This window comes from Aulostomus chinensis, chromosome 18, assembly GCF_037954235.1.
Source record: "Aulostomus chinensis isolate RoL2024-O1b breed Wild chromosome 18, RoL_Achi_v1.0, whole genome shotgun sequence".
NCBI classification, from domain to species: Eukaryota; Metazoa; Chordata; class Actinopteri; order Syngnathiformes; family Aulostomidae; genus Aulostomus; species Aulostomus chinensis.
Window position 1 is genome coordinate 1,818,442 of NC_141337.1, and position 127,357 is coordinate 1,945,798.

The window sequence follows — 127,357 nt, forward strand, 5'->3', positions numbered from 1 at the left end:
ACCGGCTGGCGCTCATGAGTCTCCTCTGGTCAGTTTAATTGGACCCAGATGTCTCCGTGGCGACGGCCGCTACGTTCCGCTCTCCTTCACTGATGAGACCAGTTTCACCATCTGCTCTAATCTGTGAATCGACCAGAGAGAAACTACGTCTCAGCTCTTCTTCGGTTCCCGACACTCGCGAGACGCTGCACTGTGAGGAGGTTCCTGCCGCACGCCATCAGAATGCAAACAGTGTGAGGACAAGATGCCAGCTGGCAGCTGAGGGGTCATGTGACCTCAGATTTGCTTTAGAAATGATGGCAGGATCCAGGACGCTGCCTCGCCTCCGATAAATAAAAGATGCACGGCGAACCAGACGAGGTCCTGAGAGCTGCGATGCTCCATCTGTCTGTCTGGCTTTGGTTTGATACCCAAGAAGAGACATCACTTCTGTTTACTGTCACACCAGAACCCACGATGTGGCGACCGGACCGGCTCAGGCGCCGTTCAGGCGGTTCAGGATAGAAACACGGGTAGAGAGGCTCGGTCCAAGTGAGGTTTTTGTTACTTTGCGGCGTTTGGAGTGTGAAAACTGATGAGCCCGGATGTTGTGGACTGAAAGCTAAGTCGCACACGAGATGTTTAGACGCCACGTTGACGGTTGTCTACGTCCAACAGAGGAGGCAGAAACTCTTCAGTCGACACGTTTGGGTTCTGTTGCGTCTCCTGATTTGGCAAAAAGAAAAGACACGTTTGTTTGTGTGTTGTTTTCTGACAGGTCAGACTTGGCGATCTTTCTCCAGATTTAAAGTCGGCAAAAGATTTTGTGTTGAGCTTTAACTGTGTGTTCACACCAAATTCGCACATTCGCACGAACAGTTTCCATACAAAGTCTATGCAAACAAGTTGAAAATATTCAACTTTTACCACAGCCAATCAGCTTTGAGGATGTCCCGACGTCACGGCTGACTGTGTCACAAGATGGAGGACAAGTTGATTGTGGCTGTGTGTAGGAACCCGGTGCTATGACACTACGTGTTAAAATTACAAGAACCGGTTGAATAAGTTGGTGTCCATTCGTGAAATCCTGTCACCGATCCTAGCTAGCAGGTCGTCAAACTGGCCAGTCGTCATCCGAAAACACCGCTGGAAGCGGCGATTATCCAGACGCAGCCCCTGGAGGAGCTGGTGGAGAGGTGAAATTCACCTCTAGATGGTGCTGTGAACCCAGATACGATGGCGTTTAGTTTTCCGACGTATTTCGGCCTTCCACATCAGGTACAACGCAACAGTTCTTTGACTAAGCATGGTGAAATGGCGGAAAGAAATGTTGCCAAAAATGGTCGCTACTCGGGCAGGTGAGCGAATGAGCGAATGAGCGTATTCGCGCGAATGACACAAATGGACACTAAAATGATCTGGCGGTCAAATTTGCACGAATAACGCAACGCAAAATTCTCATTCGTGTTTGGTGTGAACACACAGTAACAGCTCACAGTCCAGAGAGACTGGAGGACAGATTTGACACTGGAGGACAGATTTGAGACTGGAGGACAGAGAAAGCTTTTATGTTCAGGATCCTATTTTACACCAAACTGATGATCATGTGAGGCGAGCAGTCCACCTCCATTGTGTGTGTGTGTGTGTGTGTTTGTGTGTGTGTGTGTGTGAGACGTGATGGTATCAACGCTCATGATCCCACTGAGCCATGCGTTGACGTGTCTGTCAGGTTGTGTGATGACGCACTAACGTCTCGTCCTCCTCCTCCTCGTCTCTGCTGCTGTCAGATACCTGAAGCCCGACGTCCAGAAGAAGTCCAAACACAAAACAGCGGTGATGAAGAAAACCCTCAACCCTGAGTTCAACGAGGTAGGAACCACGCCGCCGCCAGCAGCCGGGAGACAGAAGCAGCGCGTCAAACAACAGCGTTTATAATATCAGGGAGGAAAACGTGTCAGAAAAATTTAGCACATCCTGCTCAGATTGAATGAATTTAATGAATCAATGAGAACAGATGACATCATAACCACATGGAGCAAAGCACGCTGGCAGCGGAAAATTCTCCTGGTTCAGCGAGTGAAGATGAGTTTCCTGAGCCTCCTGCAACCGACAGCTTTGCTGTAACGCACCTTTTTTTTTAAAGAATAATAAAATAGAAACGATATGAGACATGGACATTTTTTTCTTTTGAGCGTAATAAACGGGAGCCGTTTGTGCCGACATTTTACTGAAACAGAGACGTGGAGAGTTTGGCAGAAGGTTGAAGCGCAAAGTTTAAAGTAAAACTGCCACCACTAAAGTGGAGAACGGCGGATTTTCTCAACACAGTTTGGTGAAGGAAAGCACGTTCACACCAGAATGAACTGCTGGCGTTGACACGGTGAGGCGATGTCATTAAAAGATGGAGGAATGCGCCTGTGGCGGCGTGTCCTCACGAATGTGCGTCTCCGCCTTCTCTGCAGGAGTTCTTCTACGAGATCTCTCTGACGGAGCTCACCAACAAGACGCTGGAGGTGACGGTGTGGGATTACGACATCGGACGCTCCAATGACTTCATAGGTGAGAGATGGAGGCCTGATTGTGACCTTTGACCCTCAGTGATCGACAGCCAGAGAAAACAGTTGCTGCATGTTTGACGCTTCCACAGGGGCGGCGCTGTTTCCAACAATAATGCCTGACATGACTTGAAATTGCGTTTCATTTGCGGATGCCATAGACACATGCGGAGATGCCTCCTTGGCCGCTATGATGCGTCAACGATGCGGCCATATTGCTCAGGCTAAGCCCCGCCTCCTCCTGCAGGGAGGCAGCAGGAGCTTCATCCACAGTTAAAACCATCATAACTCGCTGACTATGACAGAGTTTCAAGCAGTCTGGTTTATTTTACCTGCCAGACGAGTTTTTATGATACAGGATACTTTGTTCAACTACAAGTACTTCATGTGGAGAAGAGTAATACTTCTACAAAATAACCTTTTAAATCAACTTATCCTACGTTCAGTTTTGAAGAATGTTCTCTTTTCTTGCTCATGTTCATGTCACCACCGGGTCATTTTGTTGTAATCTTTGAGATGAACGTGACTGAATATGACTGAACCTACGCGGCGGCCGGCGTGGCGAGGAGGACGTGTTGCTACGCGGCATCAGAGTGAAGCTGACTGACTGATGTCATCTTACTGATTCAGTACTGCAATAAAAATATGACATGTTGCCTTCACCCGACCTGGAGGTTCTTAATAGGTGAGAAGACCTGAGCAAGATGGCGGCAGCAGAGACGCATCACACGCCTGAAGGCAGCGTCCGTCTGTCTGTCTCTGTATACTTTTCTTCTTCACCTCTGGGTAAACCTGCTCAGACTAACTGCAGGACTTCCTTGGTGTTCAGGTGGCGTCTGTCTGAGCTGTCACTCTCAGGGCGACGCCCTCCGTCACTGGATGGACTGCCTGAAGAACAAAGGCCAGCGGGTGGAGCGATGGCACATCCTGAGCAACGAGCTCCCGAGGACCCTGGGCCGCGAATAAACGCGGCCCTCCCCCCCCAGCCTCTCCTCCATCAGGGATCAGAGGCGTCCCGGCTCCTCCTGCGGACGCACTCGCAACACTTCACAAAAAATCAGCTGGAAAAGAAGAAACGTGTCATGGTAGCAGCACGCATGATGGCTGGAGGGCGGAGCGAAGCCGGCGTTGGCAGCGTGCCTTCGTTACAGAACGCAAACATTCCTAAAAGAGAGGACGGGTGGAAGTTCGGCCGCGGAACTCAGATTCGAAATGTCAAAAAGCACGTTTAGATTATGAGTTTGTTTCTGTGACTCGCATGTTTCAAGAAAAGAGTCCCCAAAAATGGAATTTATTCATATTTTATGTTTTTGTGACGTTCTCACAAAAGCAGATCAGATTAATTACAAGAAGGTTGACAGATGTTTGCAGTCCACATTTAGACCCTGAAATGTTCGCACCATCCTTCAAAGGTGCCGGAGGATTCTTTTGTTCTCCTCCTTCTGTTGTTGCGCATCGACAAACAGACACACACCGGATGAAGGGAGGTCAACGGGGGAGGGGAGAAATCCCCCAGAAACCGTCGGACATCGTCAGCAAAGAAAAGAAGGCGTGAGCCGCGTGACTCCGTCGACGCTGCCTCGAGTTTACGTTTCAACGTTCGTGTCACAGCGCTCAAGAAAAATGTTACCAGCTGGAGTGAAGAGAACCGAGTGTTTCCATGTTGCAGTTTAGAAAACCTTTTTCTCACAGAACTTCTGTTCAAACACCATAAATGGACTGTTTTAGGCTCCTTCGTCCTTCTTATGGACACAAGATGAATGTCTTTGCTGACTTCGCTCAAAACAAACACTCCTTCGCCTTCCACAAACTATGATGTCACCAAGAGGAAACAAAAATAAACACCAGACTCGTCGGGATAGCAAATAATCGTCATTGGCAGCTAAAAGTCCCCCAACAAAGATTACCAGATGTGACCCCCGTGCACAACCTCCATCCAGTGGCGCGGTGAGGCGGTGATTCCACATGAGAGGCTGAAACTAAAAGCGACACATCGGATGTCAATGTTGGGTCCAGACATTTGAATGTGGAGGTACAGTTTTTAAATTCTAGGTGAAATCAGTCTTCTTCTCTGGGTGAAACCCGAGTCTCCGCTTCTCCCGGTCCTGTGGTCGATGAACAGCCGTATTAGCACGTTAGCCCACATGCAGCGAATGATTTCACCTTGGCTGAAGGTCCCCGTCACACGAGTTTAGGCGCCGCTTTACAACATTGATATGAGACAACTCGACTGCGCTCAGCACCGTAGGCCTCCTGTTCGACACGTCCTTGCTTCGTCTCACTTCAGTTTTCTGACAGGAGGATGAAAACGATGCAGAGGGACATTTCTCATTTGTCCCTGATATTTTCTCTAAAGTGGCAGTGTTCCAGGGTTTGGCCTGCCAGGACGCCGACGGCGCTGACGTTCAGCATCACGGATGCAGAGTTGTGGCTGCATTGAGGTTCCGTCTGTTCAGCTCTCAGCCTCCCCACGGTTCCATCACCTTCTATTGCACTTCTAGATGAGACTGTGAAGAAAACTGCATCCTGTTGTTGACTGATGATGATGATGATGAAATATCAATGCCAGTGGTTCTTCCTTGTCGTTGCATGATGCAATATGTTGTTATACTTCTTTCTATCTCTGTACTCCTGCTGCCTGTTTTCTAATTCAAAGTGACACGATGAGACATTCAGGTACGGCTCGTTCCAAATTTTCTCAGTGTTCTTGTTCCTCTTTTATGCACGACTGAATGTACGAATGTGGCTTTCGATACGACGTTGTTGAACTGTTGTTTACACGGATCTTGTGCTTTACAGTTGTTCTTACCTTTCTATGACGTGTTTTATGTACGACGCAACAATAAATTTGGAATGCAACAGAAACTGGAGTTTGTTCTCTTCAGAGGGATTTAAAGGAGCACGCTAACTTTTAGGGGAGGCTCTCATGGTCCATCGCCTCCAGAGAAAAACGACTCATTCAAGTGTTCCATCTTTGTCTCTGCCTGCAGTAACTGGACAGGACAAACATGCGTCACAGTAATAACTCAACAAAGCCACGCAGTATTTCTGAAGTACGCCAGTGTTTGTTTGCAGCACGAGTCTTTTTTGTTCATCTGAAAGGTTCACAACGCCCATCATCAATTTAAGGTCAGTGAATGCCTCCCAAACTGATCAATACAAAGACCAGCGATCAATAACAGACTGCGTCTCAGCTGAAGAGGACGATTGTGGACTCGGTACCACTGCGGTCCTTCAGCTCTCCTGGCCTGATAAAGAACAAATGTCCACAGGACGAGTTCACGTCTGAAGACGCGTGACAGTACAGAAGTTCCAGGTGCACGTGGACGGGCCGTTGAGGAGACAGAACCTTTGACCCCCAGGACCTTGACTGCTCCCGCTGGAGTCCCAGTGGACGTTTGAATCAGCACCGATGCGTTGGACCTCCTGGGACGGTCGCACGGACAGGAGCAGGATTTAGAGCCTGAGTGTAGAGATCTGCCCCCAACTCATCTGACAAACCCGGTGTCCTCGTCCCTCTGTTGCGTTTAAAGGCTGTGACACCAGCTCAGAGGAGCGCTAGCGCCTCCTACTTGTAGCCCACAGTGACACATCCTGGTTGACTTGAGTTTTCTCTCCGAAAACAAAGTTCTGCAAGTTGACAAACTCAACGGCCGATGTGGACCAAAGCCAACGGTCTCAAACACTCACCCGAGCTCAAGGATGAACTGACCTTAGAGGTCAAAGGTCACAGAGACTCTAGAGTTTACATCAGGGGTGGGCAACCCTGTGCCATGGAGGGCCGTGTGGATGCAGGTGTTCCTTCCAACCAAACACTAACAGGTGATTCCACTGATGAACACTCTTCTGTGGGTGAAGGTGTGTTCATCAGTGGAATCACCTGTTAAAGTGTTGGGTTGGAAGGAACACCTGCATCCACACGGCCCTCCATGGCACAGGGTTGCCCACCCCTGGTTTATATGCTAATTATAACAAAAAGGATCATTACTGATCCAGTGGCTCCGTCCCAGCGGGAGCAGCCAGCTTGTGCTGCCTTCACACGTCAGCAGGACAGTCAGGAATCCACACCACAGTTTCAACATTTATTCAACCTTAAAAAAGATGTGGCACATGAATACAAAACACTGAGAATCACAGAAACGAGGCCGAGAAGATCGACGGACATTCACTGTTGATTGGCTCAGAAGCTCCACGGCTGATGAGCTAAGGCCACCCGCCTTCGCCATCAGCCGAGATCAGCCGAGCGTCGAACGCAGACGACCGACTGAATCAATAAAGATTTAGCCGGTCAGAGACTCGAGTGTTGGTTCTACAGCAGGAAGGTTCCCCCTCAGCATCCTCCGTGTACACGACAGCTACGTGGAACCACAGAAACCAAACCAAATAGCAGCTGATCAGTGAGGATCAATAACTTCCAACAGCCACAGCTAAGCTAACGGTGTCCTGCAGCGATGCTCGTGGTCAGCGTGTTTCCAGGTGTTCACTGTTGCTTCAAGCTAAAAGCATCAAAACCTCCAACATTCCCTCAAACGCCCCAACGGAGGTCAAACAGGCGCCAGGAAAGTTGTTGGGAATATTTGGAAATGCGAGCTGCAGCCAGACGTCTCCGGAACAAGGTGGCGCTCTAGAGTGACGTTCTGCGCTTCACTTGTCGCCTCACTTCATCCAAAAATTACACCGGTCTGTGGCTTGGGAGGGAGCCGATGACATCAGTGGTGATGTCACTTGCATTAGCGAGGGTCGAGGTTGAATCATCACAACAATCTGCGGCGTTAGGACATGACTTGACCAGACTTCTCCTCTACTGGAGGCTACGTTAGCGGCTACTAGCACAGCTTGCGTCAGCATGGTTAAGAGTCTCAGGGCATTGTGGGAAATGCAGGCACCAGAAGAATCTTCAGGAAGTGAGACACGAAATGTGCAAAATAAAGCTTCAACTTTTCAATGACTACAAAGCTGGAACGCCTCCGTCTCTGATCAGCTCATCACGCCACTTCCTGTTTGGACGTGACACACATGAACTGTCTGCACTACACATGAAAGACAATATATTAATTTATTCATTGATATGTGATCATTTCTCCACCAGCCAGCAGCAGATCGGTTCTCATCAGAACCCACCGACACATCGCCCCAACCACATCCGCCTTCAGACAGGAACACTTTGACAATCCAAATTTTGTAGGTTAAAAAAAAGATCAATTTGTTGTATTTTCAGTGCCTCACTCAGAAAACTGAACAGCTTCTGTCGCCGACGTGTTCAGGCTCTCATAAATAAATAGGATAAAAATTGTGACATTTTACAGAACATATGTTTTTACTTTGGATGCACATTCGGCAAGTTTCTGACAGAACCTAGGCTCCTCTTTTGTTTCTGAGTATGTGAAGGATAGCGGACGATTTATCAGTACTGGAGTTTTTTGAGCTGCAGCGCGTTGGTCCACAAACGCAGCGTCAGTCCAGCTTGAATTCACGGCAACAGAGAAACCTGTCGGATGGGCGGGAGCCAGGAAAGCGAATGACGGGAGTCAAACTTCATCTCCATCGCCAAACCTGAGACTCTCCTAACAACGGCGGAGAAATGCTACCTGTGACTCTGAGGCCTGAAGCCTTTCAGGTTCCAGACACTCATCAGTCAGTTCAGTTCCAAACTCCTGAAATAAATAGAAAAATAAATATGGAGGCGGGTCTGAGGGACAGGAAGTCGCCGTCCTCACTGGTGGTCATCTTGCTGCATCATCACCGCTGCAAATCTGATGACTTATCAGCTCAAAATCCTGGAACGCTGCTGATGATTCTGTCAGTTCGTCACTACAAGCGACGCCACGTGGACCCAATCACACTGATGATGTCATCATTAACCATTTAGACACAAATAGAGGGAAAACAGCAGAATTCTGCTTCGAGACCAGAGATTTGCACTTTGAAGTTGATGAACAACGTGGCTGCTGCGCCTGAACGCTCACTCCTGCTCACTGAGCTTTTCTCCTGAGCGACCTCACCGCTGCTGCCTTGCTCCGCCCCCCTGACCAATCACGCATTAGCACCAAAGCACATGTCCTTCTTGAGGTGAACCTGCAGGCCGCTGGCACTGGTGAAGCTCTTGGTACACTGAGCGCAGCGGTACGGTTTCTCTCCTGAATGCGTGCGTTTGTGCTTCTTCATGGTGTCGCCATCGCTGAAGGTGCGGCAGCAGTACGGGCAGCTGTATGGGCGCTCACCCGTGTGGATGCGCAAGTGGCGCCGCAGGTTTCCTCGCTGACTGAAGCTCTTGGAGCAGTAGGTGCAGCGGTGAGGCCGCTCGCCGGTGTGCGTGCGCAGGTGGCGCCTGAGGTCAGCCGACTGTGCGAAAGACTTGCAGCACCACTCGCAGGCATACATTTTTCGCTTCTGCTCCAGGTGTAGGCGGAGCCTGGCGGCATGGCTGAAGGCGTCGCCACAGCGTGGACATCGGTGGACGAGCTCAGGGACGTAACCAGCTGTGGCACCGCTGTCAGCTGGAAGTGTCTCCTGAGAACTTGTGTTGTTCCTGTGACCTTCAAGTCGCACAGCCGCTGTCACGTCCGCTTTGACGTGCGACTCTTCCAGCGACGTGTGTCTGCTCGCTGTCACCGTGTCACCGCGCTCCGTGTGACCTTCAGGGGGCGTCACCTTGTATTCTTCGGGTTCAGTTTTGACTACGAGGGGAGTCGACACCCTGAGTGGCGGCGCCTCCACGTGGATCTGAGGGGCAGCGACAGGTGGGCTGACGGTGGAGTGAGACGGGAGTGGCGACGCCTTCCCCAACGCCTCCTGATACAGATCCGCCTTCAGCACACACTCCCTGGGCTCGGCCGATTTCCTGTCGGCAGGCTGCGGCGTCTCACTTTGGACCGACAGTAGCTGGACAGTCAGCACCTGCTCGTGGGTCTGCTTGACTGCCGGCAGCGGTGGCGGCGGTCTGGTCTGGTTCAGAGTGGAGTCGGGCTCTTGAGCATCACTGCGCTGCTGCTGCTGCTGCTGCTGCTGCTGCTGCTCAGGAGCAAAACCAGCACTGGACCTGGTGGACCCTACAACATCCAGGACAGACTCCAGGTCAGGTGAGCTGGCTGTGTGTGTTTCTATAGATTTATGACTTGACTCTGCCCTTCTAGGAAGAAGCACGTGTGTTATGGCTGTGACGCAATGAAACTGGTGATTACCATTACGGATGTTTAGCTTGTGTCCCTCCAAAACATGTCTGTGCAGCTTCCAACTGAATGATGAGTTGTTCCATCGAAATAAAGAAAGAGCTCAGAATAATCGCGAACATGCAAGATTGTCAGCATTGAGAACTAATAAAGGTTCGGTTCGGCTCGGCTCAGTTTAGTGACTCTCAGAACATCGAACTTCCCACCAGTGACGCTACTGATGGAGGGAAATGGGAAGTGATGAGAACATTCCCGTCCAAAGTCAACAGTTTTTCATCAAATCTAAAGGTGTTGGTTTATTTCACCGTCGCCGAATTTAGAGGTTGTTCTTGAACCACACAGGCAAAAATGAACATCTCACATCAACGAGGGGTTCACGTTAAAACGCTTCCAACCTTTTAACCGGGCGGTTTTTCAGCGCGGTTTGGAGCGCCGACGCCTCCGGCTCGCCTCGGAGCTAGCTAGCTCAGCACTTACTCAGCCACTCCGTCTCGGCCTCCAGTAGCAGGATGTCCCGCAGCTGCCGCCGCAGGCTCTCGTTCTCCCGCTTGGCTCTGGCGGTCTCCTCCCGGTACTCGGTGACCGTGTCCTCCACCACGCCCAGGATCTCCTTCACCACCACCGCCAGCCGCTCCGTCAGGTAGGCGTTCAGCAGCTGCAGTTTAGTCATTTTGGAGGCTCAGACAGCCGCGGCGGCATCCACACCGGAAACAGAAGGAAACCACAACAAAACAAACAGGAAACGGTTCCCTGTGCGTGCTTTCACAATAAAAACATCTTGTCGCTCGAGTCAGGGGGAGCGACTTGAAACGATTCAGTAGAATTTCCTGTTGTAGGAAAACAGAGACAGAGATCCACACAAAACTAAACCAAAACACGCATTTGTCAGTTTCTGCCTGAACCACTCAACATTAGCACGTTAACAAAGTTACTGACCAACAGACAACTTCCTACTTTGAAATGCTACAACTTGATGTGAAAGTTGTGGAAGAACCCCGATGGCATCACCTGGTAGTACCAGTGCTGCAAGTACCGCTAATGTACTACAGGTTAAGGGTGCAGTGCCAGTTACACCGGAGGAAAAATAAAACCTGAATGATAAGAGGAGGGGCCCAGACCTGCTGGTCCTGGGACAGGCCCCGGTCTCCTCCGGCCTGGACCCTAAATAAAGATGATGATCATAAATAATAACACAATGAGTTATGATCTGAGGCATCTTAAATGTCTTTTTTAATTCTCATTTATTTTGAAAGGATGTACCGGATGTTGTGATGCCGAGCGTCCTGAGTTGAAAGCAGGTAATTGTAGTTCCTGCTTTGTCCATTCGAGGGCAGCAAAGACCTCAGATCATTCGCCGGTACTCCCCTGATTGGACCAAATCATCAGAGACTTCTGGAGGTTCGTCAGTGGTTCCTGCGTCATTGGGTGGGCGGAGCTAAATGCAACAGGTGCGCTCGTCTGCTGGCGAGGGTGTCAAACGGTTTTAGTTTTTTCTGGTCTTTGCACTGGATTTTTTCCCCGATTTTATCGCTGCAGCAGAACAGAAGGATAAACGATGGATGATGTCACACGTTTGGATCTCGGAGACGAAAAGCAGCAATGAGAGTAGAGCTGCAGTTGCAGCGCGTCACCAGAGGGGCCGCCCAAGAGCAGGAACCTGATGTCTTGGAAATTCGAAAATCTGTCTGATAAATTCAAGCAACTTATTTGTGCCCATGTAGTGCAGCAGTATGTTGTGTTGCCTAGCAACCCAGAGCCCTTGGGTTTGCTACTTTGCCTCCAGCTTAGTTGCGCGTCCCCCTGGTGGGTGCCTGTAATGTGGACGACAACTCTGCATGTGACAAGGACGCATGTAGTCGTCGGTGGTGGTCCACACACACACACACACACACACACACACACACACACACACACACACACACACACACACACACACACACAAACATATATCTGTGTGTGTGTGTGTGTGTGTGTGTGTGTGTGTGTGTGTGTGTGTGTGTAATAAAACAGCATGATAACCGCTAAATCCAACGGGTCACCCCCGGCAGCCTCGCGCAGCCGTGGGTGACCCATCCCTCTGATGTCCCCCTGCGCCCCGGGGCTCACGGCGCCTCACGCTGAGGGCGGTGACTGATCATGGTGATAAGACTTCGTTTCAAGTGAACTGATGAGAAACGGTAGGAGGCCAACTGATGCATGACGCAGCAGGGATACGAGCATGCGGTAAAAAGAGGAAGTGAATCCAACATCATGTCTGTTGGAACATTTCGGGGAAAGAAAAACTGCACTTAATACAAACAGTTTCAAGATATTCCGTTTATATTTAAATGCTCAGGTGGAATATTTGTTGGTGTAAACATGCACACGTGACTGGACAGAACAGAGTGTTTCATGGAAGAAGTGGCCAAGAGGCTCGATCTTATGTGGCTTCATCGACACGCGGGAAGAAGAGGAATGAGCAGCAGAACGCCTGCCTTCTCCCCCTGAAGCCTGAGACTGGTGCATTGTTGTGGTCGTGCTCCGTCAGCACAAACCAGCAGCAAAAAAGGCTCCAAGTTCTCCATATTTACACAAGACCATGCAGGAAGTGTGTGCATTTTTTACAAAATAAAAGCACAACTGTCTCTCACGCACTGAAGAAGCAGCTGATGATTGTCAGCCTCTGAGAAAAAAACACAAACGTACCAACGGCACCGTCTCACACGGAGCACCACCAGCCTGGAGGCACAGACAGATGTGACACAACACGTCACTGGGAAAAGTGATTGGGGAAGTGTATGCACACTCATTTTGATGTCATTATCAATAAATAATGTGTCTCTCCACAGGGACCAGTGGAGACAGAAGGCTGCCGCCCACTGGTGTCCTGTCCTGTCTGAGACGTGTTTGAGTCTCTGAGTCCACGTGTGTCAGGTTTAAATATTGTGAATATCAACGCCTGCGTTAATCCAGAAAACCCCAGCGTGTAAATTGGACCTTAAAGAAAAATGAACCACATGAGCCAACGGATCTGCAACTTCAAGTGCAGACGTCTGCAAAATCAAACCCGGCGTCACGTTGAGGCTCGTCTCATGACAGCTGGAGCCGCTCATCCAGGACGGAGCCACATCCCCCTGGAGCCACATCCCCCTGGAGCCACAGCCCCCTGGAGCCACATCCCCCTGGAGCCACAGCCCCCTGGAGCCACATCCCCCTGGAGCCACATCCCCCTGGAGCCACAGCCCCCTGGAGCCACATCCCCCTGGAGCCACAGCCCCCTGGAGCCACAGCCCCCTGGAGCCACAGCCCCCTGGAGCCACAGCCCCCTGGACTCACAGCCCCCTGGAGTCACAGCCCCCTGGAGCCACATCCCCCTGGAGCCACATCCCCCTGGAGTCACATCCCCCTGGAGCCACATCCCCCTGGAGCCACATCCCCCTGGAGTCACAGCCCCCTGGAGCCACAGCCCCCTGGAGCCACATCCCCCTGGAGTCACAGCCCCCTGGAGCCACATCCCCCTGGAGTCACAGCCCCCTGGACTCACATCCCCCTGGAGTCACATCCCCCTGGAGTCACATCCCCCCACCCCGACAGGATCAAACCCTAATAACAATATTCATGTTGTCAACAATCTATAAAACAAAAGGAAGCTGAGAGAAGGGGCTGGATCTCATGGCGTCTTCTCCTCCCTGTCTGTGGCGTCCGCAGGCCTGGAGAAATGTAAAAATGTAGATGCTAATCCAGTTGAAGATTACTCTGCTGACTTTAATTCACGAGGGAAATCCTGAGGCTTTTATTTTGAAAATGTAAACGAGCTCTGATTTAGATTCCAGTCGCTTGACAGGCAGTTCCTGAGAGAACACACACACACACACACACACACACACTCTCACACACTCCGAGCACCCCTCCCCTCGCCTCCACTCTTGCAGTGAGCTGCTGCAGCGCTGCTCCGCATCATCAGAAACAAACATCTCAGTGACAAATGAGGGCAGGAAGCCGCCGATGATCCAGCAGCTTTCATCACAATTCTGCGTCACATTCCCTCTTCCTGCCGTGTTTCTCTCAGCTGGATTGTAGCTGGCGTTTCCTCTGCAGAGGCAGAATGAGGCTGCAGCTTCCTGTCGACTAGAACCAGGTGAGTCGCTTCACCGCTTTGACACCTCACCAGTCAAACCTGCTGCTGCTGCAGAGACTCAGTGGGTGTGTCGCCTCCCAGTCCAGCACATCTGGATTTTACCTTCCTGCTTGTCTGATGATGGTGGTGCAGCGCACGCGTGTGTGTGTGTTAATTATGTATCAGCGTGATTGTGCTCATGTTCTCATGGCCCAGTTTCCCAGCTGCTGCTCTCATGTCTCTTCATGGACTCAAAGGAAAACTTCTGTCACGTTCATGTATTTAAAGAAAAAGCTTCTTTTTTCAGAAGAATCAAATTCGTTGTCATCAACCACTGGTGGATGATGACTGATGATCAGAGGAGTTCAGTCAATCAAGATTCGAACCTTTTTGAGGCAAAATGGCGAGGAATCTTTGGTCCCCGAGTTCATGTGCGCTAACATGGATGCCACCTGAATGTACGTGATGAAGTCAAAGTGGCAGGTCTGTGAGATGAGACGCGAACTGGAGGAACCACAGCAGAACCACAGATGTTAGTTATCAGACACCCATCAGGGCTGGACCGGGACAGGATATCAACCCACGATGATCACGAACACACACACACACACACACACACACACACACACACACACACACACACACACACACACACACACAAGAATAAATACCTTCTAAATGGTCACTCATTCTGATGGAAGCCAGCCCATCATTAGCATGTTCTACGGGGAGTTCGACACCTCCGGGGGCGTGGCTAAGATCAGTCCAGCCCATTTTTTATTGTCTTATTCACTGGACGACTCGATGACATGACAACAGACAAACTCAAACCAGGAACAGCTGCTCATCAGAGATGATGACATACACTCTTCCAGCTCTCTCCTTCTCCAAGACTAATGCTTTATCAGTTGAAATTTGGGATACTGAGTATTTTAGAATAATTGTATCACAGTATGGAAATATAACCTACAGGTTGTAAATATAAGTATTCACTAACAAACCGTAGTTACCAATTTACACACAAATACATGGCTTTACTGTGATACTCGGGTTGTTTCATGCAACCTAGATGTCTTTTCAAGATATTTGATGTTGCTGACGTGCCTCCCTGCAGTGGTGAGACCTTCATCATCTCTGGACTGTAGCATCGCTATGCTACATTAGCTGCTACTACCAGAAGGTGCCTCAGTAGTGCAGTCCAGTCCTGGACGGTTGGCAGACCGGTGACGGTAGTTAACTACGTTTCATTACTCTGACGAGTCTGATGTCTTCCAGGTATTAGTCAGACCCCACACGTTTACGAGGACACTTCGAGTTCTCATTTCTATACGATGAAAGCCTACATTTTCCACACACAATCCTTGTTCTTTGAATAAATTTAGTCTGGAATTTTAAATTTCTTCTCGTTGATTGTGTTGCTCAAAGGGAGATGATCGTCTCAGCTGAAATACCTCACAGCCTCTATGAGCTGAAGTCGAATCAGGATCCTTACGATCTTAAAAAAACCCTCCACTGGAGATCTCGCCGCATGTCAGCTGACACCCACAAATCTGCAGATAGTCAAAGACCAGAACTAACAAGATGTCACTGTGACGTGGATCCACCATCAGACAAAGGTTAGCAGAGTCATTATGCTGCCGCTACTGCTGCCACTACTACCACTGCTGCCGCTACTGCTGCCACTACTACCACTGCTGCCGCCACTGCTGCTGCTGCCACCTCTAATGCTGCCGCTACTGCCGCCACTGCTGCTGCTGCCACCTCTAATGCTGCCGCTACTGCTGCCGCTACTGCTGCTGCCACTGCTGCTGCCACCTCTAATGCTGCTGCTACTGCTGCCGCTACTGCTGCTGCCACCTCTAATGCTGCCGCTACTGCTGCCACTGCCGTCGCCGCCACTGCTACCTCTGCCGCTACTACTGCTGCCACCACTGCTACCTCTGCTGCTGCCACTGCTGCCGCCACTGCTCCCTTTGCTGCTGTTACTGCTGCTGCTGCTTTTGTTGCTGCAGAAATGAAGAACCGGCCTCTGATGGCTCTAATGGTCGTCTCCTCCATCTTCTCCTCCCTGCTAGCTCCTGACAGTCTGACACTGCTCAGTGCAGCTGCTGCTAATCTCGCCAATTAGCAAGAAAGAGCAACAGCAACGGCAGGTTAATTGCTACGAGAGTCGGCTGTTAAGGCCTCGAGCCCCTTTAACGGTCGCTCAGCGTTTCATTAAAGACTTTTCACCTCCTCTGTCTGTGTCAGTAAGAAAATAATGAGTTGGTAACCTTTCGCAGAGACGACCGGTGGAACCATTCGGAAAGTAAAGACAGTTTATTTGTGTAACAACCAGCGTTGACAATGGCCTTTAGAGTTGTGATCGCACGTTAAAAGGTCAGATCTGCTGAAATGATGTCCACAAAGGTCTGAAGGGAGAATGACAGCGAGACGCTGCGGCGGGTACGTGGAGGTCAAGTGGGAGCGCTCCAGTAATCATACACCTCCTCAAACCTTTGGTAACTGAACGAATGAGTGGACCCAGCAGTTAACACTGACATGTGGGAGGAGCTTTCCTGCCTCGCTGACTCATCCGTGCTGCGTTCAGCTACGTGATCGTTTACATCACCATGGATCTTCCTGATCGGCTTCCCTGTGTGTGTTCTGATCATTTCAACTCAGGTGATTTGATTGGCGTATTTTAATGTGCAATGGAAAACAAAAAGCCACAGTGTTCCGTTTGTGTGATGATCTGGAGAACAGCTCACCATTAATGGAAGAAAATGTAAACCTCAGACGAGCGTACTTTCCTCCTCCGATTTAAATAAATGGACGGAAGGTGATTGTTATCGGTCATGATCATGATCAACTGATAGTCATCAATCTAGTCTGGCGGCTAATTATGTCCACGTTTCCTTCCAAACATTGGGAGAAGTTGCAGGCGGTCGCTCAGATCGATGAGCCTCTGATGTGAAAGCGCCTCACTGCTGTAGCACCAACATTCAAGTCTCCAGAAATAAACATGATTAATAATAATAAATTAATTAATTAATCATTAGAATGAGTCGGAGCAGCAGGTTGCCGTGCACCGGCGTGTAAATATGGAGGCGCTGCGACGGAGCGGTGGGGTGTGTGTGAGAGACCAGCTCTTCGATGGCTTGCCGCTCCAGGAGTCAGACATCAAGCACTTTTGCTGCTAGCTAGCTGTTAGTAGCTAAGCTAACATCTCCGAGGTTTATTTCTACCCGTTTTTTTCCTGCTTTTACGTCACTGTACCTCCTCTGAATATTACATGGAATACTCTTTACTTCATTGCTAGCTGATCTATTTGATATCTTTTCAGGTATGCTAACACTTCCTAGTTATTGACCACAGAGACTGGCTGACTGCTAGTTAGCTTAGCACTACCAATGGTAGTGACTAGGAACCCTAAGGTTTGCCGCGTTCCTTTAAAGAACAGGGGGACATAAGTTTGCTGAGGTTGGCGACCAAAATGAGGCTTTTGGTGCTACAGACGAGCACGAGGGTCTGGATGGCGTCAAAATACTGGGTCCATGATCAGTTTGGTCAAGTTAGGACCCTATTATTTATTATATTAACAGATTTACCACCTTTCATTGGGGGATTTTTGCAAGTTTTGCAAGAACAGCGTTCAAGTTCATGCTCATGCATGAAAGATGAATATTTAAACAACCAAAAATTGCATCTAATCATGACAATGCAAGACAGAGAAAGAATCGGGATTCAGACTGAATCAGCAGCCTGGAACTGTGGCAGCACTGAAGTTCATTCAAACTGTGAGCAGCCATGCCGGACGGCCGGCAGCGAGAAAGTTGCTCACCGCTGTAAATCATCAACCCAGCAGACGACAGTGAGAAACAGTCTCGCCTCCTGCCCTGTTGGACAGACGAGGACAGAAGTCAAGCCACCGCAGGCGGTTACCAGACGCTGGTGCGTCTGAGAGTCAACGGGGAACGTGAGCTGACACGCTGAGCTCCCGCAGGCGGAAACAATCACCTGATTGACTTCATTGGCTCAAGACCATCATGTGATACGTCAGAATCATCGCTTCACCTGATTTAATACTGAAACGTGTTTCAGTAAACAGCAGTTGTGTTTCTGAAAGATTTACTACTTGATTCTCCATTTTTAAATCCTAAAGAAACAGAGATGGAGTTCATTTTGATTCATTCCCTCTATAAACTCTGTTTCGCTGGAACGTCATTAGAGAGAAGATTCCCTGGCAGCAGCCGAGCAGAAGTCTGTAATAACGTCTGCTGCTGCTTCAATATTCTCTCACATCTCCTCGCTCCCCGGAGGCAGAACCTCATAACCTGCAGGGTGATCGACAAACAACGACGGGACCGATGCTGCTGAAGCTGTGGCCGCATGCCGTGATGCCAGCAGAGAGTTGGAAACCACAACTGCTCCAAAAATATGTACCGATTCACAAGTGACTAAAATGGAGTTTCCTTTAAAGACCCGGGCCATAATTGAACCGACGACAGAACTGATCTCATGACTGTTGCTCTCACTGGATGTGACGAAACGCCACAGGCAGCTTTTTAGTTCATGAAGCTCATGACAAATATATACAGACACAGTGTGTGGATATTTTGCACGACATATAACAAAACACGAGATGCAATAAATCGAGGCATGTGCTATAATTTGGTCCAGTACCAGTGTCTCGAACTGATCTGGCGTCCGTAGGTCACATGACATGGCAGGTATTGACTCTGCAGGTAAATCAATACATAGGAAGCAGTTAAATGTCCGCTGGCCTTCAGTGGCTCGAAGTTCTAGACTAAATGTGTCGTCTGTTCTGTAATCGTTTAAACTGCGTCTCCCCCCTCAGAGTGAGTCGGCCCTCAGCCTCCTAGCAACCTACACCTGCACCACCTGATCTCCACCTGTCCCAGCGCCACCCAGCAGCATGGAGGTGCCGCAGCAGCCGGACCAGCCAGTCAACGGGCAGACGGACGGAGACGCTGACCACGCCCTTGTGACGTGTCAACAAGCCACCATGGAGCAACAAGCCCCGCCCCCGACAACAGACGCTCCTGAGGGCAAACAAGTCGACATGGATCACCTGACAGTGATCAGCGACAACATGGAGACCAGTAAATACCCCCCCCCCCCCATGCTCGCTACTGCTCTTTGCATCTGCCTGTTGTTTTACTTTTCCTTCTGTTGTCAGGGATGACGCCTGTTTGTCGTCCAACAGGAAGTGGTCATGTCAGGGATGAGGTTTTTTTGGTCTGTTTGTAGTTTTTTGGCACATTGTGTTGAAATCACATCTCCAACAGGTGTTAGGGTTTGCCCACCTGCTCTGGATCAGGAGCAGCAGCTTTCACATTCATCGAGGAATCACTGTTGACCTCAAAGCTTTCGACTTCAAACTATTTCGCCATCTCTGTTCTTCATCTCCAGGTAACGGCATCGGTCCCGTCGTGGCCGACTCTCCTCCCATTGTGCCCTCCGTGTCGCCCAAACAGCATCACGCTAAACCAGGCGGCCATTCCAATGGCCGGCCTCGTCTGGGTAGCCGATCCAGCTCGATTGCAGCTGGGTCACCCAGGCCCTCCCTCACCCGCCAGCCCAGCACCATCATAGAGGGTCCGGTGGACGGGTCCAAGCCCAGGGACTACCTGATCCTGGCCATCCTGTCCTGCTTCTGCCCGCTGTGGCCCATCAACATCGTCGCCCTCACCTTCTCTGTGATGGTACGGCCGGAAACTGTAGAGAGATCAGCCAGACAGTAAATGGCTCTTTGAAATAAAAGTATCTTTATATTCGAGTGAGGAAACTTAATTGTGACAAAAAAAATCCTCTCACATTTTCTGTTTTAAATTGAACCGAAATAAAAATATGAGCTGACATTTTGGTTCAGTCGATGAGGAGAAGGCGTGTTCGCCTCCGCTTGTTGTTGTGTTGAGCACGGAAGAATGGCGAGCCGTCATTTGTTGGCTGGAGCTGAAAGTTCATCCTGTGTTTTGTGTTTCAGTCCCGGAACAGTCTGCAGCAAGGCAACATTGACGGCGCTCACCGTTTAGGCCGCAACGCCATGGTGCTGTCCATCGTCTCCATTTTGGGTGGGATCGCTATCATCACGGCGGCCATCGTCCTCAACTGGGGATGTAAGTAACTTTTTATTCCACCAGATGATGACGCTGAAGATGATTTTCTTTCTTTTTTTTAATTTCATTCAGTTTGAAAAAAGACGCCAACATCTTCCTGGGGTTGAACAAATTGTAGTTCTGTTCCAGTCAGACGCTGACCGCCGCAGGTTTCCCTCGCGTTGGACTTTTGTCCTCATCAGGTTTTTCTTTGCTCCTCTCTTTCTGAGCATCGAATCGTATTTTTGATTTTCTGTACGGCTTTGATGAAGTTGGCCTCAATATTTGCTGCGGCGCTGTGGGCGTGGCCTGTATTTTAGCTGTTTTTGTATTTAACCAAATTAGGTATTACATATTTAAACAATTATTGGGAGCATGGCTATGTAGTCATGGGATATTCTGCCACTAGGAGGCGCTGCAGAAGTTTAAATCTCTTAATTCGCTATGCAGCTCTGAGGTCAGCGGCTCATTTGTTTTTTCTGAAGTCAGACAGGTTCTAGTTTTGCCCAAACGTACAGGAGCCGACCCCCCAGGTATGGGGGCACTGACAAGGGAAAAAGGTTATTTACAAGGTGAATAATGAACCTGCACACCAGCTGGCCGCTCAGCGGGGGTGTCAGGTCAAGGGTTCAGACCAAAGCAGTCAGGACCCGTCACAGCAGCGACCGTTGACTGACGCCTCCCTCCGTCTGTGCTCTCATTCTGAGACTCGTTTCTAAATTATTCATTCAAGCCTGGAGGTCCTGAGACGCCACTCAAACTCACCACGTCCACAGAATCTCCACCCGTCCTGAATATGAAGCGAGCCTCCTTTTCTCTCCCAACTTAGCATTTTGACTCCAAGGTTTAACGAACCCTGTAAATCTCTTTTCCCTCCAGTGATATAAAAATCTGGATAAAATATTCTGGACCTCCACGACAACACCTACCCCTCCCAGCACTATCGTTCTGTACCGGATGAAAAACAAATACAAATTCCTGTTTGCTGTTGTTTCTTGCTGCACGATGACGAGCATGGTCTGCCTGACGCTCTACCTCCGGAAGACCGACCAACCCGCTCCTGGCACCTGATCCGGTTCTCAACAGGAGGATGGATCCCAGATGCTCAACTCATTGTCCGGCAGCGGCTTATCTCGTCTACAAACTGCTTTTTTTTTTCCCTGTTCACGTCACGATCGGTCAGTGGACCTGTGTTGTCATGGATGTGGACATCTGTCTGGAAAGAAATGGGATTATATGAGCCTCACTGCCACTGGACCAGTGACTGGAGCCAACTGGGCAACGTGGTTTTCACTTTTTGATGCCAAAAAAAAAAAGAGGAGAGACTGAAGAGAACTGAGATGCTGCGACAGTTCAACCGTCTTTGTACCTCAATAGAGGGAAAAGTGACCGGAGAAAATGGTGTTTCGCATCCATCTGTTGGTGTTGACGGTGCACGCGCGCGCGCGCGCGCACACACACACACACACACACACACACACACACACACACACACACACACACACACACACACACACACACACACACACACACACACACACACACACACACACACACCGCGTGCGTGGACTGACCCACGTTCATCGCTGCTGCCTCATCGATCGCCATGAACAATCACGTCACTTCCTGTTCCGCACACACTCAGACACACTCATGGGATGAGCGAGACCAACAGCACAGATAATTTCCACCAACTGGGGTTTAATGTGGCAGGAGTTTGTTGCAGCAGCCGTTCGTAAGTTTAAAAAAAAATCTGCAAAATTGTTTCATATCCTCGCAAAATTAAACGCAGTTGCTCCAATTTTACCGTCTGGGTGGAGCTACGCTCGCTGAACGGATCAGCTGGTGCTCGCTGGACCAGCTCACACGGGTCAAGTTGCTCCCCTGGAGCCGGGTGGGCACATGACCTGACTTCCAAAAGCACTCGATGATTCCATGGCTAAATGTGATTTTTGGTTGGCTTAGCATCATCATACATTCACCTGCATGAACACGACTCAGTCTGAAGTGTTCAGATGAACGCGAAGTAGAGTTTCATCTTAAAAAATACAAACAAGAGCGTTGGTCCTTCGTATCCAGGAGGGAGAGGGGAGCGTTTCCTCTCTTGCCTCACACAAAAGCCCGACATTGTGGTTGAGCTTTTTTCCAAATTCGTTTTTCAGCACTTTGAGATACCGCTATTTTATCACTTTTTTTTTTGTACTTTGAGCACAACATGAAGGACATTAAATCAGGGAGGAGGGACATCTGTGAGCTGATAAAAGCACCAAAACAAGAGGGAAATATCCAGGATTCGGAGCAAAAGAGAATCTACCCACGTCTAAAGTCAGCATGTTATCGTCTCAGCTGCCAGCTTCGGTTTGACTGGGATTTCAGCCAAATAAACAAAAAACTGCTGAAGCTGAAACGACACCACGATGCAAATAAGCGTGACAAAAAACATCAAATGTGGCTGAGAATATCTCAGTGCCTACAAACACATTTGTGGAGGTTGTGCTGCTGCACTAGCTTCCGCTGTACCTGCAGCTGTTGGCTGCCTCTGACCGCGTGGTGCTGCAGGGGTTACCTAGCAACTGAACTGAGTGATTTAATGGTAAATTACTGGTTTGAGCGGACTTGTAAGACACAAACTGATATTTGGGCTTACGATTAGCTGGTGCAACACACTCCAACGATCCCTGGAGAGCACTCACAGAGTTGAAAGTGAGGACAACAGTCCAGGTACCAATGCATTCGAAAACTAAAAACTGAGTTGCAACTTTGAAAAGACATAAATTTCAGGTCACAGAAGAGCACCAGACCACCTGTACCCTCACATCCATTTCCATTGAGTGGAAAAGTAAATGAATAAGAACAAGTGATCTAAAATCAACCAGGAAACTCAGTTACAAACCAATCACTGGATGAGATGTCCAGTCGCACACACAGATGGTGGAAGCTGAAGCATCGGAGGTCAAATCAGCAGTATTTTTGAAGTAATTTGTTGGCTTTAGGATCCTGGCAGGAGTTTATTGTCCTCAGTTGTTTCCAGATGACGCTGTGAACACATTTGGTGTGGTTATCAGTGAAATCAGGCCAAAAAAGGAATTATTTCAGTGTTTCTCTTCAAGAATTGTGATCTTATGTTGAAAGCGTTACAAATGAACAGAGGAGTTTAGCTTCAGCTCTTGTCCTAAATTAGTGTGACTGTGTTCGTCCAGCTTGACTTTCCTCTGATTTACTCCCGTGTACTTTTGGATTCAAATTCTTAATCTTTCAAAAATTCTGGCTTCAGCAAGTTGAGAAGTTTTTCGGCTGCAGCCGGGAGAATGACGCATCTCTGATGATGTAGTGACACCATGAGTGCTGACACTGCAAACATTCGGAAATTCTCAACGTCGACCTCAAATGAGGAAACACTCTTCTTTCCCTGTTTTGAGTAAACTAATCCATAGCCCTTTCGCTACTGTTAGCTGTGGGTTCGCTACTGTTAGCTGTGGGTTAGCGTCTGTTAGCTGTGGGTTAGTGTGTTAACTGTACGTCAACCTCTGTTAGCATCTGTTTACTATGTGTTGACAACTCAGTGTTTTAGCCTCTGTTAGCATTGGTTTTGCCTCTTATCAGTGTATTAGCAGCCTGTTAGCCTTAGCTAATACCACTGGTGGGGCTGCGTTGGTTTGTTTAGTCCTGATTTCAAATATGATAAAGCGACTTCAAAGTATTTCGCCATTCTCCAGGCTGCAGAGCTTCTTGAAAACCTGGCATCTGAAATTATCGTTCTGAAACCTTTTGGGCCTCGTTTAATTTTAGTCGTGGTGCAGGTAAAATGAGACTTTCAATTGAAAAAGCAGGTCTGTATCAGTATTTTATTGAGCAGGGGTGTCTGGACCAAGAGCTAAATTTATTGTTCTCATCTCATCCTTGAGCCTTTGTCCTCTCACCTTCCATGGCTGCAAAGTCACGCTGTGCCAAACACCGAGCGTATGCCAACCCAAACAGAAACACTTTTCGCCCGGCGGAGCTGAAATGTGTGCCCCAACAGACACTTCGAGGTCAACCCTGGGACATTGAGGGTTTAAACTGGTATTAACTACATCAGCCCTTCATCTCCTGTAACCTTTGCATGTTTACAGTATTTATTACAGAATGCTTGAACGACTGTAGCCTCATTTAGCAACACAGCTAACTGAGTAGCACTTTGTACATAAATAGAAAGAAAGATCGTAAAATGTCTGCCCTGGAAAGATCTCGTTTGTGGAGACCGGCGCCAAAGTTGCACATGGACGTTTGCTGCGATGAAGATGAAATTTAATGGCGAGTGGTTTTGACATCTAATATCGATAAAACCTTTTGGCAAGTAACAAATGTCATTCAGGATGATATCAGCATGAGGGATTCAGATAAAGACCTTTGTGACTGTGTCACCGGCATGAATTCAACCAGAACTTAAATTATAGTTTGTCGATGACTCAAAGAGCCATCATACTTTTGAGTGGTCATAACTCCACTTTTCAAGTTCATTTATACTAATTAATTTCAATATTCACAAAGATTGACAGCAGCTCAAACTTTCCCCAATCCTCTCTCAGATTCTTATTTATTTTTTAAAGTTAAATTTAGGAAGCAACCTCTTATTTTATGAACCAGCTAACTTGGCTAGTTAGCCTACTAACACAACAAGCCAGGTCCAAGCAAATACTTGACGGCTCCGTCGAACGAACCGAACCGTGAGGTCAGCAAAGGTAGTGGCGTTCATGCTAGGCTAGCAGACAAACACCTGCTGAACTACTTGACAGTCTTAAAGCATGAAGACATGTTTCTAAGTTGCCAAGTTAGTCAGAAACTGCTAATTAAAGGCTGCTAGTATGAGAACGCCCATAGAATTTAGACTCCAATTAATTGGCTGTATTTGATCTTTATATGTCAAACCCGCTCACCTTAACCTGGTTAGAAGGTTCAACGCAGTGACGTAAGTGAACCAATCGGACGGCGCCTTAGAGGTCAGGTGAGGCTCGGGGGGTGAAGGTCACGCCTCCTGAACTGTATGTAGCATGCCTGTTTACTACTCACATTATGCAACTAACAGCCCCAGCTCGATGTCGGCGCGAATGCTAGCTCACGTACCTTTTTCTATGGTGGTGTACATGGTTTTGTATGACACGTGCTTGCGCTACCTCTCAGTCGCCTCCAGTGGTTTGTCAACTGCCTCACATTTCTTTCACTTTGCTAAATTCAACTGACTGTTAATCTCTTGCACTATCGTTTGCTCTTGTGTTCCTGTTTTCCAAAGCTAACTTTGCTGACATTGTAGCTATGATATTGAAACTTAACTGTTTACACAAATCTTTCTATACGGTCATATAACTAGCACTCTCAGTATGAACGTCTGAACTGAAAACTGCTATGAATGTTTGTTCACGTTAATCTCTTTGAATATAAAATCATCTTGTGTCTGAGAGAATTATCTCAACACACAGGAGGGCGGTAGCGGTCAGCTCTGGGCCAGCGTTAGCTGAAGTTGGCCAGATTGTCACTTGCAGAACTGGTCCGTACGTGGACATAGCGGGTCTGTAATTTAGAGGTACTCCACAAATATTAGTGGGCCAAACTAAGAACCGAGCTGTACTTGAGCCAGTCCTGGAACTGGGCGAATACGGGGCCAGAAAAACACAAGATTCGCCAGGTAAATTTTAGTATCTGAGAAATAGTTCATGTGTTGTTGTTTCATTAAACTAGGCTATCATTCTTTTTGCAAAAGGAAAATCCAGCGAGCTACTGACCAGATAATTGTGACACAAATAGAGCTGAAAAATATCGTGTATGTTTTTTATAATTGACAGCAAAGACAGAAAAATCATGGATGACAGTACGGTTGCTAGGTTACTTTGTGAAATGTGACTTTTCTTTTAGTTGCTACGAACGAATGTCCCATTCAAAGAGGCAATAGACAACTTCCCCCTCTGGTCTTTCCGGCTGGTCCTGTCGCTGTCACGAAGGCTCAGCCAGAGCCCAACAAGTGCGGCACAAAAGTAACACTTGGAGCGTGGAATAGACAAACCGTCACAGCAGCAGGCGCCTGCGCGGCGGGCGGAGGGTTAGCAGCCGCTAACTGTGGACAGAAAGCTCTCCTCTCCCTGTTGTGGTTGCACATTAGCATCACGCTTTGCACCGTAAATCAGAACAATTATTTTTTTTACCGTGAGGTGAAAATGAAACTCACATGGAACCAATCTCGGTGTCGATGATGTCATTGTTTTACACCTATTACATTATTAAAAAAAAAAAAACCTACCGTCACTATGATAATTAGCAAAAAAAAGTTGTCTATTGCCACTTTAATCTTCAGTTGTGCTGCCGTATGAAATCATTCAGACTTCATTTGAATGATTTCATACGGCACGTGTTGATTTAAGTTGTGTTAAAAAAAAGTGGCAAAGAAATGTTTAGCTTAGCTTAGCACAAAGAAAACTACACCCATGAGGGGGAGCTGAAGTGTTCAGATTTTAGTGAAGCAGAAAGTGTCTGGTCACTGGAACGTTGCTCAACAGAGTTTTGGTTTTAAGTTGTAATCGTCTGATAAGCGAAACCCAGCGTTTTAACTTCCAGGTCGTATTGAAAGAAAACGAGATTAAGATGGGAAAAACAGAGATGACAAAAAAACCTGCAAAAAATACGAATGTTTGAGTTTCATGCAGATTGATTTGGACTTTTGACTCGTGAAACATCCTGTTTAGTTGTTGTTTTTGCAAGTTTTGTTCATTTATGTTATTTTCAATTGTACAAGAACAAAGATGAATTCTCGAGCAGGACAGATCCATTGAGGAAATGTCTGCCCATGATGAGCTCCATCTGAGGGGAACCGCGTCCTCCAGCGGGTGACAGAGACGCGCTGGGATGTGGCGGCGGACAGTCGATACGATGAATACGTGTAAATCCCATCCAGCTATTAATCCGAGTAGATTTGATCCCCCACGTAGCTTCGTTCAGAGAGGGAAACGGCTCATGCTGAGTTCTTCACCTTCATACACGTCAGGTTTTCTTCCTTCGCTCGTTTATCATTTCAGTTCTTTTGTAAAAGCTCTTTTGACACCTGATCTTTGTATTTTTATATTTATATTCTCTTTTGTATCCATGTGGTAACCGACTGTTTGTAATGCTCAATATAACCTGCTTCCTGTTTGCTTTTTCTACAATAATCCAGCTAGCATGAATCCTGTCAGCCTTGTTATCGATCGCTCTCCGGACGCCGACTGTCTGTGCCTGTGCATGCCTTCAATCGACTGAGTCCAGGTGGACACGACGCATTTATCAAGGACACTATTGATCTCGATGTTGAGTATTTGATCATGTTGAAAGGGAATAAATCCCACTTAAAAACTCTGCTTCATCTGAGTCTCGTCAATCCATCTGAAGTGTCATGAACAGCAATGCACTGTGGTAATATCAAGCTAGTTGATCCAGGCTTTTCTCGTTCAGGGAGGCTTTTATTTTGAAGTGTTGTTGGCTACGCCTTTATTTTGCAGAGGTTTTTTCATATTTTGTGTTATTTGAGGAAATTATTTGGGAAAAGCAGTGAGAGACACAATGAAGGAGCGAGCTTCGATTTCTTACCCCGTGCATCCAGGACCAGAGCAGGTTGTCATGGCAACCGTTGGCAGGAAGGAGGCAGGGATGCTGGGACGGAGCGGCTCTCTCTGCTTCATTAGAATTTTAGATTCTTATAAATAATGAAGAAGCTCCACAGCCACAGCTACCAGAGGAGGGTGGAGGGAAATGACTGGGTGTTTCAGAGAGAGAGCAATGGGGGTCTAGGGAAACAAGTGTCATAATGCAGTGGGATGAGATGGGGGAGGGGGGAGAGGGGGGAGGAGGGGGAGGTGGGGGAGGTGGGGATAGGAACAAGAGAAGTGGAGGGACTGTAAACACTGAGGTGGAAAGAATATATGTCAAACTGGTTTGTTAGCCTGTGGATCAGAATACAGAAACATCATGAGGAGGAAGAGGAGGACTGGGAGGAGGAAGAGGAGGAGTGGGAGGATGACTAACGAGGAGTTAGACAAGGAAGAGAAGAAGAGGGGGAAGAAGAACCCGAAGAGGAGGAGGAGTTCAACTTATTATTCAGTCCTGAATGAAACGCGATGAATGTACCAACGCGTGTTCCGAAGCGCCTCGTCATGGGTAAATCACGTCAGACTCGTTCTGATCTGAGCGTTTTGACTCGACTCAGTAGCCGGAGATCTGGACCAGCGTCTAAGTTCCTGTAAACGTGAGGCCCTCTCAAAGACCAGAAATGAACAAAAAGAACGTTTGTGCTTGGAAGAAAAACACAAGTGATCAACCTGCCAGATGGGATGCGAGACGTTGATTCTCATTCAGGAAAAGTCCTGACATCATGTAGTCTCAGAGGAAGGAAGCAAACCCTGACGGTCACTTGAAGCTCCTCCTCTTCCTCCACCTCCTCTTTTGTCTTCCTCTTACTGCTGTCAATCAATCTGTGGTGAGTTGACGGTTCCATGAACAACAGAACGAGACGTGACATCTCACAAACCGGTCTTACCAACCAACTACAACCTAAAATGTCCGACGCCATCTTTAGGAAACACTCGTTGACGCAAGCTCAGATTTTGAAGTCCCTCCCACCAGGATGGATCAATGACCTTCGCCGCCAGGGAGCGATGAAGATCTGTTGGCTCCGCTGGTGCTGGGACCTCACCCCACGAGGGATTAAATCGGCACCAGACGTTCCAGGAGAAGCGGACAGACGTGAGGCCTCGCTCATTGCCAGCGTGGAGGAGGAAGTGTGTGTTTGTGTGTGTGTGTGTGTATGTGTGTGTGTGGGGGGGGGGGGGGGGGAGACTGGCAGGGCCAGAGGAGGGAGTGAGGAGGTTATGAGAGGAGACAGCTGGAGAAAATCCCAGCCGACTTCATTAGGCCGCTCAGACTCCTTTATCTCACCGGTCAATTAAATCAAACAAGAGACATCGCTTCTTCTTGTCTGCTGTCCACCTGGACGTCACCATGGTTACGGCCGCGGTAACAGTCCGGCACCAGCGTGAGACGCGGTGACCCGGGGACCAATTCTGATTGGAACAGAACAGCCACATGAGTTTGTGAGTTTCTGGTTTTTCCTCCTATAATAAAACTTCAATTTAAAAAAAGAGAACATTTTCAGAAAAATTAAATTCATCTGTCTGTCAGTCCATCCACCCATCCATCCCTCCCTCCCTCCCTCCATCCATCATCCCTCCCCCCCTCCATGTTCCCCCTCTTCTCCTGTTGAGGGTGGTGGGGGTGGAGCCTATCCCAGCAGCCTTCCCCCTGGACAGGTCACCAGTCCATGGCAGGGCCAACACATAGAGACAGACAACCATTGGCTCTCCCAGCCACGCCTACGGTCAATTTAGAGTCTGGATTAACCTGGTCCCTCTTGATGTCTTTGGACTGTGGAGGAAGCTGGAGTACCAGAGAGAACCCAGCAGGAACAGGGAGAACATGGAGACTCACCCAGAAAGACCCCGTGCTGCAGCCGGGGCTCCACCCACAACCTTCTTGCTGGGGGGCCACAGTGAGGACCACTGCTCCACCGGGCCGCCTCCTTGATACAATTTAATAACATGGTAACATTCATGTGGAACAGTTGACTCAATGAGTCGATGTTTTCTTAACTCCAAGTTTGGGGCTACGAAGGAACGAAGGAATAAGGAATTTATATCAGTCTGCTAGAGAGAGAGAGAGAGAGACAGACAGAGAGAGAGAGAGGGAGAAAGAGAGAGAGGTCCTGATCAACTGGGTACCATCTTTTAATAAATCCCAGAGCTCCATCTAGTGGACAGAGAGAGAACTTCATATGTAGCAATACTGATTGTTGACTGGGTGGCCCATTCATGGACGGGTGACCCACCACTTAGTTGTTTCTACGTATTCCAACTATTTTGACTTCTGCTGAATCATTCTGTCGTTTTTTTTTTTGGTCCAAATTCTGATTCCAGGCTCATAAACGTGAATCTTCTGGTTTCTCTGGCCGCCTGTAAGAACAACAGATCATGGACGTAACATTTGGAAACAGTCACGCCGGCGCCACGGAAGCTGGGAATATCTGGAATTCCTTATTTGATATAACGATGTCATCTCAGCGCCATGAGAACAAAACTTGCTACACTGCAATTGATAGTCACTTCTCACAAGATTCAGCGTTCGATGGAGCCAACAACTGATCCCTAAAATGATCATCAGGTTGATCAGGTCATTACAGCTGCAGTCACACGACGACTCCTGCAGTTGCCCCTTTATATTTTCTCCATTTTCTTATTCATACGTATATTTCTCTTTTTTTATTTTAGACCCTGCAGGTCTCCATAGTCCTGGTTAGTGACCTTTGACCCCTCATAGTGGATCTCCTAGCTGATGAACAGACGTCCTGCAGAAGCACTCAAAGACCGAGTCTCTGTTGGTTTTATTTCATTTCATCGCAAACACAGAATGATGAGCGCGTAAACATCAGTAAGGCTTCGTTTCTGTTGGTCGGCGTGCAGGAAGCACAACTCTCGGGCTTTCACGCTGAACTCGGAGGTACTTTTTTTTTGTAGCACAATGACTTCAGTTTTCTTGAGCGTAAACGTCCAACCCTAAACCTCAGCGTCTCAGTGGCGATGAAGCCGTTTCAGGACCAGCAGCTCCGACGGACACTCTTTCTGCTTTCTGTCAGTAGATTTTATGATTTCAATGTTGGATTTAGAAATTTCCGTCAGTGGAGACGAAACAACACACTTCTGCTGAGGTTTAGTTTTGGACATTTTCCCTGTCAGTTGTCCTCACTGTCCTTGTTCCTGTCCTTGTCCTGGCAGCGCCCCCAGCAGGCCGCTGGCGGTGGTGAACAGGTTGATGGGGGACGATCCATCCGTGATGAGGGTGGACTTCAGGCCCAGAGCATGAAGCATTTTGACCTGCTCGGAGAAAACATTGTTTCAGGAATTTGGTGTTACAGTTAGAATCCCGTCGGGTCTGAGTGGAGCGGAAGAGCCGTACCTGCAGCTCAGGCCCGGCGCGCGCCATGTCCATCAGGGTTTCGCGGCCCAGGCTCTCCATCATCTGTCTGAAGCGCTCGATCTCGATCTTAGCCAGACGCTGCTGCTTCTCCACCTCCAGATTGTCCATCTCCTTTTTGTAGGTCAACTCCTGCTTGCGTGCCTTCGCCAACCGCTCCAGCTCCGCCTCCTGCACGTGACCGTTCAGAAGATTACAGTTTAGAAATATTCTCCCGCATGGATAAAGAGAACATAGTGTAAGAAGTCAGGACGTACCGCTTCAATTTTCTGAGCTTCAGCTTTCAGTTTGGCCTCGTTGATCGCCGCCTCACCCTGAATACGAGCCGCCTCCACCTGAATACGAGCCGCCTCCACCCGCGACTGAGCCTCAGCCTTGGCGGCTCCGGTGCTCTCCACCGCCGCGCTGAAACATACCATCAGGAGGCAGGTAGGTGACTTGGTGACGAGGTCCTGAGCAGCAGTTTTATTGTGTGTAAGCTAAGACATCCGTAGCAGAGTGGCGACTTTTGGTGACCGTTATAATTACGTTGTTCACTACTGTCACATGGATTTGACCCTGAAACCTGTGAGCTGATGGTCAGTTAGCCAGTAAAACCACTACATCCAGTCACCTGAGAGCCTCCAGTTCAAGCAGCTCCTTCCTGGCTCGCTCCGCCTCGGCCTGGTCGGTGATCCGCTGCCTCTCCTGCTTCCCTCGGGCCTCCTGCTCCAGCCGCTCCGCCTCGTGACTGCAATCACCAACAGGAAGGTCGTGGAGAGTTCAGTGTAGGAAGTGTTTTGCTAGTGTTAGTTGAGAATGAACCCCTACACGCTGAAGCTACTGCAGCCCAGAATGACCAGTAAGCACCCTGGCTTGCCAGTTTGCCCGTTTGTTTCCTTATTAGTTACACTTATAATTTTTTACAAGTATTTGTGGAAGTAGCTTGACGTTAGCATGTCCAGTTAGCTCCAAGTTGAGCTGAACTTCCTTCGAGTATATCGGCAGCTCCTATTAGCTTTGAGGCTACATGTTGTCCTTTAGCTCAAGTAAACTTTCCTCTGAACTCTGACTTAAGTGATTTAACTATGGGAATGACTAGAAATTAGGTAGCTGACAAGCTACAAAAGTGTAGCTGACAAGCTACAAAAGTGTAGCTGACAAGCTACAACATGGCCACTGACAGCTTTGATGATGCTGACAAAGATTTTGTGTTTTTCTATCTTCAGCTAAAGCTAAGCTAGCAGCTTCCTCATGCATACAGTCTTTATGCTAAGCTAAGGCTAAATACATGTTATCTCCGTACTGCAACCAGGAGATTTGTGTGTGTGTGTTTGAGTGTGCGCGTTTCAGACCGTGCGGCTGCCTCCTGGGAGTTGGTGGTGATCTCGATGGCGAGCTGCACGCTCTTCTGCAGGGCATCTCGGGTCCTCTGGTCGACGGGCTCCACCGACTGGATGTCGACGCTGCTGATCACCAGATTGTTCTGACTGAAGCGAATGCTGGAACGTACGGCCAACTTCTCATCGAAGCCGAACACAGCTGAGCAGATGATCCGGTTGGAGTTCTGCAAATGAAACAACTCTCATGATGACCACACTCACTGTGCTCTGGATAATAAAAGGTGATTTTTGATGATTAGCATGTTTGCTAGTGGTCGTTTGAACTTTAAAAAAAACTCGTTGCTGCCAGATTTACAATACTGATCCACTTCCACCATCTTGGACAGTTATGCTACATAGACAAACCACTTCAGACTGAGTTGACTGCGCTAGCTAATGGCTAACTGTTAGCATATGATGATTACATAGTTGATGCAGCAATGTTAGTTATTTTGCTAAAACCAGCCAAAACAAAAATGGATGAACAACTAAACTTTATTTTGCTACAATTCAACATCACATGCTAACAGTTAGCAGCTGGCCAGCCCTACGTGACAGTCAGGCACCAAGGTGGTCGACCCGCTCGCACATGACAACAAGCCAGAGTGCACTCTGGGTAGCTGTGGCAGACATTTTTGTCCTTCTAGACACTTTTAGTTTCTCTGAAGAATCTCAGCTCCAAACTAAGCAATTATAATTGATATTACAAGCTGCAATAACAACGAGCTGGATGAGGATGTAAATGATTGCTGATATGTTGAAGATAAATATGACTGTGAAGGTCAAAGGTTAGGAGAGGACATAAACAACAAACCTTATGGAAATCATCAAACTGCACCGAGGCGACGGCTCCTCTGACTCGGGAGGCAATGGCTTTGCAGGCGTCGCCCACAAAGTCCGGGACTGAAAACAGAGCTGCAGCATCAGCGGGGCTCACTGGATGCTTCACGCCAAAGTGCCTGCAGAGGCCAGACAGGAAGTTGTTATGCCACCGACTTCATCGACAATTGGTCCTTTTGGTTTTAATTTTCTTGATAGTTTTCATGAATATCGCACTCATTTTCAAGTAATTTCTTGTTTATTTTGTCAGATTTTCTACAGATATCTGCTGAGTTTGATGAGGGAAGAAAAGGTGATTTACAAATTTACAAAATTTTTTTTTTTACAAAAGCTATGATGACGTTTTACAAAAAAATTAAAAAAAGAAATAAAGCAAATGAAACAACTGAAAAAAGGAAATATTTATTTATATGAAAGAATGAATAATTGTCAAAAACAAAAGACTGGACTCACAAAGATATTTACACCTGAGTTTGTGCTTTACAGGGACATTTATTTGTCCGTACAGCAGCATTTTAGGGACTTGCCTCCGTCTCAGGACAAAGTGAATTTCCACATCATAAAATGATGACTTGGTCCTCGAGGACAGCCAGCATGAGGCCCCAGCAAGTGACTGACAGTGTGTGTGTGTGTGTGTGTGTGTGTTACCAGTTGTAGGAGAGCTGCAGGTTCAGGCGGGCGTGGTCTGCCGTCTCGATGGTGATGATGTCAGTGCAGAAGTCAGGTCCCAGGAGGAGGCAGATGGCCTTGATGACATTGGCCCTCTTGGGTTTGTCCCCAGACAGCGACAGCATGGTGAACTGCTCGTCGGGCCCCAGCATCACCATCTCGGGGCCAAACACCACCCTGTGGACCAAAGCAGAACCACGTAAGCTTGTGGCTTCCCCTGCACCTTGCCACGTCAGGACAGGATGCCAGCAACTACCTGGCCCTCTTCTCTCTGAAGTCATACACCTGGACCGCGGCGTTATGGGGGACCCTGTAGGACACCACCCTGGTCTTGTCCCTTGGAGAACTCTCACTTGATCTGCCTCGGTCCCCGCGGTCCCCCAGAGGGTCGAGGGGTGATGCCAGCAGGGCCTCAACTTTGGCAGGAAGCTCCTTCTGCCACAGCTCCTCATCCTGAGTCAGCATATAGGTGTGGCCAACCACTGCATGCACCTGAGGACAGGAAGTGACATCATTTCATCAGACATTTTGTAACAAATATCATCATTATAAGAGCGTGGAGTCTAGAGTTATGGACAAAACCATCCTTTGTGAGGTCACGGGGACCAGATGGACAACCTGAGTCTTGGTGTTCGCCAGCGTGGAGACATAAGAATGATTGAATGGCGATTTAATGGTCAACATCCTGTAAAAGCGACAGACACTCGCGGGAGCACAGGAAGCTTTTACCTTCCCTGTTTTGATGTCCCGGACGTAGATGCCCTCGTTCTCGTCCAGCGGGATGGCCCGGCGCTTCAGTGCCACCTCCACAGATGCAGGGGGGACGTACTCGATGGGCCCCCGCAGCATCCAGCGGTCTCCGGGGCGACGGAGGGTGCCACTGCGACGCGACCGCTTAGCCCTCTCCTCCACCTCCTCCTCCTCCTCTTCCTCCTCCTCCTCGTGCTGGCAGAGAGGAAAGTGGAGAGAAAGGAGGGCGGGGGAGAGAGGGGTTAAAGAGGCAATGCATTGGAGTGGAGTGGGAGGACAGGGAGGGGTGGGCAGGGGGAGGGGTGAGGAGCACTGAGGTAAATAAACATCAATGATGAGGAGGAGGAGCCGAACAAAAGGAGGGAAGCATGATGGAGGGACAGGGAGTCAGGGGGAGGAATGAGGGTGGAGTTTATATCTTATTAGAATTGCTTTAATTTTACAAATTCGACAAATACTTTCATCCACTCTGTTGTATAAACGTCCGTCTGAGGTAAAACTCCCGATGTTGCTCCTCCTCCTCGAGGTGATCCTAGCGTTTCCTGACCTTTCTCCTCTCAACCTGCCTATGACAGCTGGGACTTTGCACCCGACACACCTTTGACTCTCTGTAGCAGCCTGTACACCTGTATATCAGTGGCGAGTCTTTAGTCGACACGCCGAGTTTAACTGGTTCCACCACAACAGAAGTAAAACGGCTTTGCCCTCAAACACGCTGGCCAGCAGCATTCCAGTCAACCATCCCAACTGTCGACTTTAAACCTACAACCTCTTCCCACAGAACCAAAACCCAATTCTATTTTTTTTTCTTTTGAAGGGGATTGTTACGTCAGTAATGGAGCCGGCCGACCTACGGTGACACGTGTGTGATGTCATCACCTCTACTAGTAGCCTAAAATCTTGATTTACGGAAATTAATTTATTGGATGAGTAAATCTGTGAGTGACAGTGCTGACTTCTTTATCAAAACAGCCTGAGCCTGAGCTGATTCACTTGACGTTACCTCGGCAACCACAGGTGTGGTCAAGTCGACCAGGACTGGCATCAAGCCAACACGAACCAGCCAATGAGATTTGGATGCAAAGTCATTGGAAAGATGCAAATACAGACGTTACCGTGGTGATCGTTCTCCAAACAGAAACACAGCGCTCAGGAGAGGTTCACCCACTGGTGCAGGCTAAGGAAGTTAGCATCTTTTGTTTCCTCCATGAGCAGTGACACTTATGCCATGAAACTGAGGCCCTCTTTCAGCCTGCATCGAACATCAAAGCCGCCATGGCGGAAAACTTTCAGGTTTCTCACCTGGTCGGTGTCGTTGAAAGCCTCCACAGCTCGGAGCACCAGACCTTCCTCTTCCGACAGCACATACACGTCCTGGATGCCTAGTTCAAGGCGCTCGCCAGGCTGTAGGAAGAATGAGCGCTCCCCCTAAAAGACAGGAGGCGACACATCAGGTGCCAAACAAACCTCGAAGGATGTCAGTTGAGAACAAGCCCAGGTGTTGTTAGCTTGGTTCTGTGACGGTGGAGAACCTGGCTCACCTTCACTACTCGCTTCTGGCCCAGCTGAGGTTTACCGTCGGGGCCGACCGGGTCCAGAACCACGCAGTACTGCCTGCTGCTCAGTGTGGTCACGTTCACCACATCCACCACTTCCTCCGCCACAGAGGGGATGTGAGCCTCCCGGTCCGCCATGGTGACCAGCCACTCCTCCCCTGTGCGCCGGTCCCGCCCAGCGGTGTCTTTGAAGGCTCGCAGAGCACGAACATGAAGCGCTTTCTGGAGAGGAAAGACAAACTGGGTCTGATTGATTGCCGGCGCCATGAAATCCCTAATTTTACGTTCACTACTTCCTGTCAACCTCCATCAGGTTCCCTAGGTAACCAATGAAGCGTCTTCAGCTGAGACGCCAGCGTTTGTTGGTGTGGAGAGAAAGACTTTGACTCAGTTGTTGCGTTTGTGTGTCCTGGGCTGAATGAAACTAAATGAAAAAAGCAAAGTGAAGAAGGGGAACTGACAGCAGAAGCACAGGCAGAAAGCTGAGTTTTTACTTTTAGCAACGATGAAGTGCGTATTGGTGGGAGGTGTTAAAGCTCCGAGTCGTAGAGTACACACCTGAACTGAAGTACTCATATTTGATGGAGTCTGATAACCAGCGTCATTAAATTGACCCTTCTGATCTCCTGTCAGCCCTGAACTCCACGCCACCGTTCGCCCTCACTGGGCTTCGTTAGCCAGCGAAAATCACTGAATTCTAATATTATTATTTATGCGGGAGCAACATCCTGGCGCCCTTGGAACGAGCAGAACAGAGGCATTCGTTCTAAACTCCGTCAGGAGCCGGGACCACACGTCACAGGTCACGACTGATTCAACTCAAAAAACATCCACGTCACCTTGTCGGTCAGGATGAAGGCGTTGACGATGTCCATGACTTCCTCATGGGCGCCTGGCAGGTACGCGCCTACTTTGCGGACCAGCCACTCCTCACCTGGAGAGACACGCACACAGACTAAGACTGACAAGAACGCATTTCCAGAGACAAAACAATACTTCCTTCTATGAAAATGTCTTCGTGAGCTCCAGACACCTGGAAATACAACATCCACTTCCTGGGTGAAATATGACGTGACGTAACCATTAAGCTGATGTCATTTATCAAACAGAAGCTGTTGGTCCTTGAAGGCAACCATGTCAGTGGTTCCGCAGGGGTCCACACTGGAGCCACTGATGGACATGTGTTGATCAACTGGTTCAACCCGACTGTCTTCTACGGTGTCAAAGACGTGTTGTTCTCCCTCGAGTCAACACTGGCTTGTTGCCAAGTGGACACACTTTAGATTAATGTGAACAATGACACACGGTCGGTAAACACAGGTCCTCCCAAACTGGTTCCAGGGTCAGTTCACGGTCAGAGTGATGCATGACACTCTTCACAAAGGCAGCAGGTGAGTTGTACCTGTGACTCTGCGGACGCCGCCGCGGTCCACGCCTTCCTTGCGAGCTCTCAGTCTGATGGCCTGGTTCTCCCGGATCACTGTGGCCTTGATGGTCTCCAGCACCGTCACCTCCTTCCTGGGGATGTACGTTCCTGCCGCCAAACAGCCTTCATTAATAATGAAAGGTGCTAACGGAGATGAGACAGAACGCCAGGCAGGATACAGGAAATACGGCAGAAACATCAGCACTTTTTGTGCTGAAGCTGAGACGAGGGAGACGACGGCGTTCTGCTACATGACTTATAAATCAAACATACTTCCAGACGGTGGCCTTGAAGGATGAAGCACAATCTGACCGTTGAAGTCCTCCAGGCCACTGGAGGGAGTGCTGCTGGCTTTCAGCATTCCTAAATAGAACTGTTCTAACTGACATGTTCTAACTTCGACCTGTTCTGGAGTCAAAACTCACCGGGTCCCTCAAACAGCCACTCGTCTCCAGCGATTCTCTTCACTCCTCCCTCGCCCTCGAAGTCCAGCAGCGCCTGCAGACGCAGCGCCGTGTCCGGATACACGATCTGCAGCGGCGTCACGTCCTGAGGTGCGAGGACGGAATGTCAGAAACACAATGACCACTTTCATTGTTTGATCATATCTTTTATCTGCTGACCTGCTGGATCTCCTCGCCGGGGTACAGTGGGAACGGATCCCGGGTCAGACGGATCTCCAGGTCTGCATGGCGGAGCTTGGCCTGGCCCGACTCATCGAAGAGGACCTGGCCGTTATCGTCGCAGGCTACTGGGTTAGCGATCACGCAGTAGTTACGCGGAGGCACCATGATCATACGCAACGGAGGAAAGAGAACTCTGGGGGAGAACGACAGAGGAAGTATGAGGTCACATGATCAGTGAGAGATTCTCATGCCGATGTCGACGCATCCTGATCGATGATCCATCGATCCTGGAGTGAACCCACGAGACTTCGTCCAAGGAGAAAGAGAACAACACACACCTTAGAGGTCCCTAACAACAATAACGATGTGACACGAGGTCAGCGACCCTTTGCCCTCTGACCTCTCATTGTCCTGGCGGATGTAGGTGAGCGGTCCGATCTCCACGCGGGCGATGTTGGTGTTCTGGTCCAGCACGTGGATGTAGTGGTGGGGGGGGATCCGGATGATGGAGGCCTCTCTGAGCCCCTCGACATCTTTCCTCGACATTGTCCAATAAAACAGCTGCAGAGAGACAACAGTGATGACATCATCATGACCATGCATTTGTACACCATGAACTCCTCCCATGACGGACGCAGGTTTCTTTTACCGAGTTTCACATAAACAGAGAACATTGATGGTTCTCCAACTGCGACCTTTGTTAAAAACAGGAATCTTAAATTGTGTATCTCTTAGAACTGTCAATCACCCAGGCTCAGCTGTCAGGGGGAGGAGTTACAAGTTATACCCATGGAAGCCCAGTGACCTACGTCGTTGTGTGAAGAGTGATGTCACGGTGACCTCAACATGAACATGAGATGCTGAACAAACCTTTTACTGGACTGACGTTTGCTGATAAAGTTTTCAACAGGAGAAGCTTAAAGCTACCATTTGTAATTTTGGAGAGCGGCTATCGAGCTAGCAGCTAGCGTCACCGCCACTCTCGTTGGCATGGCTCAGACATCAATTCACGTGTGCTGTTGTGGTTCAGACTGTGTGCTCTTGTTGCTACGGTTACAGCTCCATGAGGTCATTTAAGCGAGCCACTGACCTCGCGTACAGACACCAGCGAGAATCAATGTAGGGATGCCTGCTGGACACCAGGTGGCAGTAAGAGGCTTTTACAGATTTGTTCAAATTCACTTTCTGGGTCACAAAGCGGCCAAACCTGGAAAAATCCAGGTTGATTTTCTTCCGAATGTCTCACAAATGTCTCAGTGTGTGTCAATCAATGTTTGGGTTGTGACCCTGACAAGCCGATCAGGTTCATCTCCTCCTAAGTGGGCGTGGTCGCTGTTGATTGATTCCTCGGACTAAAAGTGATCCAACAATGTTTCAGCTGAGTGACGATGATGAATGTGGAGGACAAGGTTGAGGACAGATGGGAGGGGCCCTTCATGTCTCTGCTCCTGTTAGAGACAAAGTGCCTCGAGTCTGATTGGGCTGGATAAGTGACATCATCAACCTCTGCCATAAACTCAGCTTCATCCGTTGGTCTGTGGGCTGCCAACGCAGAAGCTTCCCGTTTGTAAGTTGAGCAGTTGTGTCCATTGGAGGAAGATTCAATACCAAACTCCCATTAAAAAACACTAAATTTAATGTCAGCCTCCGTCTCGGAGCGCGTTCACGGCCGAGAAAACAATGAATCACAGACATTCAAGGTTTATCAAAGTGCGCTGTGACTTCGGCGTGAATCCGAACGCCCAAAGAAACGCAGCGGTCAAATGGTTAAACCCGTTTCTCCGCTGCGCCGGCTGACGTAAAACTATAACGACGGAGAGGAAGCTGGAATTAACCGCACACGCCGTGGAATTACGTAGAGATGTCGTGAACTACAGGGTTTTAGGTTCTCGCCGATTTGAAGAACGGCTCTGGTTCCTCCGGCAAACACCTGAACTCTGACCCCATCCGACACGAACGTTGAGCAACGGCACGGAAACTTTAAATTCAGGGGTTTTACGGCGCAGTTCCAGGTTTCTTACCTGCGCTCCCGCGGCGTCCGGCAGACCAGCTCCTCTGAAGACACAGCAAACAACTAGAGACTAGCAGACAGAGAGAGTGTGTTTGAGTGAGTGTGTGTTCGAGTGTGTGTGTGGGAGGTGCGGTGATGTGGGGAGATCCCGGAAAACCAGCATCAGTCACATGGTGTATTTAATTGGCAGCAGCCACGCGGGTTGCTGCTGCACCAATATAAATACAAGTTCTTCGTTTTGTTTTATAGACATCTGAAAAAGGTAACTAGTTTTAATTCGTTTTTATTTTTGAACAAAAATACTTTCAAAATACAAATACTTACAAAAATCTAATTTTCTAGTTGGTTTCTCTAATAAAAAAACTATACCAAGAAGAACTACAGGTGAATGCAAGTGTTGCTTAACTTCAGATTCAAGCATCCAGAGGAGAAACCCAGACTACGTCTGACTGACTTTCTTCAGCTCTGAGCGAGGCCTCCTGAGCGCCTCCAGGTCAGTCAGGATCCGGTGGGATGGCCGTCACATTTCTTACAGACAGAATTCAGAGAGCGAACGTCAACATCATCCCCCCCAGAATTGCATCGTTCTGGTTCTGGCCCACGCCTGGGCTGCGTCCCCTCTCCCTGAACCTCCTGCCTCAGGCACGAAGGTGTGAGAACGGGCCAACCTGTGAACGTGTGGGTGACACAGTGATCGTGAGTCTGCGGTCTGAGGGGTGATGAACCCAAACAAAGGACAGGAGTCTACAACTATCAGTGTCCTGGAGGGAGACAGTTCCACAGGGTCACTGGCGCCTGTTCAGCCTGAGAAAACTGCTTGGTAGGAACATGGACGAACCACGGCGAGGCCCGCTGGCTGGTCCTTCACTCTGCCTGCTGGTGTTTGGCCCCCAGGATAAAAACGCAACGCTGCTCAAGCTGCACCGCTGAATAAACTTTGCCCGAGGAGGTGAACCTCCCTTTCATGTGCAGGTGCACGCGGCGTGTATTATTATATTATATTATATTATATTATATTATATATTATAATATTAGGAGATCCAGCGCGGCTGGAGCGCTGCATGTCTCACAGATGGCATAACAAACTAAATATGGACATGAATAAAGAAACCTTTACTTGGAAGTTTCTTCTGCAAACATATTTGCTTTTCGCTGATATCTGGTGGCTGCGGGCCGTCGTCACGTCATCACTCACGCGAATCCTCGATCCTCTAAACTTCCCTGCAAAAACAGGACCAAAAAAACCAAAGCATTACCAGGAAATCAGAGGACATCAACAGAAACGATCAGAACCACGCAGAATGACCACGTTTTTAAAAGAAAAGTGAGGTTTACAGGTGGAGGTCCGATTCCTGAGGAGCTCCACTGAGGACCTGCGGGTGATGAAGATGAGGATGAAGAACTGAGCAGACCAGGAGAGGAGGCTGGTTAGCTGGTATTTTCTGTTTAATTATGACAAAGTAAATAGATACATGTACATACATACATTTATATATTAAAAGGACACACATATAAAGACGTCATTGCATTCAACGTTTCAACTCTGCAAGCAGGAGAACACGGAGGGAGATTCCTTAACGTCACACACTCCCACACACACCCCCAGGTCACGTGATCAGGTCACATGATCGGTGGGCGAACAGCTGATGTTCAGAGCCGCCAAGATAGAAACTGTCAACAACAAAGGAAACGTTTGTGAAATCTGTACAAAGACCTTTGGTTGAGTACGGGCTCCTGGTTAGACTGGAGTGTTTACAGTATTTATACACACACAGACGCGTATAATTACACACGTGTGTATATATATAGATACAGTATATATGTCTACATATATTTATTTAGATCTACTTTAAATACTCATTTGGCTATGAGGGATATCAAAAAATATCAGTTGTACTAGAGTATTACTGAGTATTACTGAGTATTACTTCCCTTTACCTCAACAGGATTTACACGTTTTAGCTTCACAAGTTTGCAGGAACAAACTCAACATGTTTGAAATGTTCCAACACAAGAGGGCGACGGGGAGACCGGACCGCCGTTCAGAAGAAAAAAAACCTCGTTCAGAATCACATTTGTAACAAGATCGATGGCGGCGAACACCGGACGAGGAAACCAGGAGGATCCGCGTTCGAGGCGACGCCGTGCGAAGACGTGAACTGGTTCACTTTAGGGATCGAGCGGCTGCGAGGGTCGAGGCCCCTCACAAAAGTGTTCCTATATGAAAAGTAACAACATCCCAATTGATGAAGACTCAAACATCTTTAAATACATTTGTGAACTTCTGTCACACATTTTTACAGCAACAAACACACACAGACGTGGACAGCAGACACACCTGCGGGCCTCGTTCCTCCGCGCGCTTCGACCGTGTCCAACATCTCAGTGTCAACTTGGAATATCTGGGGGGAAATACAGGAATCCTGGAAAACCTTGTGAGTCCATATAAACAGGTTTCGCTTGCTAACTCTTCATGCTAACCGTTTGTAGTCCATTTTCTGTCTTGAGCTGCAGTTTGAGAGGAAGAACAGAAACAGCTGGCACGTGTGGGAGGTTCCTGTCGGGCTTCCTGCGAATTGATCTGTTTCCTGTGTTCAGCTCCTTTCCTTCTAGAACTTGAAAACTTCACCATTCCAACTCCTTTGAGTGGCGTCCACCATCATCCTCTCGTTTTTGCTTTAATCGTTTCAGCTTTAATCATTTTACAGAGAAAAATGTACTTACTTACAAAATATTTTCTCACGATTTCTGTTTTCATATCATTTTGTCCCAATAACCTCCCTTTTTTTTTAGTTTTCAGTGTTCAGGTTTTGAGAGCGCGATCATTTCGGGGGTTTGTTCCAACTTGATATTCTTGACGTTCTCTGTTGTTGTTGCAGGATGCAGCCTGCACTTTTTATTCCCTACAAGAATTTCATCTTTTGGCCTCAATAACGCAGCTTCTGCGTTTCCTCTCAGGTTCCCCAAGGAATGAAAGGACGCGTCCAAATCAACAAACACTGACCGGAGCATCGGTTGATGACCAGGTAACTTCCCAGTCAGTCCGTCTTCATATCTAGAACATCACCAGACCTGACGTTTATTTTCCATCATAACCACGGAGATCGTTTTTGTGAGTTTGTGAATTGAAAGTTGGGCAGGAGCGTTACTAAGGTCAGTCAGCAGAGACGTGGAAACGGGACGCCGTGCCGAGGAGCATCAGAACCTCGGCTCTCTGGGACGCCCGCATACAGAACTTCATAGACAAATATTAGTGTTTAAGAAGAACCTGCTCTCAGACCGGGCCGCCACAATGATTCAGGATTGAGACGGCGATCCATGTGTCCAGACAGCCGTCGGAGGTGTGGTGACCCGAGTCGTCATGGTGATTAAGTGCTGGTGTTGAGGCAGAGAAACAAGGCGAGCATTCGACTCCATCATGAAGTTCAACAGTCAAACTAATCTTTCACTTCCTGAGTTTGAGGATGTGCGTCATCCTGAAGGGATTTACTCCAACATGGCGTCCAGCTGGTCGGCCAGGTCGTCGAACATGTTGCCGATGTCGTCCAGGATGGTGCCGGCGGACTTCACCGTGTTCGCTCTGCTGGTGGGAGAGGACAAGAGAATAAACATCAACAGAATAAGAGAAGGGGAGCTGTAGCCCATCAGAGCAGTGTCGCCTCACCCGTCTGAGTCCTCCAGCTTCCTCTCCACCGCAATCAGGGCGGCTTCCAGTGACGTGCTGGTCTGATCCAGTCTCTGCTGGACCACCTCTGTCCCCCCTGAGGACTCTGGGATGAGACCCGGGCCCAGCATGCACACCTGAGGCTTTGATGCGGACAGTAAGGGGCTCAAAGGGGCCGGCGCCAGGGGGCTGTGGGAGGGAGAGGACGGAGCGGCGAAGGCCAGACTCTGGACCACACTGATGGTCAGGGCTGGAGCGGCGAGTCCCGCTGCTGGAAGGACAGCTAATGTTCAGGTAACCACAACAACACAAATGAAAGAGTTACACTGAGCGGTTAGCGCAGCGGCTAGCAGGATTCTTACCTTGTGCTGCCAGCAGACTGTGGCGGACCGGTTTGGGGGCGACCACAGGGGGTTTTGGGGAGAGTGGAGGTTTGATGGGGGACCCTGCAGGCAGACTGGGGGTCCTCTCCAGACCTCCAACATCGCCGATCCTCAGACTGACCTCTTCCTGGCTCTGGGACAGAGGTCTGCTGCTGCTCGACTCCGCCCCCACATCCCCTGCACCCTCTCTGCCAGGCGAGCCTCCGTCCTTGTCTTTGGGTTTGTGTCGGCGCTTCACCGTGTCCGACTCCTTCAGGTTGAACTCAGGCACCTCCAGGTTCTTGGCACCAGATTTCTCCAGAGGCTCCAGCACCGCCTCGGCCCGCGGCGGCGCTGGAGCTTTGGGTCTCTGTTTGATGGTCAGGTTGCCCTCCTCGGCAAAGGGGATGCACTCGCTGGAGCTGTTCTGAGGAGACGAGGATCCGTCAAGTCGGACACCTTTGGATTCGTCCTCCTCAGAGTCAGACTTGACTGCTCTGTCCAGCTCGCTGCGGCCGGTCTGGACAGGAACGCACTCGCTTTGGAACCTCCTCCTGGCACCAGGAGTCTCTCTGGGCTCGGGGGGAGGCGGGTCCTGCTGGACGGGGTCAAGTTTTGGTTCTTGAGAGTTACTGGTGTCTATGCTGCCCTCCAGACAGGCGGTGATGCTTCTCACGCTGCCAGGACTGTCAGTCACCACGCCGCTAGCGGAGGATGACGTGCTGCTGTCACTCAGCTCACCGCTGGTGGTGCTGCTCACTGAGCTCAGTCTCTTGGGAGGTGGGGGAGGGGGACCTTTTTTCCGGGCCCGCACTGCAAATGATTGACTGCGTCCCACGTTGTTCTTGTCTGGACTCGACTGTAATCGAGCCAGCTGGCTGCGGCCTGGTTTGCGGGTTAAGGTGGCGTATGACGGCACGTTCCCAGGGGCCAGCGCAGACTCCTCGTCGTCCTCGTCAGGCTCTCCGTCCGACAGAGCATAGCGGTTCAGGTTATGAGTGTGCTTCTTGGGAGGCGCCAGAGTCCGGGTGCGGTCCACGTGTCTGGTGGAATTCAGATCTGTGGAGCCGCAGTGAGAATGTAGGTAGCTGAAACCCTTCAGGGCTGGCGAGGTGTGAGGGGAGGAGCCACAGGATCCAGGTAGTCTGGGTTTGGCCGGGATGGTTGGGTACTTGAACACGGTCGCGGTTCCCAGAGGCACCTGCTTGGCCAGTGGCGGTTGCTGGAGGGGCCGCTGGTCCCAGCCCTCAGGGAGGTTCCTGTCTTTGGCGAGGCTGCCGTCCAGGCTCTCCTGCGACCAGCTGTGGGGGGTGATGGATGCCGTGGGTGGGTCCTGAGAGCGGCCCGAGCCTCTGGACCTGGTGTCGATGCTGTCCTGGCTCTGGGACATCCCAACGGCATTCTTGATGGCAAAGCCATCCTCGCAGCCTCCGTGGTGGCTGCACATGGCTGACTGCAGCTCGGCGCTCAGCTCGCTGTCCTGGAAGGTCATCATCTTGGGCGTGTGAGGCAAAGAACATTCACTGGCAGTGTCAGGAGGCTCGATGGTAACCAGATGAAGGGCCCCGGGGGCTCGGCGGCGCAGCGTACCCTGGCTGGACTCCGCCTGGTTGATCGCCCGCTGGATGTCACACAGCTTCTTCACTGCCAGCATCAACTTCTTCTGGTGACCTGGAGGAAGAAACGTCTGCCATCAGGTGACAGGAAGACAACGCGCGGACGTTGGACGTGTGAAACGTCTCTTGATACGAAGCTGTGAACCGTTAGACTTGTCGTGCGTTCACACTGAAGTCTGCCGCCTCACCCAGCTTGGTGATGCCGATCTCCTGCAGGTCCTCCCACGTGAGGTCTTTGACGATGCTGATGGTGTCGTAGCCGTTCTCCGACAGCTTTTTCAGGTACTGAGGGAGGCCGATGGCGCTGAGCCACTCGCCCAGATCCGACTGTGAGAAGACAAAGAGCGGTGAGATCAGAGCATATCAGCCGTCACGTTCATCACTCGGCGGTCGTACCGGGATGTACTCCGGCAGCCACTCGGGGATGTTCAGGTTGTTGATCTCGATGGAGATTTTCTTGCGGTGACCGGGTTTTGTTACACCGATGGCGGTAAGATCCTGCAAGACACGACACATACAGATACATGGTACCAGCACAGACACATCGTGATTAATGTTTGAGAGACGCGCGCGTGTGTGTGTGTGTGTGTGTGTGTGTGTGTGTGTGTGTGTTGACCTCAGGCGTCATCCTGCTGATGGTCGGGACGTCATAACCTGCGTTGATGAAGTTGCAGGTGTACTGCTCCAACTGGAACTCACTCAGCCACTGATAGATGGCTTCAGCATCCTACACACACACACACACACACACACACACACACACTATTAATAAACCGCCCACTGGATAACAGCCCCCCCCCCGGGTGGGTCATTACCTTCCCGTCCAGCAGCTGCTGAGGACGAACGAACTGCTGAGAGAAACTCTGCTCTGCTGGTCTCTGGACCGTCACCGTTGGCCTCCGCGGAGTCCCGCCTACAGTGACATCACAGGTGAGGTCATGCTTAGGTCAACAGGTGTACTCAACCACCAAATATTTCTAGGCAGTGTTGACGTTCACAATCAAATATGAAGCAGGAAACAAGCAGAGGAGTTTGAGTCCAATTTTTTTAATTTTCGGAAAAATTTCAACGGACAATCAGAAAAATCTGAATCAAAGAAAGATTAAGGTTCATTAAAGTCGTGTTGATGACAGGAGAGCGAACGCACCTGCAGGGTGGTCCAGCTGTTTGCTGAAGTCTGACTGCCCGGCGTCGACAGCAGAGGGCGCCGCCTGCAAACAAATAAACATGCAGGAAGCCATGATTTGACCTCTGTGACCTCCAGATCCAGAACAAACCAAAGTGTCACTGATGGAAAACCTGTCAATCAATGCAAGGAGCAGGGATAATCAAAGTGGGGTCTGGGGACCTCCAGAGGACCATGAGGGCCCTCCAGGGAGTGGGACCTAGCTGCAGACAAGATGGCGGACTGACACCTCTGCTACTGACAGGAGGTCACATGATGATGACAATGTCACAGCATCAGAGATCTTTACATCATGCGTGACAGCACGCGGTCACGACATCGACCCCAGAGGCTGAAATACCGACGCAGTGCCACGGAAGAATATCGTGGAGTTCTGTTGAATCAACTTTATTGCACAGCTTTACTTCAAATGTAGAAACATGGACATGCGGCACTTCTGTTCAAGTGCTTTGCTCCTGATTTCCTGAAAACATTTAGCAAATTGACTTTGAGACTCAAGAAAAATGAGCAAATTCACAATGAAAGGAAGTCACGTTCAGAATCCCGGATGTTGGAATTTAATCACTCACCAAAACGGTTAAAGACACGTCAACATAAAGACCCCCTCACACTTCTAATATGTTTGAAGACCAGATTTGTTGACGTGCCGTCGTGGGCCTGAACAGAGACCTGGACGTGAGTCCCAGGGGACTTCTCTGGCAAATTTAAAACTGGACGAGCCTGCGGCCGACAGCCATCAGGTCTCACCGCCACTGTGGCACTAAAACAAGAGTGTTTTGGCGAATCGTGGCGACTGTGCAGGAGTCGAGAGGCGGAGAATCATTCTCAGTTGAAGTTTCTGTAACTGATGTCATAAATCCTGAATAAATGATGAATGATTATCTTGGTGCACCTTGTTAGTGTTGTCATGGTGACTGCTGTTGTGATGGAGACCGTTGGAGGCATTGTTGTTACTCTCGGTGCTCTGTCCACTCCCGGCGCTGCGGGTGCTGCCGACGCTGCCGGTGCTGCCAACGCTGTTCCTGTCACCAGCTGCGAAACACAAGGGACAAAATCAATCCACGACAGGCTTCACATTTACAGTGGCGAGCGTCGGTCGGCTGCCGGAAGCAGCGGCGAGTTGTCGCCTGAGGGGTGCGGTGGGGGGGGTGGGGCAGGATGCAGGTTGCTACGGCAGAGCGGGGGGAGCCATCAGTGAGTCATGTAACCGTCAGGCTTTAAGGAAGTGGGAGGAGCAAAAGTCTGGGGCTAAACTCGCCAAGTGTCATTCGCTAAACGCCAGAAAAAAGATGCTCTGATGATGTTCAGACCAAACGCAAAGCAAACATCCACACGTGGCGAGCGGTCGCCATGACAAACCAACGAACGCTGCAAATTAAGGATTTGGGTCGTCGATTTCACACAAACTGAAATGTTTTGATTTGATCATGAAACTTGTGTGACGCTGTGGTGATCAGAGCTCATCCAGAAAAACAGCTTTGTAAAAGTTTGTTACCTTGTCGTCATAGCGACAGAGCTGACAAATCCTGATTAATCCAAATGTCAAGCGTGACTGAGAAACGTCAGTAGTGATGATGTCATGACCCAGACATGTTAGTGAATCTCGACTTCCAGGAGTACAAGATGTGGAAGACGGCGACTAAGTCATGGTTGATGGTGGGATGAAATTATCAACAGCTCGTCTCCAGACGAGGGCGTGAACCCGCTTGCTGCTCGGCGTTCGGTCTGAAGACGACCAGTTCAACGTGGCGTCAGTCGCTCATCTGGGATGTTTCATTCATGGTTAATCACACTGGCCCTCGTGGCAGCAGGGAGGAGTTCTGGTTCAGCCCGAAGCAAACGAGTGTTTGGACCCGACACAGCAAGACCACCGTCCTCTCAGACTGACCAAGACAACTGAGACCGACCGGAGCCTGAAGGTTGTCTGGGGCGCCATTCGGCACTTAGAATTTTTCTAAAGCCAGGAAGTGACATGGAAGGACATGAGGAAACACAAGAAGACATGAGGAGACATGAGGAGACACGAGAAGACATGAAGAGACATGAGGAGACACAAGGAGACATGAGGAGACACCAGGAGACATGAGGAGACACGAGGAGACATGAGGAGACGTGAAGAGACATAAAGAGACACGAGAAGACATGAAGAGACATGAAGAGACACAAGGACACACGAGGAGACATGAAGAGACACGAGGAGACATGAGAAGACATGAAGAGACACGAGAAGACATGAAGAGACATGAGGAGACATAAAGAGACTGGAGGAGACGGACTGGAGAGTCAACTAAATCCTCAGATTCAGCGGACTGAAGGGAAGTGAAGTGGTCTTGGTGCGTCCGGGTCCTGATGCAGAGCGCTCAGCGGGGCGGGGGGAGGAGACGCTGTGGTTCGGGACTCTTACCATGACATGAGTCCCTGAGCACCCAGATGTCCTGGAAGGGACACCCAGACTGAGACAGGCGGCTCGAAGACACACCTATCAGACACAAAGATGGGCTGAGCTCTGACGGGGGGCTGGCGGGGGGTTAAAGGTCAAACACTGACTTCCTGTCTGAGGAGAGTTTCAGCTGAAATAGGGACGGTTGGTGTTTTCGTGTCCCGTTGAAGCTCAGTGGAGACAAATGACGAGGAACCTCAGTGGTTCTTTGATCAGTCGATGAAGGTCATTTGACAAGCAAACGGACGATCATGCAAAGTTAAGCAAAACACCTGAGAGTCACATGATCGAGACCTGATGTGTCCTCAGTGAACACTGGGAAAAACAATAACAACAACAATCCTTGGACCAGCGGGTCGTCTTGGTTTCTTCTGTCCTAAATCTGTAACAAACATGTGGACTGACAGGAAGATGAATCAGCAAATAAACAACTCAAGTTCCCAGCATGCATCAGTCACTGCAAGATCAACAGCGCTGACTGATCAGGAACCACATCATCATCAACACTGATGATTGGAAAAGAGCACGTTATGGGTGTGACCTGGGCGGCCACAACACACAGGCACACGCACACACAAGCACACACACACACACACACACACACTTCCAGTGAGTGCAGGAGGTCACACACTCTGATGCTTAGTCTCGTGAGTGATTGAGTAAGTGAGTGATGAGTGAGTGTTGCCTGCAGTGGTTTTTGTGTATTCTTTTCAAAGAAAAGTGTGTGTGTGTGTGTGTGTGTGTGTGTGTGTGTGTGTGTGTGTGTGTGTTCTCGCCAGGGTGTGTGTACCTGTGTTGGCAGTGAGGCCATTGGCAAGCGGCAGCACCACATGGGTGGGCGGTGCATACAGTGTGTAGGAGTCGTCGGTCTGAGGGGCGGAACTGAGGCTGGCGGACAGGGGGGCTCTGGACAGCAGCTGGCGCTGAGTGGGCAGGGAGGCGTGCCGGGACAGGGTGCCCCCTACAGGGTGAGACGGGAGCAGCAGGAGGAGGAGGAGGGGTTATCAAGCTGATGGTTAGAGGTGGAGGTCAGAGGTTATGTTATGATGGCGATGGATGCAGGGGGGGGGGGGGAGGCATGGGATGGTCTGGAGGCAGCCAGGTTAGTTCTTACTTCTGGGGGCGGGGTTTAATCTACATCACATGTATGATTGTGGCGATAAAAGTGAGGGATAATGTGATGTGGAAGACACACACACACACACACACACACACACACACTGACCCTCACATATACCAGTGGTGAGTGAGTGTGTGTGTGTGTGTGTGTGTGTGTGTGTGTGTGTGTGTGTGTGTGAGACTGAAGGGCCGAGGGTAAGTCACTTACCGTTGCGTCTGCTGATCACCTCCACGATGGAGGGCGGGAAGAAGCCCACCCTGTCCGTCCCTCTCTGGCTGTCGTGGATGTGTCCCTTCCAGCGTCCGTCCATGTGCTGCTCCAACACCTGCAGGAGAGCAGACGGGTCACCGAGGGTCCCTGGAGGCCTCCTGACGGCCCCCCGGAGGGTCCCTGGAGGCCTCTCACCTCCTCCATGCAGGTTTGATTTTTCACACTGAAAATCAGCCGTCACTCACACCAGCTTTGAACCATCAGCTCTTTAAAAACTGTACATGAGTTTTTCTTTGTATCTTCATTATGTCTGCCTGACGATGACGGTGATGATGATGACATCACCGCCAACAGCAGAGACACTTGCAGGACCGACATCCGCCAGCGTCTGGATTCTTTCCCACACATACCTGCTCGCCAGCTGGCAGATGAGAGCTGACGAGCTCAGGTCTCAACATGAGCTGCACAGCTTCACCTCCGTGACTCACTGACAGGAAGTCACAGCAGCTTCACCGTGTCTCACCGCTTGATTCACCACGACGAAGAAACATGGGCCAAATCATCTTTATGTGGAAGCCAGGACCATTTAGACTCGTCCATGTGAGAACAGGAAGTGTCACAGCCGTCTGAACTCGGCGCCACACTGAAGCAGCGGAACCCTGGCTCTGGTCGGCAGTTTGGCTAAACTGTAGCTGATGGTTCTCAAGGCATTTTGCCAGTTTAAAGAATAGGATGACGTTCTTCAACATAATTTACAACAAGAGAACCCACAGGATGCAATCATCAGCAGGAAATGAGTGGCACCGGGCGGCGCAGCCGGCAGCTCACCATGATGACGTCACCGGCTCGAATATTGAGGGCCGTTGGGTCATGGAGGTTCCAGTAGTCCTTCAGAGCTCGGACCTGCAAGACGCCTGTGGCATCTGTCAGAGGTCAAAAACAGGAGCAGAACATGAGAAGCACTGAGTGACATCACGGGTCCTCAACCACAAAACTGGACCACAGAACTGGACCTCGATGTGACTCCACTCTACATTAAATGGCATTAATGCGGTCATGTGATCCTGGTCCTGAAGCAGGAGGGTAAAAACATCTGGCCTGTTTGTGAGTACTTGAAAGGCAAAATAGCCTTTTTGGGTTAATTTAAAGAATCGCTTTAAAATCAATCCCATTCGTGGGAATGGAGTGAGGTCATCATCCGGATTCATCAGCAGCGTCATCTCAGGATATTTAGCAGGTGAGCGATTCTGAATGGTGGCGCCGACACAGCGAGGGACTCTTGACGTGAGGTCTCCCACTGCCACGGATGTCCCTCTGCGCTTTCTGGAACAACTGTGTGATTTTATATTCATGTTCATGTTTGTTTATTTATTTTTGTGTTGCAACACGTCAGCAGAGTTATTCAGGACTCCTCAGCTTCAGTAAACAAGACGGGAAACACAACAGCTCATTATTCCCTCAGTCAGTTCCCACAGGAACTTCAAACGACAGCAGGATTACAGGGCGCAAACACACACACACACACACACACACACACACACACACACACACACACACAAACTGTTTAATGCGCGCAGCTCTGACTTTGAGCTGTCGGCGCTTTGAAGCTGAGAGAGCTGACAGATAAAACTTCACGGGGACAAAACTCAACCCCAGCAGCTTTCTGAATCACAGCAGCGGCTGAGCGACAAACTAAACGTATCAGCAGCAAGGAGGCGAGGGCGGCAACGTGAGAGGAGGAGAAGAAGAAGAAGAAGAAGAAGAAGAAGTGTGTGTCCTGACCTCGCAGCAACTGCTTGATGTCCTTGCTGGCATGTGAGGTGGTGAACTGGTTGACGATGTCCAGTGCTGTCTGGTTGTAGGTGTTCCTGATGTTCACATCCACGCCAGCCTGCTCTCTCACACACACACACACACACACACACACGCGCGCGCGCACGCACACACACAAATCCACGTTAACAACAAAGTGGTGCTGCATCGACAGCGGCAGGTTCTAAAGTCATGGCTGCTGCCTGTTACGCCACAGTCGTGCCATTCGGTTATTAAACACTTCAGTTCTAGCGATTAAACGATTCACGGGAGCAGTTTGCCCTGGAGGACTCCTGTGAGGAAGTCTCTGTCATGTGTCTTTAACGCTGTAACACAGTAACAATCTTAACCTTTCCCTCAACCAAACAAGCAGTTTATCTGCCTAAACCAAACGTCAGTGATGGATCGGTCAGGAGTCTGGACTCAGATCAGCTGACATCATAAACTCACATCAAGCAGCAGGCGCACCACCTCTGTCTTGCCGTACAGCGAGGCCTCGTGCAGCGCCGTTCCAGACTTGGTGGTGGTGTTGATGTCGATGCCGGCCTTCAGCAGCAGTCTGGAGCAAACACACTATCAGCCTGCCAGGCCTGACACTGGCCTGAGTTACCACAGCCAGCCTGTCAATCATTTGGTCTTACCGGATGATGTCCTTGTGTCCGTTGCGAGCGGCGAGGTGCAGCGGTGTGGTGAAGGCGGAGTCTGTCGGCTCCTTCCTCTCGCCCTCCAGCAACGCCACAACCATGTTACTGCTGAGCAGCAACTGAGCCACCTGGAAGGTCAGGATGACGATGAGGAAGAGGGGAATGACATCTCTCTCTCTCTCTCACTCACACACACACACACAGAATGACAACTCACGTTGACTCTTCCAAACTCGCACGCCAAATCGAGTGGAGTCTTCTTGGCCTTATTAACCAGACAGGGGTTGGACTGATGCTGCAGCAGCATCTCTGACTGCAACACACACACACACACACACACACACACACACACACAAAGAAACATTGACAATGATGTTCTAAAATTGATCACTAAGATCACCTAGAACATTATTCGCTATTATCAGCTGGGTGATAACTCACCCTGGACCCGGTCAGTACCAGAATGTCTTGGACCTCAGCCAATCAATAGTTAACATCGGCTGGTATTGGTGATTAATCAGCTGGGTCCTAGCTGATGAGACTGGCTAACACAGGCTGACTAATCATCAGTACTGTCTGAAAGAAGGCTAATTTTAGGGAATATTGGGAATATTGGCCGGTCGGTCCCGGTGACGTGGTAACAGAAGAACCAACAACATGAATATTCACACACATCATGGCTGAGAAGCGGAATCAAGAGCGAGCCTTCAGACTGGGAGGAGGTTCATCTCTGTCAACGTCTCTAATCGGTTTACATGCTGGACTCATCAGAGATCAATAATCTGATTATGTGAGATTGAAGTTGAGGTCTGACCCAACAGGGAGAACTCAGACGAAGAGAACTTGGCAGCTAAATTTGAACTGATCAAGTTTGCTTTTTGTTCTGTCAGCCGATCGTTTTCTCTCCTGGCGCTGAATTTAGTCCGAGGAGGAGGAGGATTTTTAAATGACGCTGCAGTAGCTGAACACTAAGCAGCTGCTGACTCTGTGTGTGTGTGTGTGTGTGTGTGTGTGTGTGTGTGTTTGAGAGAGATTCAAAAACACACTCACTCACCTAGATTCAACTTAATCCCGACCCTAAAAAATAATCCAAACAGACTCCTGCTGCATCGGTTCACATCTGTCCTGCTGAGACTTCAAACTAACGGGGTCAACGATAATCACCTCGCCAAAACAAAATTGCCCACCCCACCCCCAACCTTCACAATAAAACCTAATCCAAACTCCTCATTATCACCCCCGACACAACACCCAAGAGCTATGCTACCATGCTAGCACCAACACTGAGTGGATGTATCAGTCAATCGATCCACTCATCATTGATTGGTCTTTTGGCCTCCAGAGCTTCTGTAGAACTGTGTGTGTGTGTGTGGGGGGGGGGGGGCAGATTTCAGAGAGTGCTTCATCATAATCATCATCATCATCATCATCATGAGGAGCGTGTGAGTGACTGAACTCACCACTTCGTAGTGTCCATACTGGGCAGCGAGGTGCAGAGGGATGTGACCGTCCATGGAGACGCCGTTGACCGACGCTCCGGAGCGCAGCAGCATCAGCACCGACTCCGCTTTCCCCTGCCAGGCTGCGTAATGGAGAGGACGCATCCCTGGGTGCGCGCACATGCACATAAACATAAACACACACACACACACACACACACACACACACACACACACACACACACACACACTGACCCTTAAATCCTGCATATCCGCTGATATTCAGTCACCTGCTTCTGTTCACTCAGGGTTAATTCTGTCAGTCTCACTGGCTTTGGGACAAAACCATGAGGGTGCTAACTTCCTGTCGGACTACAAAATACATCATCCTGGACCTGCTCTGCTAAAAAGGTACAGACGACCTTTGTCCATCCCCACGTTTCCGTGCAGTCCACAGAGGGGAAGCGTCTCACCGTTACTGTCCTTGATGTCCACGGACGCCTGGGCCTCCAGCAGCGCCGCCAGCAGTTCAGTGGTCCCCGTGAGGGCGGCGTGGTGCAGCGCTGAGAACCTGGCCACCAGAGGTCAGAGGTCACCGCACCGAGTGGAGACAGAGAGACGAGGCTGATGAGGAAACACAGTGATACCGAATACCTGATGGAGGCGAACGTCAACTGAGAGTGAGCTGTGTTTTTCCAGCCTCCAGCCAGTCACCGATGTTAGGACACAACCACAGTTAACGACGGTAAATAACGTTCTCAAACACTCCGGATCACGATGCTAAAAATAGCTGGAATGAAACAAGCAAACTATTTTTATTATCTTGTAGTGAATAAAACGATAAGCCACCATCGCACACACGGGAGAGCACGTGGCGCCGCAGGCTACATGTAAATAAAGGCAGAATAAAGACGAGCCCGTCCATTTGTGTTGCGTAACCTCAGCAGCATTCAAAGTAACAAAGAGCGCCGGCGGCCGCGGTAATGGACATATGACGAGAGGTTACAAAGAGCAGGAGAGAAACCCTGCAGGGGGGTGGGACGCCGCTAACAGCCTGCCAGAATCTCCAGGCCTTCAGCTCCACAGACGAGCGATGACATCACGGACTGGACAGAGGAGCAGTGATGGCCAGCTGGGACTGATGATGTCATCACATCATTTAACCGTGATCAGTCGACAGGTTGTTGGGAGAGTTGATGTCCTCCGAATTGATGACCTGTTCAAGTCTCCAGGTCTGCCCCCCCCCTTCCTCCCCATCCCTCTCTGGGAGAACAAGAGGCTACGTGACCTCCCCTCTCACCACCCACATAGACGGGCAGCACTCCAATGGGACCCCCCCTCCCAGCGTGTGGTGGTAACCAGAGCAACACGCCGGCGTTGGGACGGAGAGACTTTAAGTCCCACATCATTTTACATGACATTCCTGCTGATCGTGTCACATTCCTGCTGAGACTCCACCAATCACCGACGCCCTCATCTTCCCCTGCCTGCAGCCTGGTGGCGGAGGGGGGGATGGGTGGGAGTGGGGGCGGGGGTGGGGGGGGTTGGATAACCAGCAGCTATGTTTGATTTGCATTTGACCATTTCCTGACCCACTGGATCCCCGTAAGTGCCTCACAAGCCTGTCCTGTGATTGATCTTAAACCAGATCAATGTGATCAAACCAGATCAATGTGACTAAACCAGATCAATGTGACTAAACCAGATCAATGTGTTCAAACCAGATCAATGTGATCAAACCAGAGCAATTTGACTAAACCAGATCAATGTGATCAAACCAGATCAATGTGATCAAACCAGATCAATGTGACTAAACCAGATCAATGTGATCAAACCAGATCAATGTGACTAAACCAGATCAATGTGATCAAACCAGATCAATGTGACTAAACCAGATCAATGTGACTAAACCAGATCAATGTGATCAAACCAGATCAATGTGACTAAACCAGATCAATGTGATCAAACCAGATCAATGTGACTAAACCAGATCAATGTGATCAAACCAGATCAATGTGACTAAACCAGATCAATGTGACTAAACCAGATCAATGTGATCAAACCAGATCAATGTGACTAAACCAGATCAATGTGATCAAACCAGATCAATGTGATCAAACCAGATCAATGTGACTAAACCAGATCAATGTGATCAAACCAGATCAATGTGATCAAACCAGATCAATGTGACTAAACCAGATCAATGTGATCAAACCAGATCAATGTGATCAAACCAGATCAATGTGACTAAACCAGATCAATGTGATCAATCATAACTCGAACTGAACGTTTCCAACCCGAACAACAAATGAGAGCGACTGTAGCTGAACTGAGCAGAACTCCACTCAGAAATTCATGACTTCATAATTTTCCATCGTAATGTCGTTATTTCAGCATCATTTAGATTTATCTATGACCATAAAATCAGTTGATACAGCATCACATCAGGTTAATATGTCAATAGATCATCAGAAAGTTGCAGACTGAGATCTTGTTACAGAGTCTGGCTGTGATTAACCTGCTGCTTCAGGGCCTGGAGGGTTAAAGGAGGTAAAACTGAGCGGATGAATGAAGCGCAGCAACGAGGTAAACAAGCACTGGCATGGCGCTGTGGATGTAGAATCAGACTGTGGAGCTGGGAAGGTTCCTCTAAAGTCTCTCGGAGGGTGTTTGATTGTCGTCTCCGGGGTCGTCAGCAGACGCCGTTTGTCTCAGCGCAGTAAAAGTGTCTGCTGGAGGAAACAGTCGAGGCTTGTCGAGCAGGAGCCTGAATACGTGAGGAGATAAAGCGCCGCTGTTATATAGAAGAGAGAAAGAACGCAGCCGCAGGTCATGTTTAATTAAACACAAAGGCATTCGCTTCTCCTCGCCAACGCTCTGCCCAAACAAAGGCTGACATACTTTCCTCCTGGCTCAGAGAGCTCTGATGGGGGGGGGGGGGGCTTAGTGCCTCCTCTCCAGGTGTGTGTGCCGACCTGCCATCAGGTGCTACGCCTGCTCTGATTGGAGGGAGAGTGTCTGTGAGGTCGAGACCACCTCTGTTGGGACACGCAGGCTGAGGACGGCGTGAAGGCTTTGGGAGACATCAGTCTGGGCGTGTTGGCAATCTGACGCTTCGTCACTCAGAGACTCAAACACTCGGGATAGAAGAGGGGGCTCGGGAGACACACTCGTGTCACGTCCCCACCGGCCTGTTGGCTCAGTGTTTGGATGCGTTTCCATGGAGACGGTGCTGGAATGTCTCTGTGTAAATTGCTGTGATGGTGGGAAATTTTGTAGGAGGCGGGGGTTGGGGGGGGGTTTGTCAGGTGATGGCGTCACATTTTGTTTTGCTGAAGGAGCTTGTCTGTCAGGACAAAGTGCTCCGCCCACTCAAGTCCAATAATGTGCATCTGGACAAGTAAGTGAAATGAAATGAGCGCTCACATGCTAGCACGCTAGCAAGGCTTTGAATCGTAACGAGCAGTGAAAACAGACCAGAGAAACTCTCAGCGCCAGGGTGGCGGACCTGTCAACACGTAAGCGGCGCTCCAAGGTCAAAAATTGTCTGACAGCACAATAATGTCTGCACACCTGAGGATTGTGGGATTCTGAGTTTAGATGCAGAACTGTGACTCCAGCAGAGGTTTTTTTTGGGGGCCGACTTGCCAGAGGCGCTGATGCATAATGGAAAACCTTCCTACGCCTGAGATCTCCAGTCCCTGTGGAGGCTATTAGGCCTGGCCAACACACACACACACACACACACACACACACACACACACACACACACACACACACACACACACACACACACACACACACACACAGAAAGGGGGAAAGCACCAATTACAGCTCAGACGTGTTAATGTTGCTCCACCAACATCAGAGGGCTGAATCACCGACGCTGGGCAGCAGCGAGACGCTTCATCAGTGGTGTTCGATAACTTGTCAAGTTTTCATGAATGCAAACCACCACCGCCTCATCATGCTCCGCCCATCCATCACTTACAGCCAATCATATCACTACGTACCAGAGTGTGTGTCACAAACACTCACAGACAGTCTGGCTGCACCGTCAGTCACGCCAAGCGCCCCTTCTTGCTCGCCAGCGACTGATGTTCTTGTTGTTTAATTTTATATTTAAATTAACAGATGATTCTTAAAATGATTTCTTTTTAAACATTTTGACTACCACTTTTTTTCCACTTCTTCACTTCAGTAATTCAAGTCCATAAAAATCATATATATTATTTAATGAATGTTCAATATGCTAATTACCTTTTCCATCAAGCTTCAATTTTGTTGAAATCCTGAGGAAATAACCTGGAGTGAGTCAATAAAAAATATAAACTAAATAAAAAACGAATATTCTGATATCAAATTGTGACTTCAATTGAGCGGTGGCAGACAGGAGTCAGGTATGGGGAGGCTGCCGCGTTCAGACCTCTCTCCTGAGCATGAATGAAAGTCAGACTCCCCCTCATGAGGCCCAGGACCCTCAGGGATGCCACACCCACTTGGACCAACTTTCAACGCTAAAGAGGATCACAAATCATTTCCTGCCTTGCAGTGATGTCACTAAGCACACTTCCTGGTCAAAGAGATTCACACGTGACCGACCGTCACATGTTCATCCACATGCGTCCGATAAAAGGCGTCATTTAGTCGGTGACATCCCAGAGCGGCTGTCAGCGCTGCATTAAGTCATTCCCGCCCTTTGTAAACACTCTTATCTAATTGGTCACGCTCTGCCCCTCTGCCTCCTCACCCATGACCTCACCAACCCCCCCCACCTGACCTCTCCAGGCCAACAAAGGCCTGAAGTGCCCCTCTTCAGAGTGTTTTACTGCGCCTCTGCTCGCCACCTTCCTTTGACTCTTTGTGACCCACCAATGTTGACAGATGATGTTCAAGGGCCGGTCTGGTGTTTGTCTGAATGTTTGCTATTGTCGACGAGGGCGGCGGGATCCATCCTCCGAGGACCAGCAGTGTCTGGACCGGATTCCATCACCTTCCACCTGGAACTCATCCAGATGTTTCTAACCTGAGCGGGAACTCGATCCATGGACATCAAAATAAAAGTAAAAACCTCGAGTCTCTTCCAGCTCGGATGTGATTCTTGTCCAAGTCATCCAAGTCCTGCCTCTGCACATCCTGCTGCTAATCTGACAGATGCAAATGTGCGTACAACAGCGATTTCAGCTGTCAAGACAACAGACATCAATCAAAGCAGGGGGAGAGTGAGACGCCATGATTTCAGAGGAAGCCTGTCACCAACTTGTCTCCGTTAGCAGTAGCTGCTAGCGTGCGGCTGTTAGCATGTAGCCTCAGACATTCAGAAGATTTAGAAACGATGCAGAAGAAAAGTTCTGCAGCCTCTTTTCTCTTGCATTTCTGAATGATTATGGATGTTGACAGCTGCTGACATAAAAGATGATGACATCAGAGATGATGCTCTCTGAAGGGGGACGTCACACTGAGTGAGGTTTCATATCCAAGCGAGTCAAGAGTCTGAGGATTTTAACTCCTCTGGTAGCCTCAGATCCTGTCAGATGTAAAATGACTGAGGACAGCACACAGATTAAATCCGCTGTAATCTGGAGCTTTAGAGAATATTAATAAGCTGCTGACTTGTCTGTGAAGTCAGGAGGGAGACGGCGGTGAGGACGCGGCAGCGAGATGCTACACTAAAAACTTTTCACAAAGAGAAATATTGATGAGGACAGAAAACTTTCTTTGTCTCTTCCCGTTTCCAGGTCGCACAAGAACTTCGCCAGTCAGCGTTTCTGCCAGCTGATGGAGGAGGAGGAGTCTTGACGACGCCACGGAACCTGCTGCCTCATCTGATCAGACCCGGCGTGAGGCGGCCAGCAGCTTTACTGCTGCGGCGGGATCAGGTTAACGACTGGACAGGGAGAGTTCATCACTTACCCGTCTGAGTCCTGGTAGTTGACGTTGAGTCTCTTGGTGGAGCCCAGCAGCTCTGGAGAAGACAAGACAACAGAATATTAATATTAAACCATAAAACAATGCAAGCGCCGCCGCCTCCGCCGCCCTCGTTATTAATACATCAGCGTGTTTCAAAGAAGACAAACATCTGAATACCAAGGATGGAACAGCGTTTGTTATACACTCACACGTCGGGTGAGGATCCTCAGTGACCCATCATGTGTTTTAAGCACCGTGACTTCCTTGGAGAAGTCTCATCTCTCATCAAGAGTCTTCTTCAGTTATGGGTGAACAACGACTCATCAGATACTAAACTTCAGCTTCATTAACCTCTGACCCCGCTTTGAGCGACTGCTAACACAGTCCCTGGCAGTCAGAGCTGGCGTGTCATTACAACGCCACAGCCACGGACTGTGCATTCAGCCATTCAAGCTGTCGCTTTCTTTCATCAAACAATCACAGCTCTGTGCAGAGTCACAAGCACACCAGTCAGTCATGACATCACTTCCTGTCTAGTCTCTGTTCCACTCGTTTCTCTGACTCAAAGCAAACTTTCATTCAGTGTCTCTGACGTTGTCAAACAATGAACAAATTAAATTCCACCGCAGCGAACAGAGTGAGGATGTGGAATAACAAAACTGACACAATCTGCCAGGAGCCGACGTTCATCCCGAATACGACCAAAGTTCTAGTCCCAGACGATATTTTATGGGCCAGCTCAATATCAAAAGAACACAACAAATTAATAGAGACTAAAGACTCCTGGAGATGTTTAGGAATCAGCTCAGAACAGAAGTTGTTCCAGTTCCGTTTGGTCAAACGTCCGTCGCCGTCAGGAGTGTGTGAGGCAGGGACAAGCTGCTGTCAGTTGCTCTGAACTGCTTTGTAAATGTCTGTGTTTACTACCAGAGGTCAGTGCAGGTCAAAGGTCAGGCTTTGGAGCAGGGGAGGGAAGATGATGCCAGACCATGGATCTGCCCACAGACCAGCAGACACATCATCATGTCAGAGACGGAGCAGAGGCGGGCCCCCCCCCCCCACCAGCGCCCAACAATGCAGCTTTGAAGTGAGGGAGATGTTGGAGACAAACAGCAGGATTTCCCTCCGGGGGTCTGCACGCTGCTTTGATAATGACCTGGATTTTATAATTAATGGGAATAAATCAGCACATGAATGAAGACAAAAATGAAAAGTGCTTCGTCTCAGAGCTCCACAACATCGCAGAGTCGAGAACGATGATCGTGGCGCAGCAGTTTAACGCCAGACGTCTGTTGGTCCGCTTTGATCTCATTTCCTTCCTTTACCCTGACAGAATGTGCAGACATGGTGAGATGATTCCTCCCATCACTCACACGATGGAAGAGGCAGGAAAGATGGCGGAAGTCACGATTCCTCAGCGTGACGGCACAGTCGCTGTCTGATAATCGACATGTTGATGGGTGATTGATCTACAGGACATCAGATTATCTCTGTCACCACACAGACTGAATATTCATACACCTGGTAAAGAAAAGTCTTCAGTGGAGTTCTTTGCTCGTCTTTCGATGAGTACAGCTCCGTCCACTTGTGCCCTCACACCTAAGCCACGCCCACATCGCCTCAAACCACACCGACTGCCCAATAAATGCATAACTTGATGCCTAAGGAACAAGACGGTTCCTCTCAAGTGACGTCATGACCCTGTGAAAGTGTCCGTCTGATGCCATGTTTGTTAGGTCCACTAGCATATCGCTCCCATCGGTGCACAGGCAGGAGCTGCTAGGAGGGAGCGGGAGCTCACCTGGGGGGTGCAGGCCTGAGCAGCGAGCACCGTGATGCCGCTGCAGTAGAATGAGTGATTTTCTAAAGGGAGTCTGGAGAGGAGGAAGGTTTCAGCCTGCAGGAGCACTGATCTGACTTATCACTGAAGCTTGACTCGAGTCTTCAGAAAAGTGGCATTTTAACTTGGACAGCAGATAAAATCAGGTTCATCAAAACATCTCATTGCAGTTTCCATAGTGACACGGCGCACTCCACTGTCCAGAACACGTCAACATGTGACAGATCTCAGCCTTTAGAGGGTTAAAGCTGATCTGATATCAAACCCTCGTCCTCATGGACGGCTGCCTCGTCCAGCAGTTGATTCTAAATACTGAAGCCCGCCAAAGTCGTCCTCATCTGCAGCACATTTGTTGAAAGTTATTTTTAAGGCTGTTTATGCGGAGGTAGGCGGAGCTGCCTGATTCAGCTCCAACGCCAGCAGACACTCGGCCTCTTTTTAGAGTTCCAGCTGAGAGTTTAGCGTCCCGCAGATCTGCCGCCACAAGAATGCTGCGAGGAGGAGGATTTGCAGGAGTCTGCAAATCTGAGAGGTCTTGTTGGGAGTGAGCCTGCGGACCAGAGGCTCCGGCTGAAAGGGAATCTGTTGTAAAAGACTTCGGGCTAAAATTAGACGACCGCTGCAAGTATCAAAACTATGATTAGACGTCTGCAGGCGACGCCTTGCTCAGCTTTTGTTTCTTGAGGCTCAAACGGCTGCATCGGGGACACCACGGGCCCTAAATTACCTTCACGTCTCCTGACGGGGACGTACGGAGAGCTAATGGCCATGATGTTGCAGTTCAAAATCACACTGTCAAACAGGTGCAAAGTTGGAGTATCTAAATATAAACACATCAATGGTGGTTAAAGGGACACGCCCACCTTTTGGTCGCGTCTCTCTCAGTGACCATCGTCCCCGCAAGAAAATACAGATGCTTCTCTTGGGAGCTGAGACCCAGGCTAGTTAGCTTAGCCCAATGGCTGGTGGTGGGTGGAAGTGTTAGCATCAGCTAGCTCAGGTCCAGGCTAGTTAGCTTAGCCCAATGGCTGGTCGTGGGTGGGAAGTGTTAGCATCAGCTAGCTCAGGTCCAGGCTAGTTAGCTTAGCCCAATGGCTGGTCGTGGGTGGGAAGTGTTAGCATCAGCGAGCTCAGGTCCAGGATGCTGGTGTGTCCAGCAGGAGTCCTCCACCTCCTCATGATCAGTAGCAGCAGTTTAATTTCCTTTCATAGTTTAGTTTCATGTTAGACTGGTATTCATCACCAAGGTTACGCACAACCCTCCTTATATTAATGCAGGCAGAGAGGGAGCTACGCTAACACTTCCCACCCTCTACCATTCATTGTGCTAAGCTAGCATGAGCCTCAGCTCTCTTGAGAAGTGGCTCAGACAACTAGTGTATTTCTCATAAAAAGTGGTGGGTTCCTTCCAATTCTTATGACTTTGGTCAAAAGGTCTGATAGAATCACGACCTCGAGAGGTTGGGGGATTTGAAAGGAGAGGGAATGATGGCACCAATCAGCAGCTTTCTCCCCAGTCCCTCCCCCATCAGAGGGCCTGGCTCAAGAACACAGGAAGCTGTGAAGAGTTTGTCCAAAGCAGGACGCGTCTGTCTCCTATCTGCTGACTCGGTCTTATCTGTGTGGGAGGGCGTCCTCTATTGTGGACCAGCTCACAGTACTTGTTGGACAAGGACGAGCTGCCGGGGCAGAGAGTCCACCTTTATCAGTCCACGGTGCTGTGAGACGTCTGATACAGATGTTGGACAAACCTCCAGAGTGTCTGGGAGCTTTAACCAGGCCACTGAATGAACATTCCAACCTGATAATTAAAGTTGAATTCAAAATGAATCTGCTGAGAGTCAGGCTGAGGAGATGCTGTTTGCTGGACTTGCGCCTCCTCTGGTCAGTCAGGGTGGGGGAACTGGGAGGAACAGCGTGATATTAACTATTCGCTAAGCATTTCAATCTCTCCTTGAGTGTAGTTACTTGAAGTTGTTGTTGACTGCATTGGTCCCTGGTTCTGGAGTCATGGTTTGTGACGACCAGAGAACCAGAGACTTCATCTGGTGACCTCTGACCTCTTTCACCTGATTGGACTATGTTTGTGTTTCTCACCTCACAGTGGCGTTGAAGCGGCAGTGAGGCTGCACATGTTTGGGACATGAACACCTGTGACGTGGACCCGTGTTGACACTGATCCAGGGTCAGCGGTGGATCCGTAACCCGGCCGTGACTCCCTTGCAGGAAGAGGCCTGTGTTGTGTTGACGGAGGCTCTCCAGGCGTAGCGGGGCTCGGGAGACAAAGGCAGAGTCGGAGTCGGGCCCCTTCTACACTTCCTGTCCCCTCGCTATTGTTCCAGCAAGGATTTGTGCCGGCTCGGACTCCTCGCCCGAGGATACGAGAGAAAACCAACTCACCTCCTCTCACTTTCTCAGCTTCTCTGTTCTGTCTCGTTTCTCTCGGAGGATCTTTGAGGTTCATTTACTCACGTTACAGCGTCAAAGACTCATCGCCCGGATGTAAAAAATATGATGTTGAATCACAACTTTAGGTCACACGCCCTCATCACCTGTGCTGCTCGGCCGCTAGCGTGATAAGCAAGGTGAAAATTAATGAACAACTTCCTGGTTACAGGTCAATGATGTCAGAGATCCACACAACAACCAGCTTCCTGTCAGAGCAGAACCCTTCAGGTTGACCTGGTCCCTCCATCATCGTCCCAGCTCAGCCTGAACCTCCAGCCGTCTCCGCCCTCCTCCTCCTCCGACACGCCAGCAGCCACGCAGGAATGTCAACAACTATTTTAAACGGGTGAATCGGGAGTTTTTAGACGGAACACAGAGTTCAGATCAGAGCGCAGTGAAATGCGAGGTCGTGCTGCCAGCTGGGAGGTTTTGGCAGGACCAGGAGCGCTGTGGCGTGGAAATACAGAAGCTTTAATATGCTTCACGACCGCGAGAACATGAGACGCAGCGAGTCACACACGCTTGAACTTGCAGACGCTCTGGTACTTTCTATCATGAATTTTAGTTGCAGTTCTATTCTTTTAATCTCAAACATTAAAACTTAAGTGTGCTGGGACGTGCGAGCCGTCTTCCCAAATTCAGGAAGAAGTACAAAAGTTGAAATATTTCAGTCACCTGACCACTCATCAACATCAGCGATGCCCCAGGAACGTCCGCCGCCCTGCGCTTGGGCTTCAGCCACATGAAGGAATGTGAAGTCAAGAAGCCTCAGGTGTCAGAAACCTGCTGACATTCATCACGTCAGCCATCACGATTCCAGCTGATGGCAAGAAATAAAGAACCGAGTTTGTTGCTAAAATAAACTGCTGTTGCATTTCTGTTTTTGTTGTTCCATCAGAATAAATGTGATGTCAAACTGACGTGACACCACGAGGAGGATCGGCCACAGCTGCTGAGGTCACGACGCAGGGCCTCATCTCCAGGGAGCAGAGGCGTAGCGAGTGTTTGGACTTCTGCAGTCATTAATAAAAGAAAGAAAAACAATCTTTGGATTCACAGAGAACCTCTGGGTTCCAGTCTTGGATGTGAGACGGTCAGCTGAGGCCCAGCAGCCCACCGCTGACATCACCTAGACGTGGTCAGTCAGTGGCCTTCACCTCCACCGAGCCTTCGACTGGTCGCATTTGTTCTATTTAAAAAAAAAAAAAAATTCACTGGAGACCAAAACGTTGTCTGAAGATGAAAGTGCTGTCCTTCCTGGAGAAGCAGCCACAGCTTCCTGTCCCTCAGGCCACGGCAGCGTGATGGTCAGATGAATTTGAAATGAAAGAGTCGCTTCACCGTCTAGAGTCTCCGGCCAGAGCGGCGGTGAGGTCACAGGAATGTCAGGCGAGGGAGCGTCACAAAGATGGAACAGATAAAGAGGGCAAGGAAAACAACAACAAGCTCTGTAGTGGACGAGGAGGCCGGCATATCTTCACATCTGAGCTTGTCCTCACATTCAGATTCCTGCGCCGAAGCCTCAAACTAGAATTTCATCTCGTTGGCTTTTTTCCACGAGCGAAGTTGTTCATACGGTACGACAGTTGGAGCCACGTCGAGAGTTGCGAGGACAGAAGTTGTTCAGGGGGCTGAAGTTAACCCACATGCACAGATATGAATGTTAAAAATCGAAAACAAGGACAATGAGCCGAGAGCGACTCTCGGGTCACCGTGAGACGCCTTCCTCTGACCTCAGCAGCAAACATTCACACTGGACAGAGAAAACTTCAGTGTCTGACTGAGGCAGCTGATGAAGACCACCAGCAAGGGGGGGGGGGGGAATGTTTAGAGTGTCACACCACCACGGCGAAATGTGACTCGTTTGGTCTGATAGCGTCTGGGGAGTCTGGGGAGGTGCAGGGTGAATCCTTTCGCTGCAGGAAGCTGCCATCTTTATCAGCTTTTCATCAGGTTTTGATGAAAATGACCGTCACAGAAATGTTGCTCGGAAAGAAAAGATGAGCTAACAATAAAATGTTTTTTTTAATGAAACAAATAGGTTTTGTTCTCCGTTTTGTTTTTTATTATTATAGCACAACATATTCTGGAAGACCTGTGAAAATGACCCAGACTGCTGGTGGCGGCCGGCAGCCGCGGAGGGAAGAGGTGGCAGGTGTCGGGTTACTGATGGCAGTCGGTGGTGATTGTCGGATTCTTGCTTCAATCACTGATCCCGTATGACTGAAGGTGACATGATGCAACACTTGTTCAACATGGCGGCCGATCGCCTGACTGGTGTTGACTGTTGATGATGTTTCTGTCTCAGCATCAGATAAGTTGAAGAGGGTGACGGGGAGTCAGGCGGGGGTGTAGCATGTGATGGATGAACTCATCCACGGGGGGGTTGGAAGGGTGTTTTGGTTCCTATTTGCCAGGAGGCCAGAGTCAACAGAAGCTAATGAGGAAGACGATGGGCGGAGCTTGGCGTGTTGATCCAGCTGGAGGCTGCTGAGTGCCGCCTCTTTCATACTCAGATGTGAAGGTGGCGAACAGGAGCCTTCAGGCCTGTGGCACAGAGACGGACCTCCTCATGACTGCAGGGCTCCAGCTAATGGGAGCTAATGGACGGCATGTTCAGTGAAGCAGGACCCTCATGAGCAGTAAACAGCCACATTCACACGCTGGCGTGCTAATGACAGACTTGTTGACCACAGGATGGAAAGATCAGGCCTGAAACCCTCATCCGCTCTTAAACACAGCACGTCATTGCTGCAGTGTCTGTCTACTAAAACAAACTAGCAAAAGATGTGGTTTGATGAAGCAGCGTGGGATCATGGGAATTGTTGTCTTCCTCCGTAAACGCCACTGATGATATGTTTGACTTTGTGATGTGTTTAAGGTTTATTCAGGTTATGCTTGTTCAAGTCCTGTCATTTTGTTCAAATTAAATAAGTCAAAGCAGTGGCTAACTCAAAGCTAACATGCTAACATGAAAAGAATTAGGGTGTTAAACGCTCTAATGTTAGCATGCTATTAGCTTAACAGCTGGCATGAGTCCTGTTTGTTTGCAGCCTGTTTTAATACTGTTTTCTCATTGGCCAGCTGATGCACATTACTATTCAAGACAAGAACTCTCCAAGAACGTCCTCAACGCATCTAGAGTTTCACTGCGACTGAAATGAATCGACAAATATCTGCTCTGTGGATCACATAAACCTCCTCAACGATAAACATCTGACTGAAATCCTCTAAAAGCAGACCAGCAGTCACAAAGCTACTTTACCGTCTGTTTGTTCATCGTGTTTCTATTATATTATCTCTATTTTTGTTCTCTACCACCTGCTGAGGCAAATATCTTAGCGGCTAAATGCTCCACTGTTGACTAGCCAGCTGCTGACTGAGTCTACGTGGTGCAGGCTCGGTGTGCCGGCTTTTTAGATATTTTGTCTGAAAACATCTAGGAAAAAATAAAGCCATACACGATGAGAGCCGAGAGAATCAACCAAAACAAAGCTGCATCCTGAGGGATTAGCGGCGAGCGCCACTCGTGACATTTACATCAGCAGCTGCAGGTTTCTTGCATCATGTAGGACTTGTTTGCCCATCGGTCACGAGGCCTTGTGTGTGTGTGTGTGTGTGTGTGTGTGTGTGTGTGTGTGTGTGTTCACAAAAACAAAAAATGGCACTTAAGTCCACCCTCATTGTTCTTAGGGATGTGACTTCAGCTCCACACCCGTTCCTCTGCTCATAATGGTCTTTTCCTGACAGACAGATCTTCATCTTTCTGGACCCTCATCACCTCCACCCCCGCAACCCTCTAAGACTGCGCCCCTGCATGTGACACCTCCCCTCTCAGCAGCAGAGATAAGGTGGCATGCCAACCGCAGCTCCACTTTTCCTCACTAACTCGGCTGCTGTTTTTAGCTTCTGAGCTTGATTCTGTTTGAAGTCGTGTATTAAGCCTCTCTGGGAAGAGAGCGGCGAGCGCCTGGTGGCGGCGGTGAGGCCTCGCTCGCTTCTCTCTCTTTGTGCTGCCTGAAAACTTCAGGAAACATTTGGGCCGCTGAACACCAGCGGAGTCAAATTCCAGCTCCAGAAAGGGGATGGAAGGTATTGCTCTGGGGTTCACATACCAACGCCATGACATCACTGCCTCTATTCTTCCCTCCGCATTCAAACGCTCGCTGCAGCTTGGACAATAGCTGGCACTCATACAACTCTGGGGATTTTAGGGGGGGAAGAACACAACTGGCACTTTCAGTTTTGAGTGCACAGCTGTGAGCCGGGTGTCACGCTGGGCTGTCGGAGAGAAAACCTCTCCAGCTCCAAGGTGTTTGGATAAGCAGCCCGCCGCAGCAGCCCACCGCAGCGGCCCGCCGCAGCGGCCCGCCGCAGCAGCCCGCCGCAGCAGCCCAGTGGTTTCTGAGTAAAAATACACCAGCTTTCAGCGACGTACCACAACTCTGACCCAAATGAATGTTCTGTGAATGCCACTCGGGCTCAGTGATGGGAAAAGTTCCTCACAGTCAAATCTAAACATACAAGCTGCAAGTCTGCAGAGAAGCTCGGGGAATATGCTAGAACCCTCAGGAAAACAGGTGCACGACTTTATCAGTGACATCACACACTGGAGACGACATCATGAGACCTCTCGCCAAAGATTTACACAAATGGGAAATAAAAGATCCTAAAACCCTGATGACTGAAGAACCAGACCGATGCAGATTTTCAGTCAGATGTTCAACTTTCCCTGCGGCGTGGACAGAATCATCCGTGACCAGGGTTGGCTACGGGGGGGGGGGGGGGTTCCTCTAAACTTCCAAAAACTTTGTGGAAATTTTGCTAATTGAAGTTAGGATCACACCACACAGGAAGGACCCTCGAACTAAATTCCACAACTCAATTTTACATCAAAGATCAATTTCTGATCTGTTGACGACTGCGTGATCGTCTGGATCCCGCCCTTTGTCCTGAGTTTGACCAGCAGGATCAAACATGTCAACAGATCACGATGTGTCCATGTTGGAGACACTGACGGAGACAACTGAGCTCCACTGAACCACAGACATGCTGCAGTTCTCCATACTCAAGAGTCAACACGGCTGTTGCCATGGAGATGGCAATCTATGACATATGAGGACAGGAAGTGATAGAGCTGGGAGGTTTAACCTAACTCTTGAAGAAAAATATGCACTCTGGTGTTTTATTTATCACAGATGTCAAATCTTATAAGCCCTCAGCTCAGTCATGTGACTTCTGAGTGAGGAAGATAAAAAAGCAAAACCTTTGAAAGTTACAAAAGAGAGACGCAACCAGCAGAGAGAGGCTGCGGCGGCGGAGCATCCGTTACATAACGCAGCAAGTAGAGACAAGAAAGCCTCGGCTGCTCTATCTACACAATACACAGCCTCCCAGCCACTTCATTATCCGCCAGCGTTGAGTTCAAAGCTTCTATAAAAAGTCTGGAGATTGTAGAGAGACGAGCTCGTTATACTGGAGAAACTGGTTATGAATAGAAGAACACAGCGCAGACGTCCCAGACCTCAGCGAGGGTTCACTGGTTCACATCAAACCAGCATCCGTCTGCATCGCACTGGACACCGCGTCTCTCGGGGACTACTTCTGAGTTCCAACCAACACGGCAAACTTTTTGGGAAAGTCTCTGATTGTCCACCATCCTTGCGGCCAGACAAGAGGATAGAGAGCCTTCTGAGCTAGTTAGCTTGGCACGATGAATGGCTGTGGGAGGGAGGTTAGCATAACTAGCATGAATTGAGATCATTTGTCCTTTATAAACTGACACAGTTCTTGAAACTGCAAAGAAATGTGGACGAGGGAAAAACTGTCAGGAGAAAAAAAGTGGTCATCAGGAATCTTTTCTTCCTTTTGTCTTCTCCTGTCCTGCCTGATCCTGGATCAGTGCAATGCAACATAAATGGCTTGATGTCCTCACTGTCCTCTTCCTCAGTAACAGTTTACTGTAATAGTAATGAAAGAATTAGCGCCACCTGCTGTTAATCTCTTGCTACTTTAGGTAACGTAGCTACATTAGCCGATGAAAAGTAAATCCGATCAGATCATTAGCTTCAATTTCATCAGAGTCATCACAGACCTCCTGAAACCTGGAGGTCCTGAGGGGTCCTGAGGGGCCCTCGCAGAGGTGCCTGGTTCCCCTCCGGAGGTGTGGGGGTTCTACTAGAGCCTCCAGGAGTCGAGTCTGCTGAGTGGAGCAATTAAACATTTAGCACAGCAGCAGCAGAGTTGACAGACAAACACAGAAGAAAAATCTCACGGAGGTCTGAAGGGTCTTAACACCCCCCCTCTAATCGGTCCATCTGGAAATGTCCGTCCTCCTTATCTCTGCCGGCGTTCAGCAGCGAAAGCAAGAAAACCGCCCTCAGAGAAAAGAGCCAATTCTGACCGAAGCGGCCCGACGTGGTGCGTTTTCTCCAGAACTGTCAGGAGCGCAGAGCCAGAACCGCAGACGAGCTGCAGTGAAGGTTTTTCAGCTGAAATTCACAACTGACGTAAATCCCTGCATCCAGCTGATGCTCAAAGTAAAACACCCTTATTGTGCTCCGCATCGCTACGCCCACCTGCTGACACCAGACCAGAAACCAGGAGATTCTCCACTGACAACCACACGATCTTCACTTGAAAATAACTGAGCTTAAATCTATAAACTTAGTCTCAGTAAAAAAGAGCTGAGAAGTCACGATAAACAATAACCACATTTAACCAGACAGAAAACAAACCATACAAAAAATTTCTGATCCACCACAAAAGTACAAAATCCAGACTTTCCAGTCAACATGTGAGTTGTGTGTTTTCATTTGGAGCAAAAACACCTGGGGGCTGATTTCAGACACGGACCCCCGGCACCTCTGTAGCTCCCTCAGACTCTGTTAGCGACCCACGATCTTAAGACTTTCCAGCACTTCCACCAAATATTTCCTGATGGATTTCATTGCAGAGACCTAAACGTTCAAGTTCCTTCAGCTGGTTACAACCTCAGACCTCATTAAGGTCACTGATCCGGAGACGAGGGAACCGGATGTTGCATCCATTTACACGTTAAAAGAAACAGTGAAAAAAGTCAATTCCTGCACACAAAACACTTGGAAGTGACACCAAACCAGTGGCGTCCATCTTGTGTTCAGCCACCATCGTATTGCTGGTTTTAGTCTCATGATCAGGTCCAGAGAGACCGAGGTTAGATACGCGGTCAGAGGAAGTAACAGAGTGAAACGTCCCATAATGCAGCAGGAGAGGGTCCAGCAGCGTGGAGGTGACTGCCCGGCCAGCGCCCAGCGAGGAGCCATCAATAAACCAGGAGAACCCAGCACGGGCTTTTCACGGCGGGTCGACAGGTTTACGAGGGCTGATAAAGGAGAGATGATGAGCTTCAGCGGGTCAACAACAATGATGAAGAGCACTGAGCGTCTCTTTTGTCCAGAGAGACAGATGGGACGTCCCACGCCTTTCATCTGCTGCTGTTGTAAAGGTTTCAAACCACCAGAGTCTCAGTCAGGAGAACACAGCTGCAATATCCTGCACCAATAAAGGCTGGCGAGGACAAGATTCATGGCTGGAGACTTGCGACGCCGCACCGACGTGTCCCCATCAGGCCTTTAACAGCAGAGTCTGCTCACGGGAAGTGACCAGATATGTTTATTATTATTATTATTATTTACTCCCTAATGTTGGAATCCCCCCCCCCCCCATTCCATCATCGGCAGGCAGCAGGAAGCGCCGGCAGTCCTGAGACCGCTGCAGTCAAGGCATCGTGCCTGGACAAAGTTCCAGAAACAAATCTTTCGTCTGACAGTAAATGGTGGTGACGAGCTGAGTCAGCAGCAGATCCTTGATCAGACGGAGCCTCCTGATACAGACGTGGACCCCCCCTCCTCGATGCTGTAATTCCTCTAATCCCGCCTGGACACCATCTGACGCTGCAGTCGGAGCTGAAACTGCAGCAGATGTCAGGAAGACCCAGTTTGGGTCACGTGTCCTTAAACCAGCCCAGCAGGCCGTCGGGGGTCCGCCTGTGTCTCTAAAACCTCTGACACGAAAACCATTTACCATTGAGAGGCAATCAGGGTTTGTGAAGTCCAGACGATCCCGTGATCACCGATCCTCGCCATCGGCTCCGAGGGGCTGCAACAAGAATCAATCAAGAGGAAATGGACCTGAAACAACCTGTTGGATTTGAGTCTCTTCCTCACGAGTGACCATCAGCATAAGAGCTCGTCTTCAGCCTCTCGTCCTGAGCAGGACGCTTCCAGAAAGTTCCATCTTGTTTGTGGAAACAGAATTCCGACAAACATCAAATGAAAGATCCGGTTTAGTAGCCGGCTCCTCCTCCTCAGAACCAACATTCCCTCTCTCTCATCTCCGTCTTTGATCTCTACCACCTCTGATAGAAGCCCCGGGCTCTTCGGCGGCTAAATGCTATGCTATCATCTCCAGCTAGTCGCTAACCTTTTGTTGTGTAGCGTCGCTTTTCAGGAGAGACGTGAACAACCACGCAAGTTTTTACTGGTCGACGCGTCCAGGCATTAACCAAAGAATACGTAGGTATAGGCCTGATACCGCTAGCGGCTCCACTCAGCTGTTGGTGGAGCGACCAATGAGATGACCACTTCCTGTTGGACAACCAAAATACCTCATCCGTGACACGATAACTTCCTGTTGGAATAAGAACAATATCAAACCCTGAATACTGGAGTAAAGAACAGTGGAGAACAATTTTACAATAAAGTCTAAACCCGGTCGAATTCTAGATCAAATAAAATACAAAGTCACGCCAACGTTGACGATCGATCCCTGCTCTCACTTCCTGTTGTGAATGAAGTCGAACAAAAGAAGGGAAACTTATTAAATATAACAAATTCTGCATTTGCCACGTTTTACAGAGTATAAACCGTCTCCAGTAGAAAAGACGGCAGACGTGGCAATGGCGAGCACCTGCATCACTGGAGGCGGGGCTCTTGGGTCATGTGAGAGCTGATGAGGCGTGTGAGTGTTGAGGAGGAGAACAATGGCAGGGTGCAGTGTGACAGACGGCAGGATGTCCCCCCCGGGAACCACATTTACAACCTGACAACACGACCACTGACCAAATGTCACCATGACGACACGTTCCATGTGAGGAGCCGAGGAACCCGCTGGAAGGAGGTTCCTGTTCTCAGGTTTTAGCACCAAACAGCAAAAAAACAAAACAAAAACAACCCCAAAACACTAAAACTGAAGAAAATGAAAGTTCCAGTTACATCATGTCCATGTTTGGTAAAACCTCATGACACTTCTGCAGATAACCCTCAGAGGTCAGAGGTCACTGATGATGTCATCCATGTGGACCATCCTACGAGGAGCTTATCTGACAGCTTGACCTCCTGCTGGCCCTCGGGGCCCTCTAACGCCCCGCCCCCTTTATCTGGCCACTCAGACGTCCGACAAATCATCTGTGATAGAGATGCCAAACATTGACCAGCAGACACGAGGGCGCCGTTCGTCCAGCTGATCTGGGAGCAGCCTTCAGACCCGCCGCTGCTTTCAGGGTTGAGGTGGACCAGCGACTGACAATCATGTGACCTGCCGCCGCAGCGCTGTGTCTACTTACTGTTCCTGCCGGTCCTGAGCTTGGACAGCAGCTTCTGGGTGGACAGCAGGTCTCCGCTCTTCACCGCCTGCAGCAGGTCCTGCTCCTTCCCCATCGTCCCGCCGCCTGTTCTAACCAGCTTTATCTAAACACGCCGCCGCCTCCTCAGAGCCGCATGCTGTGCACCGCAGATGTGCAGCTGCCTCAGGTGAGACTCCACACGTCCTTGACCCCGAGCTTCCTAATACAGGTGTTCTATCCTGTCGGGAGGTCAGAGGTCACCTGAGGGGGACAGGAAATGAGACCAATCAGAAACTTCTTGCTTCCTGAATCAAATCAATCATGTGACCACAAAGCTTGTTTCCTAACACATCTGAGACGTCCTGCCTAGACTCGTCTGTCCTCCCCCATAGACTTTACCTGCCAGAGGTACAAATAAGCGCCTAAAACTGCAGTACAAATACATCACCACTCAGCACTGATGATCAGCTGTCAGGATAATTAGAGGCGGGACGACGCATCGATCCTGCTGCTGCCGCGCAGCCCCCCCCCCCCCCCCCCCCCCACTGCTGCCAAACACTGATGACTTCATTACAGCAGCTGGAGTTAATAATCCCACAGACTCAGCATCAATCTGACAGCTTGTTTACAACTTGTCTGTGTGTGTGTGTGCGTCCAAGCAGGCTACTGTGACAGTAAAAAGTACTGTGATAGTGTTGGTACTGCCTGTTACTCTGTGATGCTTGTTTTGTAAAAATACTTTGCTCGTGTAAAAGTAGCTACGTGAGATTTGTGACGATACGGCGTAATGACACGGCGCCAGTCGACGTCTGAAGCCCAGGTTTGGTCAAACCTTCACCTGAGCTTCTATTTGTGTGTAATATCTACGCTCACACCTGCACAGGTAGGATCAGAGGTGTGTGACTGTGGCGACCCGGCTTTAATTACACCTGAGAAGCCTCTAAAGGTGAAAGATCCTCTTCCCAGGATCCTTTGCTGCGTAAACATTGACAGGACTCCAGAGAAGCAGGTCACAGCACCACAAGTCGCTCGTGTCTTTGAACCAAACTCCACTCGGTTCTTTCTGATTTCAGGGCAGCAGAGGCGGAGGATCAGCTGACCAGGCCTGCTGCCCTCAGGCCTTCATGATGGATCAAACACTGCTTCTCTGGCTGAGCGACCCGGCAGGACACTTAAACTCTTCCAGCCCAGTGGCCAGACAATCGCCGCCGCCGCCACTCTCCCGTACAGGAGGAAGTTCAGCTGCAGGAAACCTGCAGCACTCGGCAGGTATCCAGGAACCATGTTGCTGTATAAACAGCAGAGAGTGCTGGGTCCAGGAGGCCGGCCCGCTCCCTCGTCCTGCCTACAACTGGTTCGTTACATAACCAGCGAGCCACAGAGGAGCACTGGGCTGTCACTCCCATTAGCACCATCACCTCCCAGTTTCCCTCCTGGCTCCTCAGGCGCTTTGTCTTTTGCTGCATCCAGACACGAGAACAATGTTCAGGAATGTCACTTTGACAGGCCGGTGACTCCAGTGGAAATAAATAAATCACTTTACTGTTCACAAGCTGAGATCATCTGACAGTCGTTAGTGTGGAGAAACTGGTGCACGATGGAGCTTCGGAGCCCACTGAAGCTGCTCTGGATGTGCCGACATTCTAATTCCAGCTACAAGTTTGGCTACTTTACAAACTCCCCTCCATCCATCATCAGTCACATCCACCAGCCAGGCAGCACATCAGGACGCTCTTCACTCAGTCAGAACACTCCTGAGTTCGGCTTAATCCGCTGCACCCTCACACCCCTGCCTCTTTTCCTTTTCGATGTTTTCAGCTAAATTCTGTAAACGAGGGGTCATGAATGAGCGGCTAGCTTGTGTTAATGAAAGCCGAATTGAAGACTTGGTGCCAGAGACGCTGATAAGTTCGTGGACGTGTTGTACTTCAAACAACTTCAGCGTAAACAACTAAAGATGAAAGAAATGTGAAGGGAATTCGGTCCGAGGCGGCGGAACGGGCGAGCCGCGGCGGAGGTCTGGCATGTAAACAGCCTGAGAGGCTTCACCGCCGCCGACCTTTGGACCCGACGTAGTCACCGCACTTTACCGAGCCCGTCCAGAACGGAAGAACTCTCATGAAACCACTCACCTCCGTTTACATCAACTATTCCAAAAATGTTTCACACCGAGAGATAGTTTCCGCGGTGGCAGTTTGTTTGGAGACTCCGACGAGCTGGAAAACTATTCCCACAGTTGATATTCCAGAAAAGTCCCTCGCGTCCCGTTTCCCCTGTAACGGAGGTTCCGGGAGTCTGAATTCTCCCCGACGCCGAGTGAATGTCGCAATTCTCCCTGTTTTCGGAACTTTTTTCACTCGTTCGGACGGCCGTTGCGCCAGCTTTTCCCTCCTCGCCGTGAATGCCACATTCCCTCCGCTGAGGTCCCGCAACGAGGCGCGTGTCAATTCATGTGCCACACGACAGAAAACATCCGGTGGGGACTTTCATAATAAAAGAAAACTTGAGACGGAGCAAAATATCCGGTTCAGACTTTCACCATAAAACGAAGTGAGCTTAAAAACCGTGCCCCCTGATGGTCAGTGCGAATATGACCACACGTCACGCTCAGCAATTTTATATTCTACATCTCCATTTTACTGAACCATTCCTCCATCTATCCATTTTCCTCCGCTTGTTGCTATTAAGGGTCACAGGGGGCTGGAGCCTATCCCAGCGGCTACGGGCGAGAGGTGGGGCTCACCCTGGACAGGTCGCCAGTCCATGGCAGGGCCGACATAGAGAGACAAACAACCATTCACACCTATGGTCAATTTAGAGTCTGACCTCGTCCCCAATTGCATGTCTTTAGCCTGTGGGAAGAAGCTGGAGTACCAGAGAGAACCCGCGCAGGCACAGGGAGAACATGGAGACTCACCCAGAAAGACCCCGTGCTCCAGCCGGGACTCGAACACAGAACCTTCTTGCTGTGAGGCCACAGTGCTGACCACTGCACCACCGTGCCGCCTTTACTGACCTATTTTAAGGCAAAAGTCATATTGGTTTCTTTTCAGTATCTCCAAGGTAATGTGATGCGGGCCAGTGGTAGACGGTAACAAAGTACTGAAGCTGGGTGTTGAGGTATCTGTACTTTACCTGAGAAGTTGTATTTTGTGGGACTTTGTACTTGAACTTCACTACATTTTCTAGAAGTTGTTACACTTTTAATCGCGCAACATTTGTCTGAACCAATCAGTTACTTGTTACTGTAGACACGGTACATCATCGGTACAGAGATAAACTGCACCGATGATGATGAACTTTCAAATGTGGAACCTGGCAACTTCAAAAGGACTCAATGCTCCCATTCACTGGAACACACAGACATCATGTAGAGTGTGTACTTTTACTTTTGATATGGAAGTAAATGCAAATATTTCTCCATCTTTACTTACGTACAGTTTTGAACGGAGACTTTTACCACAGGTCTACTTTATGTGTGTAAATCTACTTGTACTTAAGTAAAAGAACTGTGTTCTTCCTCCCCCACTGCCCAGGCCTCCCATCCATACTTGCTGTTACAGCCATAAAATACATATTTTTATTGATACAATATTAGTACTTCTTTTATTCCACGTTGCAAAAATAACCCAGCAAACTGAAAATATTTACATTCGCTTTGTTTGTATGTTCATGGGTGAATTATGATGAAAAAATGAAATAAAACTTCAACCACGTCTGAATTCAATGACTGCTGAGGTCCAGTGAAAGAGTAGTAGCAGTAGTAGCAGTAGCAGTAGTAGTAGTAGTAGCAGTAGTAGTAGTAGCAGTAGTAGTAGTAGCAGTAGCAGTAGTAGCAGTAGTAGTAGCAGTAGTAGTAGTAGCAGTAGTAGCAGTAGCAGTAGAAGTAGTAGCAGTAGCAGTAGTAGCAGTAGTAGTAGCAGTAGTAGTAGTAGCAGTCGTAGCAGTAGCAGTAGAAGGAGTAGCAGTAGCAGTGGTAGCAGTAGTAGTAGTAGCAGTAGTAGTAGCAGCAGCAGGAGAAGATTCAAATGAGATGTAGTAATAGCATGTAGTATTGATGCGGCTCCCTGGGTCACATGACCCAAGAACTAATTAGTACTGATTGCAACTATGAGGTCAGATGAGTGTAAGTATCAGCGTGTTGTACTGCCATCTGCTGACCAGTAGCAGTATTACAGGACAGAGGGAGAGCAAGAGAGAGAGAGAGAGAGAGAGAGAGAGAGAGAGAGAGAGAGGGATGGAGGTTGTGCAGCTATTCCTTTGTTCCTTTGACTTCCGTTCATGTGGTCAGCCTAATTCTAATCCTAATCCTAACCCTAACCCTAACCTGGACCCAAACTCAATTCACAATGTAACCCTGATTTGAACCAGGAACCCTGAGATGACGCCGTGCTGCTGCGTCTTTGGTCCCCACGAGGACTCGAGGTCCTGATAAGAGTGGCATTTCCACCAGAAATGGTCTCTGATAGGGAATAAAAACCAGATACACACACACACACACACACACGCGCGACGTGATGACATCACGATCAATGAAGCTGCTACTACCCTACTACTGCTGCTACCATACATTTTCAAGTTGTTATGTTATGCCATCATGTGTATTAGTATTTGTTTCACCCAGATATTATAATGAGGTAGCTTCGTTTTTCAAGTTGATTCTTTTAAATAACACATGCTTGAGGCTTTATCAGAAACACAGCCATCCAACTATTGGCTCAATTTCCTGTCTTTACACATTCAGATGAGAATCCGTTCCAAATGTGTCATCATACACAACCATAAATTTACTCCTGTGTCATCACGTAGGCTGATGATGTCACAGCGCCGCTCTGGTTGAGTATCCCTCGCTGCTTTCCTCATGCCAACACAACTGAATTTCTGTTTCCTGGCGTTGAAGCTCTTGTTCTGTTCAGCTTGGCACAGTTGAGCCTCTGTAGGGGACCTTTGACCTTGACCTTAAGTGACTTTTGACTTGCTTCAGTTCTCTTTGTGCCACAAGCGCACTTTTTCTTCTTCTTCTCTCCTCCTTTAAAGTTTACAAATCAGAAGCACAGCAGCAGTTGCTCTAAATTAATTTATTATCATGAAAAAGTCTCTTCTTATTTATCATAAATAACTTACAATAAATTATTCAACATTTAGTAAAAACCCACACGAAACAGTTTGTGTGATTCAGTAAACAGACAGTAAATAAACTAAAGCACATTACCCACAATGCAGCTGTTAGAGCTGCCATTGCATTTTCTCTAAGAAAATCTATCACAGAGTTTACAGCCAAAGTTGAAAAACAAAGCAGGATAAATACTAAAGTTGTAAAATTCCATGAAATTTGTCAAAATTTGAAAATGAATATTTTCTTTAAAAATTTCAGGAAATTCAAGCTACAAACAAGTTCTAACAGTCATGATGATTTGAGAATAACGTTGAAATGACAGGAATAAAGAATCAACTTTTAAATATGTTTTTCTCATGGAAACTGTCAGCGTTCAGCGGTAAATAACTCGTACGAATGTGACCCAAGAGTCCAAGTTGTTAACTTGTTGTTTGCTTCTGTTCAATGAATCGTGAACGCTTGAACCCAGCACGTTATTGTTGCTCTGGCTGATGGAGATGAGCTACAACGGTGTTTTTTTTCTTCTTACCAGCATAGAAATATGGTGATGACAAGTTTTTAATTTAATCTTTTGTGATGAAAAACTTTAAAATCAGAAGAAAATGAAACCCAAACAAGAAGGCACAAAACATCCAATCAAATCCGCCTGTCAGGCAGCTAGCTAGCGTCTGCAAGCTAACGGCGAGCCTTCCTTGCCTAGAGTACAGTCTAGATTCCCTTCCCAGGCCCATCAAAGTCGTGGACGCTGGACATTTCATTAAAATGTATGTTGGTTGACATGTGTGTTTACCGGAGCTCCTTGAAACATAAACATTGGAACATAAAAATGTATCCATAAGATGTGTATAGTGTGAACGGTACCTCTGACTCAACGCTCCTTTATTAGCCCACATAGCAACAAAACTAGCCTGGAGGTGCTAGTGACTCAGCTAACGTTGCTGACAGTCACAGTTTCAGACCAACAGGTTTTGGAGAAATGAAAGTTGCCTCAGGATCACATGGACAGGAAACACTCTTCAAGTCCAGTATGTGTGCGTTGGAGGACGTATGAAGGTTAACAACAACTTTGGTTGGGTTAAATGTTGAAGTGCCGTGAGCCGCCGTGCGCTGCTGGTCTGTGTGAGGGCGGATTGGTGGTGAATCAGGCCTGGAAGAGGTTAACTAGCTGGTTGGGTTCAAGACTTTGGCTCTGAGGGTTTTGGAGGAAAGGAGCTGCTGAAGCTGAAGCTCAAATATCTAACGTCTAACTACTCCGCAGCCGCACACGGGAAAATAAAACAAGTCACAGTATTTTACATTCAAGATGCTGTTGTTGAGTTAGTGTTGTCGTGGCGACTGCCCCACTGCCTCAGAGTGAGTAAAGCTTCAGCTGCTCCTCCATGTCGCCCTCTGTCACCTCCCCCAGTGCCTCCTGGTTCTCCCTCAGCAGCAGGAAGATGGCCGCCAGCTGCTCTTGTTGTACCCTGGGAAGTCAAAAACACACGCACACACACACCCATGATCTTCACCGCTGCAGACACATAGAAACATGGCATCATAACCGCCTGTAATCCTGCATAACTAATAATAATTTTTCAGCTCATATAAAGGATGATTCTGCTTTTTGACCCACGAGTCGTGAAAACGAGGCCTGTTCAGACAGAGGAAGTCTGGCACGGTTAGCGAGTCACCTCAGAACCCCGAGGGCTGCTATGACCCCACACAGCTGCCCTGTGGGCACAGGCTAATGGCTAACTGTTAGCATATCACGTTAGAGATGCCGTTTCAGTTACTGTTGTAGTTCATTTCCTTTCGTTCACTGCAGAACGTAACATGTTACAATCATTCCATGACTACATCACCACTCAAACATCATACGCTAACAGTTAGCCACTAGCCGGGGCTATCAGGCACGCTCTGGCTTTTTTCACTTGAGCAGATCGGAGCAAACTCTGCCAGCACAGAACAACTTTTGTTTGACATGTTGCTGGAATTACGGGAAGTGGTGAGTTTGATTGACGGCGGCTTGAAGGTGCCCAGAGGAGAAACAATGGCTCCACCTGACCAGGTGAGAAGAGGAACGTGGATCAGAACCCATGGAGGCGCCTTCGAGGAATGCGCTTCATTACTTTTAAAGGAAATGAAATGAAAACAAAGAACTTTCTGTAATATCTCACAAGCTGAGGCTCTTTAATGCTACAACTTCTCTCTCTTACGTTTTATTTGTCTGAATTTTAATATAAATAAATACTTGTATAAATTATGGAAGAACTACATTTTACAAATATTAAACAACTGAGGAAAGCGAGTTATTTAATTTCAACAAGCAGATTCCCTCTGAGAGGTTGTCTACCAATCACACTATTTTGCAACACCCAGTTTCTGTCTACAGTTTCTTTATATTTGTATTTGAGCAAAATCTTCACACTCACAAATGTGAAACCAACACCATTCTTTACTTTGGAAAATGGAAACTTCTTTTGTAACGACATCATCGTCTCATCTTGAATTAACTGAATTGCCCATCCATCCTTTCGTTGTTCTTTGTTGGCCAGCGCAGCCATTTCATTGCTCATTTTGATTTTGTCATTACAAAACTGAGGGAAAGCCTTTTTAACATTTTATTTATTAATTATCACCACTAGATGGCAGTGTTGACCTGTTTGTTCATGAGTCTTGGAGTGAAAATCCAGGGAAGACTTCTTGACCAGCCGTCAGTGAATGAATTTGAGTGAACGAGACAAAGAAAGACTGCGGAGGACAAAGAGCGGGAAGATAAACACCTCTTTAATCATCTAGAATTTACAAAAACCTCAGAAATGATCCTCTGAGTGGTTTCTCACGTTTAGTGCAGGTCAGACATGGAAAGCAGAGCTCAGCAGAGGTGAAGCGTCGTTACTGGAAGACTTACTGAGACGTCGGCAGATGCGATGCTCCATCACTTTTAGTTTATTAACACAAACTCACACAATCCTCCGCCAATCGCAGCTACACACTTTATGGTCATGCATCTTTCTACACCTCAAACCTGCTTCTTCTTCAAACAAGCGGCCTACGTCAACAAGGCACTTTGGCGGGAAGACGTTTGCAGCAGAAAACAACAGGCAGCTTCTACAAGTGACATCACTATTCTTCCTCAAAGGGATGGAGGTGGGCGTGGTCTTCCTCGTGGTCAGAGATCAGCTGTAAGACACTAACAAGGGTAAAAGAAGCTGCCGGGGTCCGTGATATCATCGATCACTCAGGCGCTCTGAAAGAAAGAGAAGAGTGCAGCGAGGTCATTCCTCAGGCCGAGTTACACTCAGACTTTTCAACTCTCCACAAAGATCATCTACCATCAAGTCATCTCTGGATGAGAGAAACCACACCCACGAATGAACGTCACCTGACTCCCCAACAACAGGAAACTGATTCATAAGTCATCTGTGCCGATGACCTGGCGGTGCTCAACCTCGGACTTTCATCTCCTCACATTTAAGACGGAGGAACTTTCTGTTTCGCTACACTTCCCTCAAACTTGACTGCAACTGCAATCTGCGGACGTCCTGCTCACATATGAACCGTTTAAAATACACGGATGACGAGAGACCGCCGTGTCACATGATCTCATTACTGAAGCAACAGGAGAATCAGGAAACGGTCTCGTGGCGGCAGGTTAGCTCTTTGTTTCAAGACTTTCAACTTTTGCTCTTATTTTCAGGTTACCATGCCTGTGTGGACTGTACCATTACCTCCTAGGGGAGGAGCCTTCAGTCGCCAAAGACTTTTAATAATGCAGGCGTATTAATGCACTGATAAAAAAGTAATGAGATTTTAGTCTTCTGAATGAGCCGAAGAAGTTCACCACCGTTAAGTCATCAAGTCCAGATACTTCAGGAACCCGTTTCTAACTTCCTGTTCAAGAACGTCTGCTTGATCACATTTAAACCTCCAACATTCTGATTGCCACTTAGATGAGTGCGTGATCACTCACCGTTGGCAGGGTGTTAGCGGGCAGCATGCAGGGTTAGCGAGGAGCAGTGGCTGGACACAAACTCAAACATGGGAGGAGTCAATCCAACTGAGGAGCGAGAACTCGTCCGTCACAGACAGTGAAACACTGTCATGAGTGTGTTTGGGCTGCAGAGGGCGCTCCTCCGACGGGGAGGAGCCTCTGGATTGAACGCAAACAGACAGAATAACGTAGAGAAACTCAGGATCATCAGTCAGCGGGATTCATCCTCAGGGGATCCTGAACATCTGAAGGTGTCATATCAAAGCCTGAGATTCTTGGACCGGCCGTCTGAAGCTAAAACCAGCCGAAGACACAAGTGAGTCACGAAATCCTGCTGAGTCTGAGTGAAAAGCTCACAGTCATGGAATGATTCTTCAGCACCTGCTGTCATGATTATCAGGCTCAGCTGATGTCAGGCTCAGCTGTTCCCAGGCTCAGCTGATGTCAGGCTCAGCTGTTCCCAGGCTCAGCTGATGTCAGCTAATGTCAGGCTCAGCTGTTCCCAGGCTCAGCTGATGTCAGGCTCAGCTGTTCCCAGGCTCAGCTGATGTCAGGCTCAGCTGTTCCCAGGCTCAGCTGATGTCAGGCTCAGCTGTTCCCAGGCTCAGCTGATGTCAGGCTCAGCTGTTCCCAGGCTCAGCTGATGTCAGGCTCAGCTGACGTGTTTCGTCTCCCGATCGTCTCATCATCGCCTCAAACTGTTTCTCGTCTCCGTTGGTTCTTCTGTTGGTTCTTCTGTTAGTTCTTCTGTTGGTTCTTCTGTTGGTTCTTCTGTTGGTTCGCTGGTTTAAGCCATCGTCCCTCATGATAACCTCGTCCTTCTTACATTCTTTATTTACAATCGTCCTCATTTGGGCAACGTAAAGGTTTTGATTTCATGTCCTCGGTTGTTCTCTCGTGGCAGCGCTGTTCTGTGTCTCAGTGGTGGGTTTATGTTTCTTATTACAACATCACGTGACTCGCCTTCGGCGCTGAGACGGACAAAGTCTCCTTTGTCTTTGCCTGCTGGACGTTTGTAAAGGAGCTTTGTGTTTCCTGTCAGGATGTCTTTTCTTTTCGTGACCCACATCGGCCGGCGTCCCCCCCGCCTCTTTTGTCCCTACTGTCACAGTGTCTCTACACTACTGACGACACAGTGGAGATGAAGAGGAGGAGTCGGAGGATGGAGACGCCCTGCTGTCCTTGGGGCCAAGGACAGCAGGGCGTCTCGGGGTCTACAGGTGCACCAGGTGAACCGTTTACCTGAACAGCCCAACAGCCCACAGGTAAACGCAGGTGAGTCAGAGGGCGTTTAGAGGAAGGTGTCAGAAGGACGTCAGCAGGGACAGACTGATGAGGACCCACTGATCAATGCTGATCAATACTGACCAGCTGATACTTGACCTTTCATGAGGACAATGAAGTAGAACTCACTGTGTAATGTTTCTGTTTTTATAAATGTATTTGGAAGCAGTGACAAGATTTTAAGGTCGATGTGACAAATCTGTTCAAGGCTGTTTGTTCAAGCAGGAAAGACCGATGTCCAGACCGTCTGACACCAGCGCCTCCAATGGTCAGAGGCTTCATCACGTCACATAGGAAGTTGGCAATTCTGCCTTTTGGTGGTCGTTTGTAGTTCTACTGGTGGTGTGAGCTGCGCCGTCACTGCGCCGCCCCTCCTCCAAACTCTGATGTCAGACATTTGGTTTTGATGTGCGATGAATAAAACGGAAACATTGTCCCACCCGAGAGGCCACAATGAAGTTATTAGGATGTTTGAAGGCGCCGACCACAGAGCCGTGACATCCAGCATCAGTCTGTCCTCACCGGGGGGGCGGGGGGGGGGGGGGGGTTGGGTCTGTTAGAGGTAATTTAACATAAGACCATCTTACCATGTGACTCCTAAGCCCTGCTGGTGATTACAGAGAGGTAAAATCTGATGTAAACTCTATCCTGTAAAGATAAAGGTGGCGGCAGTGAGAGACAAAGACAAGCAGCTCCATGGTAACCATGGTAACCACACGACAACTTTTCATACTGGTTCAACACCCGAGCGCCAGTAACACACAAAACATGACGCTGCAATGCGTTCTCGTCCTGTCACCCGCGGGCGCTCAGTCTGACCTCAGAACTCCTCACAGGAACTTGGAGGTCAGCAAAAAGAGATTTAACGTGATTTTAAACGGCCACAAACACACGCCATCGTCAGCTTTGGACGCAGTCAGGAGAAGGCGCCGTTACCTCAGTCAAGCGTCTCGTCAGTAACGCCTCTGACATGCAGCCTAGCAGCACCAGGGCTGCTCACACCCCCAGTTCAGAGCAGGTGGGAGCCTCTTCTGTAACCAGGGAAGCCCCGAGTGGTGGAACAAACCCAATAAAAATGAGAAATGGAACTAAAAAATCTCTGGCGTCCCAAGTAGTGATTCTTTTGAATACAGTAACAGGCAGCAGAGTGAGACCCTGCACAGGACGCCAGTCAGAGCAGACACCAAGGGGCGGAGCCAGCAGGGCCTTTCAACAGCAGGGTACTGGCCTTCGCTCCAGGAGCTCCAGCTAATCAGCAGCACCATGTCTTCTTGTCTGCGGACGTCGTCCACAAACCTCCAGGGACGACTGTGGTGATGAACAAACATTCGTCCTGCGTGCTGGCGAGCGCCGAGGACAGTTTATAGAAACCTGGAGGAGGAATGAGGAACTTGGATGGTGTGAGCATCGTCCTCCCCCTCTTCCTCCTCTGGTGGAGAAACACTTCATCATCTGGGAGGTTTTCTGGCAACGGGACCATTTTAAGAGCCTGTGGAGTCCAATCAGGAGGCTGCAGATGAGAACTCCCCAGAAGAAGAAGAAATAGGCCCTGACCAGCATGTGTTCCTGAGCCCCTCAGCTCAGACGGGCCATCTCATTACATAACAGCCCGTCTGCGGCGCCAGCCTCTGGACGTGCTGACCCCAGAGAAACGATGTCTTACCAGGGGCAGAACCAAACGCCGCCGACATTAGCAGCTTAGCTCACAGCTACAGATGAGATTTCAGCCCACGCCTGAAAACTATGGGAAGTATTTTTAAAGCTGTTTGAGAGCAAGGTAAAAAAAAAAAAAAAAAAAAAAAACCTGTTTGTGAAAGACAACAGTTTCTCAAGAGGAAGAATAATATTCACTTAAGAGAGCTGGGAACTGTCTGATGTTACGATTTTTAAGTCACATTAATTAGGAGGGGTTAACTTTTTTTAAGCAAACGGAGTTGAACTCTGCTGGATGGGAGTTCAGCTGACAAACCTGCTGCAGTGGAACCCTCCCATCACAACCTGAGCAGCTTCAGCAGTACATCGGCGCTTCTTCAGGAAACAGTGTGACAACCAACATTTCTGACCTTCACATCTTAAATCTACTGTTTGGTAACCATAGTAACGAGGATTAGGACATAACAGACCACCAGTTCCAAAGTCAATGTTCCCAGCCTCAGATGTGGATTACACAAGCGTCCCCCGAACTCCTCAACATCTCACATAACCTCTTCACACTTCACGTTTCTACCACGCGTGTGTCTGTTTGATACGGCTGCTGCTGGTTTAGGAATTTAAAGGGACACGCCCGCTTTTTAGTTGAAGTCTCTTATTGCCCATTGTGCCATGAGCCAGACAAGAAGATGGAGACCTAGGGAGCTGAGACCCAGGCTAGTTAGCTTAGCACAATGACTGGTAGTGGGTGGGAAGTGTTAGCGTAGCTCCGTCTCTGCCTGCATTAATATCAGGAGGGTTGTGTGTAACCTTGGTGATGAATACCAGTTTAACATGAGGAGACGTTGTAGTGGTAGAATCAGACACGTAGCCGGAACTACTTTCCTGACTGGGAGCAGTGATTTGACGCAGCACCTCCAAAGCTCCATTGGAACTTGGGTCAACAGAACCAAAGGTTTGTTGAGGACTAGAAGAGCGACTGCTGCTACTGATGATGAGGAGGAGGAGGGTTCCTGCTGGACACACCAGCATCCTGGACCTGAGCTAGCTGATGCTAACACTTCCACCCACTACCAGCCATTGGGCTAAGCTAACTAGCCTGGACCTGAGCTAGCTGATGCTAACACTTCCCACCCACTACCAGCCATTGGGCTAAGCTAACTAGCCTGGACCTGAGCTAGCTGATGCTAACACTTCCCACCCACTACCAGCCATTGGGCTAAGCTAACTAGCCTGGACCTGAGCTAGCTGATGCTAACACTTCCCACCCACTACCAGGCATTGGGCTAAACTAACTAGCCTGGACCTGAACTAGCTGATGCTAACACTTCCCACCCACTACCAGCTATTGGCTAAGCTAACTAGCCTGGACCTGAGCTAGCTGATGCTAACACTTCCCACCCACTACCACTCACTGTGCTAAGTTAACAAGCAGTCAGTCAAAAGCCGTAGTTTTAACAATTTAGAACAGGTTGTGTTACTGTTGTCCTCTCTTGCTGTAATCAGTACTTTGGTTCATACTGGACGTGGCTTCCGTCATCAACCGTGACTGCTGTAACAACATTGCTGTCTTTTACTCGTAGACATCCTAGAAACGCTGTTGTGTCTGCGTCGTGACATCATCACAGCTGTCTCCAGGAAGTGTGTCTGGTTGACGACTACTTCTGTGATTACATTGGTACAAAAAAAGGAACCCAATGATGCTGAAATAAAGACATCAACATAGCGACAGATTTGACCAAGGAATGAATTCATGAGATAGGCTCCAGCCCCCCGCGACCCTTAATGTAGGAATAAGCGGAAGACAATGGATGGATGGAATGGACGGATTCATGATTTGCCGGGTGTGTTACCATGATGACAAGCTAACAGCTTCTAAAATGCTGGTTTTCTGAACAGCGTTCTGATCAGAACAGTAACAAATACCAACAGGAATTCCTCACTCAAGTTGAAAATGTTGAGCCCTCATGAATTCACATCTGTGACCTTGTATGTTTAGTTTAGTTCATGACGGATCCTCATTCGCCGCTGCAGTGGCAGCTTATCTTCTATGTCATCGCCCTGCATGAAACATTCACAGCAAGTACTTTGTTGCAACGATATAACAGTGATATTTTATCATTTTGAGTAAAAAATGTTGTGTGTAATCTGATGTGCGCCTCCATGTTGCTGTCTGACATGTGAACAAGCAGAAGCTGCTGCAGCGTGACAACAGACTCCAAAGCTTCAGCTGCTTCTCATGCAGGCGATGCAATGACGGGTGTTAGCGTTAGCATACGCCGAGCAAGTCGGCCCCGTGACGGCAGTCCAAAGGGTTCAAACTGACCTCTGCTCCTCCTCGATCTCCTCCTTTGTCATCAGCGTCTCAAACTTGCTCTTCTTCTTTCCCGGGGTGAACTTCACCTTCTCTTCAGCGGCGGCGACCTCTGAGACACAAACACACAACACTTGTCATGATCACATCTTGTCAACTAAGAGCAGCACTGTAATAATTAGGATTTTAGTGTAAAACCTAAACAACTTTTATGTTTGATAATATTCATTGTATGCTGATAGCTAGTGAATGCTAAAGTGCTAGCATAAGCTAGCCTAGATTGGGTTAACCGTTAGCTTGTGTTTTCAGCTGCAGCCTCATTAGCATCACATTGTGTTACACTGAATTTTCTTTTTGAATTCATTTTCAGACATTCCAGCTCTTTCCATTATCACTTCCTTTTCATGGTTTTTATGTGCTTTTGTGCATTAATCGGTCTCTGTTTTCTTTCTCTCAACTCCTGTGTCTTATCTTCGTGTCAGTCGGTGAGGGACTTCTCATTGCAGTAACCTGTATGTGGGTGATTATATACAATGCTTGCAAGTTTATATGTTACAGTATCAGCATGGAATCAGCTATCCCTTGAATTATGCTAACAGGGTAAGCTAATCTCCTACAGTGCTGTGCTTGGTGAATGCTAACACTTGTAAGACACGAGTTTAATGTTCAAAGCTCCTTCGCATGTGATTTCTTGCCTGGTTTACGCATCAGGATTCATCACAATTATCCTTGATTACACTCACATTTTTAACTTCATTGAATCAAACATTTCATGAAAAACAGTGTGCCTCAGGAGCGCATGATGCTCAGCATTACCACAACGTTTACTGTCAAGGTGAAATACCAGCCAGCTGCACAACATGGCGGCAGGTGAACTAAGTTATAATGACACAAATATCAGGTAGAAGGGAGGAGCTTCTCTCGCTCCCTCAGTGGTGACACTATTAATAGACTGATCATTTAATTGACTTAAAGGAAAACTAATGGACTTCCCTGCCGACTTGTGATCAGATCAGGCTGCAGGTTGCAGTCCAGCTGGCCCCTGATTGGTCATTGATCCTCTGTCTCCCAACCTCAAAACAAGAGAACCCTTCTTCTGCAACATGGATTCAACCGATCGACCCCAGCGTGACCGTCGCCAACTGACGTTCATTCAAAGGTTCTTTAGGGAGTTGTGATGAGAAACCTTCACAAAATAACGACTGATGAACTCCAAAGGACTTAACAAGTGAAAATAACTTGGCATCAACACACACACGGCTAACAATGGTTAACTGTTACAAACTAGTGATGTACCAATGTTCTGAATGCCTCCAGATGATGATTGACAACCACAGACTCCCGCCCAACCCAAACTAACAGGTCTTAAAACTGATATTTTCCTCCTCCTATCACCTTCAATCAGCATCAATTCTTCTGAGTGGCAGCACTGTGCCTGCGTAGCCTTGACGATGGGGACCTGACCTCACAAGCTGAAGTTTAAGTGTTATGATTGGCCGGTTCCGTGTCACGTGACCTACACTGCTCACTCACAAGCGTGCTGTTGATCAGACGCTGAAACGGCGCGTCATCGAGCTGCTTCTTCACCTGCTGGAGGGACGCAAAGCCTGCGTCAGGCTGGCGGCGTTCAGGGCAGCCAAGTGCTTCTGTGACTGCTGAAGATTAAGTATCATCCCTCTGAAGCAGATGGCGACTCCGCCCACACACACGCGCCGACAGCTTGTGAACAACTGGTGAAGACCACAGCTTCCTGTTGAACACCCGTTCGCTGGGGCGTTTATTGGTGCTGATCGAGCGTCTCATCCTCCCTCTGAAGAGTTCCACAGCAATCTGCTCCTGCTGACTCCTGTTCTGCTCCTCAGCTGTCACGCCACATGACGCTTTCACGCAGCGCATTAGCGTGAAATACTGCGGTTCATCCCTGCATGCGCTGGTTTACACGTCTGCTCATGTTTCTGTTCATTCATGTTCAATCTTACAGTAAAATGAAGAAATCCCCGTCCGTCTGGGTCCATTAATCTGAGCCAGTGGAGGACAGCTCAACCCCACCATGTTTGAGTGCAGGCCGTGGAGCAGCCACAGTCTGAGCGACTGCTGCTTTCAGGGGAGACCCGGCTAAGACTTAACTACAATAAACCGTTCAAACCAGAGCCGACGTGATGACAACAGGATGACCATTTGAACAAGTAATGAATTCGAGCTTTGCCACATTTTTCCAGAAGAGGACAAACAAACAGTTTTCAAAATGCTTGTTTTGGTGATGGAGTTTGGCTTTGAATCGTCTGACATGGAGTTTTGTTGAGCTGGACTCCAAATGTACTCTGTGTCTCTGTGGCATGACTCAGGGAAGCTGCCGCTCTGGAGGTTCCTGGAACTCTAATATCTGTCGCGTGCAGCTGCTGACGCCTGCTTGCTACAAGATTAGCCGCCGTGTCAGCGAACGAGGTCGTTCTGTGAGTCTGGAGGTGGCGTAAACAGACGGAACACGCCATGTTCCAGTGACATCACAACACTTTGCATTCTTGAATTAAAACGCTCAGTGTCAGTTTCAGATTTGGTTTTAGAGGTAAAGACTAAACTGACCTCAGATCAGCACCAGTGCTCTGATCAACGTCATCACTCCAATCGTAAAATCAATACTTTGAAAAGAATAAACACAAAGAAACAAACATTCAAGACTCACCGTTGTTGAGGACCATCTCTGGTTCTGGTTCGGGTTCTGGTTCTGGTTCTGGTTCTGGGCTCAGTAAGATGTCTTCTGTAGATCCAGGGATCAGCTCAGGTAAGAACTCCTCAACAAGTTCTAAAACTGGTTCTGGTTCAACCACAGGCAGCAAGACCACTTCAGGTTCTGGCTCTACAACTGGTTCTGGTTCTGGCTCTGGTTCCGGGACAGGCTCTGGCTCTGCAGCTACTTCTGGTACTGAAACTGGTTCTGGTTCAGGGACAGGTTCTGGCTCTGAAGCTACTTCTGGTGCAGCAACTGGTTCTGGAACAAGTTCTGGAACTGGTGTAGGTTCTGGTTCTAACACAGGCTCTGGTTCTGGCTTTGGCACTGGTTGTGACACAGGTTCTGGTGCTGACACTAGTTTTGGAACAGGTTCTGGTTGTGACACAGGTTCCGGTGCTGGTTTTGGTTTTGGGACCGCCTGGAAAGACAAAAAGGTTCAAAATCAGTGACCCGATTCGGCTGTAGCAGGTCGAGGTTGGAGGACAGCCAGGCCCAGTATCAGAACCACAGGTTTTAAGACTTGGGGAGAACATGATCCATCAGCCTGAGTCCGTTTGGTTCTGAGCAGGTGGGCGGAGCAATCAACCCTCCATCTCCTGAGTTTCATGGTAGTAGGAGGACAGTTTGAAAGTGCGACAGTGACGTGACTTCTGGTCGCCGGGCCGACCCGGCAGGTGGAGCGGCACCAACGATGAGTCAACATGTAGTCCCAGCTCTCTAGACCTCTCGTTATTAACATCGTTAAGTAGATCGACGATAGATTTCTGTTAATGTCGTTAAGTACAAAGATTCTCGCTGCTTTGATCAGGAGGCCGGCGTGGCTCACAGGGAGAGCGGCCGTCTAGTAACTGAAGGGTTGCTGGTTCAATCCCCACCTCCCCCAGTGACCATGTCCAAGCGTCCTTGAGCAAGATACTGATCCCCTAATTGCTCCTGATGGCCCTGAGATGGATTGGTGACCCGTCCAGGGTGAACCCCGCCTCACCCCGTGTCCCTTCATGGATAAGAGGTATAAAAAATGAATGGATGCTTTAATCAGCAGACTGATAGAAACCCTAAGAGCGAATGAGAATCAGAGCAAGAGACGGACACAAGTTTAAGAAACTTGCGGGGTTTTTTCCATCTTTTTTGTCTTCCCCTGGACTGAATGAACAGATGACCTCTGACCCCTGAGCAGCTGCGGGAGGGGCAACTGTCACTCACAGCTCCTTGTTGAGGAGCTGCTGCTGCTGACACAGCAACAAATAAAACCCTCTTTAACCTGTCGCCACGACACCTGTCGGCCCACACACACACACACACACACACACACACACACACACACACGTCAAGCTAGTGCTGTATAATCCTCCAGCCCCGCCAAGTGACATCATCTGTCTCATCTGCAGGCGATCAGAACCATACAATTTATAAGCTGTAAGCTTGTTGCCACGGTAACCAGACACATCTTGAATTCCTTCTTTATGTTCAGATGTCGACTTCATTTTGACACATTTATTAAAAAAGATTTAAATCACAGTAAAACCTCAAGTCGACTGATGACGTCATAGACTCAGACAGCGTTTGGGTTTCTGGAAGTCAGAGGTCCCACTTCTTCGTCTTGATGTCATCTTTCAGCATCAAAGATGGCTGCCTTACGGACGCAATTTGTGCACAACTTGATGAGTATTTTGTGTGATGCTGAAGAGTTGGAATTCCGGCCTCTGAAGGTCACGACGTGCTCGTTCCAGGCATGCTGACGATGAGGACACGCCGCCCGGGCGACAGAGGAGGACGGATATTTGAGACACAAGTAAAAGTTTACAAACTTTGTGTTATGTTTGGTCTGAGCACGTCATGCGATGATGATGTTTGATGATGCGTCAACGCCGTGGTCATGGTCACAACTGCCTCGACCCCCACAGACGTGACATTCCTGCCACACGTTGGTCACCACATTAACAACTGTGGCACCTCGGGAGGTCAGATGGTGACATACGCCGTCAGGTGGGACCATTAGCCCCTCCCACTGGGATGGCATCCACCCCCCTAGCTGGGAACTGGTCCCACTTCTCAACCTCTGAAGTCCTGAGCAGTGAAACGCCAGCACAATCGCTGGATCATTAAATCCCTTCATGACTCAGCAAGATGACAAACGCGCCAGCGTGATGTCATCATAATCATCATCAGCCCCGCCCTCTCAGGAGCGCTGCAGCGCCGCCAAAACTGACAGCAAACTAGCAGGTTTTCAGGTCCTTCAGGTCTGGGAGGGCTCACGGATGTGTATTTACTTCATTGAGTGAATTTTGTAACAATTATTTAAATGCTGTGACTGCACTGATCACATGATTGGAAAAACGAACTGGGGAAATGGAATCTCCAAAAGATGAAAAGGGGTGTCATCACAGCATTAGCTCCGCCCCTGGGCCGGACAGAAACATCTGGCTGTAAAAAGCTCTTTCCTCCAGTGCGACACCGGGAATGGCAGCGCTGCACCTCCTCTGAGTTGGGTTCAAAGAATGAAGCGGAACGTCGACTCTTGTGAGCTGTTAACTTCCAGGATTCAAGCACATGTTGATGTTCTAGAGGGGGCCAGGCCACGCCCCCAGCTCCAACGCCTCCGCGAGACAAACAGCTGAGAGCGCTTCCTTATTAGGCAGCAGCTGGTGGAGTCCACGCAGCAGGTAACCAGAGACGAAGGAACAGAACATGCTAACAACATAAATGTCAGGGGCTGCTGACTGCACTGCTGTTCCAGAGCAGCGCCGTGCAGCAGGAAGATAAATCTGAAGCTGCATCCGTCACTGAGGTATGAGAACCCTGCCGCTGGAGAACCCGATCGCTTACAGCAGAGCCCTGCAGCCTGCCAACGCCTCTCTGCATCCAGAACCTCTGACGCCCAAAACTCAGCCTGAAGCCTTCAACCGCAACGGCAGCTTCCAAATCAAAACTCCCTCTTTGAATTGTTGTCGTCTTTTGTGGTGCTGAGAGTAAATTAAACCTCCCGATGTCTTCTGACGGAACCCGACATCCACCTCCACTGCAGGAGCGCCATTCTCAAGATGGCGTGAAAAGAATTGGCAGTTTAACCAATAAAGGAGAAAAATCAGAGTAACTGGTACTGAGGTTTAATTACCCAGAAGTCTCTCAGAACCGACTTCCTGCTGGCTTCAGAACAAATGTGGCGCTAAACGTCCGCACACAGCAGAGTCCATGTCATTCATACAACACAGCAAACACAGCACCGCCAGACGTGGCGTCTGCCTCGGCGGCCATCTGCCTCGGCGGCCATCTGCCTCGGCGGCCATCTGCCACCGCCGACTGTCGATCTAAAAACTCAAATTCAAGCAGAAAGTCACAATTGTATCACATTTGCACGTCGCCATATCAAACCTCCTGCGGTCCATCAGATCAGAACCAGCATTTTAAGAGTTGTCAGTTTGTAGCCGTGGCGACAAACATGGCAAACTTTGACTTTCATCATCATGCTGTTGTCATTTCAGCATTTTTGTCTGATCGACACGGGAAGCCCAGTGTGTGACAGAGCCGAGAAATGTTCAACAAGAACTGTTGGAAATGATCGCAATAAATGTGAAACCATCATTCAACATTCCAGGCTAAGAACTCTCATTGGAGGACGCGAGTTTCTTACTTCCTGTGTGGTTTACGGTTGGAGAGACCATTTGCTGCATTTCCTGCGGTGGCCTCTCGGAACTTTGTCGTCTCCCTTTGTATCAGTTCTAAACTCAGCTCAGACTGCTAGCCCGTTAGCCAAGCCACGGTGAATGTAAAACACACAAAGTGCTCACGCCCTCCAGAGTCACCACTGAGGGTTGCCTTTTCAAAATAAGAGCACGCTGCACACCAATGTCAAACCCCACCGAGTCTTCACATTTCTACCGCCATAACTACTGCTGTTGTTTCACGGCTCTCATCAGAGAGCGAGGCGGTGGCTGCAGGAGTCGTTGCAGGTTCCTATTCTTCATGAGGTGAAAACATTTTTGCGGTGTTCACCTCAAATCTCAGGCCAACACTTGAACTACGCCATGACAACCACCTGTCAATCAATCTTCAACTTTGGTGATGTGTCGACTAGCTAAGCTACATTAGCACGCAAAAATTTGCGTGTCTCTGGTTTTCAACCGTTACCATGGGTACAGCCCCCTGGCCTGAATGTATACATGTTGAGGAAAGACTCCGCAACAACAGCAGGAAGTCTCTCTGCCGAGGTGATACTGCTACCACTTCCGGGTGGCGACACGGCCGACCACACATCTGGATACGCCCAGTTCCTCCCAGCATCATATTTCCCAGTTTCATTCAGCATTTTTCAAAACACCGTTTCAGTGGAATCTCAAAGCCGTCAGTAACGAAGACAGGATCCACCAGACGGGCCGTACATGAGACGGCTGCCTGAAGCAGCTCCGCAGCCATCAGCAGTCTTTGGACATCCGTGTGACAACGCCACCATACAGCCGGTGTAAATATAGGACATATGTCTGACACCAAATATAGTCGGCGAGCGTGTCGCATGTTCCAGCAGCAGCGAGCACATTCCTCTGCCCTCTACTGGCCTCACCTCCAAAATGGAAGGAGGTCACAGAGACAGCAGAAATGAGGGGTTGGCGTGCCGGACCAACACGTCCTGTCCGTCCAACGCGTCAGAAAAGTTGAGACACTGCAGAAAATTCTTATGAAAGCGTCTTTACGCATTCTGGCTTCTGCTGTCTCATCCCACTGCAGCATCATCATCGTCGTCTTCATCATCATCATCGTCGTCGTCTTCATCGTCGTCATTATCGTTGTCTTCATCATCGTCGTCCTCGTCTTCATCAGTCTCCACCCTGATAAACACCATCTTAGTTTGCAGGTGACATTCAGCCCAATGAGCATTGACCATTTGTCCTCCTCAATAAACATCTGATCCCTGGACTCGTTGATTGACAGCAAGTATTGATCCTCTATCAGATACACAGAGTTTGACAGTGCAACACTTTGAGACTACGTTGACCCAAACTACACCTGTGGAACTGAGCATGCTCACCAATGTCTGGTGGAACTGCACAATGTAATTCATTGATACGTTGCTAACTTGTAGCTAGCTCCGCCCACTAGTGGTCCTTATCAATCAGTTAGTCAGTGGAAGCAAAGCACAACCCCACAACCAGAAATGTCCGCTCATTCCGAAACAAATCGTCAACTCTTTAATTAACAGCTTTGAAAGAGCTTCAACCTGCCAAATGAGCTGAAACTTTCAACAGAATGTGAAGTACGTTTTTCAGTCTCCAACAGTCAGAATGCTAACAGTTAGCCTTGGCCCGTCTCGTAATACCACTTTGTACCTCAAGAGGTGACAGTGAGCCAGTGGAGCGTCCAGTCTGCCCTCAGTTCACATGAGAGGATGAAGTAGCGCCATCTAGAGGCACCCAGATTTTAACTCAGTTAGTGGTGCTAAAGATGCGACCAACTAAAAGAGAACTGTAAGCTTCTCAACTTAACGGACGCTCTAAAACACAGACGCCAGGTTACAAACCTGACGTTCACGCGCCGGTGATCCAGCCGTCTTGTTGAAGCACACGTATCTCCAGATTAATGTCTCGTGTTGTGTTTTTTTTCCCAGGAGATGGCTCGTTAAATAATTAAAGTTTCATTATCTTGAGAAAAGGCAAAAAATAACTTGTGATCTCGAAACAACAGCGACGTCACAACGGTCCCTCCTCTGCTTCCGTAGGTTCATGTCCCGAATAACAACTGGCGCACAGTGGCTGAGGCCGACTAGTTAGTTACGTTTAGTGGATTTGTCCTCTGAGGAAACTCTACCTCTTGATTCTGTACGTCACTATTAGACTTCAACAAGTTTAATAACTGTCAGAGACAAACTGAATGTTTGTTTAGAGTGATTGAAGACAGACCAGTGACTCCGGGCGTCCGGGACTAACTGACCTCCTGGTCACTGGTGAGTCGACTCATTAAGATGTTCACAAAGCACGAACAACAGGATGACGACCGGCTGATGATGATTCTCGCTGTTGACTAATTGGTGATGTAATTAACCCTGAAGTGAACTATTTGAGGCTTGTGCCTGTCACAGTAACGCCACTTGAATATGAAAGCATCTTCAGTGACAGGAACGTCTGATATGAGCGTCTGGATGTCGGCTCCGCCTCTCGGATCAAATCGGATTTATTTCCACGTGACTTGAGACCTGACACCAATCAGAGGATCTCTGATTTCACATTAATGCGTTCATAATAAACATCTGAACTGAGACACGCGTGTGGGTCAGGATCAGCCGCTGGCACCAGAGCAGAGTGGAAACAGATCAGTTTGGGGTTTTGTTTTTCTACCGCTCTCTTTATTGCAGGGTGCACATTGGACGAGCTACTTGTTGTTTACAAAGCAACCACCATTAATCTTTTTCAAACAGACAAAAATAACAACACCCAAACGAACAAACCAAAGACACAAAGACTAAACAGCGGCAAAAAAGTAGCTCAGTTTTAAATTATATATATATACATAATTTTTAAAAAATATATATTTAAAATATATACATTTTTTAAATTATATATATATATATAATTTTTTAAAATATATATTTAAAATATATATTTTTTAAATATATATTAAACACACACATTATATATATATTTTATAAAGAAAGAGAGGGGGGCGTAAACGAATTTGTTGGTAAAAGTGTTCCAACTGTCCCGTGTCGCCCCTACAATCAACTGGTAGTTTAGGACATAAACTTCCGATTGAGATTAAATAAATCAGTCACTTATCAACTGACCAATGAAGGACATCGATCTTACCTTGACCGGTGTGTCCAGGACTTTCTCAGCAGCACCGGCGTCCACCACAGGCGGGGCGGCAGGCTCGGGCTCCGGCTCCGGCTGGCGCGGCTCTCCCAGGGCTCTGGACGGGGGAACCTCATCTCCGTATCCCACTTTGGGTTTCTTACTGGCGGCCTTGGACGCGTCGGGCTTCTTACTGAGCAGCGACGAGGCGAAATAGATGGCGACAACCGTGAAGAGGATGGCGGGCAGGACGATGGCGGGGTCCAGCTCCATGACGACGCGCTGGCGGGAGGCGGCTTCGGGTGTCCGGGGTCTTCAGGGGTGTGCTGGTCGGGTGGCTGTCACACGCACACTGACGGAGCAGTGCGAGGCAGCTGCTGCACAAGCTACCGTGGAGACGACCGGAAGCAGTCCAGAACTCTTTCACAATAAAGCACAAAACATGTTCCTGACATTTTCAAAATAAAATACAAAATTTCAGCGCAATGACTGAGATGCTGCCAGGCCCTCACCCGTCGCAGGGCCCAACGCAAGAACTCAAGTTTGCTTGAACGAATCAGTTTGATTCTAATCTGAAACAGTTGAAATCCAGCCAAACCACTTGCTGTTGTAGAGGCAGAGCTCAGGAATGAAACACAGTATGACAGAGGGGTTTTTCTAGAACTGAGAATTATCTTAACATTTAACAAACACTTCATTTCAATCATGCTTCTTAATTAAGTTACTTCACGTAAGAAAAAATTCCTCGCAATAAATGTGCTTGCAATCATTTCATGGCCCATTACAAGACACTCACGGCCCACCCATGGGCCCCAACCTAGTGGTTGTGAAACACTGACCACATCACATCAAGACACGCCCATTTTCAGTACACTTGGTTGTGATTGGCTGCTTTTCTTTATCTTCACCTGGTCATTCCCACAGAAACTGAGGTGAGTCCATTTTCTCCAGGCATGACCGCTACGGAACACGAGGCCGTCCTCAACAGGGTCAGGGAACACAAGCGTGGAAACACCGTCACCCCACAACAGGCGGACGCAGCCTCAGCATTCACCCTGCAGGTCAGCTTGGTCAGCTCTGGAATCCTGCTGAAACTCTTCTGGTAGACATTGGAACTGTTCTGGTCCGGTCGTAGTCCCAGCATTCCCAGCATATTGTCCTGTGTTGCTGCTTGTTCTTCAGATCACACCAGCATACTGACGACATTTTTTGAAAGCTCGACTTAGAAAAAGTTACTTTATTAATCACTTAGACAAATGTTTAATTACTCCCAGTCTTAAAAGCAATGAGGCTTTTGTCCTCATCCTGTCCATAATCATTTCTAGATCATCACCTGTTTGTCTGGAATGACTGGCAGGTGGTGGAGACAGCGTCAAATCAAAGTTGGTTCCAAATCAAGTCGGAGATGAAAGAATGACGAGACGAGGATCTTCTGAATCATAGAAAAGATTTTATTGATCAACAAAAAGAGCTTCAATCCCATCAGTCAGCGGGAGACGTGAGGAGGCTCCCTCAGCATCCGTCTCCTCCAGGACCAGAGGCGAGGACGAGGGCGTGGAAGGCACCGTGTGACCCACCGCTGACCAACGACCGGCGCCGTTAAAACCGTCCACAACAGATAAAAACACAGAAACACGACACTTGGACTCACTAATTATAGGCACTTTAGTCGCAGCAACGTGAACGCGCTGATTAAAGGATCTCGATTCTCCGGCCAATACAAGAATCACGAGTTCTGAAAAAGACTGATTCGTGGTTTGAAGCCAAAACATCAAATATTCGTTTCTCCAGCTTCTCCCATTCACAAACATCTCGCGACTTCCTGCGGTCAGAGATGCTGACATGTTGAAGGGTCGGTTCTCTGCTAACCAAACCACCACCTACTAATGTTCTTCCACATCGTTCAAAGATATTCTGTTTCCTGTCACGGAGGGCAAACGGAACGTTGGCGATGCTGACGACCGGTTTTCAAAACTGGTGCTGATGATCCTTTTCTGACGATTTGTTTCTGGTGCGTGTCGTCAGAGCGGCACCAGACTCGTCCTGGTAAACCAGGGATGAGTTCTCCGCAGCAGCCGGACAGAAGCGTAACCTCAAACACCATCTGCTGTTGTTGGCAATGCAGCGCCCCCTACTGTCTTATCAAGAAAACCAGAGCAAATCAGCTGTCGAGCAACAAGCAGCAGAAGAAGACAGGAAACTTTCATGAAACTGAGAACAGTGAACGCAACTGAAGCAGCTTGTTCCTGCTGAAGGCCAATCAGCTGATCACTAGCGCCACAGCCACGGGTGGAGACTCCTGATCAAACAGACCCTTCATAACGTTCGTCACCGGAAATCGTCAGGTTTAATCAGCCAGGAGTCGTTAGCGCCGCCTCCAGGCTCCGGATCTCTTGACTCTGGGTCTTCTGACATGAAAGTAAACTGATCGTCAATCGTGGCGATTCACACATCTCCAGCAGACTCTTGGTTTAAATGATTCTAAATACCAAGTCTCCGCCCGGAGGTGCGATGAGGTGAATATCTGCTAATAAACCAGCGATGAGGAACTGCCTTCCCTCAGGAGAATCCAACTGGAGGAACCAGGACCAGCATTCCTTGTTCCCCTGACAGTTAAAGCTGTGTTTGTGGTTGGGGTGAACTGAAATATCACCCATAGTCGTGAGCCAGGGGGTCATGATAGTCAGGGGCGTTTAGGGAGCTGAGAACATCAAACTTCCCTGTTAAGAGCTCTAACAGAACAACAACAGGACGTTAGCTAACCCAAAGCTAGCTTGTGGCAGCCAACAGGGAACGGCCCGAAACAAAACTTGGCCTTCAAACCTCCCAGCATCCTCGCCGGCTCATCACACTTTGACTGCTGTTTTTACTCTTTAGAGAACTTTTGATTTTTTCACTTCAGTTGCTCACAAACGCACCATGATAACAAAACTCTTTTGTTCTGTTAGCAACTAAGCTAATTAGCTTTTCAGTTAGCAGCCAATTAGAAGACAGGAAACAGGAAGCAGCACGGCATGACAGTGACTGACGAGTGTCACCAAGATCCGATTTTGCTGAGTCACTGCGATGCGCTGTGGCACTGATCAACCGTTAGTGTCAGTTTGTTAGTTCAGGTTTGTTCTGGTTCAGGTGTCTGGTCCTGGTCCTCCAGGTCCCACCAGCTCACATCGGAGAGCAGCTTGAGCGTTTTAAAGCCCAATGGTCCGTGGACCTCGATGGACCACCAGTGAGGCGTTAGATTCACAGTCGCGTCCCACAACAGAAGCAACGCAGACAAACATATCGATGGGTGTTGAAAGCACAGTGGTGTCGTCTCTCCGGCTGACTCACGTCCCAGCGGATCCTCCCTCCATTTCTCACCGTTCACAAGTGTTTCTACGCTCACCACCAAGCTGCAGGAGATCAGAGGAAGTGCTGCTGGCGGTGGGCGGGCTGGATGGAGGCCAGAGGTCACCGCGACGAGCTCCTCTCCTTGCTGACGCAGTCGTCCTGGGTCCGGGTGTCTCCGTTGGCTGTCATGCTGCAGGTTCGTCTCTTCTTCCTGCGGTGTGTCATGGCGTCGCCCTCGGAGCTTGACTCGGCCTGCAGGGAACATGCGAGATCGAGTTAAAGCCATGAAGACGCCTGTTAGTGGGAGGCTGACGGGGACTCGTACAGACGCGACGCAGCACCGAAGACCACCTGATCCCACAGACAGCAGGAGGACAACACGTCCACTCCCATCAGTGGTTTCGTGTTCACCTGATACCGTAGCGAGCATCGGATCGCTAACACAAAGAGACGCGTGGCGCTCGTGTCAGCACCCACGTTGCAGCGTGACTGTGTATTGCTTTTCCCTCTAAGTGCATCGCATGTTTGAAGGTTGTGTTGATGACAGTGGCTCTGTTCTGGGCAAAGGTTTCTCTGATGTCACGGCGGGCTGGTATGATCTCCACAGTTAATTTGGATCAGTCATGGTTACACACGCGTGACATCATCGCAAACAGGCCAGCATGTTCAACCAGCACCAGCTACCGAACCGACCCGTGAGTGTTAGCTCCCGTTTTGACCCGTCTGCTGCTGCCGTGACAATCTTCAGGCTCCAGAGCTGTGAATGTTGAAAAAGTTTCCAGAGGACAGGAAGTTTGTGAGGTTGTGCATGAGGTTAAAACTCTGCTGCCTTCATTCAGTAAACAACTTCCCACAGCTCAGAGGCTAATCGGATGATTGATTGCCATCTCTAATGTCCTCTGAAGTGACAGAGACACAACTGTTTGTGTGTGTGCGATGCATACATCAGAGTCGGAGTCAGAGGAGCTGGAGGAAGAGGAGGATGATGAGTCACTGGAGCTGTCAGACGCGATGCCCGTTGATTCCTGCAGGTCCACTTTGTCAGCCAGCGCCGCCAAATCAGGACGCTCCTGCTTCAAAATACTGAGACGACCAAGAGTCAGAAGTTACTAACCTCCTGACACACACACACACACACACACACACACACACACACACACACACACGCACACACACACTAGATTGTGTTGATTCTTACCGATACCACTTCCTGGAGAGTTTAGGTCGGCCGCGGACGGTTTTGTGCCACACAATGGGGAAGTTTGTCGTACTGGCAAAGTTCTGAGTGACGGCGATGGCCGTGTCCAGGTTGAGGACCACATGCCACCATCCACCTGAGGACACACAGCTGGTTACCAATGACACCAGGAAGACAAGCCAGTTGTTCTAGAAACCAGCAAACCCTAAGGATGTTAGCTACATTTCTACCAAAGAGGTTGGGCAAACCTGTTGGTCATGTGCTGCCCCCTGCTGGTTTTACTTTATAAATATAGTCTGCCATTTCAAGTGAAGTTTGATGATGGACTTTTTAAAAGCAACCTCTTACGTTTTGTTTGAAGTTCATTAAAAATGTTTTGAGAAATTAAAACACTTTGTATCGCTCAATTCAGACGTCCTTCCGTGGTTCAGAAATATTTCACTCTGACACAAGCCTCACAAGGGGTCTTCCATCTAGGACATGAGGCCGTCTAGATCCACGCCAGCCAGGCCGTCTCCCGTCTTTACCAGCCTTCGGCCTCTGCAAGTCTGACTTTTCTTTTGTCTGTGGCGTCAATAAGTCAAGTAAAGTCTACATCCCGTAGCTGTTACATGAATTCAGGTCACATCCGCCTTCCTCCGTGTTGAGACGCGTGTGCACGCGCACACAGAGACACACACGCACACACACACACGCACGCACGCGCACACACAGACACACACGCACACACACACGCACGCGCACACACAGACACACACACGCACGCGCACACACAGACACACACACGCACGCGCACACACAGACGCCTCCAAGGTAACGTGGAGAAACGAGGATCGACTCATTAGTATCTAACTGATTTATATTGGAGATTCGCGTCTGCTGGACCCTAGCAGCTCCAGCTAACGTTGGCTGCTACCAGCACGACACACCTAGCACACACTGGACCAGTTGCACTGTGGGTGCTGTCAGGACCAGAGGACTGTCCTGTGTTTTGACTCACAGGAGAGTGACGCTGGTATTGGCCTGATATCCAGATACCTGAACCATGAAGAATCACCAGTGACGTGAGTGAAACCGCTTCACTCACCAGGCACAAAGACGGTCTCGCCCGGTTTTTGGAGGATTTCCAGTGGTCTGAACTCTGAAGACCAGCTGGGCTGCTGGGTTCGGGGATAGACCACGTTGAACCAGGTGATAGCCTCGTCCTGCTGGTTACCCCCATCCTCCCGGGTCACCTTGATCAGCTCACGGGGGGTGTTGGTGGGGAACAGGCACCATCTCTTGTGGCCCTGCACCAGGGCGTTCCAGGCACTGGTGCCCAGTGGGTCAATATGGATGCCAGTGCCAGAACGAGCCGGGCCCATCACAAACCACCTGAGGAGGAGTTCAGGAGAACCGACGCGTGTCTATTTTTAGTAACTGACAGCATGACAATCAAAATCATTTAGCTGGAAACTGAACGATGCTCTAAGAAGGTGTACATGCGCCGTGTGCCACCGTCATCTGTCACCAGCAGCAGGCCGGCAGCAATAATATGATTTTCAACAAACTGAAAACGTTTATGTAAGACATCAACACTTATTGGGCTTCATTCATGACAAGTTCTAATGCACAAATATGATCCGTTTTAGTCCTAAATTTGGCCTCGTAGACAGGAAGTGAGGCCTAATGGCTATTTGCAACTCCTCCTCCTGACATCTATTGTGTACCTCTTGTAACCACTCATCACCCAGACTTGCAAAGACTTAAATTTTTCAAGAGAAACAATAGATGAACAATGAACAAGGTCCATTATTTTTATGAATATTCAATGATTTCCTGCTCTGCTCCTGCTGGCTGGCAGTAGCCTGTCTCAGCCATGTTGTATCAACGAGGACCTGACAGATTCATCCTCCAGGATCAGTGGATGCGATCTCTTCTTTACTTGAGGTGAACCAGTGTGGTTCCATCGGACATGATATCTTGACATTGTTTGTCCAGCAGAGTGCGCTGTGCTCCAGTGCTGCATAAACAGTACTTACAGTTACAGTAAAACTGTTCAGCCACCAATCATCTGTGTTTGATTAGTATTTGAAAAATTGTTCAAATATTCTCTCTCCCTCAGTAAATGTGCAGTATCAGTTTACTTCAACGGTTCTGGTGAGTGAGGAAAAGCTGTTAAACTGATATCTGAGACTGTAATGTCTACAAACAGGAACAGGAAGTGATGAAATGGATCAGCAGCTCATCAGCAGACGACTACGGAGTGAAAGGAACGCACACGTAATCAAACAGAGGAAGGTCAAACCTGTACGGGGGTCTGCGCTTCTCCCCTGCAAACTGAAACAGGTCGTCCCTGAAGAAGACGGGCACGTGGTAGTCCTCCAGCAGCTTCCTCCGCTTGGCATGTTCACCGTAGCTGCTGTCGAAGATGTAGAGCGGGCTGTCGTCCCTGGTCGATTCCAGGTACTCCACGTAGTATTTCATCTTCATCTTCACCGAGTAGCCGTCGTTGTCCTCCCCACACTTGAACTTCTGGTTGCGGTACTTGCGTTTGAGGCGCTCCAGAGTCCATTTCTCTCGTGCGGGCCAGGACTCCTGGCAATTCAGCAGGACCACTGGCTTGTAGGGTCTCTCAAAGCGCTCGATGAATTCCTCCGGACTGAGATGAGCAGCATCCACGCGCTCAACGTTGTCCTGCAACAACAAAGATTACTGCAGAGTCACCAAGTGCACTGGGCTACGGCTACTTCCTGCTGCTCATGTTTGTAGGACACAAATGTCTTCTGTCACAGGCGTTGGGGGGAAGCTTTGACTCATAAGAATGGCTCCAATGTGCCTCAGGGCGACTGCAGCCAGAGCTCCACCTGCACTTGCCACGTGCTCCAAATACAGGTTTATGTTGTCTGAAACAGAGAGTTGGGAGGGAAACTGGAAAACCAAAATCCAAACAACCTGTCAACCATGTTGTCAACATGGACGTCTGAGTGGCGTTTGATCACTAACGCAATTCTCTGTTAACAGGATTTCAGCAGGGTCCTTGAAGGCAACCAGCGCTCTGGTCAACACTCAGTACGACAGCCCTTGTCTGATCATGTGACACCATGTTGCAGTGGAAACATGGAAAACATTTTCAAAGATGCCCAGTTTGACGAAGAAATCTTTCCGGCAGTGAAAAGACTTTTGGTTTAATCAATAAGAATTCTAATGTTCATGTAGGAGCTTTGTTGCTGCCACAAGTTCAATAAAGTTCAACCCTTGTCAGGACAGAGACGCCCATCTGGGTCCAGGATGACTTGAGCCACGTTAAATATCGACGACCACGAAGCAAAATATTCACCTATAAATGTCGATGCCTGTCAACACCTTCTTCCCACTCAGACCTCACTGTCCTTGTAAAGCACTCCGCCTCACACTCCTGCACTTCATATGCTTTCTAAGTATTCTATTTTTAACTGCATTCTTTCCTTCAGACAGTTCCTTTTCCATCTTATGACACAATTCCATTGCATTTTAGTCCATCTTGTCCCATCATTTATCCTTGTTTTTATGGTCTGTGTTCAGATGAAGCACGCCCTGCTGCAACTGTCTCACTGTGTTATCAAGTGATTATCCAAATACAAGTGTACTGTAATAACAGTCACATTACATAGAATTACTACCAAGGTTCATAAGTTGCCTTTTCGTGTTCTGTGTACTCATCACAAACGAGAATGAACACACATGTCCGAACCAACCCAAGTCCGGAACCAAAACCGCAAGTTTTGAGGTTTGGGAACGAAATAAACACTGGATGAAGTAATCTAAGATTAATCTCTGTAACTGATCAGCTATAGTAACTGGATCAAATATATTTTAATATCACTACAAGTATTAGTACAAGTTTCCATGACTTTCTAGAAAACTTTACAGTATAAGTGTATATTATCCAAGAATGTTTCCAGGCCTGGGAGTTTCGGGTTTTTAAATTCCATGACTTCCAGGTTCTTAATAAGTATATTGACCGTATTTTTGTTCGCGGTCTTGTTTTATTCCAGAATTTTTAAGTGCAGAGCTCCGGCGTGACAGTTGTAGCATTTCACGACAGAATCTAAACCAGGTTCCGAGGACGGAACCAGGCTTCCGAACAGAATCCAAACCCAATCCAGTTTGAGAATTCGGACAAAATTGGGCACATGCCACGATCTGAGTGTCTACGTGACAATCTGCACTGCTCTCGAGAGCCCCTTAGCTGCAGTTAGCTTCTGTTAGCTTCGCTTCGACGCTACATTGACAGTTCACTTACCTTCACAGTGCAGTGGGACAGGTCGAACGCCTCGTGATAGCCGTGCTTTATCCAGTCCAGTGAGTCCTTTAGCTCGGGTCTGGCGCTCCGTTTCGCCTCTTTAATCCTCTTCTTACTCTTGTGGTTCATTCCTCCTCACAGCTTTAGAGAGAAAACGCGTGTTATCGCTACGCACAGCTACCGAGCTAGCCCCTGGTGCTAACACGAACACACGCACACACTCGCCTGCTCGGATACCCGGCGAGTCTAGCTGTGCTCTTGTAGCATTCACACGTTAATTACTGGACTAAGACAACAGGAAACACTGGTGGTGTGGTGCGTGAAACATCCGTTCTGGTCGATACCCACAAATGTGAGAGCAGTTTTGACTCTGTCTGGACGATACACTTAAATTAAAGGGCAGCAACCGAGTTAGCTAACTGGAAAGAGACACAATGCCTTCGTGAGTAGTGACGTCGGCTGCGCCCGCCCCTAGTGCAGCGATTGGCCACTCATTGGTCACAAGGTCCACACAAGAATGACGACTATTGGCTAGAATGTAGAGAGAGCCTTCCCGCCAGGCGTATGAAAAGATTTGATTGGCTGACATGCGTCAGTCTGATGTTTTTGTGAGAAGCGGAAATAGCATCGGAAATACCAGAAACGAAGCTGGTACTTTGAAAATAATATCAATTAAACTGTTTCAAGTGAGTTTTCACTCGCAGAGCTGGGTTGGCGGAGCTGAAACAGCAGCTGACGATGCAGTTGGATGATTTTAGAAGATGACGATGGACCGCCGCGGAGAAGAATCTCCGAGAATAGCTTACAAAGTTTTCACGTTTGAAGAAGGCAAGAAAAACACGGAGGAATCTCTTTCTGTCTCCATACCCGAGGTCTGTCAAAGATGTTTGATACCTGATGGTTTTCTGTCTGTGTCAGTTGACCCGCCCGCTGAAATGACAGGCAAGCTATAAAATATGTCAATGTAAGTTACCAGGGTTCATAAATGATATACACCTTCAGGTAATAGAATATGATACACTCATCTCCTCAGTTTGGTATTTACCAGGGGTGAAAGTGGTTGAAACGTCTGAAAGGATTTTGACAGCTCCCTTCCCCTCCTTTTTTCCCCCGGCTCACTTTCACCCCTGGTATTTACCCAACACATAGTTTACTATTCATTCAAATCAAATCTCAGTTTCCAGAGCTGACCTGACTGGCCTGTAACTCCTCCAGGTTCTTGACCCTCAGTATGGCATGTACGTGTGGCCGTGTGCTGTGGTGCTGGCGCAGTATCTGTGGACACGGAGAGACCACCTGAAGGACAAGACGGTGCTGGAGGTGAGACCCACCTGTGCGGCCATCTTGATCAACTGCTGAACTGCAACAACATGGCGTTTGTTTCCTCCCCAGCTCGGAGCAGGTGTGAGTCTTCCAGGTGTGGTGGCTGCCAGGTGCGGTGCCAAGGTGATCCTGTCTGACAGCGCCAACACGCCCCTGTGTCTGGAGAACTGTAGACGCAGTTGTGAAGCCAATGGCCTCCATGATGTAGTCACGCTGGGTCTCACCTGGGGCGAAGTCTCCCCTGACCTCATCATGCTTCCCAAGGTGGACATCATCCTGGGATCAGATGTTTTCTATGAGCCAGAAGGTAAAGACATCAGATCCATCAATTAGCTTAAATGTTATCATTGTCTATCGTCCACTGAGCCAGATGAGAAGATAGAGACCCTCCTTTGGGGATCTTAGACCTGTGCTCGTTAGCTTAGCCCAATGGCTGGTAGTGGGTTGGAAGTGTTAGCATCAGCTAGCTCAGGTCCAGTATCTAGCTCCATGTCTGATTCCAACATTACAATGTCTCCTCATTTTGAATTATTTTTCCTCATCATATTAATTGATTTCATCAAAATGCTGTTTTGGAGGGAAGTCAGTTTGGTAATTTTTCAATTGTTATATTTGCTAACCATTCCAACCCACTACCATACATTGTAACAAGCTAGCGTCATCATGTCCAGCCATGCTTTTGAAGCTGGAATGGAGGGAAACCGGGTCCTCAATGACTCAGGTTCAACATGTTCAGGGGATGCAGTTTGCAACTTGGCCGCCAGATGTCAGTAGATAATAGCTGGACAAGTTGGGGATGGACAGAAGAGGGCGGAGCCTGTGACGGCAGGACCATCACATGACTCTACAGGGCTCATGACCACATAAGTGACAGACATTGTCTCACTTGTTGCAGATTTCGAAGACATCCTGGTGACGGTTGCTTTTCTTCTAAGAAAAAACCCCACTGCTCAGTTTTGGACGACTTACCAAGAACGAAGGTATGCCTGCAGCCTGGGGCATCCTGGGAAATCATGCGGTTTCTGTTGATTTGACTCAAGCACGAGACATGAAAGATGAAATGCCATTCAAAGCTGTTGAGGCAGTTGATCGAGAATATGACTCAGTGTTTGTATAACTGTTGAATAATGTCTTTAATTGTTCTTTAGTTGCTCGGTGGTGCAGGTGTTGCGCTCTGATATCGTCTCCTGGTGTTTCAGTGCTGACTGGTCCATCGACGCGCTGCTCCATCGATGGAAACTAAACTGTGTCGACATTCAGCTGGAAACATTTGATGCTGATAAATCTGAGTTGGCTGGATCGACGCTTCCAGGCCGCCACAACATCCAGATGATGATGATCACTCTGAAGACGGAGGACACGGGGAACTCCTGATGGCTTTGGTTTGCCAACTTATCTCCTCGGTTCAGCGCGTGTGTGTCTGTCCTGAGGGGGAAACACCAAAGACACGATAGTCCTGTCGGTGTCAGCCGTGACCCCTGGAGGACTAAAACTGTTCTGATTATCAATCAATACTTGATTTGGTTAAGAGATACTAAAGAACCAACTGCAGAAGTAAAACCCTGGGATAAATGTATTCATTGATTTGAAAATAAAATGCACAGAAAAATAGAAAATAAATGAATTTCACCTTTTTGAAATTGATTAGGCCACTTTTGTAATTTATTTATTTATTATTTTCTCTTTATATCAGAATTTGTTGGTTCATCAATTTGTATTTAATTGCACAACAGGTTCCTGCTTACTGACTCCAGAACAGTAGGTGGCGGTACGCTCATAAAAGTTGGTTTTGAAAGTTGCCACAAAAAAAAAAACATAAGAAGGCAGAATTTTACCCATCATGCATTGCTTCATTATCATTTCATTATTTGAATAACATTCAATTTACAAACATCATCATAATGCATGAAGAACCTCTCAGAGCATCAGGGAGTGAGGGGCATAAACGAATGCCACGATTGTTTCATATTAAAACCATAAATTATAAGTGTTGATTAAATAAGTGAACTCCAAATAAATGCGTTGTGTTCAGGTTATTTGTGAGGTCTGTATATTTGAGACATACTTGGGGTTAAGTTCAAGGATTTGCTGGATATCTGAATGTTTCTCAGGAAGTTAATCACAGGGGGTGGAGTCCAACCGGCCTGTGGATGAGGAATCTGGCTAGAATGAGTGAGTAACTTTGAATGTAACTCCAGAAATAAAACTATTTAATCCCAAAACAGGCATAATTGTGTTTCTGCCTCATTTCTGTCTAATCAGACTCAAGCGTTTGGGGCTGAGAGATGTGCCTCTTCAAAATTCGACCGATGGATCTCGAGACCAAAGTCCTTGGACGCTGCCAGCTCAGAGAGAGCCGCCCTCAAGGAAAATATTGATACATAACATAACAATACACCAGAATATAACTCACGACCAACACAAGGCTGTCGGACACATGGTTAAAGTCACAGGAGAGGAAGAAGACGGACAGATCCTACTCTGACAGTCAGTCAGCAGCGTGGAGGACAGTGGGAGAGAGGCCAAAGCTCTGGTCAAGAACCACCAGGGAGGGAAGTGTCAGTGTGGACAAGCAGGGACAGTGAAACACGAAGAGAGGACGAAGCTGGACTGGCCTTTAATACGCTGCTTTGAGTCAGAAGGCCAGGAAGAGCTGCGGGCATTCCTCCACTCCGCCGGCGTGTATAACGCAGAGGTGCCGCAATGTGTTCACTCGGACTGAGGAGGGCAGCAATACGTCATCCCTGTGTCTAGACTTCCATACCAAAGAAGAAGAAGAAGAAGAAGATTCCAGTCCTAAGATGGCGGACCGGCGGCGTAGGAGGAGGCGCGCGTCCCAGGACAGCGAGGACGACGACGAGTCCGGTTCGGGTTCGGACAGCGGGGGGTCGGGGTCTCCGTCGACCAAGAGTCGAGGGAGGGAACCTGAACCGGTGGAGGCTACGGCGGACCGTGTCGAAGCGAAGAACGACGTGGAGTCCGAGTGTGTGAGTACCGCTAGCTAACTCCGGGAGCTAAAGTAAGCGCGCCCTCCTGGAAGCTCCGTTCCCCGGCTGGGGGAAAACGTCGTCTCCATTATTACGTTTATGAGGAGAGGGAGGTCAGAGGTGATTAACCTGGTCTTCTATACTTAAATAAACGAGCGTTGGTCAGCGTGAGCCATTTAGGTTAACATTAGCTCTCTGGGTGTTAGCAGCGTCTGAGCCGGCAATGTGTTCATTATGAGCTGCTAATGTGGCATTAAAACATCCGTTTGTGTCGCCATGATGTCGCAGGTGTGAATTGAACTGTTGTGTTTGGTCCTCGGCGTGAAACCCAGACATGAAGGCGCCAGTCGGGGAGCGTTTACTGCAGCTGCAGGCGAAGCCGTAGCACCGGTTCCTCTGTTCATCACGTTTTTTCGCTTTCTTTGTGTGTTTGAAATAATTATAACATAGACATGTTGTCCAGTGAGCCTGGTGCGCGTGTGTGTCAATCAGGAGACGGTAATGGATGTGTGTGTCCGTGGCTCAGCAGCCAGCGAGGCCCCGCTGATGCCAGCACACGTTCACTTCACCGACACACACGGAACTGGAGGAATGTCGGATGTCCCTTTCGTGTAGATGTCAATCAATGGCAGGAGTGGAAGTGACGTGGTCAGCCAGGCACCGTTTGGAGCGGAATGTTTGTTGGGTGTTACCAATGAGTGAATGTCACGTGTTTATCCCTCCAGCAGGGTGAGGACTGAACAGTTTGTACCACTGAGGAGATGTTAGTGGTTCCTCACTTGTTCTTGTTGGACCACTGTTAGAACGGCTGTTCTGAGTTCTGTCTTCGAGTGTTCAGGTCTCCTGGATCACTGCAGTTGATGTGTTCGTTCACATGGAGTTCAGTCTAACTTTCTACCGCTCTGGTGTCTTTGCAGGAAAGCGAGGATGGCGTAGGAGAAGGTAAGACACAACAACCCTTCATTAGCGACATCCTGGCAGTTAGCATTGATCAGCTGACATCAGTCAGATTTGAGGATAATGGTGATGATCTGAAATCTCAGCCACTAAAATATAAGTTATAATTATCGTCTGAGAGAAGAATTCAAGTGAAGTTATCTGTCCTTTCGTCCGTCCAGCTGTCCTCTCTGACTACGACAGTGCAGATCCAGAGGAAAATGGCTCCCACTCAGAGGTAAAACCAGCTGCTGAGTAGCTCTGACATTTATTTTCAGTGACAACTGGAAAAGTTTGTTCTTTATTCTTTTGTCTGAACCTCTGGACAAGTTCAGCAGCTTGTTCTGAAAAACTAAACTTCCTGTTCCCCTGGGTTCTCACAGGGAGCTGAGGAAGAGGAGGAGGCAGAGCAGTACAGTGATGAAGATGGACCTGCAGAAACCAGTGAGCCCAAGCCGTCCCTTGCTGACCACCCGACGCCAGGGGAGGAAGAGGAAGAGGTGGAAGTAGGAGGGCGGAGTAAAGAGGAGAGCAAGACTGAGGACAAGGGGAACTTAGCTGGAGAGAGGCAGAGTGGTGACGGACAGGTGAGGCCGCTTTTCACCTGGTGTGTGATGACGTCACTGTCGGACTGACTTCAGCTGATAGACCTCGTCCTCCATCTGCAGGAGTCCACAGACGACCCTGAAATGAAGGCAGGAGGAAAACCTGGACAGCAGCTTGATGACGACGAAGATCGCAAGAATCCCGCCTACATCCCCCGAAAGGGTTTGTTCTTTGAACACGACGTCCGAGGGCACACCCAGGAGGAGGAGAGGTAGTGATGTCGCTTCTCGTGGCAGTGATTATCATCATGACCAACTAATCTTTTGTCTGATCATTTAGGAGAAAAGAACGCGTTTTATTGTGTCTAAAATGCCCGATGACCCGAACATGACAACTTAAGTCCACGCTGTAGGAAACTACTGAGCTGAGTATGACGGTGCTACGATATAAGAAATTGTTGAAAAATCTCAACAGGCTCATTTTCAATACTGACAACAACACAGACCTGCGTTCTGGGAAACTGGTGGATTGCAGTGTGTAGTAGGCAGCACTAGAGGGCAGGCAAGTGCTGTGTGATCAGTCGGTGTGACCAGCATACACAGCATGTAGCTCATCAGAGGAGGACGTGAGCAGCGCAAGCAGCTCTGGGAATACAGCGACAAGAGGACTCATAAAAATAAATACATGTGACTGTTCCTGATGGGGATCATTCTGGCTTCAGTCCAGACGGCGGCTGTGAGCCAGCCAGCATGGAGGAAGCTGTGTGCCATTTGCCATAAAATGTTTGTGGCAAAAGACTGAGGAGACGGGTCCACCGTGCTCCTGCCGCACCACTGTTTACCCCGTCAGTGCAGCAGAACTTTGCCCAGGCAGCCTGTCAATTACGTTTTGCCTGTTTTTCATAAACTAGCTCAGATTCTGTTGATGTGGTCGTCTTTGGTGTTTCCATCATGTTAACGTAGCGTTCGTGGTTGCATTTTGTTCTTTTCTGGCCCTTTTTAGTGGGTGTCAGGTGTCTTCACACGGGGTTTGATTTTGAAAATCAACTGAATTTACGATGCCTTTCACGTGGGGGCTTCCTGTCAGGTGTGATCCACTCTGTGGGAATTGATAAGCAGGCTAACGTGTCAAACCTCCCTCACTCTGCACAAACGGTGTCACATAGAGTAAAATGTTAGGAGCCTATGATGGCATGAAAAACAGATACCGCCTAAGCCTGGAATCAACCTTTGCCGACACCGTGTCTCCCTGTCTGTGTTCATGCAGGCCGAAGGGCCGAAATAGGAAGCTGTGGAAGGATGAGGGTCGCTGGGAGCATGACAAGTTTAGGGAGGAGGAGCAGGCGCCAAAGAGCCGCGAGGAGCTTATCGCCATTTACGGTTACGACATTCGGAATGGCAGCAGCCACGGAGAGCGACCATACAGGCAGCGCAGGCCCCGGTGAGTCACACTTCCATTGGTCATTCAAGTCTACTAGTAATGTGAATTATTTAATCAGTCAGAAACATTGAAGGTGGTTTGTTAGAGGCGGAGTCAATCTGATTCACGGGAGGCGTTTCCTTGAGTGGCCACTCAAGATGCCGAAAAAGACTCCATCCTGATTTTTTAAGTGACTTTAAAGGAACAAAAATGTTTTGGCAACAGTGATAAGAATTATTGGAAATTTTATCTGTCTTGTCAGGCCGGATCCTGGGTAAGTGACCTGATCTCGCCTTCAAAATAAAAGCAGCAATACTTTATCATTGTGGTTTTGTCAGAGGTCTAACAATTCTGCCACGAACCTGCTATCAGCTAAAGTGATGTCGGCCTGTGCTCTGTTTGTGTGACAATCTCCCCTCTCCTGTGTTTACTGACATTGTGGTTGTGGAATATTTCTGAGCACATAAAGAATCCATTAAGACTTTTTTTTAAGCAGAATGATCGAGTTTTTTTGATTTGAAAATGTTGTCTTCTCATTAACACCGAATAGCAGAGAGACTAAATTATCCCAACATGTTAATGCCGAATCCTCCCCGTCTCGTCGTGTAGCTGCTGAGGTTAATCTGAGTTGTGACGTCTGTGTCCCTGCAGGCAGAATCTGTCTCCCAGCCGAGACAAACGCTGGAGGGATGGTGAGCGACCGGTTCGGTCCTGGCAGAGCAGTGGAGGAGGAGGTCTGAACCGAGGAGCTGCCCCTACTCCTTCATCTACTCACCCTTCTTCCTCATCACCCTCTCGCCCGCTTTCATCCACACAGCGTAGCAGCAACCCCCCAAGACCACCAGCATCCCGCAGCAGACCATCCCATCAGAGTCAGATGCACCTCCCACATCAGGCCCAGTATAGGAATAATGAATCAAACGTACCCCACATGCACCCCCGGGAACGTCAGGGTCCCAAAGCTCAGTCAGAGTTTGCAGGCGACAGGGGAGTGGTCAGCAGGGGAGGGCGTGGTGTTGGTGGAAGAGGGGGTCCTTCTGTGGTCATCGAGGACAGTGCTGTCAGCCAAGGTGGTGTTGGGGAAGATGACCAGGCCTTAAGTGCCATAACAGTGGCAGCATCGTCACAGCCGGGCGGTTATAGGTCCACGTCTCCGAGACGACAGCAGCAAGAACATCGAGGGAGCGCCGACAGATCTGCATCTGGATTGACCGCCCCCTCCAGTTCTGGCTCGCCTCAGACATCAGCGGTGACCAATAGGGAAGCTTCGCCTCCCACTGAGCGGCCGGTGGAACGTAAATCCTACTCGCTGGCTCGCAGGACTCGATCTCGGCCTGCAGACCTGGGCAGCAAACAGCCTTCCATGGAAGAGTCTGCAGCTGGGGGCATCGCCTCCTCTCCCAGCAGCATCGGGGGGAAGAGCTGGGCAGCAGGGGAGGGTCAGAGCCAAGCGGGAGGAGCGTTGACAGAGCTGGATCAGGAAGTGGCTAGACTCAGTTTGGTGACCGGGCAGAGCTGGAGCCCAAGTCCCACCTCCTACATTCGCTCAGAGATGAGAGGTGAGTGTAAATGCACCCGTCTCCTTTTTACTCACTTCTTGTTTTTTCAGGAAACTTTCTTAAGAAATGCCCTGAGAGCCACTGTTGAAGTCAGGGTCATTGCTCCTCTGGTGCTGGACGTGTTTGTCTACTAACTCAACTTCTAGTATTACTAGACGACTGTTTGGATCATTGGCTTCTGTCAGCCAGTTAGCAGATTGTGTGGCTTTCACTGGTTGCAGTAGCTGGTGTTTGTGGCTTGATAGGGAAAGACTTTGGCTATTGGCCAAATTCGTTCTTTTAAATATCTGTTATTAGCCCAGAGCTTTACAATGTTGCTTTCCTCCTCGCCGTTGTCATTGAATTAGTTATCCCTGAAACCTCATATCAAAGTTACCGAGAGTGTTTGAAAGTGAAGGATTCATGCCTTTTGCCATAGCAGCAGTAGAGATGTTGCTGCTCTTGATTTGTGTTGCCGTCAGCGTCACAGCATATCTGCTGGTGAGTGTGGCGCCGTCGCACTTGAACCCTCGGGATCTGAGTCACATTTGGAGTGGTTCACGTCAACCTGATATCTGTGTGTGCAGGCCTCCCCAACACCATGCATATCCCCAGCGGCCCGCCTCAGTTCTCAAGCATGGAGGAGATGGGCGTCGGCTCCAATCGGGCCAAACGCTACTCCTCGCAACGCCAGAGGGCTGTGCCCGAGCCAGCACCCCCCCTGCACCTGGGAGTGATGGAGGGACACTACTACGAGCCCAGTAAGACGACATGAAACCCGGAAACAGTCGTAGAGTCAGACAGCGAAATGATGAAGGGTGATGTGGAACTCGGTGTCCGCTTTGGAGAATGTTTATCACGATCCTCTTGATGTTCGTATTTTTGTGTGCGCTGTGAGGCCCAAGTCTCCTCTTCTGTCGTGTCTGTAGAACCAAATTATGTGCGGTGAGCCGGAGCCCTCTCCTCCTGAATACATCAACCTCTGTATTTGATACCTGCCATGTTTGACATGAAAATCCTGCTTTATGACATCAAGTATTAAGAGAGGAGGTGAAACAGTGGAGACGCGTGCAGCTTCAGTCAGGGTTTTGCTTCCTCCTCTTCACCAGCAGACGTCAGGAAAAACAGCTCTTACATAACTGAAAGAATCAGGTCATTTATGAAGGTAACAATGTTGCTGCGTTCCAGCTCCTCCACTGACGACCTCTGCTTTTCTTTTTGGTACTTTATCCAAATGTCTGAGGTTTTCAGACAAAAACGCGTTTCCTGACATCCCCTGAAAGGGATTCTTCTATCACCGTTCGTTGTGACAAACCGAAGCATTGGTTTTGTCTGGAGACCCAAGTCCCTACTTCCTCCTGATGCAAAGGTGTTTGATAAGCCTTGATCCCCTTGATTGATCTGATCCGCCTGTGTGTCTGTCAGTGTCGTATCAGGGACCAATCTATGCCCATGGGGACGGTCCCACCCCCATCCCACCGCAAGGAATGTTGGTCCAGCCAGAGATGCACATCCCACATCCGGGTCAGTGGTTGAGTCTTCATGTGCTTGAAGGGTAAACTGATGTCATAAATGTCATAATTACGATTTTAAACTCCGTTACCTTCTCTGCAGGTCTTCATCCCCACCAATCAGGCGGCCCGATTGCTAACCCCACCCTCTACGGAGGCCCACCTGTATCTCTGTCTCCAGGGCAACCACAGCAACTGTTGCCACCACCATTTTATCCTCCACCAGGGGTTATGACCTTCCCTTACCCCACCATGTACCCTAACCCCCAGGTATGCTCTCACTGAGCTCAGTCGGGGTGGAAGAGCTATTTTCTGGAAGTGGTCCAGTTGAGTCCGCGTCAGTCCTTCAGTTGATGTGGGTCAGAACACCCAGCTTGTTTTAGCTGGTTTGGCTCCATAATTGCTTTGTTTGAATTGAACTTGTTGAAGCCTGCAGGAGAGCGAATGGTCGTTGTGTGCTGGTCACCACTGTCACTCTAAACTAGGCTGGTGTCCCTGTTGACTGCAGTTGAGCTTGTGCAGTACTCCAGTCCAACAGTAGCAGGCAGTAGCGTCTCACCTCAGCCTGTAGAAAAGCATGAGAAGAGTCTGACCAGTCACAGCTCTGGACTCAGTGTCGTCGTAATGTCTGTCAGTTCAAGAGACGACAAATCGACAGCTAAACCAAGTAGGTTTGATCCCCTCGTCCCCGCCTCACTCCACCTGGCTGGTTTCTCTCCAGGTCGGTGGAGGCGAATACAGCTGGAGGTGCAAGTGACGCATGGGACTCTGAATCACGTCACCCAGAAACTTACCTGGAGGTGTGTGTGTGTGTGTGTGTGTGTGTGTGTTCCAGGGTCAGTCCCAGGTCACCTATGGGGGTGTGACCTACTACGACACAGTGCAGCAGCAAGCCCAGCCCAAGCCTTCACCCCCCCGCCGGACCTCGCAGCCCGTCACCATCAAGCCCCCCCCTCCGGAGGTGCCCTTTGCCTCAGAGTGACCCTGCCCCTCACCCCCTCCCCACCACCTTGTCTAAGTCCCACTCTGAGCCCGAAACTTCAGGTGAAGAAATGGTCGTTATGGTTACCAGGCTTCAGTCTCGCACAACAATAAACAAATAACTGCTTAAAAGTCACTGAAGAATGCGATTGATTCACTTTTGTCAGTAATGGTTGTTAATGGCATCATAACAGTGCCTTTAAACGCCTGAGAGGAAACTCTTAAAGAAACCAAGTCTTAGTCTCACTTCCTGTTGATGTGTCTGTTAAAGACGCTAACAGACAGCTAATGTTAGCCAGCTGCTGTTTCACTTGATAAACTAACAGCTGTTTAGTAGATAAATCATAACTTTAGTTTTGATTATCAGTTCTTTCTTGATAAATCCATTGGACTGGAAGTTACCATGTGATTTGAGAACACGTGTGTGCTTGCGTGTGTGTGTTTAGGAGCAGGTGGAGGGTCGGTGGGAGCTGCGATTGTCATCAACGTCCTCCAGCGTGACCGTTGGAACAACTCAGGCTGGCGGAGGGAGGCAGGTGACCTTCGGCATCACTGCTGGAACACGACTTGTTCTTTTCTTTTTCAAATCTGGTGGCGTCTGGTGGCTCGGCCAGGTCGACAGACTCCGAGGTCACAGGTTCCCCTGCTGGCTCGCTCAGTCAGAACGAATCTGAAGAGGTTCTAAAGACTTCACCATCCGCCGCAGGACTGACGAGTTCAAACCCTTTAGATCAACTGTGATGCTTTCAACCAGAGTCGGACGTTCCCATCACGCAGACCAACTCTGAGCGGTCGGAGACTCAAGGACCGATGAGCGAGTCCAGTTGAAGGGTTTTTTGTTTCATTTCATGATGACATTTGTCTCAAGTTCTGGAACCTGCAGCCAACAGAACACATGGATTTTTTATTTTTATTATTATTATTTTCTTGGTCCAGTTATTTTGTTTTTACATCAGACTTATTTTTGTTTGTAGGAAAATGTGCGTTCATCTGCTGCAGTTATTGTTGCTAGGGAACATGGAGGCTCACTAAGACTAGTTGTGAAGTGTGTACGTAGATAGACTGCTACTTGTACGCTGACCCGGTGCTTCCTGTAAACCTCTGTGATGTCACAGCGTTTTAGGACGTCCTTTAGCTCCCCCATCTGTGCCTGCTTGTTTTAGTTTCCTCATCGTCATCGTTAGCATCCTGCTCGTTACTTTGAAAGACTCAATTGTCGTCTTTAGTCGGGTTCATCTCTACATTCTTAACTCTTTAATTTCAGAAGATGAGGCACCACACAAAGAACCGCGACTAACGAACTACGTAGTTTTTATTTCATTATTAGTCTTTCAAATACCAGAAATAGTGGGATATTCTGCGACCGCGTCCCAGAGACTCAAGTCCCTCCAGATGAGAAGGGTGCCGATGCACACGGGTGTATATTTGTGTTCTGCACAAGAGTTTAAAAGTCGAAGTTTGATGCAAATTAGTGACACAAGTCACCATGGTGATGTCAAACGAGGCTCCATCTCGTTGGATTTCAGATGACAACCGACCAGACTCTGTTCAGTTTCCCAAGCAGTTTTACAAAAGAACAAATCTTTGATTGTTCAGAGGCAAAAGAACCAAATCCCCATCTATTAAGATAACCTGTCCAATGTTGTGGGCTGGACTATCAGCTGCGATGAGACCTGGCGGGAAAGGTGCTCCCACGTGTTGGCCCTCGTCAGTGAGGCATGACCAGAAGACGCTGCGCAGGTGACGGGGCTTCTGGGGAATGTGGTTGTAGACGGCAGTCTTGATGTGAGCAGCGGTCTGATCATCAGTATGATTTCCTTTTGTTTCCCAGCCGCAGATTTTTTTTTTTTCCCTCCTGAAAAGTTAGATAACAAACAAAATTTGCACAAAAAAGCCTGCCAGGAGCTGCTGGCAGAGGAGGCGGAGTTTATGGTGGCTGTACATAGATATGGACGTGTATATAGAGGCTGGAACAGATCAAATAGAGCAGATTCTAATTCTACTGGTCGGCTTCTGTTTCAGACGCATCGGCAGGGACCTCGAATGTTAATGATGGAGTTCATTTAGCGAGGAGTAATGACGGAAGCTTGGGTTTATTTTCTATTTGTAACTTTTTGAATTGTCACTCTGTTTAATTTCCTGTTTTGTTTTTTTAATGAATGGTGATCGCAGGAGTGTTTTGTTTGTTCACTGAGAAACCACTTGATCAGCTGTTTGTTTCTTTGTCCTCTTGAACTCACCCACCAATAAAAACGAGCATTTTCTGAGCTTAATTTTTTACTCTGCATTCATTTGTCCTGCTGTTTCACTTTGAACTCAAACGCCTTGTGGTTCGATGTTCACGCCACATGACTGAGTGATGACAGAACCGTGATGTCACGCTAAGCACAAGAAGGAATTTCTGTTCAAAAGTGGACAGAGAAGTAACATGGCGGTGAGCTGTGTGCTGGAAACCGAGGTGTTGATCATAAATGTTCTAAAAATGAGCTGCTCGCATCAGAGTGGCGTGCGGAGACGGCTCGCTACGTCTCTAGCCAGTAAACACCGGACTGGAGGATGCTGGAGATGCAGCTCTACATCCGATCCACAAGTAAACACCAGACTGGTGGAGATTCTTAAAAACCTGGGTTGCTAACAAGAGTCCAGAGCCTACAGAGGTCGTGTAGGTCATTAAAGGTCATCAGGGGGAACACAAGAAGCCTGAAGCTCAGTGGTGGTGACCTTGAAGTCATGTGACCCTGGTGTCGGCCAACATCTTTATTCATCAAACCCAAATGGCCTCTGGTGGAGGGGAACCATGGAGATGCTAACTTCCTGATGTACGACAACTGTCGTCATCCCTTCAGCACAGGACGGCGAGCTTATCTGGACCTGGTCCTCAGCTACAGCCATGAGGTCACTCGCTTCGCCATTGGGTGATTTTTTTTTTTCATGCATGTATTTGAAGCGATGCAACGTGACTTTTAATACTGGAAATATTCAGACTTGCAGATGGAGGCCTCCGCCAGTTTGCCGACTTCCCAAGTAAATGTCATCACCTGGAGAGATCAATGCCAGCACCTCACTTCTTCACAACAGGTAAAGCACCTGTTTCCCGACTGGCTGAAGAGGAACCTTCTGAAGTGGCTCATGGTTCTCCTGATGTTCCACGAACAGCTCCGGACCTGCTCACAGCTGGTGTGAACGGCCCACGTAAACCAGCAGTTACTTTCATCTGATTTATTCATTAATGGAGAGTCTGAAACTCCTCGTGGCTCCTTGACTCGCTGAGTGTGGTTACATGGAGCAGCTGCTGCTGAATATTCATGAGGAGGAGCGTCTGCCATCTGATTGGCTGTCACACTCTCTCAGTGTTTACATAAGAGCTCCTCCCATCCTGCTCATGAATATTCAGATCAGATGAACAGCTGTGGTTCCTATCTCTGTGAGGACACTGAGCCCTCACACCTCCTTCAGTCTGACTGTTCAGAACCTGGTCCTAGAATTCAGATTAAAACTGGTCCAGATATGTGTGTGCTGGGACATCAGAAAAAAAATGAGGGAGGTGGAAGGAGCAAATACTGTGAGAAGGTGAAGTACTTAAAACATCCTAAATAAGACGGTATGAAGGATTAAAGCTGATGAGATGAAAAGCGGAAAGGACAAGGACTGAAACGACTGAGGGAAGTCACGTCAAACTCAGAGGAGTTGGAGAGGAATGAAATGAACTGTGTCAAAATCTAAAATTACCGGTCAGAAACGTTGGTGTCTTTGCTGGGCTCCTGTTTTTCTCCAACTTGATGCCAACATCAAAGCTGGAGGAAACGCAGGAAGAGGGAAGAGCAAACTCCAGGACAGTGGTAGCTGTTGCTGCTAAGCTAGAACCCGCATCTTTGCTCAAGTGTCATATTTAGTCTGAATGCAGCCTTGGATGTGTCAAACTGGACTTCTACTGTCCTTAAGGTGGTGGACAGAGACTGAGATGTCTTTTTACCCTCCTGATAGGTCCTGTTGGATCTTGGGTCAACAGAACTTGGGTCAACAGAACCAAACGTTTATTGAGGACTAGAAGAGCGACTGCTGCTACTGATGAGGAGGAGGAGGAGGATTCCTGCTGGACACACCAGCATCCTGGACCTGAGCTAGCTGATGCTAACACTTCCCACCCACTACCAGCCATTGGGCTAAGCTAACTAGCCTGGACCTGAGCTAGCTGATGCTAACACTTCCCACCCACTACCAGCCATTGGGCTAAGCTAACTAGCGTGGACCTGAGCTAGCTGATGCTAACACTTCCCACCCACCACCAGCCATTGGGCTAAGCTAAGTAGCCTGGACCTGAGCTAGCTGATGCTAACACTTCCCACCCACTACCAGCCATTGGGCTAAGCTAAGTAGCCTGGGTGTTTGCTCCCTCATGTAGCATAGAAGATAGAAGGGTCTCTGTCGTCTTGGCTCTGGGGATGATGGACAGAAAGAGATGTTCTTTTAACCAAGTTTGTGTTTATGCGTGTGTTTGAAGTGTCTTCAGCTGATTGTTGTGGTTACAAAACTGATCAAGTTACACACATGACCACATCGATGAAGGATCATGTGACTCAGTGGGGAAACGACAGGTGTAGACATCACATGTGAGGGCTTCTAATCTTGCAAACCTTCCAGAAGACCCTCCTGAGACATCCTGTCACCATCCTGTTACCCTCCTGAGACATCCTGTTACCATTCTGTCACCCTCGAGAGATGTCCTGTTTCCATTCTGTTACCCTCCTGAGACATACTGTTACCATCCTGTTACCCTCCTGTTACTGTTCTGAGATGTCGTGTTACCCTCCTGAGACATCCTGTTACCATCCTGTTACCCTCCAGAGGTGTCCGGTTACCCTCCTGAGACATCCTGTTACCATTCTGTTAGCCTCCTGAGACTTCCTGTTACCATCCTGTCACCTCCAGAGATGTCCTGTTACCATCCTGTTACTGCTCTGAGATGTCCTGTTACCCTCCTGAGATGTCCTGTTACCATCCTGTTACCCTCCTGAGACATCCTGTTACCATCCTGTTACCCCCCGAGACATCCTGTTACCATTTTGTTACCCTCCAGAGATGTCCTATTACCCTTCTGAGACATCCTGTCACGATCCTGTTACCCTCCTGAGACATCCTGTTACCATCCTGTCACCCTCCAGAGATGTCCTGTTACCATCCTGTTACCCTCCTGAGATATACTGTTACCATAATGTTACCCTCCTGTTACTGTTCTGAGATGTCTTGTTACCCTCCTGAGTCATCCTGTTACCCTCCTGAGATGTCCTGTTACCCTCCTGAGACATCCTGTTACCATCCTGTTACCCTCCTGAGACATCCTGTCACCATCCTGTTACCCTCCTGAGACATCCTGTCACCATCCTGTTACCCTCCTGAGACATCCTGTTACCATCCTGTTACCCTCCAGAGATGTCCTGTTACCATCCTGTTACCCTCCTGAGACATCCAGTTACCATCCGGTTACCATCCAGAGATGTCCTGTTACCATCCTGTGGTCCCTCCTGAGACATCCTGTTACCATTCTGTTACCCTCCTGAGACTTCCTGTTACCATCCTGTCACCTCCAGAGATGTACTGTTACCATCCTGTTACTGTTCTGAGATGTCCTGTTACCCTCCTGAGATGTCCTGTTACCATCCTGTTACCCTCCTGAGATGTCCTGTTACCATCCTGTTACCCTCCAGAGATGTCCAGTTACCATTCTGTTACCCTCCTGAGACTTCCTGTTACCATCCTGTCACCTCCAGAGATGTCCTGTTACCATCCTGTTACTGTTCTGAGATGTCCTGTTACCCTCCTGAGATGTCCTGTTACCATCCTGTTACCCTCCTGAGATGTCCTGTTACCATCCTGTTACCCTCCAGAGATGTCCAGTTACCATACTGTTACCCTCCTGAGACATCCTATTACCATTCTGTTACCCTCCTGAGACATCCTGTTACCATCCTGTTACCCTCCAGAGATGTCCTGTTACCCTTCAGAGATGTCCTATTACCCTCCTGACACATCCTGTTACCATCCTGTTACCCTCCTGAGACGTCCTTTTACCATCCTGTTACCCTCCTGAGACGTCCTTTTACCATCCTGTTACCCTCCAGAGATGTCCTGTTACCCTCCTGAGATGTCCTGTTACCCTCCAGAGAGGTCCCGTTACCCTCCTGAGACATCCTGTTACCCTCCTGAGATGTCCTGTTACCCTCCAGAGATGTCCTGTTACCATCCTGTTACCCTCCAGAGATGTCCTGTTACCCTTCAGAGATGTCCTATTACCCTCCTGACACATCCTGTTACCATCCTGTTACCCTCCTGAGATGTCCTGTTACCATCCTGTTACCCTCCAGAGATGTCCTGTTACCCTTCAGAGATGTCCTATTACCCTCCTGACACATCCTGTTACCATCCTGTTACCCTCCTGAGATGTCCTGTTACCATCCTGTTACCCTCCTGAGACGTCCTGTTACCATCCTGTTACCCTCTCAAGACGTCCTGTTACCGTCCAGACCTGCCGTCCCTCTGTCAGTGTCGAGGCAACAGCAACCTCAAAGGTCATGAAGGTCAACCCATCCGAGCTCCTGACAGAGATGAGTAGCAGTAAGGTCTCATCCAAGTCCAACCTTCCTGAGACGCCGCAGTCCGGGACCAGAGTTATGTGAATGGTGGAGGTCACGCCAAGAACTCATCGGCAACAAAAGCGGGGGCGGGACAACGTACTGGGACTCTCAGTCTGTGATGATCATCAACCGTGATGTCATAACTATCTGAGGTTGACTCACCACAACGAGGACGTTGTGACATCACGGCTGATTGTGAGGCCATGGCGTCTGATCCTGACAACGCTTCACATTCATGAGACTTCAACATTGCTGAGATGGAGATTTATTTGTGTGACACTGAAACTGTTGCTGGCTAGTAACAGCAAAGATGGTCAGGAGGTGTAGTTATTGAACACGCTTGGTCAGATTGATGTTTGCAATGCCTGATGGGTAGAGGCGTTCTAACTTATTCTGAACGGAAGCTGATATTTAAGGGGAGTCATTTGCTGTTTGGCTTGGTTCCATATTTTAGACGCTATAATAATTACTTTTGATTTCCTTCTGTATTTTCATACTTTTTTTTATTTTTGCCTTTGAGCCACCGTTTAAAAAAACACACATGAATCCACAAATGCACATTTCTTCATGTAACATTTCTTTCCTTATGCAGCAGTGCTGATGTCACTTCCTGTTTGACTGCATGTGTGTATCCGTTCCAGTGAGCATGTGCCACATTGAGCTCCCATTCTGTCAGCCTGGTGATGTTGCACACACACACACACACACACACACACACACACACACACACACACACACACACACACACACTGAACCGCAGGCATGTAACACACATGTTCATTGGTGCATGGGATATTAACATACTGTTAGAATTGAAACGTGAACACACACACACACTCTCTCTCTCTCTCTGTGTTATGTAACACACATCTTGATTGTTGGACTCATGTTTGATTTTTCTGGCCAACGGCAGCAAGATCAACCATCACCGCTACAAGTTTCCAAAAATAGTGTTTAAACTGAATAATAGTTAATTTTAGTTAACATCTTAAACACCTGGACTTGTAGGGGCCAAGTAAACTGATGCGTGACAGCTGCCATCTTGCAAACCCTTGAGAAACAGACCAGAGGAAGAAACTGTGAATGTGTATCGTAAGTTCAGGGAGGATGACGGTCAGCACCTGAGTGAAACAGGAGATCGCCACTTGTTTCATGTTTCCAGCTAGGTGTCATGTTTCCAACCACAAGAACAAGATCCCTTCCCTCCTCTGCTGCTTTAGGGAGCTGAGACCCAGGCTAGTTAGCTTAGCACAATGACTGGTAGTGGGTGGGAAGTGTTAGCGTAGCTCCGTCTCTGCCTGCATTAATATCAGGAGGGTTGAGTGTAACCTTGGTGATGAATACCAGTTTATCATGAGGAGACGTTGTAGTGGTAGAATTGGACACGTAGCCGGAACTACTTTCCTGACTGGCGCAGTGATTTGACGCAGCACCTCCAAAGCTCCATTGGAACTTGGGTCAACAGAACCAAACGTTTATTGAGGACTAGAAGAGCGACTGCTGCTACTGATGATGAGGAGGAGGAGGATTCCTGCTGGACACACCAGCATCCTGGACCTGAGCTAGCTGATGCTAACACTTCCCACCCACTACCAGCCATTGGGCTAAGCTAACTAGCGTGGACCTGAGCTAGCTGATGCTAACACTTCCCACCCACCACCAGCCATTGGGCTAAGCTAAGTAGCCTGGACCTGAGCTAGCTGATGCTAACACTTCCCACCCACTACCAGCCATTGGGCTAAGCTAAGTAGCCTGGACCTGAGCTAGCTGATGCTAACACTTCCCACCCACTACCAGCCATTGGGCTAAGCTAAGTAGCCTGGGTGTTTGCTCCCTCATGTAGCATAGAAGATAGAAGGGTCTCTGTCGTCTTGGCTCTGGGGATGATGGACAGAAAGAGATGTTCTTTTAACCAAGTTTGTGTTTATGTGTGTGTTTGAAGTGTCTTCAGCTGATTGTTGTGGTTACAAAACTGATCAAGTTACACACATGACCACATCGATGAAGGATCATGTGACTCAGTGGGGAAACGACAGGTGTAGACATCACATGTGAGGGCTTCTAATCTTGCAAACCTTCCAGAAGTTTCCTGTTTTTATTGAAGCAGCAAGCATCATCCACAGCGGCCATTTTGACAGTTGTTTATTGTTAATGGGCCTGAATTACTCCAGTGTTTTGCTTTCATAAGTCATACTTTTTCTTCAGTAAGAGAAAGTATGACATGTAATAGATGAGTTGTGTGTGTGTGGTATTTCTGTAGTCCAACAGGAAGTGATCATCTCCAGGGTTCCAATAGGGTTTTGGATGATTAGATCAGGTCATATTTCAGGTATTTAACCAAAAACCCGTGACCAGCAGATGAGGGACCAGGATGTTCAACATCTCCTGA

The 127,357-nt window shown here is 48.8% G+C and overlaps 9 protein-coding genes across 27 annotated transcripts in view; 4 read left to right on the forward strand and 5 right to left on the reverse strand.

The window, feature by feature from the left end:
• doc2a (double C2-like domains, alpha) overlaps positions 1 to 5,390 on the forward strand; it is a 24,149-nt gene extending 18,759 nt beyond the window's left edge. For all 6 annotated transcript variants that reach the window (XM_086185853.1, XM_086185856.1, XM_086185852.1 and 3 more), the window contains 3 exons: positions 1,767 to 1,848; positions 2,442 to 2,538; positions 3,364 to 5,390. In XM_086185853.1, the coding sequence (XP_086041979.1) occupies positions 1,767 to 1,848; positions 2,442 to 2,538; positions 3,364 to 3,500 (316 nt within the window). In that variant the 3' untranslated portion in view covers positions 3,501 to 5,390. The remainder of the gene's footprint in view (positions 1 to 1,766; positions 1,849 to 2,441; positions 2,539 to 3,363) is intronic.
• A 2,183-nt stretch (positions 5,391 to 7,573) lies between these two features.
• Positions 7,574 to 10,440, reverse strand: LOC147244588 (uncharacterized). Its single transcript, XM_086185362.1, has 2 exons — positions 10,181 to 10,440; positions 7,574 to 9,583 (listed from the first exon to the last, which is right to left on the reverse strand). Exons 1-2 carry the CDS (start codon positions 10,371 to 10,373, stop codon positions 8,568 to 8,570), a joined length of 1,209 nt encoding a protein of 402 aa, XP_086041488.1. The 5' UTR covers positions 10,374 to 10,440; the 3' UTR covers positions 7,574 to 8,567.
• Positions 10,441 to 13,574: 3,134 nt separating this feature from the next.
• On the forward strand, positions 13,575 to 27,256 carry LOC147244589 (uncharacterized). Its single transcript, XM_086185371.1, has 5 exons — positions 13,575 to 13,820; positions 18,640 to 18,904; positions 19,215 to 19,507; positions 19,789 to 19,921; positions 20,780 to 27,256. The coding sequence occupies exons 2-5, from the start codon at positions 18,718 to 18,720 to the stop codon at positions 20,785 to 20,787; spliced, it is 621 nt and encodes a 206-aa protein (XP_086041497.1). The 5' UTR covers positions 13,575 to 13,820; positions 18,640 to 18,717; the 3' UTR covers positions 20,788 to 27,256.
• A 3,038-nt stretch (positions 27,257 to 30,294) lies between these two features.
• On the reverse strand, positions 30,295 to 42,648 carry mvp (major vault protein). Of its 2 annotated transcripts, XM_086185346.1 has the most exons (19): positions 42,500 to 42,648; positions 41,279 to 41,382; positions 40,172 to 40,231; positions 38,551 to 38,711; positions 38,148 to 38,343; positions 37,950 to 38,073; positions 37,501 to 37,632; positions 36,938 to 37,032; positions 36,084 to 36,320; positions 35,845 to 35,970; positions 34,522 to 34,854; positions 34,049 to 34,284; positions 33,772 to 33,969; positions 33,098 to 33,242; positions 32,257 to 32,468; positions 31,536 to 31,652; positions 31,180 to 31,327; positions 30,905 to 31,093; positions 30,295 to 30,822 (listed from the first exon to the last, which is right to left on the reverse strand). In XM_086185346.1, exons 1-19 carry the CDS (start codon positions 42,540 to 42,542, stop codon positions 30,691 to 30,693), a joined length of 2,988 nt encoding a protein of 995 aa, XP_086041472.1. In that variant the 5' UTR covers positions 42,543 to 42,648; the 3' UTR covers positions 30,295 to 30,690. The 2 variants fall into 2 exon arrangements, with proteins under 2 accessions (XP_086041472.1, XP_086041473.1); XM_086185347.1 differs by lacking the exons at positions 41,279 to 41,382; positions 42,500 to 42,648 and having other exon boundaries at positions 30,296 to 30,822; positions 34,522 to 34,737.
• Positions 42,649 to 43,602: 954 nt separating this feature from the next.
• caskin2b (CASK interacting protein 2b) lies at positions 43,603 to 76,903 on the reverse strand. Of its 8 annotated transcripts, none has more exons than XM_086185338.1 (22): positions 76,589 to 76,903; positions 74,457 to 74,717; positions 60,568 to 60,619; positions 55,128 to 55,225; positions 54,676 to 54,821; positions 53,433 to 53,528; positions 53,213 to 53,343; positions 53,022 to 53,130; positions 52,542 to 52,650; positions 51,588 to 51,682; positions 50,757 to 50,874; positions 50,220 to 50,390; positions 49,394 to 49,468; positions 47,882 to 48,021; positions 46,951 to 47,014; positions 46,619 to 46,716; positions 46,420 to 46,530; positions 46,200 to 46,301; positions 45,992 to 46,130; positions 44,188 to 45,858; positions 43,826 to 44,108; positions 43,603 to 43,741 (listed from the first exon to the last, which is right to left on the reverse strand). In XM_086185338.1, exons 2-22 carry the CDS (start codon positions 74,548 to 74,550, stop codon positions 43,648 to 43,650), a joined length of 3,996 nt encoding a protein of 1,331 aa, XP_086041464.1. In that variant the 5' UTR covers positions 74,551 to 74,717; positions 76,589 to 76,903; the 3' UTR covers positions 43,603 to 43,647. The 8 variants fall into 8 exon arrangements, with proteins under 8 accessions (XP_086041464.1, XP_086041470.1, XP_086041466.1 ...); XM_086185340.1 differs by having other exon boundaries at positions 43,604 to 43,744; positions 43,826 to 44,093; XM_086185339.1 differs by having other exon boundaries at positions 43,604 to 43,744; positions 43,826 to 44,096.
• A 2,616-nt stretch (positions 76,904 to 79,519) lies between these two features.
• LOC147244592 (uncharacterized) lies at positions 79,520 to 98,672 on the reverse strand. 4 transcript variants are annotated; one of them, XM_086185367.1, is made up of 5 exons: positions 98,319 to 98,672; positions 91,477 to 91,942; positions 88,806 to 88,905; positions 85,417 to 85,477; positions 79,520 to 81,035 (listed from the first exon to the last, which is right to left on the reverse strand). In XM_086185367.1, the coding sequence occupies exons 1-4, from the start codon at positions 98,574 to 98,576 to the stop codon at positions 85,444 to 85,446; spliced, it is 858 nt and encodes a 285-aa protein (XP_086041493.1). In that variant the 5' UTR covers positions 98,577 to 98,672; the 3' UTR covers positions 79,520 to 81,035; positions 85,417 to 85,443. The 4 variants fall into 4 exon arrangements, with proteins under 4 accessions (XP_086041493.1, XP_086041491.1, XP_086041492.1 ...); XM_086185366.1 differs by lacking the exon at positions 79,520 to 81,035 and adding an exon at positions 82,321 to 82,801; XM_086185365.1 differs by lacking the exon at positions 85,417 to 85,477.
• Positions 98,673 to 99,747: 1,075 nt separating this feature from the next.
• On the reverse strand, positions 99,748 to 108,559 carry jmjd6 (jumonji domain containing 6, arginine demethylase and lysine hydroxylase). Of its 3 annotated transcripts, none has more exons than XM_086185360.1 (7): positions 108,427 to 108,559; positions 107,096 to 107,236; positions 105,119 to 105,507; positions 103,919 to 104,205; positions 102,832 to 102,967; positions 102,578 to 102,716; positions 99,748 to 101,885 (listed from the first exon to the last, which is right to left on the reverse strand). In XM_086185360.1, the coding sequence occupies exons 2-7, from the start codon at positions 107,222 to 107,224 to the stop codon at positions 101,754 to 101,756; spliced, it is 1,212 nt and encodes a 403-aa protein (XP_086041486.1). In that variant the 5' UTR covers positions 107,225 to 107,236; positions 108,427 to 108,559; the 3' UTR covers positions 99,748 to 101,753. The 3 variants fall into 3 exon arrangements, with proteins under 3 accessions (XP_086041486.1, XP_086041485.1, XP_086041484.1); XM_086185359.1 differs by having other exon boundaries at positions 108,287 to 108,446; XM_086185358.1 differs by lacking the exon at positions 108,427 to 108,559 and having other exon boundaries at positions 107,096 to 107,558.
• On the forward strand, positions 107,704 to 109,797 carry mettl23 (methyltransferase 23, arginine). Its single transcript, XM_086185370.1, has 5 exons — positions 107,704 to 107,967; positions 108,311 to 108,415; positions 108,488 to 108,725; positions 109,314 to 109,398; positions 109,618 to 109,797. The coding sequence occupies exons 1-5, from the start codon at positions 107,857 to 107,859 to the stop codon at positions 109,790 to 109,792; spliced, it is 714 nt and encodes a 237-aa protein (XP_086041496.1). The 5' UTR covers positions 107,704 to 107,856; the 3' UTR covers positions 109,793 to 109,797.
• Positions 109,798 to 111,194: 1,397 nt separating this feature from the next.
• casc3 (casc3 exon junction complex subunit) lies at positions 111,195 to 120,603 on the forward strand. Its single transcript, XM_086185348.1, has 12 exons — positions 111,195 to 111,405; positions 112,323 to 112,347; positions 112,524 to 112,579; positions 112,725 to 112,928; positions 113,010 to 113,158; positions 114,154 to 114,327; positions 114,958 to 115,865; positions 116,432 to 116,605; positions 117,270 to 117,368; positions 117,459 to 117,625; positions 118,191 to 118,399; positions 118,783 to 120,603. Exons 1-11 carry the CDS (start codon positions 111,220 to 111,222, stop codon positions 118,335 to 118,337), a joined length of 2,289 nt encoding a protein of 762 aa, XP_086041474.1. The 5' UTR covers positions 111,195 to 111,219; the 3' UTR covers positions 118,338 to 118,399; positions 118,783 to 120,603.
• The last annotated feature ends 6,754 nt before the right edge of the window (positions 120,604 to 127,357 follow it).

What these genes read in the sequence shown, in the direction of transcription:
- LOC147244588 (XM_086185362.1), bottom strand. Translation starts at nt 10,373, where the DNA reads ATGACTAAACTGCAGCTGCTGAACGCCTACCTGACGGAGCGGCTGGCG. An exon ending in GGCCGAGACGGAGTGGCTGA is followed by an intron (nt 9,584 to 10,180) that starts GTAAGTGCTGAG and finishes TGGATGTTGTAG; the next exon opens with GGTCCACCAGGTCCAGTGCT.
- LOC147244589 (XM_086185371.1), top strand. Translation starts at nt 18,718, where the DNA reads ATGGAGGTGCCGCAGCAGCCGGACCAGCCAGTCAACGGGCAGACGGAC. An exon ending in CAGCGACAACATGGAGACCA is followed by an intron (nt 18,905 to 19,214) that starts GTAAATACCCCC and finishes CTTCATCTCCAG; the next exon opens with GTAACGGCATCGGTCCCGTC. An exon ending in CCCTCACCTTCTCTGTGATG is followed by an intron (nt 19,508 to 19,788) that starts GTACGGCCGGAA and finishes TTTGTGTTTCAG; the next exon opens with TCCCGGAACAGTCTGCAGCA.
- casc3 (XM_086185348.1), top strand. Translation starts at nt 111,220, where the DNA reads ATGGCGGACCGGCGGCGTAGGAGGAGGCGCGCGTCCCAGGACAGCGAG. An exon ending in ACGACGTGGAGTCCGAGTGT is followed by an intron (nt 111,406 to 112,322) that starts GTGAGTACCGCT and finishes GTGTCTTTGCAG; the next exon opens with GAAAGCGAGGATGGCGTAGG. An exon ending in TACAGGCAGCGCAGGCCCCG is followed by an intron (nt 114,328 to 114,957) that starts GTGAGTCACACT and finishes GTGTCCCTGCAG; the next exon opens with GCAGAATCTGTCTCCCAGCC.
- LOC147244592 (XM_086185365.1), bottom strand. Translation starts at nt 98,576, where the DNA reads ATGGAGCTGGACCCCGCCATCGTCCTGCCCGCCATCCTCTTCACGGTT. An exon ending in TCCTGGACACACCGGTCAAG is followed by an intron (nt 91,943 to 98,318) that starts GTAAGATCGATG and finishes TTGTCTTTCCAG; the next exon opens with GCGGTCCCAAAACCAAAACC. An exon ending in GAGATCGAGGAGGAGCAGAG is followed by an intron (nt 81,036 to 88,805) that starts GTCAGTTTGAAC and finishes TTGACTTCCCAG; the next exon opens with GGTACAACAAGAGCAGCTGG.
- caskin2b (XM_086185337.1), bottom strand. Translation starts at nt 74,550, where the DNA reads ATGGGGAAGGAGCAGGACCTGCTGCAGGCGGTGAAGAGCGGAGACCTG. An exon ending in GCGAGTTTGGAAGAGTCAAC is followed by an intron (nt 53,344 to 53,432) that starts GTGAGTTGTCAT and finishes CTGACCTTCCAG; the next exon opens with GTGGCTCAGTTGCTGCTCAG. An exon ending in GGTGATCAGCAGACGCAACG is followed by an intron (nt 50,391 to 50,756) that starts GTAAGTGACTTA and finishes CTCACCCTGTAG; the next exon opens with GGGGCACCCTGTCCCGGCAC.
- jmjd6 (XM_086185360.1), bottom strand. Translation starts at nt 107,224, where the DNA reads ATGAACCACAAGAGTAAGAAGAGGATTAAAGAGGCGAAACGGAGCGCC. An exon ending in CGAGACCGTCTTTGTGCCTG is followed by an intron (nt 102,968 to 103,918) that starts GTGAGTGAAGCG and finishes GTGTGTCCTCAG; the next exon opens with GTGGATGGTGGCATGTGGTC. An exon ending in CTCTCCAGGAAGTGGTATCG is followed by an intron (nt 102,717 to 102,831) that starts GTAAGAATCAAC and finishes TGGTCGTCTCAG; the next exon opens with TATTTTGAAGCAGGAGCGTC.
- mettl23 (XM_086185370.1), top strand. Translation starts at nt 107,857, where the DNA reads ATGACGATGGACCGCCGCGGAGAAGAATCTCCGAGAATAGCTTACAAA. An exon ending in TTTCTGTCTCCATACCCGAG is followed by an intron (nt 107,968 to 108,310) that starts GTCTGTCAAAGA and finishes TAACTCCTCCAG; the next exon opens with GTTCTTGACCCTCAGTATGG. An exon ending in TGTTTTCTATGAGCCAGAAG is followed by an intron (nt 108,726 to 109,313) that starts GTAAAGACATCA and finishes CACTTGTTGCAG; the next exon opens with ATTTCGAAGACATCCTGGTG.
- mvp (XM_086185346.1), bottom strand. Translation starts at nt 42,542, where the DNA reads ATGTTGGACACGGTCGAAGCGCGCGGAGGAACGAGGCCCGCAG. An exon ending in ATCCGCCAGGACAATGAGAG is followed by an intron (nt 38,344 to 38,550) that starts GTCAGAGGGCAA and finishes GTTCTCCCCCAG; the next exon opens with AGTTCTCTTTCCTCCGTTGC. An exon ending in CTGCAGCTCTCCTACAACTG is followed by an intron (nt 33,243 to 33,771) that starts GTAACACACACA and finishes TGGCCTCTGCAG; the next exon opens with GCACTTTGGCGTGAAGCATC.